Below are 127,610 nucleotides of genomic sequence, written 5' to 3' on the forward strand. Positions count from 1 at the left end.
GATCCAGCCAGCTGAGCCGTGGGGCATTGAACCATGACCGGCTTCAGCTAACTCCAGGCTTCCCAGTGGCGTCTCCTGCGCCCCTTCCTGGGTAACAGCAGCACTGAGCCGGGGAGAGGCCAAGCCACCCCTCTGACAGCTCTGGGCATCTTGCCCAAGGCGGGGTTCTCCTCCACGGGGAGCAGAGGGGGAATCGGGGATTTGACTTGGTGCATGGCTAAGAACTCAAGCTGCTGTGCCACTCAACGCCAGAGCCGGTGGGCCCGGGGAAGCCAACGGCTGAGCTGTTTGTTTGCTGACTGCTGTAAAGTTCGGCAGGATGCACTTTACTCCCCGGGGCCCCGGAGGGGGAGAGAGGGATCCAGCCGTCATGATCCGTCTCTCCGTGGGGCGCAGCTGTCTAGCAGCGGGGCGCGTGGGAGGCAGAGCCAGCGGGATGATTCACAACCTGTCATTCATTCACGGATGTCGCTGCTGCTCTCGGGTCGCCAGCGAGCGGCAGATCACGACGCTTAATGGGTTTGCTGGGGAAGATGATTTGCCGGTGCAACTTGATCCACAGCAACCACGTGGCGTGAAACTGACGGGGGGGGGGGGGGGCAGCCTGAGGATCAGTCCAGAAGCCGGTTCTCCAGGAGCCCCAGCTAACAAGCCCCCCCTGCCTGCATGGACAGCTGGAACACTTTCCCTGCCTGCTAGAGAGCTCCTCTGCCCCACGCCCCAATCCCCACGGGCATATCGTGGAAGCTGGATCATTCCTGCCTGCAGGGGCTTAGCCTGGGGGCCACAGATGTCCTGACAGAGCCGACGTTCAGCCTCAGGACAGCCCCGGGGGCAGTTTAATCACCCTGGAGGGTCCGAACCACTGCATGATGCCTGCGTTTCCCATAGGGCTGTGGGGCGCTGTATGGGCCTGACTCTGTGGCCTGCCTCAGGCTAGTCTGAAAGGGGAGCTAAAGGCAGAGGTGCCCAGCCTGGGAGGTGGACAGATCCCTCCCCGTTAGCTGCTGGGCAGGCGTGCTGCAGAGAACAGGCTGTCTGGGGCTCACTGCATGGAGCCGGGCCATAGCTCCTCAGGCATCTCCCAACAGGAGAGGACCAGGGCACGTTTGGACTATTTTGTGGGGGCCCTGTGGAGGCTGGGGGAGGCCTAGGGCCAGGCCGCAGCAGGACATAGCCCAGGGACATAGCAGGAGGTTGGGAGAGGCCCTGCTGCAGGGGCCCTGGGCTGGACTTTGTGTGTGGTGGGGCGCTCAGAGCCATTGTGAACCAGTGTAGTCAGGAAACCTCTTCAAGCCAGAGGGAACCCTCCCCCCCCCCAATTCCAGCACCTCTGATGCTCCCGGCCACTAAGGAACGACGGGGAGAAGGTGCCAAGGAACGGTCAGAAGGGCTACGTCTGCCGTTACAAACCCACAGCCCCATGGCCAGAGCCGGGAGACTCAGAGACCAGCCTCCTCCTGCCCCTTGTGGGGTCTCTGAGCACGTGCCCCAGCTGGTGCCTGGTGATTCTTAGCCCCACTGCCCACAGCGGCTGCACGGGGCCATGCCGTGGGTCTCCTAGTGCCATGCAGACGTACCCAAATACCAGCGGGCCTACCGTCGGGCTGGAGAGCAGGCGCCGGGCTGCTGGTCTGTCACCGATCTGGTCTCTGAATTCCCCCAAAGGGGCAGGCTCCTGGAAGGGGTCCGGGGGCAAGACAGAGAGCAACCCCCCAAGCGGAGCCAGCGTCACAAGCCACAGCCAGAGACCCAGCCGGAGCAAAGAGCCGGGCTCTGCATCGGGCCCTTCCGGCCACCCCAGCCTGGCAGGGCACACAGGACTTGCCCCAGGAACAGAGCTACCCTGCCTTGCTCCCTGAAACCCTGACCAAGGCCTCCCCGTTGGGCTGGGTTGGAGCACCCCCTTGTGGCCGATTGGAGGCAAACCAGAAAGTGTGTTCAAAAGCTTCAGAGGGGGAGCAGAGTTAGCGTGTTACAGGAAAAACGTAAAAAGCAACAAATACTCTAGTAGCACCTGAGAGAATAACCAAACAGGTAGATGGTGTCATGACAAGTAGGGTTCTGCAGGGGTCTGTTTTGGGACCAGTTCTGTTCAATATCTTCATCGACGATTTAGATATTGGCATAGGCCGTGGTCACCAACCAGTAGATCACGATCTACTGGTAGATCTCGGAGGCTCTAAGAGTAGCTCTTGAGCCCTCTCTGAACTGTGCACCTGCTCAGTACATTTACATTAGATTTCCTCATTTGAGGAGCAGCTACTCACCGAGCAACAGCACAGGTGAGTAGCTGCGAGGAATGGTGGGAATTTTTTTTTAAAGTAGCAATATAAGGATTGGGGATAGCAAGTGATGGAGAGGAGGAACAGAGAGAGGGTGGGGCTTCAAGGAAGGGGCGGGGCGGTAGATCTTGGCTTGGTCTGTCATTTAAAAAGTGATCTTGGGTGTAAAAAGGTTGGAGACCACTGGCATAGAGAGTACGCTTATTAAGTTTGCAGATGATCCCAAGCTGGGAAGGGTTGCAAGTGCTTTGGAGGACTGGGTCATAATTCAAAATGACCTGGACAAATTGGAGAAATGGTCTGAGGTAAACAGGACGAAGTTTAATAAACACAAATGCAAAGTGCTCCACTTACGAAGGAACAATCCGTTTCACACATAGGCTACGTCTAGACTGGCATGATTTTCCGGAAATGCTTTTAATGGAAAAGTTTTCCGTTAAAAGCATTTTCGGAACAGAGCGTCAAGATTGGCACGGATGCTTTTCCGCAAAAGCTCTTTTTGTGGAAAAGCGTCCGTGGCCAATCTAGATGCGTTTTTGCACAAAAAAGCCCCAATGGCCATTTTCGCATTCAGGGCTTTTTTGCGGAAAACAAATCTGAGCTGTCTACACTGGCCCTTTCGCGCAAAAGCTTTGTGCAAAAGGGACTTTTGCCCAAACAGGAGCAGCATAGTATTTCCGCAAAAAGCACTGATTTCTTACAGTAGGAAGTCAGTGCTTTTGCGGAAATTCAAGCGGCCAGTGTAGACAGCTGGCAAGTTTTTCCAGAAAAGCTTCTGATTTTCCAGAAAAACTGGACAGTCTAGACACAGCCATACATGGGAAGCGACTGTCTAGGAAGGAGTATGGCAGGAAGGGATCTAGGGGTCATAGTGGATGACAATCTAAATATGAGTCAACAGTGTGACACTGTTGCAATCAAAGCAAACATGATTCTGGGCTGCATTAACAGGTGTGTTGTGAGCAAGACACGAGAAGTCATTCTTCTGCTCTTCTCTGCGCTGGTTAGGCCTCAGTTGGAGTATTGTGTCCAGTTCTGGGCACCACATTTAAAGAAAGTTGTGGAGAAATTGGAGAAGGTCCAGAGAAGACCAACACAAATGATGCAAGGTCTAGAGAACATGAGCTAGGAGGGGAGACTGAAAGAACTGGGCTTGTTTAGTTTGGAAAGGAGACGACTGAGAGGGAACATGAGAGCGGTTTTCAGGTATCTACAAGGGTGTCACAGGGAGGAGGGGGAAATTGTTCTCCTTGGCCTGTGATGAGAGGACAAGAAGCAATGGGCTTAAACTGCAGCAGGGGAGGTTTAGGTTGGACATTAGGAAAAACTTCCTGCCTGTCAGAGGGTATGTCTACACTACCCTCCTAGTTCGAACTAGCGGGGTAATGTATGCATACCGCACTTGCTAATGAAGCCCGGGATTTGAATTTCCTGGGCTTCATTAGCATAAGCGGGGAGCCGCCATTTTTAAATCCCCGCTGCTTCGAACCCCGTGCAGCGCGGCTACACGGGGCTCGAACTAGGTAGTTCAGACTAGGGTGCCTATTCCGAACTACCGGTACTCCTCGTTTCACGAGGAGTAACGGTAGTTCGGAATAGGAACCTAGTCCGAACTACCTAGTTCGAGCCCCGTGTAGCCGCGCTGCACGGGGTTCGAAGCAGCGGGGATTTAAAAATGGCGGCTCCCCGCTTATGCTAATGAAGCCCGGGAAATTCAAATCCCGGGCTTCATTAGCAAGTGCGGTATGCATACATTACCCCGCTAGTTCGAACTAGGAGGGTAGTGTAGACATACCCAGGGTGATGAAACAGTGAAATAAGTTGCATGGGGAGGTTGTGGAATCTCCTCCCCTCCCCTTCCCTTCCATTCCCATCCCTGCTGTGCCCTGCCCTTCCCTCCCCTTCCCTTCACTTCCCTCCCCCTTCCTCTTCTCCCCTTACCTTCCTATCCCTCCCCTCCCCTGCCCCTCCCGCCTCTCCCCTTCCCATCCTTTCCTTCCCCTCCCCTTCCCCTCTACTCCCCTTCCCTCCCTTTCCCATTCCTTCCCATCCCAAATCTTCTCTTCCCTCCCCTCCCCTTCCCTCCTCTCTCCTTCTCTTTCCTCTTCTCCCCTTCCCTCCTCTTCCATCCCTTCCCCTCCTCTCCCCTTCCCTCCTGTCCCTTCCTCTCCTTCTCTCCCCTCCCCTCCCTTCCTGTCTCCTTCCCTTCCCTTCCTGGAATGAGCCCACACCCGGGGATTGTACCAGGAGAAGATGCCGCTGTAGTGAACATGCTGCGACTTGGGAGCAGAGCGATGGGGGGGCTGCTAGGAGCAGGGAGCAGAGAGGGACGGGAGCTGGTTTTACGGGAGGAGCAGCAAAGCAGTGTCATGTCTCTCCTGGGCTGGGAGACGGCGAGCACAAGGCAGGTTTCTATGGTCCCTTCTGGCCTGGGCCTCGCAGAGCGCACAGCCCAGGCCCCGGTGAATCGCTGCAGGGCCCCATGCCCGGGCTGGATCTCCTGTGCCCTTCCTTCTCCCCAGCTCTCAGTGAGCAGCTCAACCAGGTGTCACCCCAAGCCCCTTGTCACCACCCTGGGGCAGCGCCCACCTGCGCCTGAGGGGCCTCCCAGCAGGCTGGGTGTGTGCACCGTGCCTGGAAGAGGTGCTAACGAGGCCCCGCCATTCATTGTCCTTGGCCCCCTGCGTCACTCTGGTCAGATCTGGCAGCAGGCTGTCCGACCGGCACACGGTGTCAGTGGAGGAGATGTCCCGGGTGCACTTTAGAAGCTGCAGGAGGAGGCGGATTTGGTCACATCTTGGAGTCCCCAGCAGCCGGATCGATGTGGAAAACGCTGTCACCTGAGCACGGCGCTGCCATCCGCAGCTGGGAGGAAGACAGACCCGTCGAAGGGAGAGAAGCCACCTAGGCCCTTCACCTGCCCAGCAGCAAATGTCTGTTCTCACAGCACTTAGTGGAGTCCCGGAACTGGGTGAGACGGAGAGAGATGCTGATTCAAAGCTATTCCAGGACCCCCCAGCCTGGCGGACAGCCAAGGACACTCTGGGAGTACTGTTCCCTGTAATCTGAGTACTTGGGGGGCCGCCCAGGAGAGATTCAGGTGCCAACTAGTCCATTAGCAGAGGGCCCAGCATGTGTTTCTATGGTGGTGCACATCTTCATGTGCCTCTGGGCATACAACACAATTTATTCCGCACCTGGATGGCGTTTTAAACACCGCCCAAACATCCAGGCCTGGTCCAGTGTGGATGCTGGAGGGAGAGAAGGCGAATGGCCAGACCAGACCAACAGAGTGGGAGGTGAAATTAGACAAACAAAATGTAGGCTGCTTTCCCTGAAACAAAAATGCCGCGGGCTGGTCTTCTCGGGGAAACGCTCACCATAAAGGGTCGCTAACCAGAATCAGTTCCATACGGAGCAGCCCTGAAGGTTTTGTCATCAACCCCCTCGGGCCACTTGGCAAAAATTCAGTGTGAACTAGAAATATGAACAGAGGCAGCGCACAGGGAACCAAGCAAGACTAGTTACCCAGGCCTCTTGTACTCTAAGGTTTCAGCCGGGATCGCCAGCCCCTCATGTCGGCAACACTGTAGTGCAGGGGTCTCCAACCTTTTTACACCCAAGATCACTTTTTAAGTCTCAGAACAGGTGAAGATCTACTGCCCCGCCCCTTCCTTGAAGCCCCGCCTACATTACATGAGGAAATCTAATGTAAATGTACTGTGCAGGTGCGCAGTTCAGAGAGGGCTCAAGAGCTACTCTTGGAGCCCCTGAGATCTACCGGTAGATCGCGATCTACTGGTTGGTGACCACGGCTGTAATGGCTTGAAACTGCATTGGGAAAAACTAAAGGTATTCCCAATGCAGTTACTGGATGGTTGAAACCTCAGGGCCAAATTCTCTGCGGATGTAAACTGGCCCAGCTCTGATTGGAGGTAGGTCTCAGTGTGTAGACCGGGGTGGGAAACTTTTTTGGGTCAGGAGTGGCTATCCTCATAAAAATCAGTCGGAGGCCACCAAAAAGTGAGAAGCAAAGACTCTGAGGAGAAAGACTCTCCCAACCTTTCCCTTGCACACTGGAGCCTGGAGGAGCCCAGGCTAGTAAATTTTGCGTTCTCCACCCCATGGGAAGATGGTGGAGAGGCTGAAGTGCCAGAGCAGGTTCCCCAATGCTGGGGGGGATCCCCAAGTCTTGGGGGTCAGATCTAGGCAAGCCAGGGGCCGCATCTGGCCCCCGGGCCTTAGGTTCCCCACCCCTGGAGTAGACAAAGGCTGAGTCTGGCCACCAATGATAAGATCTAGATCAGGAGCTGTCTGACCCCAATGCCCGGTGTATTTGGATCTGGATAATGGATCCTGGCTTTCTTTCATATCAAAGAAGATGCAGGCAGAGAGGAGCCTGTGACGGTGCAAAAAGATCACTGTGCCCTTCTGTACCACATTCCCTGCCTTCGGGCCTGTCGCCCATTATGCCTTCTGACTATCCGTTCCTCCGCTGGTCTGACCCTTCCAAAGGGTGAGATTTCAGTCCTCAGCTTTTAGGGAACACTATTAAAATAAACACGCAGCAATAGCCTGTCCCCGACACCCATGTATAACAATAAGATAGCACCAAGGGACTGAGCTGGTGTGGTCCCAAGACTATTGGGTAATGAGCTGATGGGATAATAAGCTTGGGCTGTGTCTAGACTGGCCAGTTTTTCCGGAAAATCAGCCGCTTTTCCAGAAAAACTTGCCAGCTGTCTACACTGGCCGCTTGAATTTCCGCAAAAGCACTGACTTCCTACTGTAAGAAATCAGTGCTTTTTGCGGAAATACTATGCTGCTCCCGTTCGGGCAAAAGTCCTTTCGCACAAAACTTTTGCGCAAAAGGGCCAGTGTAGACAGCTGAGATTTGTTTTCCGCAAAAAAGCCCCAATCGCGAAAATGGCGATCGGGGCTTTTTTGCGCAAAAGCGCGTCTAGATTGGCACGGACACTTTTCCACAAAAAGTGCTTTTGCGGAAAAGCGTCCATGCCAATCTAGACGCTCTTTTCCGAAAATGCTTTTAACGGAAAACTTTTCCGTTACAAGCATTTCTGGAAAATCATGCCAATCTAGATGTAGCCTTGGAAGGTCCCTTTCCTACCACGGCACTTGCTTAGACACATCCCCGCATTCTGCTGCAGTCTCTCCTAGCTGGGTTGCTTGGATTGAAGCATCACCCAGAGTTGGCGCTATGTCAGGGGAGAGCATCAGTAAAACCATGGTAAGAAATCAAAGCACCCCCAAGACCAGATATGCTGCTATTCTAAATCAAAGATGGGAGAATTTGCCCAACAGTTAGAGCAGGGGCAGGGAGCCAGGCGAGCAGGGTTTTATTCCTGGCCATGTCCCTTATCCGCTCAGTGGCCTATGCAGGCAAGTGACCTCCGTCTTCTCCAGGCTTTGCGTTTGTGTAACATTTGGTGTAACTATGTGAACTCTTTGTCCCATACAGGTGGCATCCTGCCATGTTTCCTTCTGCACATAGCAAACATGCATCCACACATTGTGTTTATAACCTAGTGCATGCACAGCATTTCAAGATAAGGATACTGCTCTATGCTAGCTCTGTAACAATCCCAAGAGAACTGGGGGTCACGTGGAACCATAAGGCCAGATTCTCTGAGCTAAGCATAAACTGATCCGTGCAAAGTGCCCTTAGCACCTGGCTTGGTCAGGACATTAATGATGAATGGAGGGTGATTTGTCTACTCAGGAATTTGTAAAATCCTTGTTTGCATGATGTGCCCGATGGGAAAGCTGGCCCACCATTATACAACTGCGGCTGAAACCATCTCGGCTTTGAGATCAATAACAGTGAAGCTCTGTCTTCCGGAAAGAGGTTGCCTTTTCAACTTTCCCAGAACTATCGTGACAGGGGCAGAGTAAGGGGGATCTGGATTCCTTGCTTAATAATTGCATTGAACTTTCACTCCGCATTTCTCTTGGTCTCTTTTTGTTTTAACATCCTTGAAAGTCAATATACAGTATACATTACTGAACGTCGGAATGCACCCAGACTTCTACTCTGGACCTCTGAGATCAGACACCCATTCTGTGTGCCCCTGGCACCTGTGGATGTGCTGTTTAAGCATTGGGTTCCAGTGCTATATTTACTCCTATGCATTTGAGCTTCACTTTGTCTTGCAGTTCAGTGGATGGTGAGGGGAACAGGGTGGAACGGCATGGCAGTGTGTTGTGCAGCACTGAGCAATCTGGCCAGAGGACAAGATGCAGGGTACAGTCATGTGGGCTGTGTGTGGTGTGTCCCTCTGTGCATGAATAAATAGATCACACACACCCTGCCTTCCCCTCCCAGCACACACCCAAAAAGTCTGGCACCCCATAACATGCATCCATACACATCTAAACATACAACCTTCCCCTATATACATACATACACACACAGGGTATGTCTACACTACAAAGTTAATTCGAACTAACAGATGTTAGTTCGAATTAACTTTGATAGGCGCTACACTAGCGCTCCGCTAGTTTGAACTTAATTGGAACTAGTGGAGCACTTAGTTCGAACTAGGTAAACCTCATTCTACGAGGACTAAGCCTAGTTCGAACTTACTAGTTTGAATTAAGGGCTGTGTAGACCCTTAATTCGAACTAGTGGGAGGCTAGCCCTCCCCAGCTTTCCCTGGTGGCCACTGTGGCCAACACCAGGGAAACTCGTATGCCCCCCTCCCGGCCCCGGACCCATTAAAGGGGCACGGGCTGGCTACGGTGCCCGTGCCAGGTGCAAGCCTGCCAGCACCAAGCCAGCAGACCCTGCACCTGGCACGGCTCGAGCCAGCCACCCGATGCCCCCCAGCCCTCCCCCTCTTCCCGGGACCAGGCTGGCGGCTCCCGGGAGCTTGCCCGGGACCGCAAGTGGCGGGCACCCGCCTGGTCTAGTGCGGACATCATGGACCTCGTCCACGACCTCCGCACTAGGCACAGAAAAGTGCCCGTCTAGGGCAGGAGAGCTGCCAGCCTGGCCACCCAGTAGCAGGTTTGCATGAAAATCAAGGTTGTCCACTGAGACCCCCGACCCTGAGCCCTGAGCTTACAATGGCCGTACTGGGTCAGACCAAAGGTCCATCTAGCCCACTAGCCTGTCTGCCGACAACGGCCAACCCTAGGGACCCTGGAGGGGATGGACCAAAGACAGTGACCAAGCCATTTGTCTCGTGCCATCCCTCTCCAGCCTTCCACAAACAGAGGCCAGGGACAGCACTCCTACCCCCTGGCTAATACCACTCCATGGACCCAACCTCCATGACTTGATCTCACTTCTCTTTAAACTCTGTTCTAGTTCTAGCCTTCACAGCCTCCTGCAGCAAGGAGTTCCACAGGTTGACTCTTTGCTTTGTGAAGAACAACTTTCTGTTACTAGTTTGAAGCCTGCTACCCATTCCTTTCCTTTGGTGTCCTCTAGTCCTTCTATTATGGGAACTAATGAAGAACTTTTCTTGATGCACCCTCTCCACCCCACTCATGCTTTTAGAGACCTCTATCCTATCCCCCCTCAGTCTCCTCTTTTCTAAACTGAAAAGTCCTAGTCTTTTTAGCCTCTCTTCATATGGGACCTGTTCCAAATCTCTGATCATTTTAGTTGCCCTCCCCTTTCCCACCCTCTCTCTTCCCCTCTCCCACCTCCTTTTCCCAGTCTCCCCGAGTTTTGTTCAATAAAGAGAGATTCTATTTTTGACCACACGTTTTCTTTATTTTGTACATCAGGAAGGGGGGCTAGGGAAGGGTAAGTGGAAAGAGGTGAGGGAGGAATGGGGTACGAGCCCCCAATGGGGAGGACTGGGCTGGCTCTGCGGGCTTCTGGGGGTGGAACCTCTCCCCAGAAGTGCAGCCGGTATGATGGCCGAGTGCTGTGATGTGCCCAGTGTGGGTACTCCGGGCACTCCAAGCCAGGACTGCTTTGCAAGCAGGGCACCCCTGAGAACTGTCTGTCCAGGGTAGGGGTCAGGTCCCTTTAAGCACAGCCCTCGGCTAGCCTGAGGCAGCAGCTCCACGCTCTAAGTCCTCATCTGATGCCCTGCCGGCACTGCTTCCAGCCATCCTTAACCCCGGTTCAGGGTCCACTTAATGTGGACATGCTAGTTCGAATTAGCAAAACGCTAATTCAAACTAGTTTTTTAGTCTGGATCCGTTAGTTCGAATTAGTGCTGTAGTGTAGACATACCCACAGAGACATACAACCTACAATTTGATTAGCTTCTAAGATGAGGTAACTGGCTCTGTGGATATGGAAAGGTCAGTGGATGTGATATACCTTGACTTTAGCAAAGCTTTTGATACGGCCTCCCACAATATTCTTGCCAGTAAATTAAGGGATTATGGATTGGATAAATGGACTGTAAAATGGATAGAAAGCTGGTTAGACTGTCGGGCTCAATGGGTAGTGATCAACGGCTCGATGTCAGGTTGGCAGTTGGTTTCTAGCGGCGTGCCCCAACGATCTGTTCTAGGACTGATTTTGTTCAACATCTTTATTAATGATCTGGATGAGGGGATGGATTGCACCCTCAGCAAGTTTGCAGATGACACTAAGCTAGGGGGAGAGGTAGATATGCTGAAGGGTAGGGATAGGGTCCAAAGTGACCTAGACAGATTAGAGGATTAGGACAAAAAAAAAAAATCTGATGAGGTTCAACAAGGACAAGTGTAGAGTCCTGCATTTGGGACGGAAGAATCCCAAGCCTTGTTACAGGCTGAGGACCGACTGGCTAAGTAGCAGTTCAGCCGAAAAGGACCTGGGGTTACAGTGGATGAGAAGCTGGATATGAGTCAACAGGGGGCCCTTGTAGCCAAGAGGGCTAATGGCATATTGGGGTGCATTAGGAGGAGCATTGCCAGCAGATCCAGAGAAGTGATTATTCCCCTTTATTCAGCTCTGGTGAGGCCACATCTGGAGTATTTCGTCCTGTTCTGGACCCCCAACTATAGAAAGGATGTGGACACATTGGAGAGGGTTCAGCAGAGGGCAACCAAAATGATGAGGGGGCTGGAGCACATGACCTACGAGGGGAGACTGAGGGACTTGGGTTTGTTTAGTCTGCAGAAGCGAAGCGTGAGGGGGGATTTGAGAGCAGCCTGCAACTACCCGAAGGGAGGTTCCAAAGAGGATGGAGAGAGGCTGTTCTCAGTGGGGGCAGAACGAGGAGCAATGGGCTCAAGTTGCAATGGGGGAGTCTAGGTTGGAGATTAGAAGAAACTCTTTCCCTAGGCGGGTGGGGAAGCGCTGGGATGGGTTCCCTAGGGCGGGGGCAGAGTCTCCATCTCTAGAGGTGTTTCAGTCCAGGCTTAGCGGAGCCCTGGCTGGGCTGATGGAGTTGGGGTTGGTCCTGCCTTGGGCAGGGGACTGGACTCCAGAGGGCTCTGCCCGCCCTGGGACTCTATCACACACACACACACACACACACACACACACACACACACACACACACACACACACCCCTTTCACACACACACACACACACCCCTTTCACACAGACACACACACACACACACACACACCCCTTTCACACACACACACACACACACACCCCTCTTTCACACCCACCCCTTTCTCACACACACACACTCTCTCTCTCTCTCACACACACACACACCCCTTTCACACACACACACACCCCTTTCACACACACACACACACACACACACCCCTTTCACACACACACACACACCCACTCTCTCTCTCTCACACACACACACACACCCCTTTCACACACACACACACCCCTTTCACACAGACACACACACACACACCCCTTTCACACAGACACACACACACACACACACACACACCTTTCACACACACACACACACACACACACACCTTTCACACACACACACACACACCTTTCACACACACACACACTCTCTCTCTCTCACACACACACACACACCCCTTTCACACACACACACACCCCTTTCACACAGACACACACACACACACACACACACACCTTTCACACACACACACACACACCTTTCACACACACACACACACACACACACACACCTTTCACACACACACACACACCCCTCTTTCACACCCACCCCTTTCTCACACACACACACTCTCTCTCTCTCTCTCTTTCACACACACACACACACCCCTTTCACACACACACACACACACCCCTTTCTCTCTCTCTTTCACACACACACACACACCCCTTTCACACACACACACACCCCTTTCACACACACACACACACACACACCCCTTTCACACACACACACACACACACCCCTTTCTCTCTCTCTCTCTCACACACACACACACCCCTTTCACACACACACACACCCCTTTCACACACACACACACACCCCTTTCACACACACACACACACACTCTCTCTCACACACACACACTCTCTCTCTCTCTCACACACACACACACCTTTCACACACACACACACACACACACACACACACACCCCTTTCTCTCTCTCTTTCACACACACACAGACAGACACACCCCTGCTACCCCCCCCCGCGCGACACGCAGCCGCGGCCCCTTTAAGGCCGGCCGGGCGGGCGGGGGCGCCCCGCCGCGAGAGGCTGTCGCGTACCGATGATGTCACACAATGGCCGCCCCGCGCCGCCGCCGCGCGTAGAGGCCCCGTCCCGCGCCGCGAGCCGGAGCCGCCTCCCCCACCCGCCTCGGAGGCGCCGCCGCCCCCTCCCCCGCCCCGCGCGAGCCGCCCGCCCCCGCCAGGTGAGCAGCCGGCGGGCGGGGGGGGGCTCCAGGGAGGGGCTGGGCCCTTGGCGCGGGGCGGGCCCCACATGGGGGCCCCGCTGGGGGGAGGGGTGTGGCTCGGGGGGGCCCTTCCCCCGGGGGTGGAGCAGCACCGGGTGGGATGCGGCCCCTCCCCGGGGGGGCTGAAGGGGGACGCCCTCTGGGGTGAACGTGCTGGAGCCCCCCCCCCCCCGAAGCGAGGGGAGCAGACTGGCCTGCCCCTGGCTGGGGCTGTTGTGGGCTGAGCCCGGGGGGGGGGGGGTCTGCGCTGCCTGCCCCCGGTAGATCCATGGGGGATCATGGGCTATTTAAACTGCAGGGCTCGTGCGGGTTCTGATAGGTGCAGGGAGCGAGGGGAGGGGAGACCTTTCAGGACAGTCCGGGGAACACGCTTGGAAACGCAGGTGCCGCGCTCTGGGCTTTTAATGGATAATGTTCTGCATCCGAACCGGTGCGTGCTTGGTTTTTTTGTCACTGCTATTGAAATTGCATATGGGGATTTGTTATAGGATGGGTTTTGCATATTAGGAACATGTGTGTTGTATTTCTGAACTCAGAAATTAGATGCGCTAACCCTTTTGTTTAGAAAAGTAGTCTTTGCAATACATCCACACCCTGCTAGGTTGTTTCATAAGAACTGCCAGACTGGGTCATACCTAAGGTCCAGCTAACCCAGTATCTTGTCTTCTGCCAGTGGCCAATGCCTGGTGCTCCAGAGGAAATGAACAGAACAGGTAATCATCAAGTGAATGCAGTCACATATACCAAGACCTAGAGTGTGAATTCTTTCTCCTGATTCTCATGGGGTTTGTCTGGAGTAAGGAAGAGATCTTAACCTCTTCCAATCATAAACTCTTACTACCTATCTTGTTCAATTTATTTTAACAGAATTTAACTCTAAAATCTAATTATTAATGTGAATGTGCTTCATAAGCTTAATGAATTCATTTATTCTCTGTAGCTAACCTGATGTCCAATAGTTCAAAATGGGAATTCCACAGGTTCAGTACTAGAAAAGCTTTCCATGGCCCAAGAATAGGTAGAAGTAGACTAGAAGAGACCTCGAACAATTCTTTCAGCAGCCAGGAAGCTAGCTCTCCCATAACCTCCGAGCTCCAGTGGGGAGGGATGTCTTCAAACTGTTTCTTGCTCAACTTCCATTTTATGAGGAAGGTTCCTGCTCTCTTGAGTTTTCCTCTGCTGCTCAGAGCTTTCTGACATCTCCAGTATCAAATTGACCTATCTCACTGATTGCTCATGAAATTCCAGCTTTGAGATTGCCAATACCCTGGGCAGTTTCTGCTTTGCTGTAGTTTGGACAGCTCTTTGCAGTTGCAGAGATACTAGAGCTGAGGAAGACATTACTTTAAGGGCTTACACTTTGTTCATATTGGAAAGGTTTTCTTTTCAGTCATAATGGTTAAGCACCCTCCCTCCCCCTCCCCCTTTTTTTTTATAATGAAAGGTTGGGTTCTGTGGAAATTATTTACATTTGCCCAAGAAAGCTTTTCTGTTAGTCCTGGGAGACTGTATTTTTCAAACCTTTGTTTAAATAGATATTTGTGTATCTAGGACACAACTATTTTCAGCATGGTTACAGAAAGCATTCTGATGGCAGCAAGTTGCTGTTTTCAGCACCAGGTCAGTGGACTTGCTGCAAACAGATTGTTTTCTGCAATTGGTCAGTTTCTTGTTGCAGACAGAGCTTAACTTTCTGTAGATTTAATTGAATGTACTACTTAAACACTTGTACCTGTTAACTAGTTTCTGTGAAATACTCGTCAAATAGTGGGATTTTCCTTCTGTAGAAAGAGTTCTAGAGACAGATTTGGATTAACACCCTATTTTAAGACAGCTTGTCCAAAGAAGAAACACAAATCTCTGTCTTTAAAACATCTTTGTTATAACTGGATTCTGCCCTTCGAGTCATGTGCACAGCTCCTGTTGATTCCACTAGGATTTGCCTAGAGTAAGAGAGGACTGAATTTAGCCCTATTTCCTGTAAAAAGTATTGTCAAGGCCCCTGAGCCCAGAATGCTAACTCACTTTAAATTCCAGTGCTTTTATTTTCACTCTAGACTCTTTCTCTTAATTTGCTGTTAACTCCATACAATGATGTCAATAGTGTTAGTCGGAATCCAACCTTTGTGTTGGGTGTATCTGTCAAGATGTCCTGCAGTAACTGAAGAGCATGAGTAGCAACCTTAGGGCAGACTGTTTAAAAAAGCAGGGCACAAACCACAGATTGCATGAGAGTCCTATACTTAGTTTTCCTCAACCATTTATTAAGTATAAGCTTCTCACGCATCATAACAGCCTACTTGTGAAGTCACAGACAGTACTCTGATCTAACTCTCTATCCAGGTAAGCTTCCCATTGTGAATAGTCCCTTGCATTAAAAATCAAAACAAAATGTAGTATTGTATGCAGGTCCCAAGATATTAGAGGTAAGGTCGGTGTGATAATATCTTTTATTGGACTCAACTTCTGTTGATCAAAGACAAGCTGACCTCTGAAGCTCGACAGCTTGTCTGTCTGACCAACTGAAGCTGATCCAGTAAAAGTTATTACCCGTACCCCTTTGACAGTGTTACTTTAACAGGCGGCAGAAGTTGAGCGTGGTCTTTAGCACAGGACCAGAAGTTTAGATTTCCTGAGTTCTAATCTAGGCTCTGTTGCCTTGTGGAAGTTGGAGAGATTACCGGGTTAAAAATCATTTTTTAAAAAGAACATCCTTATGTTAGCAACAGTACTTTACTTTAATAAAGTGGGGGGAAATGTAAAATCTCTTCACTAGTTAAGCTGTTTTTTCTTATGGCATTGGTTTCCATTTCTAACTACTTTCATTGTGGAATTTCTCATGTCTAGCTCCAGTGCTATGTTTAACATTCAAAAGTGCAGCACAATATTTTTGGGATTTTTTTGTAAACATTTCTATTTGTTATGTTAAAGTAAACCTAAGTGGGATAAATGTGAACTGACTGCCTTTTTCACCTCTCCTCAGTAAGCAGATCCATTTTACTTACTATAAAAATTAGTATCACTTAAATGTCTTGCAGTGAGGATTAGTTCATATTTACATCCAAAAACCTACTTTAAAACAGGACTAAGTTTGCAAAGTCACACACACAGGAGTTAGGAAATGCCAGAACTACGGTTATCCCTGCAACCTTAATTCAACCGCCTCATGCATGTGTGTTCTGATAGTCTTTTATTGAATGATCACATTCTACTTTTTTCCCTCAGCACATGTGTATCATTCAGTGCCCAGGATAGACCTGCTGTGGGGATGAATCAGGACTATGTAGCGAATGAGGCTTTTTGTCTTTAGCACCCTTTCCTCAGGTATCACAGAACCGGGAACATATATCATGAATGAGGCCGGGGATTGCAGGAACAGAAGAATGTCACTATTAGAGAGCTGGGTTCTATCCCTGTCTGCCACAGAATTCCTGTGTGATAGTAGACAAGTCACTTAAACCAACATTTCCATAGGTAGCCATTGTGTGGCCTCATTTTCTGGGTACTAGGGATGTGAAAGGTTAACCAATAAGCATAACCCCTAGTGGGTGATGCTTACCGGTTCCAGTTAGCCATTAACGGGTGGGGGCTGGAGCAGTTGCAGTTGTCCACAGCTACTCCTGTCCACAAGGGGCCTGAGGGCCTCAGCAGCCAGGGGACCACTCCAGCCCCCTCCACTCCCACCCTCTTTAATTGGTCAATTTGTTAAACATATTTTTAACTAGTTAAACAATTAAACGGGATTTTACATCCCTACTGGGTAATCAAGATGGGACACTTCGGGACAGATTTCCTGAATGCTGAGCATTCACAGTTGCAGCTGAAGCCAGTGGGAGCTCGTCTCTGAAGAGGCAGATCCTTGGCATCTCAAATTGGGGGTACTACCTTAGTGCCACACTTTTCACCTCATCTTCTGCAGGCAAGTCAGGCTGTTTCCTCTCTTATGTTGCCTGACGTAGAGGCAGAAAGGCCGTGGCTTTGCAAGCACAGGGGAGAAGTCTCCTAGCTTTCAGTTCTGGGGCCTCAACCCTTGACAGCAAGGGGGTGTAATTGGAGGGATGAGCCTGCTCAGCCCCTCAACCTTGTGATGCAATATGCCCACAGAAGCCCTGAGCACAACACATGCACGGTCCAGTCTCATACAGGAACTGTGAAGGGATGCGTGCGGCATGCTCAGTGCAGAAGCTTTGGAGAACTCAGCCACCAAGTTCTAATACGTCTCTACTGAGCACGTGAACTAGATTTTTTTCAAAGACTTTATAACTTGGCCAAATGTGGGTGAATTCTCATGGGAACAGCAACAGGTACATCCCTGGCACCAGAACAATTCCCGCATCTAAAGCATGGAGGCATTTTCTTTAACCTGAGCAAAATCAACATCTTTCTGTAATCTCATTCTCAAAAACAACTGAAATGTTTTAGCTGAAACTTTCAAAAGAAAAAAAAACCCCACACACCACCTGATTCAGATGCTGAAACTGGTTAAAGTGTGATATAATGGCAGGCAACTGAAAACAGGATTTTCTAATGAAAAAAGTCAGGTGACCTTATGCAGAGGAGACCCCACCTATAAATTATGAAGTGATTTTTGAAGGTGAAGCGCTGTGCATTGATGGTAGACGTTAACTGGTTTATTGCCACAAGTTCTCTAACTATGTGTGTGGATTGGCAGTTCTCTTTTTGTTTTGTTTTTAATATTTGTATTTCTCACCAATATGCTTTTAAACCCAGTCATAAACTAGGCCAATTTTGTAACACAAGGTTCAGAGTTATTCCTTTTCTTTGAACAGATCTGTTTAATTCACCTCCGCTGTATAAGTAAGGCTTTCAGCCAGTCGCAGTGCATCTCTCTGTCTTCCATAATACTGCCTCAGATAAGTTGTTGTGGCCTTAGCACAGCTTCCTCACCAGCTTTCCCTCCAGTCGTCTGGACCTGTTTGGGGAATCTGAGAACTCAGAGACAAGTTTGTCATCTAGGGCCTAGGCATCTCCACTTCTGCCAGGGCGGGGTTGATTGATGTGGAGGGGTGGTAAATGCTGTCAGTGTAAACTGCGTGGAGTGAAAATAAGACTGGAACTTTAACTAACCTTCCTTTCCCTGAATGAACAACAGTTAATGGCCTACCCAGAGAATGGTGGCCACTCCTGTCCCATGTTAGTATAGGAGGTAATCAATCGTTCCCCACTTCTTCCCTGCTTCTAGCCTCACCCTTGTGATTCTTGTGGTGAATTTCCTTGATTTCCATATCATTGCATGTAGCTTAATAATCACAATTGTTCTCCTTCCTTGGTCTGGGCATCGTTTTTCTATTGTACTGGTGAGCTGAGGCAGAGGGATGGCCAGGGAGATTGATCAGCTGACGGAAGCGATGACCCTCTGTATATCCACATAACAGCAGGCAGTGAGAGCTTCCCATGTGCGCTGCCTCATGAAAGGAGCTTGAGAGATGACCTAACAGAAGAGGTTTGAGGCAGGTTGCTGAGGATCAGTATGGGGACACTTGCAATGCTGCTGCTGGGAAGCAGGACATACATCGTGAATGAACGTGAGCACTCACCTTTGTGAAGGTTGTCCTTAAAGGCAGCATTGGTTTTCTATACATTTGTCCCTTTCAATCCTTGATTCAACAGGAGAGAGAGGCACTAGAATTGGGTTGTGTTCTTGTTGTAGTTCTAATAACAGCCAGCAGAGGAGAATGTCTGTATTTAGCAGTTAAACTGATGATCAAATGAGTGCAAGCACATTTTCTCCTGCTCCCGTCACATCCTCGAACTTGCATTCTCTTTGTAAACAGCTTATTTGCAGCAAGACAGAAGACAAAACATTCCCCTAACTCATCTTTTCTGGACAGTTTGTACCTTTCTACAGGCCGGTGAATGATGACCTTTTATGTGAGATGTAACAAATGAAAAGAAAATTGCCATACATGTGCTGGCAAAGGGTAATTTCTAAGGCAGTTAGAGAATTAAAATGTTCATAGAACTGTTCTTACAGAAAGTAACAAGTTGTACCAGACATTGGAGTTCAGCATCAACCTTCCCATGTTTTGCAAAGCATATCTGTTCCATAATGTGCCTAACTGCCCAGAGATGCAATTAGCAGAAGGCAATTAGCTATGTGTTTGTTGAGCTTTTAAGTTATTAACAAAATCACAAACGTGGTCATTTGGGAAAGCTCTGTATGTTGAGAAACACAGGACCAAAATGTGACACTCCCATAATCTCAGTGTTAAACTGGGATTGAGAGCAATCTGTGCAGAGGGGGCTGCTGGAAGAAAGCACAAAAACAAAAGGGAGGACGACTAAGTCTCCTTTGTTCCTGTTTTTAACAGATGGGGAAATTGAAAAATCCAAATTAAGCAATTTGCCCAAGGCAACATAGCGAATCAGTGGCAAGGACTGGAATGCCAAAGTTCCTGGCTTTCTATCCTGTGCTCTAACTACTAAGCCATGTTGCTTATAACCACTCTTCCTGCCCGATTTCATTGCTGAGATCCCAAATTCCATAATAATCAGCCAATGTTTGTTGTTTAAAATTCTGACTGCTTTTTTTTTTTTTTTTCAGCCTTAAATATCTGTTTAGATTTTATGGCAGTCTGTTCAACTGCTAGTGATCTAGCATACCCCGTCATAGCTTTTTGCCTATTCCCAAGGTAAATGTCAGCCTTTTTTGCTATAATCTGGATCAAAGAAACTTGCTAGTGAAGAGTAAGTGAGTTAGTTGTGGATCAGCAGAGGACACAGCTGGCTGCCGGTGGTAACTTTTTCTTCACACAGAGGCAGAATGAATAGATATAAACTGTTTGAAGAAGATGTGGGCTTAGGGAAGGTCCCTTCTGCTTTGTTTAATATAATATTTTGTATAGATAGCATCTTTCACTTGAAGATCTTAACTGTATTTGGTGGAAAATCTGGCACTTCATGCGGCACTTAACTACAGCTGTTCCACCACCCGCTAACAAGCGTTCGGGGGGATCAAAAATGGATAAGAATCAGATGAGTTAAGCATGATGCATAGTTTGGAATAGAATCAATCTGAGGGGAATTTTAGTAAAACTGGTTTGCAATCTCATGATTTTTCTTTTTGCTATAAAGGTACCTTAACGCACCTAATACTAGTTCTCCTCTTGACTTCTAACTTCTGCCTCGTGCCCTCCCAAAGCTACATTACTGTAGTACGCTTTCAAACAGAAAAGTCAGCATGTGCACGTGTGTACGTTTTATAAAATATTAATGGTGAATTTAGGACTTGGGGATGCATCCGGTTGACAGTACTGGGGACATAAGAGCTCTGTTTAATCACACTGGAGGTACAGGCTGGAGAATTATACGACAAGCTTCCCTGTGCTACGCCTTTGCTTCCCCAGCATTTTGGAGCAGTAACCTCTATATTCTGTTTAGACCCATGCTCATTCAGTCCTTGGTTTCTTCTGGGACTGCCGACTGATGCCAGTTATGGCATGTCTGGTGATATGTTCTTTGTTCTCTGGGCTAAGGCAACTGCATAGAGTACCAACAGCTATCAGATGAGAACAACTTAACCTGGGGTCAGAGGACTTAGATCTTATTAGTAGTTCCCTGGGCCGTCCAGTCCCTTATAAGTCAGTCTTCTCCTTTCTGGAACACAAATGCGTTTGATGTATTGGTTCTGAAATACCTTCTGCCTTGCTTCTTGTCATTACTGTACTTATCTTTTCTATTACAAGCAGAGACCTAAATGTTCATATTGAACAGATGGGAAAAAAAGATAGAATGCAACACACAGATATATCTGAAACTGAAATATTTACCTACAAATATTTTAGATACAGTGTGTTGTTACGTAGAGGGAGTGCGAGTTAAACATAGTTTTGCATTCTAAATTTAACTTGATAAACTTCTTACTAATTTGGCCCAGTTACACATTCGAGCTGTTCTTGTTTTGTCTTTGCTGTGGCCAATATGTATAGCTGCTTTTACTGGCGCTTGTTACAAGCCATGTTCCTGGTCATCGCAAGAGCTGTACCACCACAGCTCCCAGTTACTTCAGATAGCTTTTTTGGAACTGAACACTTCTGAAATCAGGTCTTGTATGTCTAGAGTTTAGGTATCTCTGGTAGGGATGTTATATTTCAATTAATCAGCTAATCAAGTAGTCGATGGAATTTGTGAAGAGCTTAAAAAAGATCGCATCAAACTTAAGTGATTGGGCAACAAAATGGCAAACGAAATATAATGTTGAAAATGTAAAGTAATGCACATTGGAAAAAATAATCCTAACTATATATACCATATGATGGGGGCTAATTTAGCTACAGCTACTCAAGAGAAAGACCTTGGGGTCATTGTGGATAGTTCTCTGAAAACATTCACTCAGTACGCAGCGGCAGTCAAAAGAGCAAAAGGGATAGACTATCTTATTTCCTCTATTTAAAGGCATGGTACACCCACATCTTGAATACCGTGTACAGATGTGGTCGCCTCATCTCAGAAAAGATATATTGGCATTGGAAAAGGTTCAGAAAAGGGCAACAAAAATTTAGGGGTTTGGAGCAGGTCCCATATGAAGAGAGATTAAAAAGACTTGGATTTTTCAGCTTAGAAAAGAGGAGACGAAGAGGGGATATGACAGGTCTATAAAATCATGACTGGTGTGGAAAAAATGAACAAGGAAAAGTTATTTACTTATTCCCACAATATAAGAACTAGGGGTCGCCAAATGAAATGAATAGGCAGCAGATTTAAAACAAAAGGAAGTTTTTCTTCACTCAGCGCACAGTCAACCTGTGGAACTCCTTGCCAGAGGATGTGGTGAAGACTAGGACTTTAACAGGGTTCAAAAAAGAGGTAGATTGATTCCTGGAGGTTAGGTCTATCAATGGGTTTGAGCCAAGATGGGTAGGAACAAGATCCCTAGCCTCTGTTTGTCTGGAGATGGATGACCGGGGAAGGATCACGTGATGATTACCTGTTGTGTTCCCTCCCTCTGGGTCGTCTGGTATTGGCCACTGTCGGCAGACAGGACACTGGGCTAGATGGACCTTTGGTCTGACCCCGTATGGCCTCTATTATGTTCTAATTTCCTTCAAATCCTTGACTAGTTAAGGGGGGCACTTGCTATCCCGCTGCGCCTCTCCCTTTGAAATGTACAGGAGCTGTGAGCGGCTCCTGTATATTTCAAAGGGAGAGAGGTAGCAGGAACCTGTGTCAGTCCCTGCTGGCACAGGTTGCCCTCTGTGCCTTTTCCTTTGATATGTACCAGAGTTTCAGGCAGCTCTTGTACATTTCAAAGGGAGAGGAGCACCAGTCAGACCAGCCTGAGCAGGACTGTTTCAATGGCCACTTGTGCTGTTTCCCCACTGCCCTCTGCGGAGATGGTGCTGAGGGGAACCAGCTTTTAAGTCAGCTCCTTAGCGCTGCTCCTGCTCTCCCCCTTACTGCCTCTCTCTGATAGAGGCAGCAAATGGGGGGAAGTGATTAGTCGAGTTCTTACTCGACTAGTCGCTTACATGCCTGATATCTGGGGTGGAACGCCACAGCCGTTTTACACCGACAGGGTTGTCTGCCGCTTTTAGGAGCAGATGTGGAAAATAACTTCTCCAGATGAAACAAGCGAAGAATAATTTTCGTAGACAATCGTTGGGCTTTTAACCAGGTCTGGTTAGGTCCTCTATTTTACAAGTCATCCCAAAGCTGAAGCATGGCACCACGCTGAGGTTCTGGTTAAATATCCTCTTTGAGGGACTAGTACCATGCCTTTTCATGCAGCGCCTGGAATTTTAGGGGAAGGTAAGGTCTATCCAAGTAGTGATCTGTCCTGACCCTGTGTAGCTTGGACGAGCAGTTGAAATCCTAGTCCAAGGTGGTATCTCTGCATACACAAAGTGTATAACTAATCAGTCTGGGACAATACTCAAATAAGCATGAGTGAGGGAGGCAGTTTTTGTTCCACGTCCTAAACATATTTTGTTTGCCCTTTGCAGACTAGCAGGTACTGATGGATGTTTCCGACAGCCCTGAGCAACACCCTTGCTCTCCGGAGGAGGAGGACCAGCAGCTCTCGGATGACGAAATCTTGAAAGAGAGCGGCTCCGATCGGGAACTGGATGGAGAGAGCCATAGCAACCTCCTGGAGAAAGAGGAGGATGCAGTCAGGGGACTGAGTCATGGGGAAGAAGAGAACCACTCGGATGAGGAGGACCACTTAAGTGAAACCAAGTCTCAGGACTCTGACAATAATGAGCAGAGCAGGGAGCTAAAGATCTCCCTGTGTCACAAAGAGGAGGAGGAGGACCGGACAAATGACCTTGGAGATGAAGCATCCTCTGTCACTCGGGAACTGGATGAGCATGAATTGGACTATGATGAGGAGGTTCCCGAGGAGCCAAGTGCGGCTGTCCCAGAGGATGAGGCTGAGAAGGCAGGAGGTGAGGATGACGAGGAGGAGGAGAAGGGAGACGATGCACCCGAGGACGAGAAGAAATCTAACAGTAAAAGCGATGACGAAAAGGATGGCCAGGAACCCCTCAAAGAGAAGAAGAAAGAGGAAGATGATGGAGAAATTGATGACGGGGAGATTGATGTAAGTTTGGGTTATCCTCAGAAAGAGGGAATTCAGGGAAGCTCATGTGGGGTGGGGAAATCAATTGTTGGCTTCAGAATTAGCAGGTCCTTAGGCTGTCTGCTCTTAACGTTTGTCCTGTTTTAGGTGAATATTTACAGTAGCTTTTTGGACATAATTTATGGCGCTCTAACTATCCATCCCTCTCAAGCTCAGCATGCCTCAGCATATCTAAGGGGGATATGATAGAGATCTACAAAATCATGACTGGTGTGGAAAAAGTGACCAAAGAAGAGTTACTTACTCTTTCTCATAACGCAAGACCTAGGGGTCATCCAATGAAATTAATAGGTCGCAGGTTTAAAACAAACAAAACACAGTTTTTCTTCACTTAGCGCACAGTCAACCTGTGGAACTCCTTGCCAGCGGATGTTGTGAAGTCCAATTCAATAACAAGGTTCAAAAAACTACTAGATAAATTCATGGAGGATAGGTCCATTAATGCCCATTACACAGTATGGACAGGAATGGCATCCCTAGCCTCTGTTTGTCAGAAGCTGGGAATGAGTGACAGGGGCTGGATCACTTGTTGATTATCTGTTCATTCTTTCTGGGGTACCTGGCGTTGGCCACTGTGGGCAGACAGGATCCTGGGCTAGATGGACCTTTGGTCCAACCCAGTATGGCTGCTCTTATAAATGAGGTGCTCACTTCTGAAAAGGGAAGCCTAATATGTACTTAATTGTGACTTCAGTTGCTATGTTCTGTGGGAAAGCCTGTTGCACACGACATCTGTAAAGAAATCTCAAGTAAACTTGATGCTTATCAAGTGCACAGCATCACCGGAGTGTCAGATTTCTACTTTTGCTCATAAGAACATCAGAATGACCATACTCGGTCAGACCAAAGGTCCATCCAGCCCAGTGCCCTGTCTGCCGACAGTGGCCAATGCCAGGTGCCCCAGGGGGAGTGAACAGAACAGGGAATCATCCAGTGATCCCTCCCCGTTATCCATTCCCAGCCTCTGACAAACAGAAGCTAGGGACACCCTCCCTACCCATTCTGGCTAATAGCTATTGATGGACCTAAGCTCCATGAATTTATCTAGCTCTTTTTTGAACTCTGTTAAAGTCCTGGTCTTCACAACATCCTCTGGCAAGGAGTTCCGCAGGCTGACTGCGCTGCATGAAGGAAAACGTTTTGTTTGATTTAAACCTGCTACCTCTTAATTTCACTCGGTGACCCCTAGTTCTTATGTTACGCTCACAAAGGACTTTTGGATGATGCTAGCACCATGTTAGTTAGCCACATTCTAGGTGCTTGTAAGCTATGCCCTCACTTGTACGTTGTTAGCCTACCAGGCTGGAATGGCTCTTGCAGATGGACCATGTGGCATGACCTCTTTGTGCTAGGCACTGTACAAACAACATAACACACGTAGCTGGCAATTGGAGTAAGTTGTTGTCTGCCGCTTTGGTGGTGCCCGCTCCCTGTGAGGACTGATCGGAGTTTGTACACAGAAAGGCCAAGTGATGAATCCCATTAGGAACACACTTACTTAGTACAGCAACACTCTTCAGTCACCCTGTGTACAACTGCTTCCATTTTACAGATGGAGGAGACTTTCTCAGCACCACAGAGTAGGGACTAGAATCCTTCCTGTGGGTTTAGACCTCACTTCCCTGTGACTACTAGGAGCGTTAGGCAGCATTTAAATTATAAATGCAAAGTGGCTAGTATTAATTCCTGTCAGAGACCCAAGTGCAGTTTCTTGCCTCTGTTTCTTGTTCCCCATGCAACAGGTACAACTGGGCAGGGAAAGTTTGTCACTGCAGCATCTCTCAATTAATCAAGCAAGGAAACAGTGAGTTTGGAAAGTAGTAATTTCCAGTCCTACTCAGCCAAGGAAGATTATCCTGACTGGAGAACTTGAAAGTCAGGGTGGGAAAAGTAGGATGTTCTCCATTGAAGACTAACGGAGAGGAAGTTAATTGGAGGAGACAAACAAAATAATAGTCTGTCATTTCATTTGGCTTTCCAGTTGGGCTGAAGCTGGCAGTGACGTTTCCTGGAGAAGAGGTTCATATCTCAGTGGAAACTATGGTAGACCAGCATTAGCTGAATTTAGCATAGATCCCACATTATGCACTGATGTCTGGCTGAACTCCCCCTATTGGTGGTAAAATGTTCAGGACATGTTGGTGAATGACAGAGGGTTTAGCTTATTAGAGCTTTGTCTAAAAGACCTCAGGTTTTTTTTAATCCAGTAGAAGTGCAGGAAAAAAAATTGATCTTTTCTGCATTGGCCACTTGTCCTCCTGTTTGCTTTAATCTGCTGAACGACTCAGTTCCTAGCCAAAGATCAGAACAAAACTTTTCACACCCCACTCAGCAATCCTCTGACAATATCTTGAGTTTTCTTTGTTGGTTTAATCCCATTTTGCTTTGGCTAAATAAGTGGTCAGGATCATGTATGTGATGTTTTCCTCAGTGGAAGATGATCTGATAAAATCCATGATATATTTTCAACTGTTCTGACTCAGTTTCATTGTAGGTTAGACATAGCTGTGTAATATATTACCGGAAATCCTTAGTCTGGGAGAACCCAAGCAATTAAATGTACTAGATCCCTAAAATTTTAAAATAAATTTTTAACATGCTTCTTAATACAATACTAAATCTTTCCTCCTGATTCATAGGAATTCCTGGGACCTCTGTGCACACTAATATTCAAGACGAACTTGCACTCTGAATGGCTTTCATACATTTGCTTATAACGGAGATCCCAGCTGTCTAATTCTGTGTGGTCTAACAAGAATCAAATGCTTTCCCTTTTGTTCAAGCACTAGCTTTGCAAAGATGTCATACAGTTCTACTGAAAGGAACTGAGTTAAGCTGGCGATACCATTCACATTCTGTTGAATGCAAGACCCATCTCTTTTTTTATGGGGGGAAAGGGAGGGTTAATTTGTTTGCAGTTTATTCTGTTTACAGACTTTTTTAGCTTGATGGAGAAGAAAAGCTAGCACAAGATTTAAATGTGTGCCCCATTTGCAAACATTTTTCAAAATGAGCTCTGGCCCAAAGTAACTGAGAGATGGTGCAATGGGTCCCTGGAGAGCGGGGTTATCCAGTGCCAAGCAGAGGTTTCCCCTGGTTTCCAGGTGTAACATGGCTAAAAATACGTAAAACGTTTTCCTTATAAGTTTTCCATGTAAGGAAGCATTGTAGTTGTTACAGCAGGGGTGGGCAAAAGGGACTCTGTGGGCTAGATCCGGCCCGCCAAACAAGTTGATCCAGCCTGTGGAGGCCCTGCCACTCCCTCTACCCCCAGGCCAATCAGGGTGGGGGGAGACTGTGCACTACCCCACCCCCCAGCCCTGATTGGCCTGGGGGCATAGGGGAGTGCGTGAAGTCTGCTGAACCCCTTGCCGGGCAGGAGAAGTTAAAGTCAACCGCCAGCTGCTGCTCAGCTGGCGGTTGACTCTAGGCACGGCGCTCCCTTGCAGGGCGGGGGTAGGAAGCAAGAGACTTCTTGTGCTCCCCCTCCCCAGGCCCTGATTGACCTGGGAGCAGCCGGGGGAGCACATGAATTCTCCCACCGCCAGGAGCACGGCTACCTAGAGGGAACTGCCAGCTGTTCTGAACAGCTGAAGGTTCTCTTTGGGGAGCGCGGGGAGAGCAAAGACTTTGCGCACTCCCCACCCTGAGACCAACCAAGGTATGTGAGTGGGGAAACACGGAAGTGTCCTAGCCCCGCCCCTTCCGCCTGAGGCCCCACCCCTTCTAGGGCAGCCTCACGGCCACTTCAGAAATTTCTGAGGCAGTCCCCAGTCAAAAATCTTTGCCCATCCCTGTGTTACGGGGATGTTATGATTGCCAATGGTCTATGAAGATGTTCCACAATGTGAAAATATTGTAGGGAAGCTGAGAGAGACAAGTGAAGGTTCCAGTACCTTCTTGGGCAGGGCTACACTACAGTCAGGAGAATGCTTTCCAGAATGGGTAGACAGACACACACAGTAGCTCTGCCTGAGCTGGCGTGCTAAAAATAGGAGTGTAGCCATGGGTCACACGGGCAGCAGCTTGGGCTTGCTACTTGAGTATGTACCCAGGATGTCCATGCGTGTTTGTCGATAGGTGGCTAAACTGAGCTATTGCTCATGCAGCCAGTGGCTACCCTGCTACTTTTAGCATGCTGACTCCAGGAGAGTGGGCATGTGTCCGTCTGCCCAAGCGAGGACTCATGCTCCCAGCTGTCATGTAGAGAAGCCCTTAGTCGCAACTGCGGCTGCTCTTGAGAGCCAAAACCCCTAGTGCCTTTGACGTCCCAGGTCACGTGGCCCATTTCCTTCCCCCTTGACCTGACAGATCCAAGTGGCTGAAAGTTTTTTCCAAAAGCATTTCCCTGGAGAAGAACAGAAGCCGCCTCTGTGCAGCTACACTTGTTTTATTCTGGGGAGGTATATTTCATTTCACACATCTCGTTTTGAGGTCTAATCTTCCCAGGTGACTCATCTTGAAAGCAACTTAGGCAGCTCCTGTGCACTCCATCTTCCTAAGGTTCTGCCTGTGCACACTGGGTTTGTGCTGAGTTCCATTCTGAGCAGTGCTTTGTAGGGATCTAAGCAACGAGTCGACTAGCCGATAAGCAAAGGCTTATCGGGTAGTCAAGTGGGAATTCGACTAGTCACTTCCTCCCTCCCCTCCCCCCTTGCTGCCTCTGTCAGAGAGGCAGCAAGGGATGGGAAGCAGGAGCCGGTGCTGGTGGAGCACTGTCTCTGTGGGGAGCAGGGGAGGCACGGGCCAGTGGGAAAACTGCACAAGCGGGGATTGAAATAGTCCCACTCCTGCCGGGTCCACTGCTGCTCCTTTCCCTTTGAAATGTCCATTTCTCGTACATTTTAAAGGAAGAGGCACAGAGGGGAACCCCTGCCAGCAGAGACTGCTTTGCTCTGCTGTCCTAGGTTCCTGCTGCGTTGGTTCCCACTGCCTCTCTCCCTTGGAAATGCACAGGAGCCGCAGGGTCTTGTACATTTCTAAGGGAGAGGCAAAGCAGGATAGTGAGCGCCCCCCCTTATTGACTAATCGAGTAGTCGATAGAAATTCCATCGACTCCTCAATTAGCTGATTAATCAAAATGTAACATCCCTACTTTGACTCACGCTGAACTCCTGAGCCCCCTGTTAAATAATAGAAGGGTAGGAATAGTGGGGCGGGGAATGTGTTTTACCTGCTGCAGCAGGGGTCTTTGAAAGCAACAGATTTAACTTCCTTCCTGCAAAGCTGTTTGTGAGATTCTGTCACTCCCCACTATAAAGAGGCACATTCATATGTATGTTATAATTCAGAAATTGTCTCCAGAACTTCTTGTGTAGGTTCTTGACATCTGTATCCACTCTCCTCACCAGTTGTTTCCGGCTGGTCTGTATGCAACACTGTCTCTCTTGTAATTGAACATGCATTTTTGAAGATATAAACTAAAGAGGAACTGAAGATAAATCAGTGTGATATTGCTCTATCGTTTTCCTAACATCCACTCAGGTTTGCCCCATTTTAAAACTTGAAAATGGGTGCAACATGGACTCTGAAGTCTGATCTCAATACTAAGATGCTCTTGATGCTTGCAAGAGTCCAGTCCTCCCTGGAACACTAGAATTAATACGCTTGCTCCCCTACATGAAGGTGCACAGCATGTGTCATGCTGCCGTGTTCCTGTTTGCCCCGGGATGCACATTCTCTGAAACTTAGGAGTTGCTGGCTTTGATTTTACTGTGAAAGAGTCGGTGGGTTTCATGACGACTTGACTCCATTAAGCATCTTTTGCTTCTGTGCCTTGCAGGATGATGATCTGGAGGAGGGTGAAGTTAAAGATCCCAGCGACAGGAAAGTGAGGCCACGTCCCACCTGCCGATTCTTCATGAAAGGTAACAACATGTTCAGCAGGAGGGATGGCATCAAGCTCTTTGCATCTTCTCTGGTTCAGTTGTGCAACTGTTCGACTACTGGTCACGTGAGACACGCTGCCCCAGGCATTACCCTAGATCAGTGGTTCCCAACTGCCAGGCCGTGGACCAGTGCCAGGCCGTGAACTGCTGGGCCGCAGTGGCTGCCAGATCTCAAGTTGGCTGTTCATGGCAGCTCAGCTCCAGCAGCTGTGGAGGCTGATTTGCCCGGGGCTCAGGCAGTGGCAGGAGGAGGGATAGTAGGAGGTGCCTCCCTCTTTTCACCCCCTCCCAATCAAGTAAGGTGGTGGCCCAGCCAGGACTCTGCACTCTCCCTCCCCCCTGCCTCTAACCATGGGGGCATGAGACGCGCTTGAGGAAGGAGTGTGCGTGCTGCCAACGGCCACTCCCCCAGCCCACGCAGCAGTAACGACCACGCTCCCTAGAGGGGGCAGCCTGGCTCTGGGGAGTGCAGGGGTGGGAGGTGGGGTCAAAGGATGTTAGGGCCTGGGAAGCAAGGGTCTGGGCTGGGTCTAGATCAGGGTTCCCAATCTTTTCCAGATGGGACCCATTTTGACAATTCAGGAAGACTTGGTGACCCAAGGCAATTCAAAAACGGTGGGAGGAAGGGAGGCAGAGCCACCTGGGGAGACACTTGGCGACCCTTTTGAAATGTAATGGCGACCCATAGGTTGGGAAACCCTGGTCTAGATGGACAGGTAACATTTTATTTGCATATTCATTATTTACATAATGAATATGCAAATATGCACACAAAATGTTATTGGCGCACCACAAGTTTGTGAATGGATTTGCCTGTCCACCATATAAAAAAGATTGGGAACCACTGCTCTAGTTCACCTTCCCTCTGCTGCCCCCCCGTCCCCGTCCCCGGAATAGCCAGATGCTGATTTTTGTCAGGGCCAACATGCAAAATATCTATCAACTTCTGCTTTAAGTGTGGGATGCCTTGAAATTACCACACCTTGAAATAAGAAATCCCTTCTGCCGTCATCTTCATGGTGGAAATATTGCTTAAAATGTTTTTCAGATATTACATTCTATGCGTTAGAGAGGAATAATGCTCTGTTCTGAAATGCAGAACGTTTGTTTAGAAACTGTCCAAATAGCATTCCAAAGAGGGACGGTATTAAAGGCAGATCTAGCATCAGGACTGAATGATTATGTCAGGAATGGTGGTTTCCCTTCGAGCACGGAGCACCTGATTCAGAGTAATGTAGTCCAGGAAGAGAACATTTTTTCCTTCAGTGCAGAAAATCAAAAAAATTAGCCCCGTGAAAATATGACACAATGGAAACTGGGTTAATGAAGATGTAAGTCTTTATGGCCTTCATAATAAAAGATCGTGTTGCAGAGTCCTCCTCACAGAAGATGGTAATGCTAAATGCCGGTGGAGGGGTTACCACGACATATGTGTGCCTCATCAAAGCCACGTAAAATAGAGGACTAAAAGGAGAGTATGGAGCGAGACCCATTAATCCTGCAGCAGGAAGTAGCACCTGCTGTTTTTTTAAAAAAAAGAAGCCTGATAAAACACCCAGAGTAGATAACCTATCAGAACTGTTAAAAGTGACTGATCTCATGGCAAATTTGCAGGGAGGTATGGATGATTAGAAACTGACCAAATGACTGGATGAGTGGAATCTTTCTGCTCTTATCAGAAAAAGGAGCCATAACAGGATGTAGTAACAATTGCATTATCTCCCTGTTATCACACATGAGCAAAATTTGGCTCTGCATAAAGGAACAATAGAAGCAGAACTACCGCCGCATTGACCCTGTTTCGGTGAGAGACAAGGCGCACGCGATCAAATCACGAACATCCTGAGTAGCACTGAAAAATGCAAGGAGTTGAATCCCCTATCGCTCCTGTGTTTCATTGACTACACAAAAGTGTTTGGTACCGCTTGGAGGAAGTGATTGTCTTTGGAAGATACTGGCAGACATGGGGGTTCCAAAACATCTCCATGAATGCCTTGCAAGTCTCTAGTGCCAATAACAGACCATGGTGGGAACAGCAACAGTTGATAGCAGCTGGTTTTCCACTGGGCAGCTGTGAAACAAACATATTCTGCCCCCAAGCCTTTTAACATTTATGCAGACTTGGTTCGGAGACAAGTTCTGCAAGGTTTGGATAAAGTGGAAGGAGCTGGTGCACACCTCTTAACCTGCCTCTGATAGCTGATGACATGATGCTCTTTGCTATAGCCATGGAGGGAAGGCAAGAGATGTTGGAGTTGGTTTTTAATATGGACTCTCCCTGAATGAGGCTTGTTGACATGGGTAACAAAAATCGAATAGCCAGACAGCATGATTAAGTTTTCGAGGTAGTCGTGCAAATGTAATTATCGAAGCTCGTACATAGCATCCAGGAAGCCTTCCCAAAGAAATCAGAACAGGATTAGGAATGGCTCATTAGCAGTGGCTTCCCTTACAGAAGTTTGGAAACATGATGGTCTCTCAATGTTCACAATCAAATCTTTGTAAAGTTTAACTTTTTCCATAGTGATTTAAGGAGGTGAATTGTAGGAAGCTAACACTGCTGACGAAGAAAATTAAAGTCTTTGAGATGTGGTACTGGCAAAAACTCATACATCTCTCTGGGGTGGAAAACAACAAATGCTTACGTTCAGTTATTGAAAACAAGCAGACCCTGCTGTCAGAAATCAATGGGCACAAGCTTTTGCACGTTGATCAAATCGGGCGAAGAGATGGCAATAACATCGCAAGTGGCTAGTTCTCATAGTAGAAGACCGCTAGTGAGTAGATGGATAGATTTGTGACAGATCAGTTGAAGGTTGGCTGTTGAGTGCTCAAAGCTAACTATGTAGCGGAATTTTTGGATGTCTTTGATCTAATGTCTTATAGTTTGGGATTAAAGAGGAGTACTCGTGAGTGAAAAATCATAATTTTAAGAAACAAATTATCTTGTCTCTGTTACATACAACACCTGAAACTTAGTAAAAGTTTATAAACTAATGCATTTGTGCTTTCAGTTTGCTTTTTGCATTTTCTTCATCTTAACCATTAAAAATAAACTAATCAGTTTCACTTAAGTTCTCATTGCTAGTACATTGTTGCAAAGACTGTAGAGGATGTTTAAAAAATAAAATCTGTTCCCATGGAATTTCTTCAAAAGATATAGAAACTAGGTTTTCTAAAGCCTTGTTTTTAACAGAATTGAATATTGGCCATATTAGACATAGTTCCTTCAACTTCCCCTTAAAGTTGTGTTCACCCAAATGCTTTTATTTTAATAGAAAAGGTAAATTAAGGAAATGAATTAAAATAAAACTAGAAAGAGGAGTGGAAAGACTTGCTTACGCTGCTATGTTGAGCAAAGGCTACAAAGGGATTCGGTTGGGATTTTTCCAAGAGGTAAGAGCTAAGATTAGCTCACCGGTTGCATTGAATGGCTTCCTGTGTCTAATTGTTTCCTGTCATGAGTTTGATAGTGATGTCGTTGGAAGGGGTGTGTTCCTCTGTACCAGGTGTTTTTTCCCTGGGCATAGTTGTTTGGGTTTTTTTTTTTCATTCTTAGCGTTGTTTAATCACTTTGCTCCACAATAGATCGGAAGTATTTTGAGCACGTCACTTATCTTAACATGTGAAAGTTCAGATTGCATCATGTCACACTCTTTTGCCAAAGATTCATTCTTCTGATGTCAGCTTTGTTTAGGTGATCTTGATTTCCTTTCTGCCTTCCCTGGTACAAGAGAGTTGTAGACGTATTGCCAAACAGGAGCCAAGCTAAAAGCCTCATTGTGGGATGTCCGATGCTCAAATTCTAGTCTCTGCAGTCAGTTTCTCAGAAAGCCAAGTGTCCTGTGCTGTGGCCACATCAATCCATTGTGGTAAATAACGGCTTCAGTGAAATAACGTGTGTTTATAACCCATTGTAGTAGAACAGCCTGATTCATAGCCACTCTGTCACATGCACTAGCACCTCTTATTTGCCAGGAGTAACCCTTGCACTTGACATTTAAATAGGAAATAGAAACCGGTCTGTGTAGATAGGAGTCCCTGCATTCAACTTTCAAATCTTATACCTTTACTGCAAGTGTTCAAGTATATTCCAGTGGTGTCCGTTTTGTAAAGTTCCTGAAGAGGGCGCACTAGCCCTCGTGGAAAACATGGCCGTACCAATGACTCAGGTTTGCTGAGCACTGTTTGTGATCCCATTATAAAAACCTCACTGGTAACTTAGACTGTCCCTTGAACACAGAAGTGATGCATCTCAGGTAGTGTCAGTGACACTTCTTGTGTGCTGTCCTGCCACCGTGTCCCCACCCTTGGGGTGACAATGTGGATAGATTTCTGTTTCCCATTAACTTTTCGGCGCTGATGCCGAGACCGCCAATCAAGCTTGCGATTTTAGTGTTGTTGTGTGACACAGAGACCTGTGGGACCTCTGCTGAAGGTCCATCAATTGGCTTCACACAAGGGGCTAGAGCGGGGGAAAACAAGTTTTGTTACCTACTAACCTGAGCTAAATTCAAACCAGGAGTAGACCATATCTTCATCGCATCACAAACACCCGAGCTCCCCATGGTACGATAACGTCAGCTAACCCATTACAGCATCCGGAGTAGACTTTCAGAGAGATGTTAAACATTGTCTCTGGCCTCCTGAGAACACCTCATCTCCTGCTGCTGTGCAGAATCCTCTAATAGAAGGGCTTGGGTTTTATTTTTCCTCCCTGCCCCACAAGCCTGTCTGTTTTACTCCATCTGAGGCCTTTAAACTTCTTGCTGCGTTATTAAATTTTGAGCTATAACAGTTCCTAACAATGCTCTAAGCACTTTTGACTTATAAAATACAAACACCACTCACTGGCTCATAACCCACGTAGTTATCTTCCCAACCCACCAGAGTCGGGGGGGAGGCTCCTTTTTCACTTAGCCAGGAGCCCAACTGTATTCATCTGTCAGGAAAGCTTAGGATCAAAGGCTTTGCCGAGTACTCTCAAGGAAAGTGACCCTGGACCGAGGCGGGGAGCAGAAAGGTCCTGTCTGAAAATCAGAGATGTTCTCTCCTGGGAGACTTCACATAGATCTGGAACGGAACAAGCGTTCATAGCCTTCAGGTGTCTGACTGTTCTGTGCCGCATTTTAATGAGAGCTCTCTGCTTTCCCACAGGTCACTGTACTTGGGGAATGAACTGTAGGTTTATCCATCCTGGTGTGAACGACAAAGGAAACTACTCCCTGATCTCCAAACCGGATCCTTTCTCACCCAACGGTGCACCTCCCATTGGTCCTCACCCACTGATGCCGGCAAACCCTTGGGTATGAATACATCGCTTTGCATTCGCCACCTCCGCGCTTCTTACCTGTTTAGATCTGCCGCTGCATTGCAGGGGGTGACGATTTGTCTGGAAATGAATGACAGGGGAGGGATCACGTGAGGATTACCTGTTGTGTTCCCTCCCTCTGGGGCATCTGGCATTGGCCACTGTCGGGAGACAGGACACTGGCTGGATGGACCTTTGGTCTGACCCAGTACGGCCGTTCTTATGTTCTAAGGATTTGTGTTATTTGGGCCATTAATTTAGCAAACTCAAATGTTCTTGTGGGATGTATAATTTTTAAGAAGGTGCTTTTTACAACCCCTGGCAAATGGCAGTAACGTTCCATGTGTGCCCCATTGACGTTTTGCCTGGATACTGGTTAACCTTCACAAAGCACGTTTTTCCAACTACTTCTAATAGCCTGTGTCTGTCCTGTTTCTTATTTTTCTAACAGGGTGCACCTGTCGTTGATGAAATTTTGCCTCCACCCCCTCCAGACCCTCCAACAGAAAGTGCCTGGGAGAGAGGACTCCGGCATGCTAAAGAGGTGAAAGAGTCCTTCGTGACATAGGCTTACCACTTTCACTCGGTCAGCCTGTGTGTGTTACTGTGGTGGGAGAAGGACAATATAGTCAAAGCCTCTGGGAATGACTTTGACTCTTCGAGTGGTCTTGTGTCTCTGCTCAGTGGAGGCTGTGAAGTGGAGTCAGAGTGTAGCCTCTACTTCCAGTCTGATTTGTTTTTTCAATGGGTAAGATGTTTCTGTGACACTCACCTGAACCTTTCTGGGATGAGTAACTTGATCCCTTTTTTTTATCTTTTGAGGGAGCCTTTTTGGGTGTTTAACCCAACAGACACCTACATGTTGTGTAACATGACAGTCAGTGTCCCTCTAAGATTTTTCCAACTATGCGCAGAATGAGTTTTGAGTTGTGCGCCAATATTGAAGTCATGTGCGCTGATTTGGACGTGTGCCACCATGGTACCTGATTTATTTACACACACACGTGTTCCCAGCCGCCGGAGCAGATGCTTCCCTCCCATCCCCCTTCCCTGCCATGTGGCAGGTCCCATTCCTGGCCCTAGCTGCCAGAACAGGCCCCAACCTCCCTGCCATGTGGCAGCCCCTTCCACCGGAGCAGGCCCCCTCACCATGCCGTCTGAAGAGGTAGATGGGGGAAGAATTTTTTGTGCGTGGCTACACAGGCGCGCACATTAACGGGAACACTGACAGTCCGCTGGTCAAGCAGAGAGAGTTTCCAGCTTTCTTTTTCCCATCAGCACTAGTCAGAGGAGATTGCTCCTGCAGAGTCAGGGGCACCATGCTCAAATCCCTAATGCAGCAGAACTGTTTGCGAGCAGGTACCATGTGCCTTTGTGTCACTGCTGCTTCCTTTAGGAGGTCGGGTTGCCAGATGGTTTCAACAAAAATACCAGACACACTTGACATTACATGATTTCTTCTTTAGAAAATACCGGCCATTTCTATTTTCTCAATTTGTTTCCTGTACAGAAAGCTCAAATACTAGACTGTCCGGTTCAAAACCAGACACCTGGCAACCCTATTAAGAGGCTGTGTGTCTAACTTTCTGGAAAGCCTTTTACCGATCACACCCATCCGGCTGCCCGATCCATCTTTTTCGCTATCCTATTAACTCACATATACATGTGCAACGAGTAAATATCCAACCCCAAACTGTTCTTGAGAATTGAACTGAAGAGAGACAGGTTAACTAGGCAGCAGGCCCCTCACTTGTGCCGATGTACCATTAGTAAGCTAATCTTTGCCCTCTGCGTCTCGAAAATGGTGTTACCTTCAAAAGCTTTTTATTGTGCCTTGTGACAGGTGTTAAAAAAGGCAACAATGAGAAAAGAGCAGGAGCCTGACTTTGAAGAGAAGCGGTTTACGGTGACTATTGGAGAAGATGAACGTGAATTTGATAAAGAAAATGAATTTTTCAGGGACTGGAATTATCGCATCACTAGAGATGTCCGAGACCCAGCGTAAGATGTGGCTTTGTGCTTGCCCCCTGGGTTTTTGGAGCGAATGGGTGGGAAGGAATCCCTGCATGCCAGTCCTCAGCTAAACCTTTTGCGCTAGGTGTGTTGAAATACACAGCCCTGAGTATCCCTACTGTTACAGGGGATGGAAAATCCCGTTTGTATAGTTAACCAGTCAAAAGTTAAGTTTAACCACTTAACTGATTACACAGGGATGGGTGAGGGGCCTGTTTCAGCCCACTGGGTAGAGTACCCCCTCTTCCCTCCTCCCCACCTGCCATAGCCAGGCTGCAGACAAGGACTGCTCCAGCCCCCTATCTCCTCCTCTTCCCCTCCACCCCCCCACACAGCCTGATACTGCCAACTCACAGCCCACATGGTCTGGGAGCCAGTGGCTCACCCCTCCCCTTGGGTAACGGTTAACCGTTACAAGTAAGTGTCACAGGTTTTCCTTGTATACTTTTTTAGCCTTATTTCTTCAGCACTAGTGATTTGTGCTCCATTGCTATTTACACAGCTCAAACCTGCGCTAAAAAGTTGATGTGTGCGCGCGCGCGCGCGTGTGTGTGTGTGTGTGTGTGTGTGTGTGTGTGTGTGTGTGTGTGCGCGCGCGCGCGCCAATCCCTTGCATCATCAGAGCAGCAGTACTCACACTGTAAGTCTGAGCGCAACAAGTGTGGTTGGCACGGCACTAAGATAGCCTCTGACATCTTAGCCAGCCCTGGATTAATCATTTGAGAATTCACTAACCAGACGACTTTACCTCCCTGCAGTCAGGACATGCAGAGCAGGAAGATTTAGGGGCAGTGGGAAGTGTCTTAAACCTGAAGCATCAAACCTGCAGGATTTTTGTGGGGTAAAACTAGGGGGGAGTGATGGCGTCAGCACCCCACTTTGGTGACTGGCAGCCGTTAGCCGCTCTCCAGTGCTGCTGGCTGCCTGCCTGGAGACCCCAGCAGGCGACAGGACATCCGTTACCTTCAGGAGTTGGGGTTTTGGCTTTTTGAACTCCTAAGGGCTAGAAAATCATTTTAAAAAAAATTAAAGCATCAGTTCTGCTGGAACTAAAGGATGCGCCCTGGTGTACACATGTGCGTGGCATGGAAAGATGACTGATCACCATACGAGGATACATTTGCCAAGCATTGGTGCCAGCTTGTTTGACTCTGTAGGAAATGAAAACACAAGCAGGCCAAATCAAACTGGTTGGTTGGTTAGGCACAAATTTGCCCTGGAATTAAACCTAATTCCTTTTCCGCCTTTTTACCATGGGTGGGACCATGTCTCAATTTGGCAGGTTGTTGCAGAACCGTAAATGCTGCTTATACAGTAAAAGCTAACCCCAGTCATCCTGCAACCTGATTTTTATTTGGAGTCTTGATTTAGCATATGCACAACGTGTTATAAGTGGCACCTGACCACAATTCATCACCAAATTTGGTCTGCGGGTTGAATCATTGGCTTCCCCGGGACAGGTATTGACAGGGTGTGTGATGTAAACACAGATTCATGCCACCCCATTTGATTCTGAAAAACTTCCACATGTAACCAGTACACGTAGTCAATCTGTTAATGCTAGTGGTGACAACACAGATATTAGATTCTTAAACACTTAAGTGATTTCAGCCTGGATTTTACCATTGTATGAAAGCTGCCTTGTAAAATCGGCAAATATTCAAGCTGCTGTTTTACTGTATTGCAATAATACGCATCAGAGACCCTATCCAGATCTATGCCTCATTTTGCTAGGCACTGCACTGTCCTTAAAGAGAAACAGTTTAACCTTAGATTTGTGGGCAGCAGAGTTGAACAGAACTGAATTAATAAAACTATAATGAATTGAATGCTGCAAAGTGACCTTCCAGTTCATTCAGGAAATTGAAGAGGCATAGTTCTATGTAACCAGATTGGTATAGGAAGCAACTTTTTCTCCTTAGTAAGCTTGTGTGTTGAGCCATTACATTTAACTTGGAAAATGTCAGCAATTTTAAGCCCTTAATCATAGTTAGAGTGAAGTAGCCTGTCACAGCAAATCCTAATTTGATTATTTGAATCATAATGTGGATAGCTGGGTTGTCTTGTGACATACAAAGAAGGCTAAATGGTTCGTGAATCCTTTCTTTTCTCTTTTGAAAAATTATAGGGAGGTGGACATCAAAGAAAATGTGAACTATGGGTAAGCAATTTTTTCTGATTTCAACCCTATACCAATGTAAGACAATGTTCCCTTAATTTTCTTCTGTTTCAACTTTTTCAAAATTCCTTGGCCATAGGCAGTTATCACAAGGTTGGATGCAGCTAAACAATTGTCTGCCTATATTTTCATTTTTGGATGCTGCCAATGGTGGCGGCTGGCTGCAAAATGTGACTCTGTCTGTAATTTTTATAAATACGTGCAGAAGGCAAAGCAATGGTTTTTGTTTCTGTGAGAGAAGAGACAGGACTTTCGGGTGGGGCTGGGTTGAAAAGTCAGAATTTCTACTTTGGTGTAGTTTAAAATTCCATTCTATTTTTGTTCCTGAACGTCGGGAGTCACGGAACCTGTTCTGTTAGTGGCCCAACAGTCGAGAGCTGAATTCAGTATCAGACATACTACCAGTAATTTGGAGCTGGATCCATTGTTAGGCAGAAAAGTGGAAATCTTAAACTATGTAAAAGTGTTGACAGAAATGCATGCAGTGACTTGGCTCCCGTGAGAACACCCAGCTCTCCCTCTGCCCTAGATTTTTGGACACTTATATTCGAAAGGTGTGGGGAGGAAGCGGGAGAATGTCGCCCTTCCTACCTTTCAGTAGGGGCTACTGAACTGACTATGGATTTGGAAGGCAGGATTTCTTGATTTTTAATCTCACTTTTGCCACTGACTCCTGTGTTCTGGGAAGCTACTTGAACCCTTACCCCTGGGGGAATTCTCCACCAAAAGTAATTAAAATCCCTTGCACAACATTTTAAAATTCTGCATAGTTTTTGTCAAAATAACACAATATAATCATTTAATCACTCTCCTTTCAATTATTTTGATAATTTTATTTCAAAATACTTGTCAACAAGTACATCTGTGACAACGCAAACAGTGAAAAAGATTCAGAATGTTTTTAGTGTAGTATGTTGTACATGCCATAATTGTAGATACCGGATAGGGTTAGTAAACCTGTTCTAATGAAGGAAGCTTTATATGCTAGGGGACTGCTAGCTTTTAGACATTTCTCCCAAAAGAAACGATGGTCTTCCTGCAATTTCATTTGGGGTGGGGGCACAACACTTGCGAATGCGTTTTTACACTGAGGTGTGATACTTGTTTTCCATTGGAGAAGCTACGCTCCAAATTCAAGGGCCAGAGTTGCATAAGTGATTCGCACGCACTGAAAAGTGATGTCCGTGCCAGCATCACATATTTTTCCTCTCACTAGAGAGCTCTTGCAACATGCTCATTCCTGGGACATTCACAAGTGCCATACACGTCACCTCTGCGGATGCAGCAATGGGAGACTCCAGGGTGTGTTCTACTTTCCACGTCCATGTAGAACCTCCCTTGATGGAGCTGCACATGTGCTCATGGGGAAAACATGATAAACTCTAAATGGGGAGGTAGGGGGGCCTCTGTTACCCTTACGTAAATATAGAAGGGATGTAAGCGGGTAGTTGAGTAGGAACTCGACTAGTCACTCCCCCTCTTGCTGCCTCTATCAGCAAGGCAGCAAGTGGAGGAAGAACAAGCTGGGGAGCTGGTTTAAAAGCAGGTTCTCCCCAGCACCATCTCTGCCTGCAGCTTTTGTACATTTCAAAGGAAGAGGCACAGAGGGGGACCCATGCCAGCAGGGACTGCTTTGCTCCCTGCTGGCCTGGGTTCCTGCTGCCTCTCTCCCTCTGAAATGTACAGGAGCCACCCGCGGCTCTTGTGTATTTCAAAGGGGGGAGAGAGGCAGCGGGAACATCTGAGTCTCTCCCTTTGAAATGTACAGGAGCTGCAGGCAGCTCTTGTATGTTTCAAAGGGAGAAGCGCAGTGGGATAGCAAGCGCCCTCCCCTTATCGACTAATCGAGTAGTCGATGGAAATTCCATCGACTACTCAGTCGTCTGATTGATCAAAATGAAACATCCCTAAAGTGTATATGAAAGTAACCTCTATAGAAATCAAAGAGAGTTTCTCTACATTCACCCCAGTTGGACTGAGAGCAGCATCTGACCTGTAGAATTGTGTTGATGAGCACGTGTTTTTCTAAGTTTGATTTTAGTGTAATTCTCAGAGGCTTTCTGCACCTTTCCCAGATGCATATCAATGAACTGTTTTGTATAGTAGTTAGTCTGAATATTTTCCCGTCAATATGCTTAGCGTTTTCATTTATAAATGCCACTGTTTTCCTAATGTGCAGATGACCTTTGTAAATCATCTTCTTTCTCAATACAGGCTTGATTCCTATACAGACCCATATTATGATTATGATATCGAACGGTTCTGGCGTGGTGGGCAGTATGAGAACTTTAGGGTACAGTACACAGATCCAGATCCATATCGTAACTACAGAGTAAGTAAGGTAATATGCTCCCTGTTCTAAGCTTTGTACTCAGTCTTCCGCTGTGTACTTTGCAGGAGTTTATTTTAAATCGATTAGTTTCTTTTTCTTGTGGCACACTGTATAGAGCAGTCTCCCAAACCATTCAATCATTTATCCGGTTATGCTCTGGCAATGTGCAAGGCTCTGTACAAGACACGTACTGGCCCTCTCCTGCTGAATTCACACTCGCTTTTAGACAAGGCAGAACTCAGTGTCACATGTCACTGAAGGTGTTCGTTTAGTAACCTTTGTCACTTACGCCTGGGGCTGGAGAAGGCATTTGATGGACAGGACAGTGTTTGGGGGTAGGGATGTAAGTAACTAATCAACTATCCAATAAACAAAAGCTTATCCGATAATCAGCTAGTCGTAGTGGTGGTGTCCCCCTTCCTCCCCTCCCCCCCCCCCATAGAGGCAGCAAAGGAGGGCATCAGGAGACAACTTAAAAGCTGGTTCCTCCCAGTACCGACTCCACAAGGGGCAGGGGAATGGACCTGAGCTGGGAATCAGCTGATTCCCAGCTCGCACCCAGTCCCAGATGCTGCGCCTCGGCTTTTTAAATGTATTAAGAGCCAGCTGGCTCTGGTTCTGGAGTGTACTAGGGGCTAGGTAATTTACCCAGGGAGCGCAGAGTGGTGTGTTCAAGCCCCATCCCTGGAAGCAGCTGGAGAGCCAACACAGGCCCTGGAAAGCAGGAGAAAGGACCTGCTCAAGGTAGGGAGATGGAGTGGGATCGCCAGTGAACTCAGGGATAGCCTCTGGAGCACAAGGCGGTGGGCTCAGTCCCACTCAGGCAGTGGCTGGGCAGCCTACACCAGCTGCCCCAGCGATGGAGCTGGCTCCCGCATTAGGAAAACAGGATACGGGACCCTCTGAAGGTAGGGAGGTGTGGCGGGTCCTTGAGTGGGATAGGGCATTTGCTTTGGGAGGGAAGGGTTGTGGGTTTGAGTCCCACCCACCCTGGGAGTGGCCAGCCAGCTGCCCCAGGGATGGAGCGGTGGAGTTAAGGCAGGAAAATCCATTGACTAGTCTATTAGTTGATTAAACTAAATTTAACATCCCTATTTGGGGGGCCTTGGAAAGAAGCAAATCTAAAAGTGGGATGTGAATGAAGACCAGTCTGGGTGAGTGGTGTTCACTGGGACTGAAAGAAAAGGATGGATTCGAGTGCGTGTGTTACGTGCGCAGATACTCTTTCACCAGGACACACGAGTATTTAAGAAACGTAATACCCATTGCTATAACTTGGCATTGCATATAATGGTCACTTTGCACTCAGGTGACGAGCCTGACCGTGTTTTGTGTCATTCTGCAGCTCCCAAAAAAACAACAAGAAGTCCTGTGGCACCTTATAGACTAACAGATTTATTGGAGCATAAGCTTTTGTGGGCAAAGACTCACTTGCTCAGATGCTCCAATAAATCTGTTAGTCTATAAGGTGCCACAGGACTTGTTGTTTTTTCAGATTCAGACTTTTCAGATTCAGACTAACACGGCTACCCCTCTGATACAGCTCCTAAATGATTCTGAAACAGTGTCACCCCCCTGCCCCCCTGTTTGTCCTCCTGCTGAAACATTGTGTACCCCCCCCCCCCCCATTTGTCGTCCTGCTGAAACATTGGAGAGCTAGTGAAATTGTTCTGAATCTGAGATGCTGTCCTTAGTCAGGAGAGAGCCCCACAGCAATGCTGATCAAATTTCTTTTGGGTTTTTACACAAGGAAAGAGAGAGAGAACGGGAAAGGGAGCGAGAGAGCCGCCAACGGGAGCGGGAACGGGAACGCGAGAGAGAACGGGAACGGGAGCGCCGCCAGAGAGAACGCGAACGGGAGAGGGAGCGGGAACGGGATAAGGAGCGGCAGCGACGGAAAGAAGAGTGGGAGAGAGAGAGGGAGCGAGTGAAACGAGACGAAAAAGACAGACAGCACAGAGATCGAGACCGGGACCGAGAGCGGGAACGTGAAAAGGAAAAAGAAAAACCAAAACCTAAGTCACCTCAACCACCAAGGTATGTGCTCCTTCATTGATGCTTGGTTTTGCTTGGTACTATTTTAATGGGGTTAACCAGAGGTGCACCAAACAGGGATAGGATGAATATGATCTTTGGGTCCCTATTGTCTGCTGCCCTACATAGGAGAAGCAGTGCTTTCAAGGGATGTGCACTAGAGATGTAAAATCCCGTTGAGTAGGTTAACTGGTTCAACATTGTTCGACTGGTTAACTGATTGAATGGTGGCTGGCGGAGCTGGAGCGCCCCCATCCCCGCTGCAGACAAAAGCTGCTCCAGCTGGCTGGTCAAAGCAGCCCCTGCCTGCAGTGGAGAGGGCAGGCGGGCCAGACGCACCCTGCCATGAACTGGGACTCCTCCGACCATCCCTACCAGTTAGCCTTACCCTTACTGAGTGAGGGTTCAGCGGTTAACCATTCACATCCTATGAACTAACCACGGGGGTATTCTTGCTGGCCAGTAAACAGAGAGCTAAAGCAACTTCAGATTAGAGGAGGGATGAGGAACCTTAGGCCCAGGAGCTTGCCTGGATCCAGCCCTCGAAACTCAGGGCCCGTCCCCCCCACCCCCTCCTCAAGATTGGGGAGCCCATGCTGGTGCTTCAGTCTCCCTCCCCCCACTGTCCCACCACAGGCTGGAGCACACAAAATCTATTAGGCTGTGTGACGTAGTGGAGGGGTGTCTGATCTGTAACCCAGTATCCCAACCTGGCTGCGCTGTGGTGTGTGATTCCTACTGACTCACCCACATGTGTATTGGCCCAGACACTTACTCCCAGCTCAAGCAGGTAACAAGGCTCTTCCCAGGGGAGAGACAAAGGAAGGGAGATGGAGACGGCCACCTGGCTGGGGGGCAGGGCCTGGGAGCTGGGCAGGTCGGAGTATGGGGCAGCATAGAGGAAGGAGACTAAAAACCTGTATAGGGGATTCAGGGTCCTATGAACCCCTCCCCCTCCAAGGGAACTAGGGCTGTTGGCCTATGCTATCAAACCTATGCTGGGCTGTATCTTGGAGAAACAATAAACCCAATTTTACTCTACTGGCTGGTGGAGGGTCACATCTGGCTGTGGATGGGGGGGTGCAAGGTCACGGGGCTCCCCGATGCAACGTCACAGGCTGGGCCTCCCTAGGCTCTTGTGTGAGGGGGGGAACGTGGGGAGTGTCTTTCTCCTTCTCAGTTAGGAGAAGGCGGGGTTGTATTTGTTTTTTGGTTGGTTGGTTTGGGTTTTTTTTGGTGGGGTGGGGGGGTTTGCTTCTCATTTGTGTGTGGCCCGTGACTGGAGATATATTTTTGGGTCAGCAGCCCCTGACCCAAAAAAGGTTTCCCACCCCAGATTAGAATATGAAGGGCACCTGCCATTGCTGGTTCTACATGGAAAAGTGGCCTTCTGGCTGGTGTTCAAAATGTCTTTAGTACGTACATGGGAGAAGTCCAAAGCTACCTTAACTGAGATTGCTGTGCCTCTCAGAAATTTAACTGGCTCAGCACAGGACGTAAAGGCGGGAGTTTGAATCCTAGCACTAACAGGATTGGCTCCTTCCTTGGCCTTGGCAGATGGCTCTTGGCAAGAATCCAGGAGGTTTTATAGGTAACACAAATATCCAGCATTCTCGTTAATACTAAAGACCAAAAGGGGATTGGGAAGCATGTCAAGCCTCAATTTTCAGGGATTAAGCCAATCTTTGTTCTGTGTTAGTAACCGGGTGCCCCGGAGAAATCTCCTCAGATCTGCCAGCTACAGCTTTTCTCGTCTCTTCCTCTGAAACTTCCAGTGCCAGCCATAGCCAGAGTACTGGATCCTGTATGGGAATTCCTGTGTTCTGGTTTCTTAGTCTGTCAACTGAATTTATTGATACAATAACTCACAAATAGGTTTGGATTAGTTGTAAAATGCTATATAAATATCAGAGCTGATGGGGAAGAAGGGCAAAAGGAAATTCCATCCCTTGGGAAATTCTGATATCTATGTCTTCATGCTAGGTTGGGCAAAATAAAATATCAAACCCTTTTGAAAAATTAAAAGTTCAATAAAAGTTCAATTCAGAAATGTTGAAATGGATGGGAGGTGTAGTCACGGGGCAAAGCCAGTGGACAAAGGGATGCCTGAGTGACCCGGAACATAGCTCCTGCAGTGCATCATGGGAGAGTTAGTCCATCTGCGGAGCCGGGTTTCTAGAGGTGGAGGTGAGGTGCAGAGGCTAACATTGACCCAACCCTAATCAACTCCCTGAACTAGACATCCTCAAGACAGGCTTGAGTCTGATAAGTAGAGCAGGGGAAGCTGTTGGTTTTCATCCAGTACCAAACACACTGATTCAAACCGTTCCAATAATCTGACAGCTTTGGGCTCGATTTCTGCTATTGAGCCAAAAGCAAATCTACTCATGCATACCTACTCCTGTCTCAGCCGGTCAGTACAAGACATAACTAGATAAAAGTCAAATACCCTACCAGCAGTTTTGAAGAAAATCAGATAGGAACTTTTGTTTTGGTTTCTTTTGTAAGTTAGTTTAAAACAAAACAAAAAATAAACCACCTCTCCAAATGCTGGCTATGAAGTAGTTATTGTGCTGTTTCCAGAGCTAGCTAGGGATATAAAATCCCGTTCAGTTGGTTAACCGGTTAAATGTTAAGTTTAACCAGTTAACCGATTAAATGAGGGACGTGGGGGGGGCTGCTCCAGCCAGTCTAGAGCATCCTTGGCCTGCCGTGGACAAGGGCTGTTCAGCCACTGCTAAGTTAACCGTAACCAGTAAGCCTCACCCATTAAGGGTGAGGTTAACCGTTAACAGCATTGTTGTACATAGTATAGGTCTAAAATGTAATGCTTCCAAATCAGATGCAAGCACTCAAGTAAAGGATAACTGTTTTACAAGGTAACGTGGAGTGAAGCAAGGAATATTTAACAGTGAACTGGTGTCTGAGAGTACCTTTATCTTGTTTCCAGTGGAGATGATGTGCCAGTTGAGGACTGTTAGAATTGCTCTTATGTAAGCAATCAAACCCCCCACCCCCAGGTTTTGCTGTTTGGATTCCACTTGTGATCCACTCGCTCAGTTACATTCAAAAGTGTTTGGGTGTATTGGCAGTAGAGAGAGAAATGCAGGAAAGCAAACAAAATGAGGTCACAGTGGAAATCCTAGGGATTGTTTACACAGGGCAGTACGGCATGGCAAGCCAGTGTGGGGGTACAGAGCATCACCTTGCCTTGGGGATTCTGCTGCAGTGTACTTAAAGTTGAGTACAGGTTGAACCTCTCTAGTCTGGTGCTCTGGGGTCCTGACCTGGGCAAGCCAAAGAATTTTTTGAACCACAGGAGGTCAATATTGTCTGGCAGCATGACCAACACTTCCATTGCTTACTGGGCTCTTAGAAGATACTGAGGGGTAAATTAGAGCTGAATAACAGCACAGAACACTGAGAGCCTGGAAACAAACTTTATGGGACTGCAGGACACTTGGCCATGCTAAGTGGGCATCCAGCTATCTGAAATCATGACGGATCACAGAGGTTGCCGGACCAGCGAGTGCCAGACTAGAGAGGTGCAACTTGTAATGTGCTTTGATGTGCTAGTGTTTGAAACACCCATTTAAAGTGTGATTCTAATCGGAAACATGACTGCCCATACATACGTTTATATAAATATGCTCAATTTACAGATATTTTGGCCAGCCCATTAAGCACCATCGAGTGGTATTGCTCCAGTAAGAATTCACCAACTCCCTACATCCCTTGCATGCAAATAACTCAGCGCTATTTATAGAACTGAGTTTTGATTTTACCATTCTATAAATAAATCATTTGCAAAACGTGTTTCATATGTAACATTTTAGCGATTACTTCATCTCTCATGCATGCCTCTCCCTCCTAGTGGAAGTAATTCCTTCCTATTAGTTTATTTATAGGCTCTTGTGCTTTCCCTAATGGTTTACATCACCCCTGTTGGCAATTCCAGCCTCTTCCCAAGTTCTTGGCCGATGATTTTTCAGTGCCTCCCTCTGTCCTGTGGCTTTCCGATGTTGAAAACCATTGGTGTTCCAAGCTTGTATGAAATTCCTCAGGCAGCAGTCATCAGGGAAGCACTCTGGCAGGCGCTGCGGCAAACCAAGCAGGTCATTGCCTAATAAACAGATTCGCATTTCCAGCTGCCATGTGACTAATTCTCCTTGGTCATTAGTGACTAAAGAGCTCTGAAAGCCCAGTTCCACGGAGAGCATGCCAGAAAGCATGAGGCAACAACTGAGATGCTAAGGATCTTTGCTATAGTTGTACCAAGGATAGCTATAATTACTGGTGAATGGCCTTCAGTGCATTAACACAGGAGTTTCCCCTGGGGAAGCTAATAGAAGGGAACAGAAACTATGACCAGCATGGACCTGAGAGGGAATGGAAGAGGATCTGAAGCTCAAATAGCCAAAAATGTAAAACTAAATCTGACATTTCAAGTATATTGGAATCCGGTGCAGGGGCCCCGGGCAGTAAAGGAGGTAGTTGAGATTGGGGAGGGTGCCAAGAATCATTGAGTCAGTCTTCACCACTGGGGATGGGTAGAAGCCTTTCTCTCAAATGGAAATCCTCTGCCAGTCTGAGACCAGGACTGCTGCGATCATCCAGTCTGCTCTCCTGCACAGCACAGACCAGGGAACAGCTCCTCATAATTCCCAGAGCAGAGCGGTCAGAGATTTTTCTAAAGTTGATCTTGAAGTTGCCACGGAGCATTGGTAAATTGTTCCAGTGGTTAATCACTCAGTGGGTATGTCTACATTTCATTCCTCTTCTGAGAGAGGAATGCAAATGCAGACACCTGAAATTGCAAATGAAGCACGGATTTGAATTTCCCATGCTTCATTTGCTAGTCACGTTATGGTGCTGTTTCGAGAGGAAAAAACAGGGCTATTTCGAGAGGAAAACCCTTCCCTTGAAATAACCCTTACTTCTCAAAAAGCGTGGGAAATTCAAATCTGTGCTTCATTTGCAATTTTGGGTGTCTGCATTTGCATTCCTCTCTCAGTAGAGAAATGAAATGTAGACAAATTGGCTACGTCTTCACTGGCACCCTTTTCCGGAAATGCGTAAAATGGAACAGTTTTCCGTTATAAGCATTTTCGGAAAAAGCGCGTCTACATTGGCAGGATGCTTTTCCGGAAAAGCACTTTTTCCGGAAAAGCGTCCATGCCAATGTAGACGCACTTTTCCGCAAAAAAGCCCCGATCGTCATTTTCGCGATCGGGGCTTTTTGCGGAAAACACTACTGTGCTGTCTACACTGGCCCTTTTCCTGAACAGTTTTCTGGAAAAAGGATTTTTGCCCAAACGGGAACATTAGAACATAAGCACGGCCGTACTGGGTCAGACCAAAGGTCCATCTAGCCCAGTGTCCTGTCTACCGACAGTGGCCAACACCAGGTGCCCCAGAGAGGGTGGACCGAAGACAATGATCAAGTGATTTGTCTCCTGCCATCCCTCTCCAGCCTCTGACAGACAGAGGCCAAGGACACCATTTTATCCCCTGGCTAATAGCCTTTTATGGACCTAACCTCCATGAAATTATCTAGCTTCTCTAAACTCTGTTATAGTCCTAGCCTTCACAGCGTCCTCTGGCAAGGAGTTCCACAGGTTGACTACACGCTGTGTGAAGAACTTTCTTTTATTAGTTTTAAACCTGCTCCCCATTAATTTAATTTGGTGTCCTCTAGTTCTTCTATTTAGGGAACTAATAAATAACTTTTCTTTATTGGCCTTCTCCACAGCATAGTATTTCCGGAAAAGCGGCTGATTTCTTACAGTAGATCGTCAGTGCTTTTCCGGAAATTCAAGGGGCCAGTGTAGACAGCTGGCAAGTTATTCCGGAAAAGCGGCTGATTTTCCGGAATAAGTGGCCAGCGTAGACACAGCCATCCGGTGTTAAAATAGTTCTTTCACCTTTCCACACTCAACTTCTATGGCTTTGATTTCCAGCCACTGGTCTATCGTAGATCTTTGTCTGCCAGACTGAAGAGCCTGTTCTTAAATATTTTTCCCCTGATAGGTGCTTGTAGACTGTCAACAAGTCAGCCCTTCACCTAAATAAAAAGACTTAAGGAGCTCAGTCACTAAAAGGCGGGCTTTCCAATCCTTTAACCATTCTCGTGGTTTCGCTCTGAATCCTCTCAAGTTTATCAACATCCTTCTTGAACTGCGGGCACCCGAACGGACCACAGTATTCTAGCAGCGGTTGCAGCGGTGTAAATACAGGGGTAAAATAACCTCTCTACTTTTTCACGCAATTCCTCTTTTTACTCTGTCAAGAATTGCCGTAGCCTTTTTGGCCACAAAGTCATCCCCTCCCCAATCTTTATCGGTCACTGCTTCCCAGAGCAGTGTCTCCATCCTGTAAGCATGGCCTGTGGTCTTTGTTCCCAGATGGATGCATTTATGTTTAACTGTATTAAAACACAGACTGTTTGCTTGAGCCCATCTCACCAAGCAATTCAGATCACCCAGCACCAGTGACCTGTCCTTTTCACAGTTTACCGGTCCTCCAGTTTTGATCGCCTGTCAACTTGAGCAGTGATGATTGTGTTTTCTGCCACTGTCATTAATACAAATGGTAAGCACCATAGAACCAAGAACCAGTCTTTTGGGACACCGCTAAAAATACCTGTTCAGTAATGATTCCCCGTTTACAGTTTCATTTTGAGACTGATTGGTTGGTCAGCTTTTAATTCATGCAACGTGGGCCCTGTTAATTTGTGTGTATTTCGTTAAGATGCCATCCATTACCAAATCTAGTGCCTTACAGGAGAATCAGCATTATTATCTTTATCAACCAAACTTGTCTGAAAACAAAAATGAAATTACTTTGACAGAATCTGTTTTCTGTATCTCATGTTGACTGGCATTAATTATGTTGCCCTTTACCTATTAATTGTGTCCTATCTCCATCTCTTTCCTTGGATCAATATTATGCTGCCAACCCTATAATTACATAGGTCATCCCATTTACGCTTTTTAAATATTAGCACGTTATTTTCTGTGAGTCTTCCATACTTCCCCCCGTTCCAGGCTTATTGAAAATCAACTCAGTCCAGTGAGTTCCTTAGCCAGCTTTTTTAAAACTCTTGGCTAAAAGTTATCTGTATCTGCCGATTTTCAGTTGTCTGACTTTTGTAGCTGTTATTTAACATCCTCCTAAAATACTAGTGAACTTGAAAGTATGTCGTCTTCTGATGTGACACTCCCGTTTTTCCCAAATACAGAGCAAAAATAAACTTCAACAACAAATAGTCTGGTAGCACTTTAAAGACTAACACAGCATGTAGATGGTATCATGAGCTTTCGTGGGCACAGCCATGATCCCATCTACATGTTTTGTTAGTCTTTAAAGTGCTACCAGACTATTGGTTGTTGTTTAAGTTTATCCTGTAGACTAACTCGACTACCCCTCTGAAGCTTTAGAGCAAAAATAGTTATTTAACTTTTTTGCATTATGATGATTCTGCTGTTTCCATCTAATGACCCATTACCATTGTCAGGGATACTTTTTGTACCTCATATCTTAAAAAACAAAAAAACCCTAATTGTCCTTGATTCTGCTGGCCATAGATTTCTCTTGGTGTCCTTTTTCAATGTTCTCAGTGGTTCAGGGCCAAAAATTCAGTCGTCCCTCCAGCGTCCATTTCTCCCCTCCCCCTCCCCCCCAAAAAAAATCCCCAATAGTTTTTTCAGTATTTCCCCCAAAATACAAATGTGTTTGCACATTTATGGAAATCTTGAGCTCGTTTGTGAGGCAAGATGAAAAGAGCTAGCAGTGTGATGGTTGCTGTCTGTGGTTGGTGCGTTAGAGAATAGTACAGCTTGCTGCGTTTAGAACCAGCCAGTGCAGTTGCATCTGGTCAGCCACAGATTGCAAACTGGAAAGTGTTAGAACAGGGCTGATCCCGGAAGGGAGTGGTTCAGAACAAGGCAATGCAAATTGAGTGTGATTCACGGCTGCGAGACCTAGGCCACTGCAACTAGTCAGAGCTGGCAGTGAGCTAAAAGGGTTCTGAATTTTCAGTGCTGCTCAATCAATGGCACATTTCCTAGTAGGTCTGGACTAGGAATGTGAACCCAGTGAGCATCACTCTTCACGGTTAACCGTTAGCCGGAAGCAGCCCTCTGCCCATGGCAAGCCTGCGCGGGCTAGGCGTCGGCAGCCTTACATTGGAAGAGGGAGGGGTGGTGATGGTAGGGAAGCTTCCGGCTCCAAGCTTGGACCTGTCTGGGATGACTAGATGGTGCTTGGTGCTGCTGTGAGGGCAGGGGACTGGATTCAATGACTTCTCTTGGTCCCTTCCAGTTCTAGTATTCTGTGATTCTATGGATTTCAGCACCAGGTGGCATGGTCACCTGTCTTATAGGACCAATCATAATCCAGGCTCATAGGGAAAACAAGAATAGTCACAGATGCCTTGAGCAAGTTCCTTAAGTACCACTAATGACTTTCACTGGAAGAGCTAGAATAATCAACAAGTTTATACTTCATATTTCTAACTTCACATACAAGCAAGAAACATGGACACAAATAGAATATAGGCATTCAAGCTCTTGCCCCATTTTGCATAAAACATGACTTAGTTGCACACATTCGTATTCAAAAGCACATTTCCATACAAATAATGTGGCACAGTATCACTAATGTTGATGGGATTAGTCCCATTACAGACCCCTGGGAGACACCACTAGTTCATTGTGAAAACTATTTATTCCTAGCCTTTGTTTCCTATCTTTTAACTAGTTATCAGTCCATGAGAGGATCTTCCCTCTTATCCCATGACAGCTTACTTTGCTTAAGATCCTTTGGTGAAAGACCTTGTCAAAGGCTCCCTGGAGATCTAAGTATTCTAAATCTACTGGATCCCCCTTGCCCATATGCTTGTTGACACCCTCAAAGAACTTTAGTAGATTGGTGAGGTATGGTTTCCCATTACAGAAACCATGTTAACTTCCCCCCCCTCAACAAATTATGTTCATCTATATGTCTGAGAATTCTGTTCTTTACTGTAGTTTCAGCCAGTTTGCCCTGTACTGAGTTTAGATTTACCAGCCTGTAATTGCCAGGATCACTCTATCCTCCAGTCATTTGGTACCAAAACTGATTTAAAGGATGGGTTATAAACCACCGTTAGTAACTCTGCAGTTTCGCATTTGTCCTTCAGAACTCTTGGGTGAATACCATCTGGTCCTGGTGACTTACTGTTGTTTAGTTTATCAATTTGAGTAGTTGATAAGTACTGATTTGTTCCAAAACCACCTTAAATGACACTTCAATCTGGAATAGTTCCTCAAATTTGTTGCCTAAAAAGAATTATTCAGGTTTGGGAATCTCCCTAACATCCTCAGGCATGAAGACCAATGCAAAGAATTTAATTTCTCTGCAATTACCTTATTGTCCTTGAGTGCTCCTTTTGCATCTCAATCATCCAGTATTTAGCAGGCTTCCTGCTTCTGATGTACTTAAAAAAATTTGCTATTACTTTGAGTTTTTGGCCAGCTGTTCTTCAAATTCTTTTTTGGCCTCCCTAATTATGTTTTTACATGTCAATTGCCAAAATGCTCCTTTCTATTTTTCTCACTGGGATTAACTTCCACTTTTTAAACTATGCTTTTTTTGTGTCTCTCTGCTTCTTTTACTTTGTTTAGTCATGTCAGTACTTTTTGGTTCTCTTACTGTTTTTTTTAATTTGGAGTACACATTTAAGTTGAGCCTCTATTATAAGGTCTCAAAGTTTGCATGCAGCTTGCTGGGATTTCATTTTGGCGCACTGTGCCTTTTTACTTTCTGTTCAGCTAATGCTCTCATATTTGTGTAATCTAAAATGAAAAATCACAGAGTTGGGCTGCTGTGGTGTCTTCCCCACCACAGGGAAGTTAAATCTAATTATAGCAACTGTTTTGAAGTGGTCTAGCTATATTCACCTCTTGGACCAGATCCTGTGTTCCACTTAAGACTAAATCAAGACCTCTCCTTTTATGGGGTCTAAGACAAGCTGCTCCAAGCAGTCCTTTAAAAGCACTGTAGCTTTTGTTAAAATTTAGCATCCTTGTAGAGACTTCCTACTTGTGCAGGCTTGCTTACCACTTTCACAATATAACAGGAACATTTTTGGGACCATAAGCTGGGATCAGCCAAGTGTGTTTGTGTGATTTGAATGTGGACCTAAGGAAGTTGATTCTTCTCTCAGCAGCCGTTCAAAGGTGAAATTACTAGAAAGAATGTGGCCTGCACTTATAACATTATTGTAAAGAATGAGACAGTGTGTCCAGACACTTTCACTTGTACTCCCACCACAGAGAAGGCCGTGGCTTTCCAGTGTCAAATACCCCACCCGCAAGACAAGTTCCATTTCCTAGATCTATTCAAACTGGTCTCGGTGATAGATTCAGCTGCTGCAGAAGGCAATCATGTGTCTCATTGCATTGTAAAGTTTGTCCTTTGTGATTTTGAAGAAAATGTTCCAAACATGATGGACTTAGTTCTGTATTGGCCTGAAATGCTCAAGAGATGCAAAGTGTCCCCATCCATTTCATTGCCAGTTATAACTGATAGCACTGCCAGGGCCATGCACACCTGTTCCCAGGCTGGGTCATTGCACATGCAAATCACAAAATTATTCATCCTTAATCTCCTATATCATAATGAGAGCCTTAAAAATCTGGTAATGTACACTGAAGCTCTCTGTGTGTTTGCTTTTAAGTTATTAAACCTTGATGACTGTTCAGACCTTTCCAAACTTTCCTTGTTTTATTTTATTTTATTTTATTTTTAATTTCCTGCTGTAAAATTCCATTGTACTTGGCTGGAAAGCATATGCTGTCGTCAGTGCCACTTCAAAAGTTTATCTTCCTCCTATGAAAGAAACGGTTTCAAATACTAAAGATGGACTTTCCACTTTCAAAACCGAAATTGTAGCTACGCTTCAGAACAATAACCCTGAAGCTGTGTTGATAAGACACCTGGTAGACTGATGTCATGCATGGGGGAAGGGAAGGAAGCACTTTCCCTGAGGTTATTTTCCTCCTTGTTGATTAATTTGCATAAATAATTGGGAAAGGAGAATGGCGGCATGACGTCAGACCCCCCCCCCTCTCCCCCACCCTCACCTCTTTTTAGTTTCCTCATTGAATTAAATGACATGCTTCGCATGAATTGTTGGACAGCTACTGAGTTAGCTGGATGCAGTAGTGATCTGTAGTAAGACATAGTCAGCTTTATTCCTTGTTCTCTCCACCTCAGCAGTTTCCTTGATCACCACAATTTGAAATTCACAATGAATGTCTTTGCCATTTCCTACAGCTAACATCGACTTGCTTTCAGGGGTAAATCGAAATTGGGGATGGGAAAGGCCTATTAAGCCTTCGGGTTCTAGTCATCCCCCAGGCAATGCAGGACAATTCCATATTGTTAGTTAACGATCTGAATGCATTTAGGAAGTGAACTACAAACAAGTGCCTCTGACTGCTACTTAGATTCACAAATGCACCAGAAAAGCAATGATAAACCTGAGAGATGTCAGTGATACACTCATCCTCTGGACACACCACCTCAACTCCCTCATAGATTTCCATCACTGCTTTAGTAACCCTCACTCCTCCATTCAGCTCTCTGGAACAGTCACACCAGCATCAACTTCCTGAACACCATGATCAGCTTTAGCAATGGAATGCTACAGACAGCTGTATACGAGAAACCCAGGGATTACCACATCTGCTTTCACAGATCCAGGAACCACCCTAAACACATCAAGAAGCCAGGCACTCAGCTATCCCAGAACATGTTCCAAGGAGAAAGTCCAGGATATACATCTTAAAAACCACCTTCAAACAGGGGCACTCCACCAGAGACATAGATTGCATCCTGGAAGAGGCCATCCATATACCCCAAGAGACTGTGTTTCAATATAGAAATAAAAAAACCCTTTTCCGCTGTAGTCCCCTAGCTGCGACCTACCCTCACGCATACCTGCCTCCTGCCACCTAGGCTGGATGGAGACAGCCTCCTGAGCAAATCCTTTCCTAAGCCCCTCTTTCAGCCTTCAGTCTAGCTCCCAACTCTCCAAGCTCATCAGCGCAGGTACGCTCCCCACTGTGATCAGAACACATCAGCTCCGAGCACCACCCCACCCCGCCAGAACAACAAATGCTAAACGTGCAGCCATCTTGCCACTGCTACAATGATCGGCACCCCCCACACAACACACCTTTCCACATCTGTGGGTCCTACGCTTACCTGTCACATGGCGCACTTCATCCACTGCACTACATACCCCAGTAGTAACCATGTGAGTGAAACCAGACACTCTCTATACCCTTGAATGAACTCCTACTGAAATATGAGAGAAGACACAAACACCGTATCACCCCGAGGCTTGGTGTACACTGCCAACTTATGTCCATGTCCATCGGCATGGAAAAGCCACAGAGAACGCCTCCTGTTGGCATAGGTAGCACCTTCACTAAGCGCCACAGGGGTGCAGCTGCGCCCCTGAAGCACAGTCCATGTAGATGAGCCCTGAATGACGGGTTGGAATGTAGAGCAGGCCCAAGACCTGCAGAGGAGCTGTGTGTAAGCTTGAAAGCTTCTCACAAGCCAGAGTTGGGGCACAGCCAAAGAGATTCCTTCCCTCACCTTCTCTGACGTAGGGTCACCTGTTTTCAGGCCTCGTCTCCCTCGGCAGTTGTACTGTTTTAACTCAGTCCGTTTAGAAATGGATTTAGTTAAATCAGACCAGACCTGCTCCCCTTAGCCCGGACACTCTCACTTTGACTGGAGTGCCGGGTATCAACGTACCCGACGTCAGTTCCTTGCTGGCCAAGACCAGAGGGTCCTTCTAGTATGTATGTTGAGGCTTCCCCCAGCTGCTCTTTTCCTTAGAAACATCCCATTTCACGTGAAGTAGAAAATTGGGGCCCTTGCTACTTGAGGTGACTCAGGATTTTCAGGACGCTTTTTTGCAAAGAAGAGTATGTCCTGGCCAAACTTCCAGTTGTGGTGAATTATGTTCTGGCCCCTTCATAAGCCCCTGCCGGATCCGCTGGCTGTGTGCTGCTAAACAACTACTGCCTTAGTTGTAGCTTCGCTCTGGTAGGGGGTGAAGAGTCTTCGGGGGGGCTGACTAGGGATGTAATCAGTTAACTGGTTAAACATTGTTTAACTGATTAACCATTTAAACTGGGCCTGGTTGGAGCAGTACCCCCGCCATGGCTAGGCGCCAGCCCCTGCTGGTTAACCATACACCGGTGAGCATCACCCAGTAAGGGTGATACTTACCAGTTAACCATTCGCAGCCCTTGCCCGCACACTCTCTGGCACCCCAGCAGCGATTTTAAAGGCCCTCGAGCTCCAGCCATCACTACTCTTGCAGTAGCAGCAGCAGTGGCGGGGAGCCCCGAGCCCTTTTGAATCACCTCCCCCCAGTAGCAGGCATGGGCTCTTTGGATTGTGTATGAATAAGCCCTGTTTTGTTACGTGCTGCAAACCGAGCGATGCTATGGAGGGGCTGCGTTCAGATCCATGTCAGTGCAACTGAAGGACAGTCTCCTTTCCAGGAGCTTTTCTTTTTGAAGAGGGCTCATGTGAAGGAATCCATACATTGGTGGTTATGGCTTAGTGAGGGCTCTGAGCGATCCTCTGTTGTCTGCCGCCCTCTCCGCTGCAGCAGTGCAGCAGGACAGATCATTAGTTGGTAGCACAAGGATTTCTCAGAAGAGTGGGACAGACCTCTGAGTCGGGGAATTCCTTCCGTAGAGAAACAGAAGGGTTGTCCTGCTGAATGCCTCAGAAGTGAGTCCCTTACTGGCCCCATGTACAGGGTATACGTATCGTTCTAGTACACAGAGCACCCTGTGTGGTAGGAGTTACTAGCAGAGCGCGTGGTCATGGTTCATGCTACTTTATTGCGAGCAGACTGGGAGTTCCCCAGCAGTCCTGAGGTAAACAGGTTGAAGTTTAATAAGGACAAATGCAAAATACTCCACTTAGGAAGAAACTAGGATTGCCAGGTGGTTTCAACAGAAATACTTAACTTAACGTTACATCACCATCTATATTACAGCTTAGTTAGAAAATACTGGACATTTCTATTTTCTCAATTTGTTTCCCAAACAGAAAGCTCAAATACTGGACTGTCCGTTTCAAAACCGGACACCGGGCAACCCTAGAAGGAACAGTCAGTTGCACACATACAGAATGGGAAGGGGCTGTCCAGGAAGGAGTCCTGCAGAAAAGGATCTAGGGGTCATAGTGGCCACGTGTTAATAGTGTGACATTGTTGCAAAAAAAGCAAACCTGATTCTGGGCTGCGTTCACACAGTGAGTGTTGTGAGCAAGACACGAGAAGTCATTCTTCCGCTCTACTCTGCTCTGGTTAGGCCTCAGTTGGAGTATTGTGTCCAGTTGTGGGCACCACATTTCAAGAAAGATGTGGAGAAACTGGAAAAGGTCCAGAGAAGAGGACCTTTGATGAAAGGTTTAGAGAACATGAGCTGTGAGGCAAGGCTGAAGGAATTGGGCTTGTTTAGTTTGGAAAGGAGACTGAGAAGGGACATGATAGAGGTTTTCAGGTATCTAAAAGGGTGTCATAAGGAGGAGGGAGAAAAATTGTTCTTCTTGGCCTCTGAGGATAGGACAAGGAGCAATGGGCTTAAACTGCAGCAAGGGAGGTTTAGGTTGGACATTAGGAGAAAGTTCCTAACTATCAGGGTGGTTAAACACTGGAATAAATTGCCCAGGGAGGTTGTGGAATCTCCATCACTGGAGATATGTAAGAGCTGATTAGACAGACACCTGTCAGGGATGGTCTAGATGGTGCTTGGTCCTGCCGTGAAGGCTGGGGACTGGACTAGATGGCCTCTCAAGGTCCCTTCCACTTCTAGTGTTCTATGATTCTGAGTAAGGTATTGCTGCCCTACAAGAGACTTGGAGCTTAGATCAAATATGCCTAAAATCCCATTCAAGCTCCCCTGTTTTTGACTGCTTTCACTCCCCTAGAGTGCTTCCCTGCTGGGCCCAGTTTTCCTCCCTTCACATGCCAGCAGCAGCCTGAGATGAGTCAGCAAGCCCCTTTCTTGAAGCAACTAAGCGCCGGCTTCTCTTCAGTCTCTTTGCTGCCTGCCTGTTAACACCACCAGGGAACACATGGCATCTTGCCTGTGTGTAAATCCAAATGAGACCACCGCAGGGTAGGACGCATGGGTTGCCAGCCTCCATAACGGGCACGGCTCTCCTCTGAAGAGAGGCTGTGAGCTGTTGAATGAGCATGGGCCAATGTAGGACTGAGAAACAGGAATGTCCAGGGGCTGGTAAGAATTTCTGTAGCTGCTAGCATAGTTTGAATGCTGGCTGTCAGCTATCACTGCGGGCCCAGAGCCAGGGTTGATTAATGGGAGAGAGCTGAACCAGTTTGTCAGGTGCTGCTGTATATTGAGTAAGCAGGTAGTACTTGAGGAAAGACTAAATATGGGAATGCCCTCACAGGAACATCAATTTCCCCTGGGTATTAGCCTAGTTGCCTGCTCACTGCTGAGTCAATAATGGAAGCGTGTACAGAAACCAGGCTTTCTGTGGCGAGTATTTTATTCCCCAGACAAAAGTCCTCTCCAGGAAGCATCAGCGGGGAGAAAGCGCTGTGTTGCGCTAGGCAATAGGCATATGCCGTTGGGTTTGCTTTCTTGGGCTTCCTGGGGCCAGGATTGTGTAGCATGAAGCAGAGCCTGGGGCCAGTGTCTTCGTGCTTTGGGAACTCTGCGGGCAGCTTGTCTTTCACTTGCGAGCAGAGGTTGGGAGGGTGAAACCCACTTGAGAACTTTTGTAATGGTGGCACGTTGGGCTCTGCGATGTAGCCAGACCTGGGCAGTTTAAAATACGATGCTCAGTAGACTAAATTCAGTTACAAAGTGGCAGATGGTACAGTGGAGAGAACGCACAACCAGCCTTACCTTGCTACCTTCCCAAACCGCGTGGGAGACAACTGGGCCAACAGACTTCCTGTGTGACAAGTCACTTCGCAATTAGATACCTGCGGCCGGCCCAGGCCAGCTGACTCAGGCTGCGGGACTGTTGATTGCAGTGTAGACAGTGCGCTTGGGCTCCCTGCCTGGAGCCCACATGTCTACACAGCAATTAAACACCCTGAGCCCTGTCAGCCTGTGTCAGCTGGCATGGGCCAGCCCCATGGTTTTAATTGCAGCGTAGGTGGTTCCTTGAAGGCTAATGCTTCCTTTCTCCTTGGCTTGACTTTGACTAAGCTCTTTGGGGCAAAGACTGACTCATAATATACCTACAGAATGGCCCCTCCATCCCTAACAGCACTAGCCCCGGCTATCAGACAAACAGGCTCTGCATTGGTCAGCCAAGTTTCAGCAATATATGCAGAGTGTCATGGTCAGATGCTCAGATAAGCCTATGGATGCAATATGGAAACTGAGGTGAAGTCCTGGTTTATCGTCACCTCCACCACTCTCCTTGTATCAAATAGCACAGACCCGAGCGGCACTGGAAACGGTCAGTGATGCTCAGTGAAGGGATGCTGCTCTGTATACCTGTCCTAAAGGAGCCGTGCTGTGTGTAATTGCTGTACAAAAATCCCGCTGGCCGTGGGGGAGAGGCCCAGGCAGTTAAACACGTGTATTTTCCAGCCGTCAGCCTGAGCCACCAAAGAAGGAGAAGGAGACAGCTACGACCCCCAGCTCTCAGTCCAAGAGAGCAGACGAATGGAAGGACCCCTGGCGCCGATCCAAGTCGCCTAAGAAGAAGCTTGGGGCATCTGCCTCTCCCAGCCGCGCACGCCGACGCCGGAAAACCTCTGCCTCTTCGGCGTCAGCCTCTGGCTCTTCTAGGTAAATGGAAGCAGGGAGGACGGAGGGAGAGCTAATTGCTGAGCCTCTCTTGGATGTGGTGACTTGTCCGGATTAGCAGCCACTTCAACGGGCATGTGCAAGTCTCGGTGGCCTTTTGGAGCACAACTTACTGCTCCCGTGTAGCATTCCTAGAACTGGAGCAGTAGGAATGGCGTTCAAGCAGGTGATTGCAGCAGGAAAGGAGTGGCTTGGATCATTAGTATAAACCGGAGGGGGGGGGGCGCGCCTCGGTTTACTAAGGGTTGCGGCACTGAACTGCCATGGGGAGCAAGGGAAGGGAAGCCCTCCAAACAGCCGCTGTAGCTAGTGGACTACCCCAAGAAATTAAAACTTGAGGGAGGTTCATCTGGCTGTAATCAGTACTGGGGGGAGGGGACCCAGATAAATCAGGTCTAGCTCACGCCTGGGGTAGCAGCAGGAAGGGGACTCTAGGACGGGATGTGCTTTCACTGGTGAAGGAGAGTCTGGTAACAGCAGGGAGCATGGAGACTGGAGCTCAGGAACAGGGTCGAACAGCGCCGTAGAGGACAGAACACCCCAGTGGAAGGCAGGTATTGAATCAGGGAGCGTTTGAGGCACAGGTCTGGAGCCTGTCACCCTTTAAAGACTTGAATTTCGGGTTCTCCCCCACAAAAGGATTTCCAGCACCCGTGAGATGCACAGAACATGCCAAACTGACAGGGGTTGGGTCTGTAACAGGTGTAAAACGCTGGTAAGAGAAATCCTGACCTTTTTTCTTAAGAACTGCTGCATTCTCTGGATTTCTCCCCCATTCTGATCTGCAGTGGGCAGGCCGTCTTGGCCCAGCAAGGAACAAGCAGCTGGTGACAGGGTTAAACATCATATATAGAGCTAGATTCTGGGATGGATAGTCAGCCTGCTCCAGGTGGCTGGGGAGGTGGTGGCAGCAAGAGATCTTTTTCCTTTGAAGGAGGAAATGGGGGAGAGGGGTGCAAGGAGAGAAAATGTAGGTGGGTCGTGAAGATGGGATGGGGGTTGGGAATGTGAATGATTTTCATGGGAGTCCCTAATACTAAGCCCTGAAAATGAGAACGTTGTGCTCCCCACTATGAGTTGTTCAATCTTTTTCTTCCAGGTCGTCTTCTCGCTCATCGTCCTATTCTGGTTCTGGTTCTTCACGGTCTCGTTCCAGATCCTCTTCCTACAGCTCCTACTCTAGTCACTCTTCCAGACACAGTTCTTTCTCAGGCAGCAGATCCAGGTACTGTTCCTCTGCAGCTGTTGTGTTAGAAGACAATCTTCTACTCAGCAAAGTAGTTCGGCAGGGTGCTTCATTTTAAGATAGTTTTTGGGTTACTCTAATAACTAAAAGCAGATACAAAACCAGTGTTGGGAACAAAAATAGTCAAGCCAGTGCTGATCTTCAACAGCAAGAACAGCATATAAAAGTAGTTACTGGGAACTAAAACACTGCAATAATTCCAGACCACGTGCTGCCTCTATTTCAAAACAGTGTTTCATAGTCTCTCACCAAATAGCGCCAGTCAGTGGACGGGTCTGGGGTTTTCTCTGTGGAAGCTGTCGTTTATTGCTGCTTTCCCGTTGATACTTTCAGTACCTCTCATTCATACATGTGAGGTCCGAAAGAATCACTTTCACTGTTCAAAAGAACTGGAAATGAAAGCCTTACAAAGATGTTAACTAGATTTTTAAGGTTAGTTGGTTTTGTTATTACTTCTATCACTTGAGGGTTGATTTAACAGCCATAAACCAACTCTTAAAATATTTCCCTCCATTTTGTTTAAATAGAGAAGCTGAGTTATTCCTACTCTGCGTCACATAAGGGTTATTTTAATTGTTTTAGTATTTAATGTTTAAAATTCTGCCTCTTCTGAACTGCTTATCAGATAGTCGACACGCTAGTTGACTAGTCACTTCCCCCCTTCCCGCTGCCTCAATCAGAAAGAGGGGGCGCTTCAAAGCTGCCACTTTGAAACGCCACAGGGAGCACAAGGCCAGCAGGGGACTGCTGGCAAATTGCATCGACTATTCTATTAGCCAATTCAGCTGAATTTAACGTCCCTAGATTGTGAAATACTTTGAGGCTGTGTCTAGACTACACAGTTCTTCTGGAAAAAGATATGTCAATTGTGAACCGCAATTGACATATCTTTTTCCACTTCTTTTTTCGGAAAAGGCCTTTCTGACATTTGGCCCTTCTACACTGGGCCACATGTCAGGGAAAAAACCTTTTTTGGAACATCCCTTTTTTCTCATAAAACGAGGTTTACGGGGATACCAAAAAAACGCATCTGCTCTTCCGAAAAAAAATTGGAAGAGCAGACGCATTCCTTGGATGTGGCAGAGTTTTTCTGGGATACCAAAGGTATCCCAGAAAAACTCTGCCATCTAGACGTACCCCGAGATCTACTGATGAAGCATGCTATATCGTGTAGTATTATTCATCTTTTCCATCCTACGCTGCAATTTCCCTTTGAGGAGAAGGATCTCATTTCTTGACAGGAGCCAGCCTGTGAAACTGTCTTAAAGATGGTTTGCTATTTTGAAATGACACTTTTCCACCATAGTGCTGGTAGAATTCCAGTGTGTTTATTGCTTTGCCTAAACTGAGTGAGTCTCACAATAGTTTCCCTGAATCAGGATGAAAATAGGAGGAAGACTTGCTCCTGGCCTGGGCACCTTGTTAGGGTTGAAATCCTCAGCATGGACCAAATGAAAACAGACGTGTGCAGAATTTCATTTGAGCTTCTTCTGCCAATGGAGGAGTTGCTCTAGAGATGCAAGTGCTTATAGGAGAACTGGAGGCAACGGAAATTAGCTTCTCACTTTGTCCTCCCCTGACCTCCACCTTCTCTTTGTTGCAAAACACTGCCTTCCCGTACAGCACCAGTCAATCTGACCTGTTTAACGTGGGCTACTGCTCCTGTCAGAGAAAATGAGGAAACTCCCAACTACCTTTCCAAGATTATTCTTTATCTGATGGAAAAGTTGTGCAAACAAACCAGTCTTCTGGTCCTGGGAGGTGTTGGACTGCAAAAGACTTCAATCCTGGTAGTAAGGTGACTCATCTATCAGTTGAGATTGTCAGTTCTAGCACCACTTGGTACTGGTGGGTCACTTGACTCCGTCTCTGCCAGTCCAGGAAATAATTTCTGCACTTGGCTCTTTCAGCTTTCACGTGCTCTGCTTGATGGTTGCCCGAGCATTTCAGGAAATTACAGGTGCATGATCTCTCCCAGATCTCTCCCAGTTTTTTTGTCACTTACTAGCTAAGTGACAGTGTTTCTGAGCCAGAGAATGTAGGAGACACAATTCTCTTCGTAAAAACCCATGCTGTGTAGCCGTCTGTAGTGAAGTGTGGAGCCAGGCATTAGTATGGAATAGCTGAGAACCAGTCACTGTCTGTCTAACATCCAGTTTTCCCTCCGAATTCCTCTCCCCCTTCCTGGAATCTAGAGCAGAGGGTAGGTATGAAACTGAGAGAGCAAGCTGAGTCCCACTAGAAGTAATCAGTGCAATACATCCACCTGCCCCAGGAAGGAAAGGTACAAATGAGACTAGGGTATTTCACACACTAGCGATGTAAGTGGCTAGTCAACTATCTGATAAGCAAAAGCTGTGGTGGGGGGAGAAGGGGATGCTGGGGGGAGCCGTCTTAAAAGCCCTTTCTCCCAGCTCCGTGGGAGGGGTCAGAGGAGCAGCGGCAGCATGCCACCTTTGAAATGTACAAGACTTTTCCCCCCACAGGCTCTTGTGCATTTCAAAGCGGAAGCTTGGCATGGAACCCCGGGACCAGAGGGGGACTCGGTGTGTCACTTCTGCCTTTGAAATGGAGCAACAGCTGGGCAGGCTCTCACTACATTTTGAAGCGGAAGCGCCCGTATCGACTAATCAAATAGTTTGATGGACATTCCATTGACTATTTGATTAGTTGATTCGTCTAATTTTAACATCCCTACCATGCACCTGAAAGACCTGGAGAGCGCAAGTGAGGGGACCTTTTACAATCCCAGGGACTGAATCAGACACTAGAAACCTCTTCCTCCCAGTGCTAATCTTTTATTTATTTTTTAATTGTCCAGGTCGCGGTCCTTCTCCTCTTCCCCCTCTCCCTCCCCAACACCATCTCCGCACAAAGCGCCTGTGAAAGCAAAAGGAGAGCTTGCACCGCCTGCTGGAAAAGGGTAAGACTCTTGTCTCTTTGGAAGAGATGTTGCAGGAAAAGCCTCAAAGCTATAGTGTCACCTTGGCCCCTAGAGGATCCTGGGTGTGGTCTGAAAACGGTCAATACAGAATGTCACTTGCATGGCTTGACAGTGAGCGTTAAGTCTCTGATTAACTGCATTCTCTTAATTATCTCATCGAGTAGGGTTGCAACAATGGCAATCCCTTCATTGTGTTAATAGTTGTGGTTCACAGACTATGTGCCTGGGTGTATGTAAGTGTTACATGTGTACACACCGTAATTTGTAAATTGGGCGGGTACAGATATGAAATCTGAATGACACTCTTGTAGAAAGATTTCCGGAGATATAAAGCATGTGACTGGAGATATTGTGTATTACAAATAGCGTTAAACCAGTAAAAGAAATGTAGCTGTATAGAGTTATAGTATGTCTGTTTTGCAATGTTGGGTGTGATTGAACACAAGCACATTTGCTATGTAAACTTAAATATTTGTTTAGCAGCTTATGTCACCCCCCTCATGCTCTTTTTAATATGCCTGCATTTCCTATCTCATACACTTCTGCCACAAAATAGTACACGTGGAGAATGCTTCTCTGCTGTAGAGTGAGAGCGCTGTTTGTAAAGGGGACATAGAACATTTTCAGAAAGTTACAACTTGAAGGTCGTGCAGCCTGGTACGTGACTGTTTCAGCCCATTTCTAATTCAGTCTTTACTCACTGCCGTGAGCCCTCAACAGGCCTTCTGAGGCTGGGTGGAGTGATGCCTTTAGAGGTACTGTTCTGGTAATGTTGCATCTGCTGCTGAATAGCATGGCAACTCTCCAGCTGCCTCAAATGGCATGTTTTCTTTTACCTCTCAAACACCGCACATGTTTCACACCTGTGCTCTGCACAGTATAAAGTGTACCTGAAGTCCTGCATCCAGTTCACTGCAGAAAGGATGTGGACACATTGGAGAGGGTCCAGCGGAGGGCAACCAAAATGATTCGGGGGCTGGAGCACATGACCTAAGAGGAGAGGCTGAGAGATTTGGGTTTGTTTAGAAGAGAAGAGTGAGGGGGGATTTGAGAGCAGCCTTCAACTACCTGAAGGGGGATTCCAAAGAGGCTGGAGAGAGGCTGTTCTCAGTGGGGGCAGATGGCAGAATGAAGAGCATTGGGCTCAAGTTACAGTGGGGGAGGTCTAGGTTGGATATGAGGAAAAACTGTTTCCCTAGGCGGGTGGGGAAGCGCTGGGATGGGTTCCCTAGGGAGAGGGCGGAATCTCCATCCCTTTTAGTGAAGGCTGGGCTGATTGAGTGGGGATTGGTCCTGCTTTGGGCAGGGGGCTGGACTCGATGACTCCTGAGGTCTCTTCCAGCCTTAGAATTCTGGGGTTCTAAGAGAGCATATTGAATAGGTAGCAAAAGAGAGACGCTCACAACCTTTGCAGGCAGCCTGTCAGCTCCGACCCTGGTTCATAATGGGTGTAACATCACCCAGTGGCTCATCACGGTCCTGAAAAAGAGCACTGCTGGAATTGAGTTGAAGGGGACCCCTTTGCTGTTGAGTATAAAAGCATAAAGGCAATGCACAAGTATATTGGTTTTTGTGGGGCTTCACATGGTAAATTGCTAGAGGAAAGCCTAGGGTCGCCGTTTGGAAAGAGGCATGTACAAATGGATGCACGCCACCTTAGCAGGCAAGTGAATCTGTTGTTTGCACATAAGTTAGTTGTCTGTGTGTCTCACTTTGAAGTCTGGCCCACGGTTTGTAAGCAGGCATGTGTTTCAGATACCCATGTATCATCCAAAACGAATTCCAAGGGGAACTGTAAACTGCTGGAGTAGGTTGTCACCATAATACTGGCTGTTTTTATAACAGCTGGTCTCTTTAAAAACCTTTCATATTAGAATGCAATAAACTCTCCTGGCGAAGGGGCTCTGTAGTGTCTGGGAAGGCTTCTGTGAGATGCAGTTTGCGTTTTCTTTTCCAAAAAACACAATAACAATAAGTGGATCATGTTTTATTAGTGGAAATGTTGGGGAGTTGCGTTCCTTTGGAAAATCCCCGTGTTCTGTGCCCAGTGTGTGCAGTTCTGCATGAGAATATCAGATCTCCACTTGAACTTTGCAGGGAGAAGCCTGTGAAGAAAGTAGCTGCCCTTCCAGTCCCACCGCCGTTGACTAAAGTTGCCACAGCTGCCCCAGAGCCAGCCAAACCAGCGGACAATAGAGAGGCCAGAAGGAAGGAACGTCAAACGAGAACGCCTCCCAGGAGGTAGGAGAACCTGGCTTTGATCACATGTACGAGTGGAAGAGCCGTGTAACTGCTAATGGAGGGACAAACCTGGAACTCGTTCTGACATAGAAATCTGTTCCTGTGGGTAGCAAGGGAACGGGAAGAGGAGCAGAAAGCATTAGTTGTGTGCAATTAAAAACACAAACAGGCTGATCTCTCGAGAGACCTATTAGGTGAGAACAGCAGGTGGAATCCTTGAATCGCACCAAAAGGAGATCATCGCGTTATACATTTTAGAGCAGCTGGCTAGTTAGTTCAGCCGTTGGGGAATCAAAGGACACTCGGGCCAGATCTATCCTACGGGGGAAGGTCAGCTTAAGGGGGAATGTCTGTTGCACCTTATAGACTAACAGATGCAACTGACGAAGTGGGTCTTTGCCCACAAAAGCTTATGCTCCAATAAATCTGTTAGTCTGAATCTGCAAAAGCGACAAGGAGTCCTGTGGCACTTCGCAGACTAACACGGCTTCCCCTCTGAAGCTTAAGGTACACAATTCCAGCTATGTAAATAACGTAGCTGGAGTAGCTGGAGTCACCGTACGTTAAGCTGAACTTTGGCACCATTCCCACAGTGGGAGCTTGACAGAAGAAACATTCCTATCAACTTCCCTCGCTCTTCACAACCAAGAAGAGTACCAGCGTGGATGAGGGCGTCCTCAGTGTTCCATTTAGCGGGTCTTTACTAGACCCACTAAATCGGACCTGACCTCAGTGCTACGTTGAATCCAAAGGTTCTTGCTCTATAATGAAGTCAAGGGAGGGAAGGACTTGATTCTGTGCCAACCCAGAAGAAAATGTGACTTCAAAAATGTGGAACTTCCCTAAGACCTAGCTTGACGTGTGTCCTTAAAGGGCAAACAATAGCTTTCCTAGGTCCTCGTGTTTAAAATAAATAAAATCAAGTCCTGTATCATCAGTTTGTTTTCCTTTCAGTCACAAGCTTCCTAGGTTCATTCCTAGCTTTGAATGCAGCTGGTCCTCTTGTCCCTTCCTAGTGACTAGAGAAGAGTACAGAAAAGTGGGTTTTGGTTCCCTTATTGCCTGGGTGGGATACCTCAGGCCCCCGGCTTGCCTGGATCCGGCCCCTGAGTTTCAGGGCTCCCCCTCCCCAGCATTGAGGAACTGGTGCTGGTTCTCCAGCCCTGCAGCTCCCCCCCTCCCCCAATCTGCCCACCCCTGCAGGGCTGGAGCACTAGCTCCCTGCTGCAGGGAGGGGGAGCCCCAAACCTCGCAGGCTGGAGTCAGGCAAGCTGGGTCTGGATCAGACTGACAGGCTGTGCCTGGCTCTGAGAGGAGGTAGCTCCTGCAGCCCCTTCTGCCCAGATCCCCTCATTCCCAGCCAGCCTGCTCCTGCATCCACCTTCCCACCGAGACCCTGCTCTCCCACTCTGCTCCTGCGCCCTGCCTCCCGGCCACCCCCGGCCCGCTCCTGCGCCCTGCCTCCCGGCCACTCCTCCCATCTCCAGCCTTCTCCTGCATTGGAAACCTCTTGCTCACCACTGATCAAATGCACAAAAGAAACACCTCTGCTTGGCTGCTGAGTAGAGTCAGAGGAGAACAGTTTCTTTGAATCTCTGTTGCAGGCGGACTGTAAGCGGCAGCATCAGTGGCAGTGCCAGCAGCTATAGCGGCTCCAGTTCCCGATCTAGATCCTTGTCTCGGTCTCTCTCCAGATCTCATTCCCGATCAACGTCTGCCTCAGTTTCCCCCTCCCCATCCGGGTCCAGGAAATCCAGGTAAAGCACTGTGTTTTATACTTTATCATAAGGTCAGCAGGCTCAGGTTGTGTGACAGCATTGTACTGGACCGGTTGGAGAGTTTACATGGCAGGAAACCACCTTAGAAAAATTAAAACAGTTAACAGCCGCCATGTTGCCTATTCTAGAAAATAATGAAATTGTCAGTGTGCCCTGAATCATCCCACTTTCAGTGCGGCTTGGGGCTAGGGCCTCTTCTCTCCCTGTTTTCAAATCCTAACCGAGCATTTACGTAGCTGTTGTAAATAACAATTCCAGGGTGTTTATTTTTTGAAGACAGTAGGTATTTATATTCCAGCATGTGGCTATTCTAGACTTTCCCTAAACCTCACTGCTCAATTTCCTTACCATTGAAGCCTGGCACGTCGGCACAGCTTGGTCATAAAGCATCTACGACGTCTGTCGAGGGGTGGTGTTTTGTACTGGCAATAGCACAGGGAGTTGCAAGAACGGTTCCCATTGCATGTTTTGCCTAAGGCGCCGTTACGTTCTTTGAAGCAGATGGAGTGCTGTGTCGGTGAGCTCCCTCCGATGCCCAGTGACTAACAAATTCCGATAGTCCTGAAATGAGTCCCTGTCAAATGCATCTCCAGATAAACTTGTGAAGCCTTTTCGTACTCAAGAGTCCTGGGAGCAGCTGCCCTGGTTTTTCTATCTGAAGTTCGTAGGTCCTTGGCTAGTGTGATGGGTGTGGGATAGAAAGTGGTTTGAATCAGTCCGTTCGCAGCTTTGTACACTGCAGAGCCGCACTGATGCCCGGCTGCAGTTTCTCCCGGGAATGTACGCAGGTTTGGGAAATATTTGTCCGATTCACTAGGCCCTCCACAGGCTGAGAGACGAGGGGTGAGTCTGCCTCTCCAGTGCTCTCTTTTTACCTCAACCTCTGCTCAAGCTTTATATCTAGGACTTCACGTGTCTACTTTTTCCGTTATTTCTTACACCATGCCAGGCGGTGAGCTTGCTTACACTACCGACACGGCCTGGATAGGGCGCAAGGGTAGATGGACGGTGCGGGCTGGTGTTCCTACTTAACCATAAACAAGCTGGCTTAATAGTTGCTACCATGCGGCTTTGCCCAGCAGTGTGCCAACTCCATGTGTGTCCCTGTCAGAGCACCAGGGCTGCTCAGACTTCCGGACCAAAGCACGTAGGAGTGGGGTGGCCAGCCCGTTACTGGCAAAGAACCAAAACAGTTGTACGTATAGCGCAAAGAGCCGGAGGGGGATGGAGTCAAGCAAAAAAACCCAAACAAACCACCCCTGCCGCGTTTGGTCGTCGAGCCAAAAAAAAAAAAGGAAGCCCACCCCTAGGTTGTACAGCCAAAAAAAAAAGACTGCCCCTTTAAGAAACGCAGTTAAAGGCTTTTTGGCCGCATCAGGCTCCCGCTGGCCGCCGCCATCTTAAAAATGCCATTTTGAAAGGGGAGCCGTCTGGCGCGACCGACCCCCCGTGAGCACCGGGAGGCATGGGCTGTTTTCAAGGCCGCGGAGCGGCTTCGCAAGCTGTACTTTCTGGGCGGGGGGGAGGATCTGCATGCAGCTCACGAGCCACGGGTTGGCCATGGCTGACGTAGGAGATAGTGACTGTCCTCAGCCCCAAACAGACTGCTGAGATGATTCTGTAGCCCCTGCCTCCCTTGGACATGAAAGTGTCCCTGGCTCACCACGTGGTCGTTCAGAGCTCCTCGCTTCGGCCGCACACGGCTGAGTGGTGAGCTTGTGATGTGCCCTCCCTGAATTTCCCTGCGACAGACCAAAGGTTTGGGATCCGGGAGTGGCTTATCCTGATCTGGTCCCAAGCCAAGTCTAAAGGCTGCATCTCCAAATACAGTCGTGGTTCTCCCGCCTGTTAACCGTGTGGAACGTGTCCTCGCTCATCAGCATCCGCCTTGTGGGCCTCCCTGCCCTCTGCCGTATCCCACCTTCCCCATCCCTGTGGGAACCTGGTGGCCTCTGGAACCCCTGGCATGGAGAAGTCACGTCTATTAGAGCTTCCTTGGTAATTAAGTATCAGGCAGCGTATATGATAGGGGGTAACTCTTGAGTTAAACCCCATCCCTGAAACATGTCGTCCGAGACTCACCCTAGTTCTTGCTTTATGGATGTCTGTGAAGTGATAGTCTGGAGTCCGAGTGTGTCTAATTGTGCACAGTGTTACATGGAAGGGTTTGGTGATCTTGCACCTAACACGCTTGGGATGGGTTGTGCCATGCCTGCCTGCGGAGATCATAGAATCAGCGTTGGAGGAGAGCTCGGATGCAGACACGCTTCTGGCCTGGAGTCCCACGGGCCTGTTCCGCTCGTGCAGCACAGGAGTTCGAGAAGGGGTGTGTGTGAATTCAGGTTGCCTGGCGGGGCTGGCAGGGGGTGTGAGAGTCTCTGTCTGCTTTCCAGGTCCCTGAGCGTGAGCAGCGTCTCCTCTGTCTCTAGTGCCTCCTCCAGTAGCAGTTCCATACGCAGTGCGGACTCTGAAGACATGTACGCCGACCTGGCCAGCCCCGTGTCCTCGGCCAGCTCCCGATCCCTGACCCCAGCCCAGCAAAAGAAAGGTAGGAAGCGCCCAGTTTGCGATTACTGGGATCCCGAGAATGAGGGGGTGGGGGGCTAGCTCTTCAGAGAGCTCACGGGGTGGCACAGGACGTCCCCACTGTCCGTCCAAGGTACTTTCCGAAAACCATGGCCGTATCGCAAGAGGACGTAACACAGGACGGTTTTCCCATGGCTGACTTCCGTTTGTGTAAATTGGTCTTTGTGTGTGTGTGACGGAAGAGCGGGGAACGGGAGGACGTGGAACGAACAGTTCCCACAAGCGTCAATGACGCTAGTGTGGTACCAGCGCATGCGGGGGTGACTTACCGCAGGGATGCCCTGCATGGAGGTCAGGTAGACAGCATGGAACCCGTGACGTGGAGGTAGATAGGGCCGTGGGGGGCAGCCGAGGTTTAACGTAGATGGGGGGAGTCCCAAGATGAATGCTGAGGGAGATGCACACTCCCCATCACGCTTCCATGGCCCATCTCCTTTGCACGCCCGCCCTCGGGAGCCAGCCTCTTCCTGGGGGATCATTATTTCCTCTCCCAGACACCCCATCTGCTCATTCGAGACCCTATTCCCACCTGATGCAAGAGCTGCCTATTCCTCGCTTGCTAGTATGTTAAGTATTCTCCCCTGGGGGACGCTGGCTTCCTACCGGTTTGAATCTGGACCCGATTGGCTTTGCAGTCCCTGCCGCGCCTGCCTGCCTTTCCGCCTTTCTGGAAAAGGCAGGGCAGGGTTTATTGCGAGCAGCTGACAGTGGCTTTCTGGTTTCAGCAGGCAAGTCGAAAAAAGAAGACAGCGCTAAAGAGGAGAAACGGAAACGGGAGGCGCCTGCCCAGCCCCTGAAATCGACAAAACCCGTGCAAGCGAGTAAAGCGCAGCAACTTCTCCCGCCCCCACCTCCACAGCCGCAGCAGGCGGGCTTCAGTGCCCACAAAGAGATCAAATTGACGCTGCTGAATAAGGTGAGACGTGGGGCGAGAGCTCTCGAAGGGCAGGAAGGGGCCGGCTGCTGGTCCTCCGCAGGCCGGAGGAGAGTTGGCAGCCCTCGCGCCAGGGGAGCTCTGCGGCCGAGGTCTGCGGTTGCTTCTCAAGGGCTTGTGGAAAGCAGATCCTGCTGGGCAGTGGACGCTGCGTCTTAACTTCTGGCTGGGTCGGAAGCTTCCCTGGGGCACATTCCTCCTGCCCCATCGCCGGAGCGGCATTCTTTAGGCCTGTGGCCAGCTAGCTCCTTGGCCTGCGATCTCAGCGAGAGATCTCCTGAGCGAGGCAGGGTTACAGGTGGTGCCTTCCGCTGCAGGGTCTTCTGGCTCTGCCCGAGCCTGGCCAGCCTGCAGCCAAGTGGCTTGGGGTGCTGAGCCTGCCTTGGGAACGAGCCAGCCGGCTTCCGGGGAGCTCTGCAAACTGCCCCTGAAAGGGATTGGAGTGGGCCGGTGCTTGTGGCTGGAAATCCCAGCGGGCCATCCCTTGCGGAGGGGGGGAGAAGCTGGTGGCTCGTTGGGCACAGCTCTCCGAGCAAGTGCTGAGCCTGCTGCCCTGGCATGCCGCTAGCAGAGAAAGCGCTCCTAGCGGTGGCCGTCCTTGGGCCAAGCGTCCTGGCCACATGCGCCGGTCCCTGGCAAAGCAGGCAGCTTGCCCCAGAGGCCCGGATCACATCGGTTGGTGCGGAGGTTTCCTGCTCTCCCAACTTCTCCCGCCTCGGCGGCAGGGAGCAGCGCCACCAGCTGTGATGGGAACCCGTCCGAGAGCTCGGAAAGCATGTCAAGCTCTTCTCCATGGAGGGCACAATAAACAGCTGCTGCAGCATCACACAGCGTGTGGTGGAACCCCCCTCCCTTGGGCTCGGCATGTCCGGGCCCTGCAGATCGTGTAAATACTCGTGCCCTCCCCCAGCCAAGAGAGACGGGACAAAATGCAGCTTCTATCCTGTGCCAAGCTGTCAAATGTCCCATCGGCGGAAATGCGGCGGGAGGCTGGTCGCAGGCTGACCGCTCTGCGCTGGGCCTAATGGCACCTGGCTCCGAGGGACCCCTGGGCTGGCCACTTGCGTCACGGGAACCTCCCGAAGGGCCGGGCCAGCGCAGTGGGCTGGCAGGAGTGTTTTGGTGCCTTCCACAAGCCAGAGCCCAGCTACACCTGTTGCTCCCTGTGAGGGGTGGGGTGTGTCTGGATCTAGCATCTGGTTCCTTCCATTGCAGGCGGCTGACAAAGGAAGCAGGAAGAGATACGAGCCAGCGGACAAAGACAGGCCGGGCTCCCCTCCAGCCAAGCGAGTGAACCTGTCACCCGAGAGAGGTGAGCAATCAGGGCGATGCAGCGAGGGGGGAACGCACACTGGCGTGGCCGGAGTTAGACAGACAGCTCTCCCGCAGTGCTCGGGCAGTCGCTTGGTCCGCGGGCTGCCGGCCGGTTAGAGTCCAGAAAGCGCCTGGCCCGGCCCGGCCCGTCCACACCGAGGCTGTATCTTCTCTGATAGAAAACAGGGTGTTCGCCAGGCACTGCGCCCGGGAAGCCAGAGGGGAGAAGGAACTTCCGTTAATGGTGAGGAAAAGAAGACAAGGTCGCTCCCTGGGGGCGGGGAAAGCGTTGGCCTCCCCAGCTGCCTTGTGTCTCTCCGTGCCTGGTCTCCACTTTGGATTCTCGGCAAGATCGTTATCTAGCCTCTGTTATCTCGCTGCAAAATCACCCCGCCCATCCTGTGTGGAAACAAAGGGCAGAATCCAGTGCACAAGTCGCAGGGAACATCCAGCGCATGCCGGCCTGCCCTCCTCTTGCTCCTGTCGCTGTCGCGGCTGTTTGAGAAACCCCCGTCTCCAGTCGTCGCTCTGCGCGGGGTGTTGCCCCAGGCTTTAGAGGCTTCTGAGGCTGCACAGAAAGTTGAGGGGTCAGAACATTATAGTTTAATATAGTTTAATTCCTGGGGGACAAGCACTCCCCACGCTTGTGTGCAACAGAATCTGAGCTGTCACTGTAACAGTGCCCCGCAACTCCAGGCTCTTCCCTTTCTCTTGTGACTTGTTAGCCCTGCACCCCGTCTGCTTGCCCCTTGGCAGCGGGGAGAGCCCTGTAGATATTGGGACCTCGAGGGGTCATCGAGTCCAGTCCCCTGCCCTCAAGGCAGGACCAAGCACCATCTAGATCGGGGTGGGCAATAATTTTTGATGAGGGGGAACACTTCACAAATTTTGGAAATGGCCGCAGACTGACCCGGAAGGGGCGGGGTTGAGAGCTACCCTGCCAGGAGCTTTGCCCCTGACTTCTGGCCAGTGGAAGGACCTGGAGCAGAGGGGAGGGTGCTGGGGGCAAGCCTCCTCCCAGAGCTGTCTGGGGTGGAGGCTTCGATTCACATCGCAGGGCTGGCAGCTCCTGGCCTCACTGCTCACTTGTTGCCTGGCAGCCGCCCGGCCGGCACAAGCTCTTTGAACAGATGCGGCTCCCAGGCAAAGGGCGAGCGGGGCCGAGAGCTGCGAGCCCTTTCAACTGCTTCTGTTCAAAGGGTTTGGCCTGCCGGGCGCCTGCCCAGCAACGCAGCCGCCCCGCGGGCGAGCCCTTTAAATAGAAGCAGTGGAAAGGGATCGCGTCTCTGGCTCCCTAGCAAGGCGCTAGCGGCACCAGCAGCTGCGAGCCCTTTAACTGGTTCTATTAAAAGGGCCTCGCGCCTTCCCCAGGGCTCCTGAGGCGCAAGGAAGTCAGGAGCCCTTTTAATAGAAGCAGCGCTCGGGGGTGGGGCCTGAAACTGCCTGCCAGGCTGGATCAAAGCCCTGGGCAGGTCGGATCTAGCTCGCTGAGAGGCTTTTGCCCCCGCGGTCTATAGCGTCCCTGATCAGTGTCTGTCCAACCTGCTCTTCTGTATCTCCAGAGACGGGGATTCCACAACCCCCCTAGGCAACTCATCCCAGTGTTTGACCACCTGCACAGGCGGGAAGTTTTTCCTGATGTCCAACTTGAACCTTCCTGGCTGCAGTTTAAGCCCATTGCCTCTTGTCCTATCCTCAGAGGTGAAGGAGAATAATTTGTCTCGCTCCTCCTTGTCACGCCCTTTTTGATACCTGAAACCTGTCTTGCTGTCATGTCCCCTCCGTCGTCTCTTTTCTAAACAAAAGTAGCCCAGTTCTTTCAGTCTTTCCCTCATAGGTCACATTCTCTGACCTTTCATCATTTGTGTTGCTCTTCTCTGGACTTCTCCAATTTCTCCCCATCTTTCTTGAAATATGCTGCCCAGAACTGGACACACTATTCCAGCTGAGGTCTAATCAGCACAGAGTAGAGCAGGAGAATGACTTCTCATGTCTTGCTCACCACACTCCCGTTCAGAATCATGTTTGCTTGCTGCTTTTTTTTTATTATTTTTATTTTTTTGGCAATTGTCACACTGTTGACTCAAATTCAGCTTGTGGTCCACTGACCCCTAGATCCCTTTCGGCAGGACTCCTTTCTAGACAGTCGCTTCCCTTTCTGAATGTGTGAAACGGATTGTTCCTTCCCAAGTGGAGCCCTTTGCATTTGTCCTTATTAAGCTTTATCCTCCGACCTTTTCTCCAGTTTGTCCAGATCGTTTGGGATTATGATCCTGTCCTCCAAAGCAGTTGCAACCCCTCCCAGCTTGGGATCATCTGCAAACTTAATAAGTGTCCTCTGTATGCCATCATCTAAATCATTGATGAAGATATTGAACAGAACCGGTCCCAAAACAGACCCCTGCAGAACCCCACTTGTTAAGTCCTTCCAGCACGAGTGTGAACTGTTAGTAACTACCCTCTGAGAATGGTTCTCCAGCCATTGCCCCCACCTTATAGTAGCCCCATCTAGGTTGTATTTGCCTAGTTTATCGATAAGAAGGTCATGTGTATCAAATACCTTACTAAAGTCTAGGTATCCCACATCCACCGCCTCTCCCTTAGCCACAAGGCTCGTTATCCTATCACAGAAAGCAGTCCGATTGGTTTGACGTGATTTGTTCTTCACAAATCCAAGCTGCCGCCTCTTGGCTCGCCAGTGGTCACCCTGCTTTGCTGCTAGTGCAGACGGGAGCAGTGGGCCAAGGAGGAAGTACTACACCGTTGCCCTGGAGCGCTGTTCAGAAGCAGGCTGTGGCACGTGACGGTGTTTTCCTTGCTCTCTCACCGTAGGTGTATTATGTCGGCCGTGGCTCAGAGCCAGAACAAAATCCTTCAAGTGCTGCTCACCTGGCTTGTCCCGCTACTGCCTTGGAGGATTGGGCTAGATTTGAGTGCTAGGACTTGGCGCCCACAGGAAAACAGGCAGCTAGCTCAGAGACTCTCCTCTCCAGCCAGCTGGGAAACGAGGAGAGTCATTTTATCCTTGTTCTCAGATGCTGGCCGGCTGTGGGAACGTGAGGCTCAGAAGCCCGGCTGTTCTAGCCCTCCCAGCGCCTGACAGCCAGCAGGAGCAAGCACAGTGACAGTCACTCAAATGGGCCGCCTGGATACACCCCCTCACATCAGCATGCGTTTGTGTGTAGCACTGTGGACATGCCTGGCCGGTCCCAGGCAAACAGCCAGATGCAGGCTCTGTCCCAGGGCCCCACGAGCCAATGAAAGGATCTCGGCCTGGGAGGCCATGGGGTAGCGCTTTCTGCAGTTCCTTGCGTAGGACGAGAGGGTAAAGCTGTGTGCACCAAGGCTCCTCGGTGCCCGGTCTCGCTGCACAGAGAGGAGAGTCTCTCGGGGTGCTGCAGCTGGGCCTTCGCCTTTCTCTGAGGCCGTCTGGCCCGTCCAGGCCAAAGCTGTGTTTAAAACGCCAGTCACGTGGCTCATGCAAAGGCTCAAACCTTTTGTCCTTCCGTTCTCCAGTGGGCCCTCGTGACAGGAAGCCAGCTGGAAGGATCTCTTCGCCCAAACAAGACCGGCAGAGAGGCCAGAACCCCAAACCGTCTCCCGCCCAGACAGACAGGTGAGTCGCCTCCTCCCGTCCTGTCTCCTGCCCTCCTGGGGCTCGCTCCCTCTTGGCTAACGTGAGCAAAGCCAGCAGAAGAGCAAACTCCATGGCTTGTTGGCTAGGGAGAGAGCTCTTTGCCCTCAGACCCACGGAGGGAGATCTTTCCCTGCAAGAGCCTCATGCGTGGTCTGTGTGAAAGCTAGGCGGATGGGGATCGAATCTGGTATCGTGGAGTGACTTTTAGCTGGCACGGAGAAGCGAGGACGTCTCTGCCCCTGCTTCCCTTCTGTGACTCAGTTTACCTGCCTGTGAAATGGGTTTAATTCCTACCACTCGGGGAAGCTGTTTGTAGCGCGCCCAGCGATCCCCGGCTAAAAGGGACTGCGGAAATGTCACGTATTAACAGTGACGATATTAATGAGACACAGCAGCTTGCGAGTGAACAGCAGCCGGGGGCGCTGGCTGGGTGACGCTCAGACTGCGTGGAAGCCAGGGGAATCCATGCACTGGCTGTTGTCCCTTTGTGGGGCTCAGTCCTCGCACATGCTGGTTGTGACCTCTCGTGTCCTGCTTGGTGCGCACCATCCCTTCCCCCGGGGCTAATCGTGCACAAGACGAGCCACTTAAAATCCAGAGCAGGCTGCCAAGACGTGTCCCCTGCTACTGGTTCTGTCTGAGCCCATCCCCAGTGCTCTGGGGGAGGGGGGGTCTTACCACTCTCCCTGGAGCCTGGGAACTGAAACAGCAAATGCCACCCCCGTTGCAGCGCAGAGCCCGCACTGCAATTGCAGGGGGCTCGTGAGCAGGCAAGGACCGTGCTGCCAGCGTGGGCTCTGCAGGAACGCCCCTCCCCAGGGCAGGGCATGTCGTCCCTGGTCTGCGCCATCTGTGGACCCCTGTCTCCCCTCCTCCCCCACGTGCCTCTCACTCGCTCCCCGCCCCTCCCCGAGCTGGAACGCTGGGAATCAGCTGTTTGCAGCTGGGCAAGCTCTGGGAGGAGGAGGGGTAGGAAGCACGGGGTTCCAGTGCCACCCAAGAGGCACTTGGGGAGGGGCAGATGGGGGGGCTGCAGGTGGAACTCCAGTGAGCCGTGGGCAGCTGCAGCCCACTGAGATGAAGGGCCACTTGGGCAACCAAGAGCTGTGTGCGGGCCGCACTTCCCTGCCTCGCTCCTTCCTGCCAAGCTCTCTGCGAGCTGTGCGGCCAGCCTGGTCCCACGCCTTCCCGGGCGGCAGGGGCTTCACAGCTCGACGTCCTGGGGCCCCGAGAAACTGAGGCTCAGAGCTCAGGCCTCCCGCTGCTCCGGGCTGCGCTTTACCCACGCGCCCGGCCCTCCTCCTCCGCAGGGAACGCCCGGCCCCAGGACTAGCGTTTCGAAGCTGCAACGGTGAACCTGAGCCTTGTGGCCCACTGGGGCTGGAGCTGGCATCTGCCCCCTGCTGCGGGGTGGGTTCGCAGTGCCCTCTGCCAGGCCGGGGAACCGCCAGGGCCTGAGCTCGGGGAGGGGAGCAAAGGACAGTCGGGCAGAGCTTGGCTCTGAGGTTTCACGTGCTTTTCACTTCACCTTTGCACAGCCCCCTTACTCGGGGATTAACGGCAGTGGCCTCCAGGGAGGAGTCGCTGGGCTTAAGGAGGATTTCCAAGCTGTTTCTGTCACCTGGGCTGTTGTCTAACCGCCCGTGTGACCGGCTGCCGGCCGGTAGCTAGAAGCAGCTCCACAGGTCACGGATCAGTCCCAGGGCACCAGTGTGTGCCAGCTGCCAGAAATTGTAGCCTTGGGACCTGCTGCCCGTCTGTGCGATGCAGAGTGCTGTATGCTCTGCCCTGCAATCCTTGCACACCAGGGGGCGGGGCGACAGCCTTTCCTGGCTTCTCTCCAGCATCCCTCCCTCCCCTCCTGGCCAGGGCTTTCTCTGGGTTTTCGTGGCCCCGAGGAGGCGAGGGCGGCGGAGGGCAGGCCGAAGGAATTCATCAGAAAGATCAAATGGCAAGCGTGTGACTTGCCTCTTTGAAATCCAACTTGGCCAAGGTGCCTGGAAAAAGCCAGGCAGGATGGCTGGCTCGCTGGGCAGCCCCAGCTGTGCACGTTCAGCGTGCGGCTTCTTTGGAGCCATCAAGCTGAGCAATAGCTAGCTAGGTGATATTCCCTCGCCACCGCCTCCCTTTGCTTTACAAGCTGCCTTGCGAGAAGGGATGATAATTGCAGCAAACTCCCTGGAAGAGGGGCCGTGTCTTCCTGTGGGCCTGTTCTGCCCGAGCCCTGCCCTGGGCTTCTGGGTTGCCACTGCAGGAGAAGAATTAGGGGTAGTGGGCTTAAAGGCCACCCTTTTGTGGGGACTTCCCAGCCGGCTTGCCACGCCCCGGTCCCAAGTCCTAGAGATCATTCAATTCAGCTGGCGTCCACAGCAGGCCTGCTTGCTTCGCTGCCCTTTCTGCAGCATGTGGGAAAACGTGCCGTGGTATTGAAATCCTACCACCCTTCGAAAGGCCCACGGGTGCGGGGGGTGAGTCCTCTTTTACCGGTCAATCCCCTCTTACTCCAGTGTGGCTTTTCTCTCACCCCCCACCCCACCCCACAGGAAACGCCAGCTGTCGCCCCAGTCCAAGAGTTCCAGCAAAGTCACAAGTGTCCCAGGCAAAGCACCCGAGCCAGGCGCACCGGCGGCCGGCGCGAAGCCGGGCAAGTCCAGCACGCTGTCGCGGCGGGAAGAGCTCTTGAAGCAGCTAAAAGCCGTGGAAGACGCCATCGCTCGGAAACGGGCCAAAATTCCTGGGAAAGTATAGTCCAGCGTGCGCAGAGCTCTGTCGCCCCCCGGCTGAGAGACTCGTCCCTGTTTTTATAAATAGTCTACAAGCGGCCACTCTGGATTTTGCAGTTCTGTCTGATTTTTGGCTGCAATTCTTTTTAAAAATTAAAACAAAACACAAAAAAACACAAAAAAAGTTTGTCAGCTGAAAAATCCCACAAATGAGACGACTCACTCTGGCTCCTAACCCATACGGCGGAGCGTCTGGGGGGGATGCCTTTGCCGCATCAGCTGTGCAAGACAGACCAAGCCGGCACCGTGATGGAGGCCCAACCGCCACGTTTTCCCTGTAAATTATGCACAGAGGACTCCAAAATTCCAGCCCTGTCGGATACTTTCACTTTCTCTCTCTCTCTCTCTCTCTGTCTGCCCTCCCCTCTTTGCTAGCCATAAGTTGTACTCTTCTAGTTAGCCTTGCTGTGTGTTGAGTGTCTTCAGCAAAGCAGTTCTATATACTGTGTAACGAGAGAACCGAGAACCGCTGTGAACTACTGGCAACATCATCTTCTCTCCTTCCCCCCAGGAACAAAACACATAGATATATATTCTTGACGGAAGTCAGATTGGGAAATATGACCTGTCTTTTATTTTAAGCATCAGATTGTTTTAGTTGATTTAAAAAAAAAAAAAGCAAAGGTATTGTGGGGTTGTCTGTCTGAGGAGGGTCTTTTTTTGAGGGGTCTCCCTGAAATAAAGTATTTTGATAAACAGTTCTTCCTATCTATTTTGTGCTATTCAGGATCCCAGTCCGGGCCTCTCACTGTGGTCTCTGGGCACCTGCCTTTGTCTGCTGGGCTATATCTACACTCGCAGCTTCTTGCGCACGTATGGCCGTTCTTGCGCAAGAATCCGCAGCGCGTCCACACTGCCCGCCGGCTCTTGCGCAAGGAAATTGACAGTACGGTGTGGTAAGAGGGGGCTTCTTGCGCAAGAGCTACGCTCTTTTTTTAACAGATGTAAGCTCTCTGAGGGCAGTGTGGACACTGGGCAGAGATTTTTTGCGCGAGAAAGCCCCATGGCTAAAATGGCCATTGGAGCTTTCTTGCACAAGAGAGCCTCCACACTGCCATGGGCGCTCTTGCGCAAAAGCACATCTCTCACATGGCAGTGTGGACGTGTTCTTGCACAAGCCTTCCTGCACACGAACCCTTGCGCAAGAAGCCGCCAGTGTAGACATAGCCCTGGAGTATTTCTTCCCTCTGTCCCAAACGCTCTTCCCAAGTTGATTTCCCAGTGCGGTCGGGCGACAAAGCCATTTAATCTGTTTCTGGAGGCTCAAACACTGGGCTGCAGCCAGAATTTCCATCCAAGGCCAGCTGTATTGTTCGACCCTTGCAGAACCGCCGTCAGGGAGGTAGCACTATCCCCGCTTTTCAGATGGGGAAACTGAGGCATGGTCACTACGTGACATCCCCAAGTTCACGGTGCAAATCGGTGGCAGAGCCTGGAGGTCCTGGTGCTGAGGTTGGCGTTTGAACCGCCTGCCGGTGCTGCCTCTCCTGAGCCTGCTGTACCACTTCGTGAGCAGGTGTGGTACCACAAGCCAAGCACCGTCAGTGGGCAGAGGATGTCAGCTGAGGGAGAACCCACCCCTCCTACTGATGAGCCAGGGTCCTAGCAATCCTTTTGCTATGGAACAGAATGTGTTTTACAGAGCGTGTTTCGTTTTTACGGGCGGGGGGGACCCTATGCCCTAGATCAGCGATGGGCAAGCGAGGCTAGTGCGTGGGTCACACGAGTGGCCCTCCATCTCAGGGGGCCGCAGGATTCTCGGCACCAGGCCGGTCTCCTGGGAGAGGGCAGCGTCGCTCACTGCGCTTGCTACCTAGAATGTGCGGGGGGAGCCGTGGCAGCGCTGTGATTGGCTGCAGAGGGAGCGCCCGGCTCTTGCAGTTGGTGTGCGCAGTCCACACGCCCCTCACTGCACACGCGTGTCCCATTAGCAACACCAGCAGCAAAAACCACTGCGCGGCCGAGAACCTGGCAGCCCTGCACGCGGGCAGAGGCAACACAGTGACTTGTGGGCCACGCACAACCCCGATGGGCCGCAGGTGGCGCACCCCTGCCTCTAGATGCTCAGCTAAATGGGGCTCTTCTCTGGCTCTCCAGATTAACCGCATCCCCACCCACCCGAGGCTGGCGGGCGTGGGGCTGACCACCTGCTCTGCCTCCCTCAGCTTCCTCCCACTGTCGACCCCGGCGGGCGGGTGATACAGTTAATAGCGCCAGCCCAAATAACCGGCGTTGTACGGTGTAGCCTGTTCCACTGATCCCTCTCTAGGAAAGTTCAGTGGGAGAAAATGGAGGTTTCATGGTTTTGCTGGAGAATTTCACCAGGCAGTGAGGGTCCTTGGTGGTGGCTGGGATGCACTGGCCAGTCGCACGGTGAGTGCCTTTTGACAGGGGAGAGGGTTTGAATCCTACACCCTCGTAGCGCTGCGCTACCCAAGTCTCGGTGTGAGATGAAACTGCTCAGGCCGCGCTCGGCCCTTGCCCCGCAAGGCCGTAACAAGCCACGAGAAACAATTCAATAGAGGGGACGCAGGTGCCCTGGGGAGGCCGTTTGGGTAGGGCTGGACGGAGGAGATGGTTGCTTAGCCCAAGGGGCTCTGTGCAAAATCCGCTGCTAGGTTTGGCGGATTCGCCGCCAGCTCCGAGCTTGACGTTGGCCGCGGCAGGTGGAGGCCAACGCAGCAGTGGAGCCTGCCGCAGCCTGGAGGCGTGACTCAGTGCCCAGCGGAGGGCCGCAGGCGCCCATGGGCGCTGGTTCTCGTGTTGACGGTGCAGAGTGGGTGGGTCTGAACCTTTCCCTGCATCTTCAGCCGCAGCTGGGAGGCCTGGACCCTTCACCTCTTCCCCAGAGCGCCTGCCACATTCTTCAACTTCCAGTAGCTCTGCTTTGACTTTCCTATCCTAAGGGAGGGCCTGCATATTTCTGGGAGCTGCCCAAACCCGGCCGCCTCCTGGGGCCAGTAGCAGGCTGGCTCAGGTCAGCAGTGACCTGTCCAAGGGCCACTTATGTAAAGGTCGTGAACCTGCTGGTTAAAAACAAAGCTTGCTGGTGGCATCGGGTGGCTGACTTGAGAGTCCTGGGGAAAGGGGCTGGTCAGGGTGTCCCCCAGTTTTGTGACCTGAATTTGCTGCTCACAGTCTCCCTGCTATGGCCACGGAGAGTTAGAGGCACTTTTTGCTTCCTACCGCCTGTTTCCTGCTGGTTTTCCTATGCCCCGCACTGCTGGGATCTGTCCCCTCCTGGGGACACGGGGATCCGGCCTCAGAGGCGACCGGCTACCAGGGTCGCTTGGTCTTCGTCGTTACGTCCACCTGCTTCCGTGTGCGCACCGGTAACGTTCGAATCCCTCGGGCCAGAGCTGGAAGTGGAGCGCCAGCCGTGCTGACCTGCTGCCCGGCTAGGACGTAGTGGCCGTAGGAAATGGATCCAGCCCCCGAGGCTCAGGGCCCCCTCCCTGCATTGGGGAGCCCGTACTGTCGCTCCAGACCCCCCCACCTCGGGGCTGGCGCGCACAACCTGCCAGGCTGAGCCCCCCGAGGCTCTGGTGTGCAAGGGGAACGGGGGAGCGTCTCTCCCCCTCAAGGGCTACAGCAACGAGGGGTTTTCTGCTTCTCACTTGCATGCGGCCCCCAACTGATTTTTCTGGGGTCGGTGGCCCCCGACTCAAAAAAGGTTCCCTGCCCTAGAGCGAGCGGGGAACCAGCCTTTGCTGGGGCTCACCCGCGGCTGCAGCCCGGTTGCCTCAAGCCAGCAGTTTGGGGAGGATGTGGCCTTGGGGCGGTTCCCTCCAGTCCACGGACAGCGAATGAATCCGGCCGGGGCGCAGCCCCCCAACGAGCCGAGCGCGTCCCCATCGTTCACTGGCCTGGGCCCAGTCGCCGCACCCCTTCTCCCAGGGCCCTGCGGGGGGCCCAAAGCTGTCACGTGTGCGCCCGTGGTTGTGCTGGTGAGCCCCTGCCCGGGGGTCCCCAGCCCTGCGGTGCCTGGCCGGCCTTTCCCAGGGGTGCCCACGGCAGGACCTCTCCCCCGGCTTCAGCCCGCCTGGAACACGCGTGCGAGCGACACGGGCTGGCGCCCGCATCCCTGGCTCTGGTGCAAGTGGCATGTGGCCTCCGGCGCCCTCCCCTTGGCTCTCTCCCAGGCAGGGGCCCTGGGTTCATGGACTGGGCCCCTCCAAGCAATTCACCTGCAGGCACAGCACTGGGGGGGCATGGACCCTTTCCCGGCGGGTAGCGGGGCTGGCAACCCTCGCTGTTGGGGGGGTCCTCACCAGCCCAGAGAGCCGCTTAGGAGAGTCTGTGCCCCCCGCTCACAATGGAACGGGGTGCAGGGGAGGGGACAGCGAGCGGGGACCCCCAGAGGTCTGGGTGCTGCTCCGCAAGGGCTCGTCTGCAGGGAGGGGCATATCTCCGACTCCAGGGCAGGGTCTCCTTGCTGGAGGCTGGAGAGCGCCCGGCTGCCTGGGGGAGGGGGGAGGGGGGAGGAGTCGGACAGATGCACCAGCTGGGGGGGGGGGGGGCGCATGTCCAGGTGCTTTGCCCCAGAGAGGTAAGAATCTGAGAAATGGGGTTTTGTGGACAGAACGGCTGCTGCCCCCACCTCTACCCCCCAGCCATGGCACGTGCTGTGCTGCTACCTGCAGTGGGGAGAGGCCTTAGGAGGGAGAGTGTGGGGGGGGTCATGCCTCACTGCTCCTGATCGGGGTTCCCTATAAGCTGAGCACTTGGGCAGCCCCCCCAGGAGAGACTCAGGTGCCACCCAGCTGATTAGCTGAGTGCCCAGAGTGCCTGTTTTTATGGGTGGTGCGTATCTACATATTCCTGGATGCACAGAACAAAATGTATTCCGCACATGGTCCGCATTAGAGGGCGCACCCCTCCTGGTGCCTGATGCTGAGCTTCAACGCTCAGCCCTGCCCCCGTGCCAGCCCTGAACTGTCCCGAAGTCGCCTGCGCAGAGGTGGGCAGAGCGCCTCACGCCGGCGCTGACCCAACCTGCCGCTGCCAGAGAGATCTGCCTCCCCGTGGCCGTGAGCACCCGGGCCAGGGACTGCTGCCTCCCTGTCTGAACCTGCAGGATCCGGGCTGGTCCCTGCAACGGCCTGTTGCCTGGGCAGCGCCGGGCCTCGGGGCTTCTGTGGAGCACTGGCCCATCCCCACACCGGCTTGGGTAGGGGCCGGGCTCGGCTGCCCAGCTGGCCTCCCAGCCTTTGGCCACGGTCCCAGCGAGCTGCCCTTCCCCTCAGTCCAGCGGGGTCCAGCGCCCGGGCCAGGGAGCCGGCTGGGCAGTGCCTGGAAAGGCCCGTTTCCTGGGAACCGTCGGCAGCCTCCTCCGGCCAGGCGCTCAGAGCCGGCTCGCCGGGTTGCTTTTCCCAGAGAACGCTGCGCTGGCTCTTAACCCTTCAGTGGCTGGGGGGGGGGGGGAAGCCACGTAGCCAGGAGAGCAAATGGGGGGGGGGCCTGACCACGGTTCCCATAAGCCAGTGATGGGCCACCAAGACGAGTGAGTGTCCCCCCTTTGTCGCTGGGGGCCGCACGATTGAAATCCAGGGGCGGGCAACCTGCGGCCCACGGGGCTCCACGCCGCGCTGACGTGCTGGGTCACTGGAGCCCCCCAGCCGGCTTTGGCAGCGCCACGAATCTGCTGGTTCGCCCCCCACCCCGTCCCTCCCAGAGTCTGAACGGCCCTAAGCAAGGCGCTGGGAGGCAGGAGGAGGAGGAAGTGCGAGGCCCTAGTGCACGAGGGCTGTGGGGGGGCAGGCAGAGGTGGAACCTCCGTGGCCCTCGTGACACCGGTGGGCTGCCCACCACTGCTGTCCGCTGGGTGCTTGTGCGACCGCTCAGCCGAGATCCAGAGGCCACCCAGCTGATCAGTAGAGCACCCGCCGCTAGGTTTTGTTTCGGCGGGTGTTGCACATGGGCACATCCCTTGGTGCACATTAATTATTCCGCACAGGGACAAGATTAGAGGGCATGTTGGCCCCAAGCTCCAGGCAGCTGGGCAATGAGGGCCTGCTAGCCCCTCCTTGGCGTCCCGCCCCCTTGCTGCCCCCAGGCTCCAGTCATCACCTGCCGCATGGTCACGCCATTGCTCAGATTTGGGTGGGCTTGGCGGCTACATAAGGGGGCTGTGATCCTCCCTGGCTCAGCTGGGGCTACGCTCCTGGTGCCCCCTACCCTCCGGCCTCTCCCAAAGAGCCAGGAAGTCTGGAGCCCCCTTTTTGCAGTTGGCTCAGCCAGACCAGATGTGCCACGTGGCCAGACCTCCCTGGCACATCCTGGGATGGGGGCGTGTTCCAGCTGCGGGCTAAGGGCACCTCTGAGCCGTATGGCAGCACCACAGCTCGTTTCTTGGCTTGCACCTGCCCACCTGCCTTCCTGACATAGGGCCCCCCCCCCTTGTTCAGCTGCCCCTGCCACAGGGCAGCCTGGTTCTGCCAGCCCTGCGTGGGGCTGATGTCTCCTGCACACGCTCCCTTCGGGTCCTTGTCCCACACTGGACCTCGGTCACGCATGAGTCTCTGCCACGATTCACCAGGGGCCCTTGGCCAAGTCACTACTCTGTGCCTCGGTTTCCCCCTCTGCAAGCTGAGGGGCGGTGAATGTCCCAGCTGAGACACATAGAGCAGCATTTGTAGCCGGGCGTCCTTTGCCAGCTGACGGTGTGCCAGGGGCAGGTTACGACTCGGCATGGCCAGGTCTGGTGCCGCAATGCCTGGCGGATTCCCCTCGGGCCTGTGTCTTCCTGGACCCCTGTAAGAAGAGTGGATCCTGCATTCGCTCATCCCGGTGGCCAATCTGCCACCTCATCAGGCAGCCCCCCTACCCCCAACCCAACCCCCTTTGTGCTGGGCACACCCCAGCCTAGCAGCGAGTCAGACAGCTGGTCCTAGAGGCAGTGGGCAAAGCCAAGGTGGGCGGGGAATGAGCCATGAGGACCCCTCACAAGCGCAACAGGGGGTGTATCTCCCCTCCCCCTCCGAATCTAACACCAGGGCTACGTCTGCACTGGCATGATTTTCCGAAAATGCTTTTAACGGAAAAGTTTTCCGTTAAAAGCATTTTTGGAAAAATCACATCTAGATTGGCAGGATGCTTTTCCGGAAAAGCACTTTTTGTGGAAAAGCGTCTGTGCCAATCTAGACGTGGTTTTCCGCAAAAAAGCCCCAACTGCCATTTTCGCGATCGGGGCTTTTTTGCAGAAAACAGTACTGTGCTGTCTACATTGGCCCTTTCGCGCAAAAGTCTTTCGGAAAAAGACTTTTGCCCGAACGGGAGCAGCATAGTATTTCCGGAAAAGCACTGATGATTTTACAGGAGGTCGTCAGTGCTTTTCCGGAAATTCAAGCGGCCAGTGTAGACAGCTGAAAGTTTTTCCGCAAAATCAGATGATTTTGCGGAAAAACTTGCCAGTCTAGACACAGCCATGGTCCCTGGGTCCCACTGCGAAGGGAGCCACATGTGGCAAGCCATAGGGAGGTAAGAGCCTGTAAATACAAGCCGCCCCCCCCCATTACCCCAGCTCTCTGCCCCGGGGCCACCTCGCCCCTCCGCTGCCAATGATTAACACGGATTGCAGAATAAAGGAACAGACTCTGTCCTGCCCAGGAGGAAGTAGCCGGTGAATTGAGAGAAGGAAGAGGAGCCGGGCTGGAGTTTCCAGGCGTGTGCTGTCACCTCCTCCCAGGGCCAGTATAAATTCAGGCAGCGAGCTGCCTGGCCAGAGAACACCTGTCCCTGCAGCCTCCTGCCATCCCTGAGGGCAGCCAGCCTCGCCTGAGGACGCGTCGCCAGCTCCGAGCCCGTAGGCCTGCCCGCTGCGCCATGGATTCCACCAGCACGGTGAGGCGGCTGCGTCCATTAGCCGCTCGGGGCAGAGCCTGCGGGGGGTGGCAAAGCAGCTGGGAGTTAAGTAGGAGGGGGGCTGCAGGTCGGGGGCATGGCTGGCCAGGCTGGCACGGTCGGGGGGGTGCAGGTCGGGGGCGTGGCTGGCATGGTCGGGTTGTGTGGTGCTGGCGACGTGGAGATGCTGGGTGCACACGGGGTGTACCCACAGACACGCCGCAGGAGTGTAAGGCTGCATGGCCGTGTGTGTGTGGCCGGGCACACTGCGCACTGAGTGGGTGTATCCATAAGCTGCGGGTTCGTGTGCGTGGGGTTGCGTGTACATATACCCACTGCTGTGCTGGGAGGGTACATGTACATATGCACTTTGTGTGTGCACACATTGTAGCGGTGTGTCTGTGTGTGAATGGGGTCATACAATATATACACACTGTGTAGTGCTGCATGGATACATATACATGTGCTTGGTGAGTGTGTGTACATATATCAGCTGTTGAGGGGGGTGGGTACAGCTATAAGCTGTGGGTTTGTGTGCAGGGGACATGTGTGTATAGATATAGATATAGATATATAGCTAGATCGCTACACACTGTGTAGTGTTATGTGTGTGTACATATGTAAGCTGTCGAGAGGTGTGGGTACAGATGTTAGCTGTGGGTTTGTGTGCAGGGGGCGTGTGTGTACATATACACACACTGTGTACTGTTACGTGTGTGTGTGTACGTATGTAAGCTGCCGAGGGGCGTGGGTACAGATGTTAGCTGTGGGTTTGTGTGCAGGGGGCGTGTGTGTACATATACACACACTGTGTACTGTTACGTGTGTGTGTGTACGTATGTAAGCTGCCGAGGGGCGTGGGTACAGATGTTAGCTGTGGGTTTGTGTGCAGGGGGTATGTGTACATATACACACACTGTGTACTGTTACGTGTGTGTGTACGTATGTAAGCTGCCGAGGGGCGTGGGTACAGATGTTAGCTGTGGGTTTGTGTGCAGGGGGTATGTGTACATATACACACACTGTGTACTGTTACGTGTGTGTGTACGTATGTAAGCTGCCGAGGGGCGTGGGTACAGCTATACACTGTGGGTTTGCGTGCAGGGGGTGGGGGTGTCTGTACCCACACACCGTGTTTGTGAAGACGTGGGGCACTGCACAGCCCCTGGCCTCGTGTGTACACGTGGGTGTGGATACTGTGTAACGGCTGCTGGGCCGGTTCCCAGCAGCGGGGCTCCCGGCAGAGGGAGGCGGTTTCCGGGGCAGGGGGGGCTCCCTCCGGCTGCGGCAGGGTGTGCGCTGACCTCCCCGCCTTTGTCCTACAGGGGGTGCTGTGCGCCCTGTTCCTGCTCTGGCTGTCGGCCGGCCAGGTCCATGGCCGGTCCCGCCGCCACCAGCATCACCACTGCTTCAGCCAGGAGCAGCTGCAGGCGGGGGAGCTGCCCACCCACTTTGTGAGCAGGCACATGAACTGGGACCGGCACGCCCCCGTGCAGCTGGTGCGGCTCCTGGAACACGAGGGGGACCAGCGACGCAAGCGCCAAGTGCAGGGCTGCCCGAACCTGCAGCTCCAGACCGCCCTGCACAGCGAGCCCCACGAGCGCTCCCTCTCCCCCTGGAAGTACCGGTGAGCATGGCAGGGTTTGCAGGGGCGGGGGGCCCTTAGCCGTGCCGAGCCGGCTTTGGAGAAGGGGCAGCGGAGCCTAGTGATCTCAGCTCTGACCCTTGGGCGCACCTTTCCCCCCCCCCCCCACCCCGGCTGTGCCTCAGTTTCCCCTCCTGGGGGCCGAGCCTCGCTGTCCCTCACTAGTGTCCCTCCCGAGGCCAACCAGACCTGTAGGCCAATCTCCAGGAAGGGCTTCCCTGTGGAGAATAGGGGTTGTGAGTTGTCACCCACACACAAGAGGAGCAAAACGCTCCAGTCCCCTTAACACTGACACTGTCCCCGCATTCCCTGCTGGGAGGGAGCTATCACTGCACCCGTTTCACAGATGGGCAAACCAAGCCCCATGATGTTCATCAAAACTGTTTCCCTTGGGTCTGTCCTGTAGAAACAGGCCCTGCACAGATTCCCAGATAGTGCAGCCATGTAGAATCATACAATTACCACAGCATGCAGGTGGGGCACCGAGGCGCTAAGTGACTTGACCAAGGGCATGTTGGACATTAGTGGCAGAGCTGGGCAACTGGCACGGCTTGGACACTGACTTGAGTCCAGGCAGCTCTGACTGAAGTCAAGGGGAGCTGGCGGGTGGGTGCCCCAGGTCACACAGGAAGGGGTATTTCCCAGGGCGTGGCCTGACCCGCCTCCTCTCCTGTAGCATTGACGAGGACGAGAACCGCTACCCGCAGAAGCTGGCCTTCGCCGAGTGCCTGTGCAGCGGCTGCATCGACAGCAAAACGGGCCGGGAGACGTCCGCGCTCAACTCCGTGCTCATGCACCAGACCATGATGGTGCTGCGCCGCAAGCCCTGCCCGCACAGCGCCAACCCGGGGACCTTCGCCTTCGACGTGGACTACATCAAGGTGCCGGTTGGCTGCACCTGCGTCCTCCCTCGGGCCAGCGGCTGAGCAGGCGCCGGCAACGCAGGAGCGGCCGACCTCCTATGGAGCCAGCCGGTTTCCGGCGTGTGAACCCCAGATCCATTGCGTGACTGTGTCACGCCCTCAGTATGTTTGTTTTAAAGCATTTATTATTTATTGCAATGGTAGGCCCTATGGAACCGTGTCCCTGTCCCTCACGGGGGACCCCACCCCTGCAACCCGCCTGCTAGCCCGCCGGCCGCCAGGTGACCCTGAAATCCAACCCAGCAGCTGCCACGCTCAAGCTGCAGGTGAACGCCATGAAAAGGCCTATGGAGTCCCATGCTTCAGGGCCCCAGCTGCCTATGAGCCAGCAGGGTCAGGAAGGAATTTCCTCCTTGCTTGAGTTTGGCACAGTAAGGTGCCTCTCTTGGGAGGCGTGGGGGAAGGCATTCCTTCTTCTGAAGCAACCGGCATTAGCTGCAGGACGCTGGCCGGTTGCGGGGGCTCAGTCAATTGTTTGTGTGTTAATTACAGCCCTCATGCCTAGCTGGCCCTAGGGTGGATAGGCTAGGAGCAAGTCATATGGAGTCAGGTGACTGCGTTGTGCCAGGCACAACACCTGTCGCCTAGCAGAAAGCTCGTCTTAAAAAACAAGAAAAAGAAAGACATTCTGGTCGGGAAAACCTGGCAGTAAAAGCTGCCCAGTGAAGCAAGAGGCAAAGCTGGGGGGGAGGGGGCGGCCATACCCTTAACTCTGCCCCACAGGGGCATGGTGTGTAATGTTTTTTGAGCATTGTCCTCGATTGTGTCACTGGGCAGCCTTACGATGCTCTCTGGGCAGGGGGGGGCCATGCGTGTAGTTCCCTACCGAATCCAAGCCCGTTGGCTGGCCAGTGAGCTGGGACGTGCAGCGCAGGGAACCGTGGGCCGCCCACAAGGTTGGGTCCGGCCCACAGCTGGGCCAAAGGGGAGTAGGGCCCGCGAGCCGTGCCGCTGATATGTGCTGTGTATTTATTGGTTATTTATTTCGTTTGGGCTGATGCGCGCCGCAGTGCCCAGAGCTGGAGGAGGCAATGCGAGGCCAGGGATTTGGCTCCGGGGAGGAGGGCGGTGGGGTGTCCCCCACTCCAGGCTTCCTCCGCTGACTCCTTCTCGTTGGCAAACCCCTGAGCCCGCTCCAACCCTCTGGCTGCCAGCGGGCCCGACTGCGGACAAGCTATTTATTGGAGCACCCTGTGTCCTTATTGTGAATGCTGGTTTGTGTGTGCGTGCGAGCATGCCTCATTATTATTGTTATTTATACCAAGCCATTATTTATTGTGGTCCTGGTAAGCCACGGTATTTAATATTGCCTGCACGGGAGCAGTGCCACTTTGTTGACTGTCTCTTGTTCCGGGGAGGGAATTCCTCTAGGGGGGAAGGCCGGGGACATGGCCGAAAGGCTAGCCAATAAAGCTTTTATTCCCTATGGAAAACATCCAGGCCTCCGCCTTGTTTGTGCTAATGCCAGACGCCGTTCCACGGTGCGGACCGGGAGACTGGGTGAATGCCCGTGTCCTAAGCATCTCCCCCCGGCAGGACCAAGCACCGTCTACAGCATCCCTGACAGGTGTTTGTTCAACCAGCTCCTCCATATCTCCAGGGATGGAGAGTCCACAGCCTCCCTGGGCAATTTATTCCAGTGTTTAACCACCCTGACAGGCAGGAAGTTTTTCCTAATGTCCAACCTAAACCTCCTTTGCTGCAGTTTAAGCCCCTTGCTCCTTGTCCTGTCCTCAGAAGCCAAGGAGAACAATTTTTCTCCCTCCTCCTTGTCACACTCTGTTAGGAAATTGAAAGCTGCTCTCGTGTCCCCTCTCAGTCTGCTCCAGACGAAACAAGCCCAGTTTTGGGGTCTCTAGGGGGTGCGTCCATCGCACGGTGATCTGGGGCTCCGAGCAGCATGGCCCCGGAGAGAGGACGGACAGAGTTCAACACCCAGTGGAGCTGCCTGGGAGCCACAAGAGAGCATAAGGGCACATTGGGTGTGCTGGCGAACGGCTGTGATCCGGGGAGGGAGGCCCAACCAGGCCGCCTGGGTTGTGCGCTGTGTCGTGGCAAAGGGCTGCAGGTGGGGTGTGGCGGGGGTCTGAAAAGGAGCGAGCGACCCAAGGGTGGGCCCTGCCTCATGGAGAGGCGGAGACAGCTGGGAGCCTGGGCCCAGCTGGCCGCTTCCCCCCCATTTCCGTCACCAGGGCGGACGCACCCTCCGACCTGAGGCACAAGCCTGACTGTGCGCCCCACTAAGTTCCACGCCTGCCTTTTGTGGTGCACCAGGCCTGGGGGTGAGCCGGGGCACCTGTCACGGCCTGTCCCCCCCCCCACCAGCCTGGAGCGGCCAGCCACGTTTCCCTTGGTAGGGCTGGTGTCCCATAGCACACCCCCCCCCCCCCCACGCTGTAGGCCCCGCAGGCGCCTGGGTCTTAGCATTGCAGTGGCCAGTTTGCCAGGTGCCGTGGGCATGTACCCAGAGCCAGGGCACTCAACTGGGATGTTCCTGCCTCAGCCCCCTGCACCAGTGTGACGGGGAGGAGGGATTTGGAGCAGCCTCCATGCCCCCTGCAGGTGTCCGCGCTGAGGGCATAGACTAGGGTGCCGCAGGGTGCCCGCCAGCGCTCCAGCGACACTGCTACACGGTGGCCAAGGCACGGCCCAGCACGAGCATGTCCAGACACGAGGCTGCAGCTTGGGGGAGTAAGGGGGGGAGGAGCTCCAGTATCCAGCCTCCCCCCACCATCAGCTAGAGCCTTTTGATTTAGCTCCAGTACAACTAGGCAAGGCCACACCTCCCCCCATGGGCAGCAGCTCAGGCACCAACTGGAGATGGGAGCAGAGCCCTGCAGGTCTGGGGCGCGGGGCGCAGGGGGCAGGGCGTTAACCAGTGGGACTCCTGCTGCACACCCTCCCACTGGGCAAAATGCTGAGTGGTGGGGTTGGTGCAGCACAAAGCAGGCCAGGGCTCAGCTCCGCAGCCCGACCGGCCCAGACGGAGCCACCACCTGCCCGGCGAGTAGCAGGGCCTAGTGGTCCAGCATCGCCCCTTTGGCTCGCGTAGGCACCTCCATTCGTTGGGGGGGAGGGGCTCCCCAGTCGCTCAGTGATTGGCTGGGCGCCTCTATGGTATGGGGCGGCTGGGCGAGGCACCCCTGGGCCCAGTGGCATGGGATGCCCCAGCTGGGGAGAGCCACCCCTAGCCCCGCCCCATCTGCCTGAAGCCACGCCCCTTCAACAACTTCCCCCGCCCAGGCCCTCAAGCCAGACCCTTCCCGCCCACCCCGAGGGCTGGCAGCCAGGCAGCACCTTCCCTTGCCTGCATCAGCCCCAGCCCATGCCCAGTGGCCTTAGACAATGCAGCCGAGGCTCCACCCAGACCTCAGCCCCGTGTGGGCCAGCCCACGGCACCGGCACCACCCTGCTAGTGGTACAGGCCAAGCCCCCGGCCCCTGGCTGCGGGTGGGGGGGGCCCTGCTAGTGGTACAGGCCAAGCCCCCGGCCCCTGGCTGCGGGTGGGGGGGGCCCTGCTAGTGGTACAGGCCAAGCCCCCGGCCCCTGGCTGCGGGTGGGGGGGGCCCTGCTAGTGGTACAGGCCAAGCCCCCGGCCCCTGGCTGCGGGTGGGGGGGCCCTGCTAGTGGTACAGGCCAAGCCCCCGGCCCCTGGCTGCGGGGGGTGCCCTGCTAGTGGTACAGGCCAAGCCCCCGGCCCCTGGCTGCGGGGGGGGCCCTGCTAGTGGTACAGGTCAAGCCCCCGGCCCCTGGCTGCGGGGGGGGGCCCTGCTAGTGGTACAGGCCAAGCCCCCGGCCCCTGGCTGCGTGGGGGGGACCCTGCTAGTGGTACAGGCCAAGCCCCCGGCCCCTGGCTGCGGGGGGGGGGGGGCCTGCTAGTGGTACAGGCCAAGCCCCCGACCCCTGGCTGCGTGGGGGGGACCCTGCTAGTGGTACAGGCCAAGCCCCCGGCCCCTGGCTGCGGGGGAGGGCCCTGCTAGTGGTACAGGTCAAGCCCCCGACCCCTGGCTGCGGGGGGGGGGCCCTGCTAGTGGTACAGGCCAAGCCCCCGGCCCCTGGCTGCGGGGGGGGGGGCCCTGCTAGTGGTACAGGCCAAGCCCCCGGCCCCTGGCTGCGTGGGGGGGACCCTGCTAGTGGTACAGGCCAAGCCCCCGACCCCTGGCTGCGGGGGGGGCCCTGCTAGTGGTACAGGCCAAGCCCCCGGCCCCTGGCTGCGGGGGGGGGGCCCTGCTAGTGGTACAGGCCAAGCCCCCAGCCCCTGACTGCGTGGGGGGGCCCCTGCTAGTGGTACAGGCCAAGCCCCCGACCCCTGGCTGCGTGGGGGGGACCCTGCTAGTGGTACAGGCCAAGCCCCCGACCCCTGGCTGCGGGGGGGGGGGGCCCCTGCTAGTGGTACAGGTCAAGCCCCCGACCCCTGGCTGCAGGGGGGGGGGGGGTCCTGCTAGTGGTACAGGCCAAGCCCCCGGCCCCTGGCTGCGGGGGGGGGGGGCCCTGCTAGTGGTACAGGCCAAGCCCCCAACCCCTGGCTGCGGGGGGGGGGGGGGGGCCTGTTAGTGGTACAGGTCAAGCCCCCGACCCCTGGCTGCGTGGGGGGGGGCCCTGTTAGTGGTACAGGCCAAGCCCCCGACCCCTGGCTGCGGGGGGGGCTGCCTGCCGCGATCCAGGCTGCGCTGTACCAGGCCTGTTGCCATCACGGTGCAGCATCAGCAGGGAGCTACAACAAAGAGGGGAGCCGGGGGAGCCCGCTGGGGCCTGGGGATGGGGTACAGAGCCACAGCACCTGGGGGGCTTGGGCAGGGAGGGGCGAGGCAGGAAGCTCCGCGCCCTTCCCCATGGGCCACGCCGCTGATCCCCTGCAATCTCAAGCCAAGCAAGCCCAGAGCCTGGGGGGGGCAGCCCAATGGGAGCCTAGCACGGCCATTGCCCCCCACATGGACACTAGCCCCATGGCTGGGGAGCTCCTGCTGCCACTGCCCCTCCATGGGCCGCCTGGGCTCGTAGGACATCAGCCGGCCCTCGCCACAAAGACCAGGCACAGATGGGCCGCGAGTCACGGGCCTGGCCTGCCCCCCAGGATGGGACAACCCTAGACCCCCCCTCCCCTCCCATCCCAGCCCTCTGGGCTCCCCTGCCCGCAGCTGACAGCCCTGGCAGAATAGCACCGGCAAGCCCACAGCACCCCCTGCAGGCCAGAGCTACAAACTGCCACCCGAGCACCTGGGGCTGGGACCCGCCCCCCAAGGAAAGTCCTGGTGCCCTCCTCACCTGAGGCAGGACCTGGCTCTCTGACCCCCGCCCGCTGGGGGGCCGTGCTCCGCTCCCCTACATGCTGCTGACTCCCTGTTATGGGCCCCCCCGTCATGAGCAGCTGCCCTGGAGCCCCCCCTGCTGGGCGACCCCCACCCATCTGCCTGCCTCCCCCCCTCAGGCAGCCAGCAAGGGAGGGGGCACGCAGGCTCCAAGCAGCAATGGCCCCAGAGCAGCGTCTCTTCTGGCCTGTCACCTGCTCCACCCGCACTGGCCACAGGGGCTTCTGCCCCCACCGACCCCCAGCAGGGTGAGCCCAGCCAGCGCCGGGCCTGGGTGCTACACATCCCCTCCAGGAGCCACTCAGCCTCCTCCGCCTACAGGAGCCCCCCCCAGCTCAGAGAGACCCTTGGGCGGGGGCTTCCCCCAGCAGCCAGCGGCACATGCCCCCCCCGCCGCCCCTGCCGAGTGGTGCCATGAGGCTCCGCAGGGAAGCCCTGGTCCCCGAGGGGAATGGGGCAGGGCCCAAGTGGCTCAGCACCAGCCCAACAACATAGCAAGGCCCAGGGGGTCCCCCCTGCCGGTCCCCCCGCCCCCGCTCACCGAGATCAGAGACTGCTTCACTCGTTTTATTTCGGAGTCCAAAGGAGACAATCCAAGGATTGTCATCCAGCATGGCCAGGCCTCCACCCAGGGGAGGTTCCCCCCCCCGATACACCCCCATAGGCAGGGTGGGCCCCATCGTCCTCCCTGTGCACGTGGCTGGCAGGCTGTGACGCTAAGAGCTGGGGGAAGCTGCCAGGGGAGCAGGCTGGACCCCAGAAGGGAGCAGCAGTGCAGGCTACGGAGCAGGCTGCGGGGTGCCCGGCTGCGGGCGGAGCGTGCTCGGTCCGGCTCCCCCGCCGGGTCAGCGCGCAGGGCGGAGCCGTTACTCGGCCTCGGAGGTGACCGGGATGGGGTTCTCCTGGGCGGCCTCCTCCAAGGGCTGCTTCTTGCGCGTTTCCACCGGGGGCCGCGGCGGGGGCATGCTGGGGGGCTGCTTGATGGTGCCTCCTCCCACCGGGGGCCGCTCCGGGGGCTTCTTCTGCTCAATGGGGTTCCACTCCTCGCCCCGGATCGCAGCCTGCAAAGCAGCCCCCGCAGGGCAGTGAGCACCCAGTCTCCTCTCCCCGCCCCCCCGCACAGAGCCCCCCCAGCCCAGCACTCTCCCCTTCACCCTAGGGGCGCCCCGCCGGCCAGCCTCACTCTAGGTGCACCCCGGAGGTTTTCAAAACGCTCAGCATTTGAGGGGGACAGACCTCGGGAAACGGGGGGGGGGGGGGGGCTTAGCAGTGTGACAGGCTGTATTGCAGCTCCCAGCCAGCTCTGTGCCAATCCAACTCATTAACCCCTCCCAGGGGACTGGAGCTAAAGATCAGCCACGGTTTGTGGATGGGGAAACCGAGGCACACACAGGTCAGGTGAGCAGCAGAGGCCGCTGGAATGTCCCAGTCCCCTGCTCTTATCCTTCACTAGACCATGCTCCTTCCCAGACCCAGAAATAGAACCCAGGAGTCCTGCCTGCCTCGTGCTCTAACCACTAGGCAACGCCGCTGGGTGGCAAATAAATTCTCATCGGCTATATCCCTGGTTAGAGCACGAGCAAGCAAGCGGATTGTCAGAGGCGTGAGACACGCAAGGGGAGTAGAAAGACAGACGCTGGGGGCCGAAACCACCTGGTCTTTCGGCGTAAGCCCCTAGAGCTCCTATTCTTCAGCTCACGAGACAGGTAAGGTGACAGGCCTGTGTACTTACCAATAAATAGATAGCACTTGCTATGGCCAGACACGCAGTGCCCAGGATGGTGGATAACAGGAAACCCGCAGGCACCGCCAGGCTGAGAGAGACAGAAGTTTAGCTCCTTTAAGACAACCCTCCAAATGATTCAGAGTAAAGGTCTGTGAGTAACAGGGGGGGACGGGGTAAAGGTCGGTGGGTAGCGCAGCAGAGAGCCGGTGCTCTCCAGGGATCCTCAGGGGGGCCGCAGACTCCCCATGTCCGTGTGCCCAGCAATCAAACGCTTTTATCCGCTGGTGAGTCGAATCGCCGGTTCTCTCTCTGGCTGGCCAGACAGAAAGCGCCTGTCTGCCATGGGGGAGTTGGGGACGGGCACAGGGGCAGGCTGGGTACGGTGCCAACCCCAAAGCGGCAGCATGCGTTTCACGGGGACGCTTCGCCACCCGCTCCTGGCTTCTCCCTCGGGCAGCCTTTGGGGGATTGTAGCAGACTCAGATCCAAGCCCAGGGCCAGCCCGGCCCACAACCCGGGGCCGGCAGAGCAGCCCGTTTACACGCAAACTCCCTGCAAAGCCAAGCTGGGGAGACGCCCGCCATTTGACCGCCAGGAGGCAGGAACCGATACGGAAGCAGCCCCTGCCGAGAGCAGCTTCCCGTCCCCAAAGGAAAGATCCCACCTCCTGCTCTCTCTGCATCTGCCCTGAAGGCTCACAGAGCGCAGCCCAAACTCCGAGCCACGCGCACAGCCCTGCCGAAATGCAGCCACCTCTGGGGAGGAACGCAGCAGCTCACGGGGCACCCAGCGCTGCATAACACACGGCCGGGCAGCCCGCCGGACTTACGCAGCATGCAGGATGGCCCGGACGTAGTAATTCCTAGTGACCGGCCCAAAAATCTTCACCACGGCTGTCAAGTACTTCTGGCCACTGCGGGGGGTGGAGAGACAGAGAGCACACAGAGAAAGGGGGGCTCAGAAAGGGTTCCCAGAGGATGGGGCACATGCCCCTCACCGCCCTCACCACGCCCTGTCCTCTGCCCTGACCAGGGCTTAGCACGCTCACCCGTGCAGCCGAAAACATGGGCGTGCAGAAGTCTCCTCCCCCGCGATCACCAGCGAGCAGCAAACAGCAGTGACCTCAGCCCTGGCTCTCCGGCACATGCCAGGCATTCAGGGCAAAGAAAACCCGGCTGCTAGGGGAGCCAGCTCCCTGGATACGGCAGCAGGGCTGCGATACGCAGAGACGCGAGCCCGGTTGCACCACTGCAGCTCCCTTACGGCCTCCTCGGCTCACCCCCCAGCAGAGTCCTTTCAGCCATGAATCTTAGGGCTATGGATGCTTTTAACCTCAGTCAAGCCATGGACACGCCCCCCTGCCACAAGGCAAGACTTTAACTAGCACACCATCCTGCTGGTGGAATAAAGCCGCTCAGCCATGTCTCATGCCCCCAATACTGCTCAGTGATTCTCCTCTAGTTCAGCCTGGAGACCTGCGATGGAGCAGGAGGCAGCAAGCTTAGGTGGGGCCTTCTAGCCTGAAGAACACAGCAATTGCCAGGCAGGATCAGCTAGCCCAATAGCCTGTCTTCCTCCAGCACCAACTGCATCAGGGGAAGGGGCGAGAAGGTCGAGTGGGCCTGAAGCATGAGGATTTATCAGGTTTCATCCAAAGTAAACTAACCAAAGATGCTCTTTTCAAGCCTCCCCATCTAAATCTTTCTTTCGGATCCTGCTAAGCTATTGGCCCTACTATCATGTGGCAATGAGTTCCGCAGGTTAGTTATCCATTTCCTTAGCTTTGAGCATATTGTCTCCTTGCTTCATGCCAGTCCATTGCTAGGGAGGGCAACATGTGGTGTCGGGGGAGCCTGATCGGAGAGCCAGAAAAGACTCCTTGCAAGATCACCCCCCACCCCATAGATAGAGACAAAAGTGGGGTGATCCTTACCATCTCTCCATGGTGGAGCCCTTTTTCCGCTTCCCTCGGGGGTATTCCAGCAAGCAGACAAAGACCCCAGCTGCTCTAAGAGGGGCCAGTTAAGGCAAATAAGCTTCCCGGTCCTCCCACCGGTTACGTTGACACGGCCTAACCGGAACAGTCCGTGGCAGCCCAGCTAAGCCACAATCCCCCTGTGGCCGTGGACCACGGCCGATGTTCCAGAGGGAGACAGTGCCTCTGGGCAACTAAGCGACGACTGGCACAGGGTACCACCAGCTGAGCCCCCGGCAGGGGGAAGAGATGTTTGCCCTGCGTGAGGCTGGGCCCCCCCGCTTTGCGCACACAACGACAAAGGGGGTTAACCAGCAGCGTATCCCAGCCTCAGCGGCTGGGCGCTTGAATGCTTGGCCCATGGAATTCAGCAAGTCAGTTTCACTGCTCATGTATAATCAGTTCCACTTCCGGGTTCTAACACCCTGGCCCCAAAGCTGCTGCTGTTCGGTCTAGTAGTTGGGGGAACATACGAACGGCCAGGCTGGGTCAGACCAAAGGTCCATCTAGCCCAGTGCCCTGTCTGCCGACAGGGGCCAATGCCAGGTGCCCCAGTGGGAATGAACAGAACAGGGAATCACCAAGTGATCCCTCCCTGTCACCCATTTCCAGCCTCTGTCAAACAGAGGCTAAGCACACCTTCCCTACCCATTCGGGCTAAGAAATATTGATGAACCTAAGCTCCATGAATTTATCTAGCTCTTTTTTGACCCCTGTTGAAATCTGGTCTTAACATCCTCTGGCAAGGAGTTCCACAGGTTGACATTGTGCAAGAGGAGTTTGAAATACCCCCATCCCACCAAAACCTCTTTTCTTTGTGACTTTGTCCACTTGTGAAAGCTTTTCCATTGGCTCTCCCAAAGCGCCGGGACCCTGAAACGGAGCCCTCTGTCAGGAAAATGCAATCCCAGGAGGCTCTGCCAGCGAGATGCCGGGGAACGGGGCGGTTCTGGAAAAGGATACATGGAATAAGCAGCAAACGGCCAGCCTTTGAACTGCGCTGCCACGGCCACGATCCCTCCTGCCACTAGAACTGAAAGACAAGGGAGAGAGAGAAGGTTAATAAAGCAGAGGAAACGTCCCCATGCGCCGTCCTAGTGGTACCCGACTGCGGAGTGCCTCTGAACCCGGAGCAAGCTCTTCTCCCTGTGACTGCTCCCGAGCGATACTAATCCCCGGCCTTGCCGTTCATTGGGTTCCCCACATGCCATGACGGACAGTTGTATTTAGAGAGACTAAAGTCCAGACGAGATATGGGGCTGCCCCAGTTTTCATGCACTACAAAAATAGCACCCCCAAGAGTAAGAACATAAGACTGGCCAGACTGGGTCAGACCAAAGGTCCATCCATCCCAGCACCCTGTCTGCCGACAGTGGCCAATGCCAGGTACCCCAGAGGGAATGAACCAAACAAGGTAACGATCAAGCGATCTCTCTCCTGCCATCCATCTCCATCCCCTGGCAAACAGAGGGCAGGAACACCATTCTTTATCCATACTGGCTAACAGCCATTAATGGACTTAACTGCCATGAATGTATCTAGTTCTCTTTTAAACCCTGTTATAGTCCTAGCCTTCACAGCCTCCTCAGGCGAGGAGTTCCACAGATTGACTATGTGCTGTGTGAAGAAGAACTTCCTTTTCTTTGTTTTAAACCTGCAGCCCATTGATTTCATTTGGTGGCTCCTACTACTTATATTGTGGGAACAAGTAAATAACTTTTCCTTATTCACTTTCTCTGCACCACTCATGAGTTTATAGACCTCTCTCATATCCCCACTTAGTCTCCTCTTTTCCAAGCTGAAAAGTCCCAGTCGCTTTAATCTCTCCTCATATGGGACCCGTTCCAAATGCCTAATCATTTTAGATGCCCTACTCTGAACCTTTCTAATGCCAGCATATCCTCATATTGCCCCTCCATGGCTCCCTTCCCCCCGCCGTATCAAGCCACACACAGAGCCCCTATTAGATTTTCCCGGTTGTTTGAATCAAAACCTTTCCCCGGAGGAAAGCTGGAAACCGGATCCAGCCAAGCGAGTTGCAAACTCAGCCGCGTCGGTCGGTATACCCGGGAGCCGGGCATCACACGCGCTGCGAGGCATTTGGCCAGTTACACGCCATCTAGCCGGGTGTGGCCATGGCAGGTCAGCCCGGCCCCAGCTATGCCGGTTTCCATCCCATGTGGGCCAGCAACAACAGACAGCAGAAATCCCCTGCAAGCTCAGTGGAGGACGGGTTTCAATGCCAGGCCAGGGAGGAGGGCATCGGGTGTCACTGCGCCTGGCACCCTCGGGCAGGCGCATGTCCCTGCAAAGGAACAGGACTGCTTGGGGACTCTGCTGGTGGAGCGAGGGTCGGGTATGGCGGTAGAGGGTGAGGAAGGATGAACTCGGGAGAATTTCGTGGAGCTCACAGCTGTAGGCCCCAGTCACTGCAGCGACAAAACACTAGTCCAGGACTAGCGACCGTCATGGCTTGGGTACCTGTCCACAAGAAAGCCCTGCCGTTGCCTGCCCGGAGACAAGCCTTGAACCAAGCTGGCTCCTTCACCAGGGACAGGAGGAAGATCTCGCACATTAACCAGAAACCCGGGCTGGGAATCAGCAAAGGGACTTTCCCAGGGTGTCCCGAGAAGCCACGCGCAGAATCTCTCCAACCCACGCGGCCACAGCGACCGAGCAGAACCCACCCCCTCGCCGGCCAAGCCAGCCCTCCCCAGCGAGGACACAGCTGCCTGTGGGCCCACATCTGCCAAAGGGCCCCGGCCTGGCAGGGCAGTTTCACGTTGCCCGAGAGCAGAGCCAGTTTTGCAGGAGGGCTGCGCCGAGGGCCTACCTCCGCCGGCAGCCGGGACAGGAATGCAGCTCTCCCTCTGGTCAAGCCGGTCCCCAGGCTGTGCTTTCAAGCCGCAGCCCTAGAGGAGGGCGTGGGTCCCGCGGGGGATGTGCTACAGCTCAGAGGCAGGCCCAAAGTTAAGAAACTTCCTTGTTTCCTGGTAAGTTAGTTGCTGCCACATTCTTGCCTTGCTTCACAAAACACACACGGCCTTGACATTCCCAACGCCTCCCACAGGGGCCGGGAACCCTGCAGCCCAGCATCCCCTGGAGGGAGAGATTCCCAGCACCACTAGCTCTGGGAGACCAAGCAGCCCCATTGCCAGGACCCATGCACTGGATTCGGTTCCTCTCAGACAACCAGACTCCTGGTTCATGTCTAAACAGGGGGAAAAAACCCTCAACGGTGCAAGGCACAAGCCCTCCCCCAGCCTGGAATCTACCCCCATCTGCAACTCTCTCCCACCTTTCCCAAGCCCAGGAGTGGGCAAGATCCGGCCTGCCAAGCTGTTTGATCTGGCCCATGGTCACCACCCTCCGGGAGCCAGGAGTCATTCTCTGCTCAAAGTGGCTGGCAGCTCTTTCTTCCCGCCAGGAGCACATGGCACCTAGAAGGAACCGCCCCTTCCTGCCTGAGGCCCCACCCCTTCCAGGGGTTCAGCCCATGCCCACCTACCAAAATTCATGAAGCGCCCCCCCCAAAAAAAATTATTGCCCGCCCCTGCCAAAACCATCACCCTCCTTCTGCCTCCCACTGCACGTTTTGGGGACTTTCTTTAACCCACTAAACGTGGGTAATTTGCACTTGCAGGGATAGTGGCAGGCACACACTAATTAGGCGCCAATCACTAATTAGGCAGCTCCCCAGCTGGCACGGGTAAGGGGTCCAAGTGCTACGACCGCGCCTGCCTCGGGCCACAGGTCGGATGCTACGTGATGGATGGAGGAGCCTTCTCACCAGACAGCCTGGTCCATCCATGCCTTGCGTCTGGCCAAAAGCCACTGGCGTTGGGACAGGTTCCCAGACCTGCCGGACCCACCCCGATCCAGGCGGGCGATTGCTAACGCTTGGGCACGGGCATAGGACTTGCCAGCAGCTGCGCGTTTTGCTTACAGCGTTGCACATTCCCGTTTATAAACCGGCCATTTGCGGGTTTGCGCTTCCGGCAGGTGCTGGCCTGGCAGCTCCCAGCTGCTTCGTTTCTCCCCAGCTCCCTCGCTCTGCGCACGTCCCCATTGCAGAGCTGGCAGGAGAGCCAGGGTAGGTCCACCCTGCAATGGGGGAGCGTCCCACAGTGGGCGGCGGTGGCTAGCTTAGAGGGAGCCAGCTCAGTGAAAATAGCAGCGTGGCCGCAGCATGAGGGAGGTGCCGCAGAATGTACCGGGGGGGCTAGCGCATGGCACCCCCTTGTTGTTCAGACACACTGCTATGGCCAGACGACACGCCTGCCGTTCCGCCCGCCGCCAATAGCCCAGAGCCATCCAAGCCAGCAGGAGTTTTGCCAACGACTTCAGTAGGCCCCGAATTTCACGCCCAAGGGACAGTATTTCGGGCTACCAGTCTGAACCCTCACTGCCAGCAAGGGGGCCAGGCTGAGGGTGGATTCGGAGACGACCAGCTGTCCATAGGAACTAGGCCGCAATGCAGCGATGGGCCACCCAGGCTAGCGAGCCAGCCGCACAAGCAGCATCCGCCATCTCAGGGCGCTGCAAGATGTTGCACCCAACCCAGTGTCCCGGGCGAGGGCGGTTTTACTCCCTGCGCTGGCGTACCTAAAACGTGTGGGCGGTGCCGACTGAACCGTAGCGGCGCTGTGATTGGACGCAGAGGGAGCGCACAGCCAATCAGCGCACACCTCACTTCACACCTCCTTGCTTTACATGCGCGTCACTTTAGTAATACAGGTGGAACCTCCCTAGTCCCAACCAGAGAATACAGGTGCCGAACCAGAGAGTCTGCCAGGAGGTCAGTATTGTCTGGCAGCATGACCAGCCCTGCCACTGCTTGCTGGGCTCTGAGAAGACACTGAGGGGTAAATCAGAGCTAAATCACAGCACAGCCCAACTTTATGGGACCGCGGGAAACTTGGCCACACCCACGATAAGTGGACAACTAAAGTCATGCCGGACCACGGATGCTGCTGGACCAGAGAGCGCCAGACTAAAGAAGTAGAAAAAAACAACTGTGGATGGAAAACCAGTGGAATCTGGCAACCCTGCGCACAGGCACGGGTAACAAAAGGTCTCACGGGCCACACCTAGAACTCCGGCAGACTCCAGGTTGCCCCCTGTCACCATGTCACCCGGTGGTGACAGTCACCTGACGGTACCAACGCCCAGTCACAAGCAGCAAAAGGCTCCCTTCCTGCCATCTCATTCCTCTCTTCCCGCCAGCCCCGCCCCCGCAACACCCACTGTGTCCTGATTCCAGCGTCGGCGAGTCCCAGCGACACAACCGGCTACAATCGAGAGATTTTCCTCGCTGGATGCCAGCTAAAGCAAAGTTTGCAACCAGGTCATGGCTCGGGCGGGGGAGAGGGACCTGCATGTCACAAATCCATGGGGGATCCTAGCTCCTTCTCTGGAAGAAGAGACGCCTGCACAAACTCTTCCCAGCGGCAGAGCTGTGGGTCAAGCGGAGGCCTGGCTCCCTGTTGCAGAGTCGCTATGTCCCTGGGGGAGGCCGCGTGGACGCTGTCAGCCCTGTGTGCGGATATTTATTTCCCTTCCTGCACGATCCTAGTTGCAAGCGCTTTAGACGGGGGTAACGGCCTTCGCACGGGGGGCGGCACGGTACAAAGCAGCACAGCTCCCTGGTGTGAACAGGGCCCCGTGCACTCCGGTGTCGCTACAGAAGCGAAGCTGGTGGCGCAAGCAGCGAACCCACCCTGCGGTGGGAGTTTTCGTGGCCCTGTTATTACCAGATGCTATCAGGCCAATGGCAGCGCCTCCTTAAGCAAGAGGCCTCAGAGAAAAACAGCCCCGCTGTTTCCTTCCCCATTTCAGTCTTTCACTTCCTCAACCCTGGCCCAACCACTGCCCGAATGGCCAGCGCTGCCCTGCGGCCCCTGCTGCCCAGGCCCCCCGGGCGGGGGGTGGGGAGTCTTCAGCGAGGATCTTGCAATTTGGGACCTGTGAGGGGTGGGCTTTGCTCAGACCCCACGACCCAGAGAGGAGCCTTCCCTTGGCCCCCCAGTGCCAATGATCCTGGGACAGGCAGGCAGCCACTTCCAACCTCCTCTTGAGCCCTGCACCCCCCTCCCCAGCGCCTACCAGGCCAGCCCTCGTCCACCAGCACCCCCCTGCTCCTCCCTCCCCCAGCTCCCCTCCCTCCTCCTCAGCTCCCCTCCCTACCCCCTACCCCTGCTCCCCTCCCTACCCCCAGGTCCCCTTCCTCCTCCTCAGCTCCCCTTTCTACCCCCTCCCCCAGCTCCCCTTCCTAGCCTCCTGCTCCCCCTCCTCCTCAGCTCCCCTTCCTACCCCCAGCTCCCCTCCCTCCTCCTCAGCTCCCCTTCCTACCCCCTTGCTCCCCCTCCCCCAGCTCCCCTTCCTACCCCCTGCTCCCCCTCCCCCAGCTCCCCTTCCTATCCTCCTGCTCCCCCTCCCCCAGCTCCCCTCCCTACCCCCCTTCCTCCTCAGCTCCCCTCCCTACCCTCTCCCCCTGCTCCCCTTCCTTCTTCCCCGCCCCACTCACTGAGCCCGGACGCCAGCGCCTGCTCGTTAGCCCACATGGCCCACTCGATGCGCCCCATGGCTGCGCTCTGGCTGCACCAGCGGCAGCCCGGGGACCCACTGCGCCCCGGCCCGGCCCGGCCCCGCTGCTGGCCCCGCCCTGGGGCAGCGGGCCGCCCAGCGGCGGGCGGGGCTCTCGGGGCCGGGCCGGGGAGCCGCACACGGAACCTCCCTCCCCCGGCGGCAGCGGGCCCGGGGCGCCGCCGGCTCCGCCGCCCGCCCCCTCCCCCTCCCCGCCGGCGGGGGCAGCGCTCAGCCGGCACGCGGGGAAACTGAGGCACGGGAGCGCAGCGGCCTCCGGCTGCCAGCCAGGAGCCGGGCTCAGGGAGGCTCCTTCCTCTGCAGCTGCAGGGCTGGGTCAGGCGGGTGCTTGGCTGGGCTGCTTCTCAGCGGCTTCCCGCCCTGCCGAGGACCCTGCGCAGGGTCAGGCAGGAACACCGTGGGCAGGGGTCAGTGCCAGGCTTATGGTGTCACCCCTCCGCTGTAGGACACTTGTGGGGTGCTGAGCGGAGGGGGGGGGTCCCTTCTGCTACGAAAATGCTAAGCCTGGATGAGCCACGGGGACTCTTGGCATCAGTGGTAGGGCTGGGAACAGGATCCTGGAGTGGCAGGGCCTTGCTCTCAACAAGGTTAAAGCTGGGGAAACTGAGGCACCGAGCCATCAGGACCTGTCCCCAGTCGCACAGCATGGCAGGGGCAGAGCGGGGGTGGTGGGTAGCATAGGCAAGGGAAGGCAAACGGACTATGCTCCCCCCTGGGGCCAAGCCTGGCAACCCCAGTCCTCTGGCTGGCCAGGAACGATCCCGCTCAGCCATACGGCTGGGCTGGGCTGCACGGAGTGGTGGGGGGAGGAAGGCTGCTGAAAGGGCAGGGACTTGCCTTCCCGAGCTGGGCCTTCGCCCGCCACCCCTGCTAAGGCAGGGCTACCAAAGAGGGTGGAGAACAAGAGGACGGCGGCCGTGTGCCAACAGCAGAGCCCGGCCCTGTGGGGGCAGCAGGCTCCCCGGCCCAACCTGGCCTGAAATGCTTTCCCCCTGCCTGGAGCTTGGCAACCGCAGCTGAAGGGGTGACAGCTGCCATCAGTTGGTGAGGAAATCAATCAGTTTCCTCACCTCACCGCTGTGGGTTCTTGGCCTGCAGCAGGCTGCACCCATCTCCCCTCCCCCTAGGGCCCAGTGCACCCTTTGCCTTATCCCCCAAACAGCTTCCTGCCTCCTCCCTTCCGAGCTCCCCCACTTTCCTCCTGGTCCAGCAAGCTCTCCCCCACCTAGGCCTGCAAACCGGGGCCCACCCCTTAGCTCAGCGGCCACCAACCAGTACAGCGGGACCTACTGATGGAGCTTGGCGCCTCTGACAGGTTTGGCCAAGAGATTGTCGAGCTCAGCACTTCAGCTCCCTCCCCCGCCACCCCCAAGCCTGTGGCACAGCTGCTCTTTGCTTTGCAGCTTCCTACCTGCACCCCCGAGAGCCTCCTGCTTTCTATGCAGGGCAGCGGAGGGAGAAGAGGGGTGCTGATGTCAAGTTGCCCCCTCTCCGACCCTGTATCCTGTCTCCACAGAGCAGAGAGGGGCACTACAGGGTTTGGGATGGAGGGAGTTTGCTGGCTACCTTTGGGAGGGGTGCAGGGCCAGGGCAGGGATGACCCTGCCTTAGCCCCACTGCACCACTGCCCAGGAGCCACCTGTCGTAAGCCCACACCCTGAAACTCTACCCCAGTCATGAACCCCCTCCTGCACCCTAAGCTCCTGCCCTGGCCCGGAGCACCCTTGCACACCCAGAGCCTGCCCCTAGAACCCCCTTCGGCACCCTAATTGCCTGCCCCAGCCTGATGAAAGTGAAGGGGGGGGGGAGGATGGGGTAGGGGCGGGGCTTCAGAGAAGGGGCACAAAGGAGGCGGGGCCAGAGTGGTTGGTAGACCTTGAGTTGCACTTACATTTCATAAGTGATCTCTTGCTTTAAGAGGTTGGAGACCCCTGCCTTAGGCTTTTCCTCCAACCCAAGAGGGGGCTGGACCCCCATCTCACACCTTACCCCCATGGCTCCCCATCCCTCCTGAACGGGCAGCACTATTGCCATAGTAACCTTCCCTCTGGCACTTCCCCCAGACTGGGGCTTTCAGGATCAAACCAGGCCCTAGTGGGAACAGCTGGGTGGGAAGGGACTGCAGCAGCCAAGACATTAAATGAGCTCTAGGCTTAAAAAAATACTCAGCCAACCAGGCAGCCTGTAGCCACACTCACCCTGAGTAAGCAAGCACTGGCAACAGCCCAGCTACCACCAGTGTGTCCCACCAGAGAGAAGCTGCTATTCAGGTGCAAGTAACTGCAGGATGGTTGGGTGGGACATCAGGAAAAGATGCTGCATAAAGCCACTCGCACTGCTGGATACTACAGGCCTTCCATTTCACATGCACTAGGGGCTGGATTTGCACTAGCGATCACACCTCTGAAATGCAGCTGCCTCTGGGGCGGAACACTGCAGCTGTTGCACAGCACCACCCTTCCAATAGGAAGAGGGAGGTACTTTAATTGGGGAAGTGACAAATCACTCCGCGCCATGGAGCTGCATATGGGAATGGGAGGTAGGCAAAGAATATCTGGAATTTGCCGAACACCTGGGGGCTTGACTCCTGATGTTTGCTGAAGTAACTCCCCAGTCCTATGTGCATGGTTAGTGCTGGTCATGGGATGCAGGAATTTCACCTGCCTCATTCCAGCCTCTTCAGGAACGACACCCTCTTCCCAGCCCCTACCCGTGGGGGTTGTGCAGCCCCGTAGCAAATCAGAGGGAAGTAGGGCAGGATGTAATGTCACAAACGACCAGACGCGTGTCGGTCCAGAGAGTTCTATTCATGGGCATTTACACTTCAAACCAACCAGGAAGCTGGGCATTTTAAACAGACTGCTAGTGCTGGATTTTTAAAAACCAGAGTAGCAGGGGGGAGGAGAGAAGAGACAGGAATGCAGCGCCAGCTGGGTAAGGGACAGGTAAGAAAGAGCCTTTCATCTCTAGGTCAGCCCACATCAGGCCACCCCAGGCAAGCCAAGGGCCGCCAGCATCATGGAGCTGTTCCCAGCCAATGCTGGCGAGTCGCAGTCCTCTTCCTAGCAGAGACGTCGCCTCATAGCGCCTGCCCTCCTCGGTTGGCAGACCAGAGCCGGGAGAGGCCCTGGCCCGTGGGCAAAGGCACTGTGGGTAGCGCTGGAGGCTGGCACTGGCCCAGCTGCATACATTCTGCGAGGGGGCTTTGGTCGGCCCATTACTCTTCCCCCACAATCCCCAACTCCCCATGGCCAAGCCCCGAACGCCTCTCGTGCGTGCCAGCCACGGAACCAGCGTAGCCCCGGCCCAGGTTCCCCGCTCCCAGAAGCGTCTCGTTCCACGTCTGCCGGGCGGCTGCTCAGGCACTGGGACGGGGAAGCCCATCCGCTCCCAGCAGATGCAGGCCGGGATCATCCAGCAGCTGAGGACCTGGGCCTGGCTGTGGAGGAATAAAGCCAGTTAGAGGGAAGAGGGCTGTTAGGACCCCAGCGCTAGTGCTGTGAGTACAGCAGAGGCTGCAGCCAGCACTAAACAGCTGACCAAGTGCCTTGTGCATGGGGAAATTGAGACACCCTCTGAGCATCCTGCTGTCCAAGGCAGGGCAGGTCAGGGGTCTGCCCCTGGGCACCAGGCTGCCCCTGCTCCCCAGCCCTCCTCTCTGGCTGTAACCCCGGGGTGCCCAGGGACAGCTTGCATCACACAAGCTTGGAAGCACTGCGAAGAGAGGAAAGTGATGAGGAACAGGCAAGAGGTGGCTGGAAAGCTGGCAAGCTTGTCTGACCCAGCGGGTAATGATCAATGGCTCGATGTCAGATTGGCGGTCTGTTTCTAGCGGAGTGCCCCAAGGATCTGTTCTAGGTCTGCTTTTGTTCAACATCTGCATTAATGACCTGGAGGAGGGGATGCATTGCACCCTCAGCATGTTTGCAGGTGATACTAAGCTGGGGGAGAGGTAGAGACACTGGAGGGCAGAGATGAGGGCCACAGTGTCCTACACACATTGGAGGCTTAGGCCAAAAGAAATCTGATGAGGTTGAACAAGGACAAGAGTAAAGTCCTGCACTTGGGACGGAAGAATCCCAAACATTGGTACAGGCTGGGGACCGACTGGCTAAGTAGCAGTTCAGCAGAAAAGGACCTGGGGTTACAGTGGATGAGAAGCTGGAGATGAGTCAACAGGGGGCCCTTGTAGCCAAGAGGGCTAATGGCATATTGGGGTGCATTAGGAGGAGCATTGACAGCAGATCCACAGAAGCGATTATTCCCCTTTATTCTGTACTGGTGAGGCCACATCTGGAGTATTGTGTCCAGTTCTGGGCCCCCCACTATAGAAAGGATGTGGACGCACTGGAGAGGGTCCAGGGGAGGGCAACCAAAATAATAAGGGGGCTGGAGCACATGACCTAAGAGGAGAGGCTGAGGGATTTGGGTTTGTTCAGTCTGCAGGAGAGAAGCGTGAGGGGGGATTTGAGAGCAGCCTGCAATGCCCGGAAGGGGGTTCCAAAGAGGCTGGAGAGAGGCTGTTCTCAGTGGGGGCAGAACAAGGAGCAATGGGCTCAAGTTGCAATGGGGGAGTCTAGGTTGGAGATTAGGAAAAACTCTTTCCCTAGGCGGGTGGGGAAGCGCTGGGCTGGGTTCCCTAGGGAGGGGCTGGAATCTCCACCCCTAGAGGTGTTTAAGTCCCAGCTGGACACAGCCCCGGCTGGGCTGATGGAGCTGGGGTTGGTCCTGCTTTGGGCAGGGGGCTGGCGCCAATGCTGCCTGAGGTCTCCTCCAGCCCTGGGCTTCCTTCTCACACCAGCCCCGGCCAAACCCACAGCTGGGAGCCGCCTGCAGGCCCTGGTTCCACCGAGCTGCTGCGCAAGGGGACCTCTGGCCGCTCTGCGGAGAAAGAGGAAGCCGGGGCTGGTACGGGGCGGGGCCGGCTGCCGGGAAGACCCGTGAGCAGTGTTCAGACAGCACGGGGCCAGGCCAAAGCGGGGCGCTCTCCCTGGACACGGGGCTCTTGGCCTCACTAGGGGCCAGCCTTAAAACGGCATCTGCAGTGGGGGAGGGAAGCCCCAAGCCCTCCCCACCCCTCCTGCAGACACTGGGGTTCAGCCCATGGCCGGAGACACAAAGGGGAGTCAGACACCCACGGTTTCGTCCCACCACTGCAGACGGGCCAGCCCAGGGCCCCGTGCCACAGCAGGGGGGCCTCCAGCCCGCGACACCCCTCCCGCCTGCCCGTACCTTCGTGAGGAGGATGTACCGGATGGCCCCCGGGACGGGCTCCAGCACCACAGCCGAGAGCAGCTCCTCCGAGAGCGAGGCGGGCCCAGCCGGCAGCCCCTTCAGGAACCTGTGGGGCCAGAGAGAGGGTAGCAGTGGGGGTACCCGGCCCCAGAGAGGGGAGATGTGGGGTCACATGGGGTCCTGGCCCCGCAGTGACCCTGGTGCCGGAGCTGAGAGCATGGACTAGATGCCCGGGATGGACCAAATCAAGAGGGCAGCCCGGCCTGCCAACTTGCCCCACCTCCCCAATACAGAGAGGGCATCCCTTCCTGCCCCTCTCCACCCCCCCCCCCCCAGCACTGCCACAACCCCCCTCAGGCCCCCTGCAGCCCCTCCCCTGCTCAGGGCCAGGCCAGCATCCTGACCAGCACGGCCCCCCCAAATGCGCCCTCTGCTGCCACCCCCCAGCCCCGGCGTGGGCAGCACGGGCGGGCGCGACCTACTGGTCTCCGTTGGCCGCCGGAGGGAAGCTGCGCTTCACCACTTCCACAAACTCCGCCACCGTGTCCGCCAGCGTGAAGATCACGGCGTTGGGGCCAGCGTCGAAGGTGTAGGCCACCTACGGCAGAGCGCAGGCCGTGAGCCCAGCCCGGGCACGGGCGCCTTCCCCCAGCCGCATCCCAAACGCTCGCCTGCCTCACCGCCGCAGCCTTGGCCGGCCCAGGCACGTCCCCATGCCCCGGTGCCCTGCAGTGCCCACCTGAGCAGGGAGCAGGGAGCTCGGGGTTGACCAGAAAAGGCCGCTTCTTACCAGCCACTTGGGTTCCCACCCCACCCCTGCGAGATACACACTCCCGGCTCACTGCTGGGTGGGCAACAGATCTGAGTCCTCTGGATCCAGTATTCATGAACAACCCCCCCATGCACACACACTGCAGCAAGGGCAGGCCCCCCCCCAAAGAGAAACAGGCCCCCTGACGCACAAGAGCCAACAGCTGCACCTTGCCCTCCGGCAGCTTGGCCTGCAGGGTTCCCACGCACACCCCAGGAGAGCCAGGCTCGCTGCGGAGGAAGCGCTGCAGAATTTGGGCAAGTCACGCGCCCAGGGAGGCCGATTCGAGCTGGGGAGGGCAGGTCCCGGAGGGCAGGAAGGAGTCTCGTGCCACCCCGGGGCTCTCACCACTAGGACGGTCCCTCCTGTGCAGCGGCCAGCGCAGCCCCACTCCCGTCTGCTGCCTGACCCTGGGGTTGGATGCTGCAGCTTGGGAGTCCGCAGCCCAGAACTACCCTTGCCGCTCCAGGCTGCCGTCGTGGGGGGCCTCTTGGGTGCCAGGGGAGAACATGGTAAAATTCCTTCGGCTCCCACACTCCTCTTGGGGAAAGCCGAGGACCTGTCCGACCCACCCCCCCAATGCGTTGTGAGCGCCCGCAGCGCCGGACAGCGTTCCCCCTGGCATTCTGTACTTTCGCGTGCGGAATAAATTTTGTGCTGTGCCCCAACATGGAGGGAGGTGATGTGTGGCGGGGGTGGAGCCCTGGGGTTCAGAGTGTGGGAGGGGGCTCAGCGCGGAGGCAGAGGGTTGAGAGCTCCGGCTGGGGGTGCAGCTTCTGGGGAGGGGCTGGGGATGAGGGGTTTGGGCGCAGGAGGGGGCTCAGGGCAGGGCACAGGGGAGGAAGGCTGAGGGGTTGGGGTGGGGATGGGCCTCAGAGCTGGGGCAAAGGGCTGTGATGGGGCCTTCCTTCACTGCAGCAGCTTGGGGCCAGGCGAGAAGCACCTCTCCCCAGCCATGGCAGCTCCAGAGAGGCCGAGCGAGACACGCCCCTCCCGGCCCGCGCAGCCCTGACCAGCCTGCTGCGCGGCCACACGGCTAGCGGGGGGACTTGGGCGCCAGGCACAGCAGACCGGCCCCAGGAGATCTCAGGGGGGTGGCCAATGGCTCTGCCAATGCAGGCCCATTCCGAGTGGACAGGCACCGCTTCGACCGCAGGGCTCCCCACTGCCCGCCCGAGCCCACCTTGGTTCTGCCGTGGTGCGCGTTGAAGCGGTGGGCCAGGGCGATGATGCGCCGGGAGACGTCGCTGAGGTAGAAGATGGGCGGGAAGGTGTCCAGGCAGGTGGCGTGGAACTGGTTGCTGTCCTGCATGGTCAGCCGGCCAAAGCCCTCGAAGTCTCGCTGCTGGATGAACTGGATCATCTGAGCCATGCGCCCCGGCACCATGGCCTCCGCACGGTGCTGCCATGGGGCGAGGGGGACAGTTACACCGGGGGGAGGGGACGGGGAGACCCACAGAGCCCCCTTACCACACCGGGCACCTGGGCCGGCTCCCTGGCACAGCCACCCCGCAGGGACAGCTCGTCACCCCGCAAGGGACGGACCCTGGACCCCACACGGCCGTAGGGAGGCACCACCCACCAACCCGCCCCACCAAGACGTGGAGAGAGACAGGAGGGCCGGACGAGTCGGCCCATCACATTCGAGCCCTCCCACCGGGGCCGGAACACAGCCGCTCCGGCTGGCTGGGCAGAGCAGCTTTGTCCTGTTCGGAAGGGGATGGGGAGGGAACCACAGAACAGAAGTAGCACGTCAGCTACAACGGGTCTCAGGAGACCCCCCCCCCCCCTTCCTCCATCACATCAGCACCAGCAGCTGCCTGAACACTGCCATGGCCCACTGGGCAGAGCCCGTCACCCGAACTAGTCAAACCTCCCCAGCGCGCAGGAAACACCCTCGGCTCCCGCAGCCCCGGGGGAGGAGACTGCGAGCTGGCTGGATGTCACGTCCCCGCCACGTGGTAGCCTGCCAGCAGGAGCTGTGCCCTCGAGTGCATTCAGAGGTGCTCAGTCACGCCCCAGGACACGCTGCGCCGGAGGGAGGCAGGAAACCCCCAAGCGCACTGCAAGGTGCAGCCGATTCCGCAAGGCAGCAGGCAGCAGGCCAGGCGTTCTGCAGACAGCAGGGGCCGGCTACTCCGCCCCTTCCCAGCCGGCCTTCGCCAGAGGCCAGCTCCAGCCCTGAAGCCGGAGAGGTTAGATCTCCGCCAAATGCCACACATCTAGCAGGGCTCCGGGGCAGGAGCTGGGGCACAGGGGAGGTGGGGGAGGTAGCACCAGGTCCCCCTTTGCTCGGGGTTTATTGGAGCCATTTGGGTTATTCCAGACCCCGGCGCTCTGGTCCACCCCAGCAGGATCGCAGAGGCAGCTCGACCCAGGATCAGTCCCCACCCGCCTGCCACCCCTCTGATGCACAGAGCGGAGGACAGGGCCCCCGCAACTCATACCTTCAGCAGGGGGCTGGTGTCCACACTGGTCTGCATCCCAGCCGTGCTGCCCACTGGCTTCTTCTCAGCGCTCACCTGCCGGGGGGGGAAGCACCAGGCCTCAGCATCCCCGAGGGCCCCCCCCTCCCAGCAGCCCGCGGATGCCTGGGCAGCAGATCAGCACCCCCCCCCCCCTTATATTCTTGGGAGCGTCTCGCACCTAAACCCCCAAGACCACGTTGCCTCCACACCCCTGGCGCAGCCGCTCTCCCTCCCAAACGAGGGCGCAGCAAGGGCAGCAAAACCCAGAGCCCAGGCAGGCCTGTAGAGCCCCCACCTGCGAGAGCCCTGCTAGCCAGAGTCCTGTCTGGAAGTAACCCCTCCACAGATGCACCCCCAGCCCAGGCAGGCCCAGGACTGCAGCACAGAACCCAGGAGCCTGATCCGAGGTGCCTGCTCTAACCACTAGCCTGCCCTTCCCGAGCTGGGAACAGAACCCAGGAGCCTAAGCCTGAGGTCCCTGCTCTAACCACTAGCCTGCCCTTCCCTTGCAGAGCTGGGAACAGAACCCAGGCGTCCTAGCTCCCACTCTCTCCTCGCCACCCCACAATCCTCGCCCTGCCCCCCTCAGGCTGGCTGGTGCCCTGGCCTAGGGGTGCCAGACCCGGACTCACTCACCACCAGAATGAGCACTCGGAGCTCGGGCCAGTGGGTCTCCGGCGCCACCTGCTGGGCGACGCTGTCCTTGCCGTCGGGCCGCTCCCCCATCAGCCACTGCACGAAGCCCCCGAACATGCTCCTGCAGGCGCTGCCCGAGCCCTGGCGGGCCACCTCGGAGAGCTCGCCCTCCACGCCGTACAGCCGGGCCAGGGTGTGCACTGGGACATGGGATGGGGAGGGGGCAGCGTTGCAGGGGGCTGCCCGGCCCCAGGGCTCTGCCAGCCCCCCAACCAATCCCTGGGCATCTCTCAACTCCACAACAGCCTGGGGGACAGGGACAGTCCTGCCTTCAGCCCTCGAGAGGGGGCAGGCCACGGGGCAGCAGGAGACAACCCAGCGCCCCTTCTCCAGAGCAAGGAGCATGAACAGCTGCGGCGTGCCCTCAAAGACCTGAGGGTGGGGTGTAGGGGAGCAGCCTCGTGTCTCCCCAAACAGCTGGGGGAAGGAGCCCGGGGCAGGGCAGGTAGGACAGCAAAGCACCTCCTCCCGAGAGCCGGGACAGAGCGTACGTGGCCCCCCATCCAGGAGCTGGACTTGAGGGGAGTGCAGAGCTAGGGACAGGCCTGGAGGCAAGTGGGGAGGATCCAGGGGCGGGGCGGGGCTCCCCCCTACCCGCCCAACTCACCTAGGCAGGCATACCCTGCAGCCGAGGACGCCAGGCCAGCCGCCGTGGGGAAGTTGTTCACCGAAGCGACGTGCACTTTATATGCCAGGCTGAGGGGGGCCTCGGCGCCGGCACTACCCCCCCTCCGCTTCCTGGCCAGGCGGCGCACTGTGGGCAGAGCAGGGGGGCTTAGATAGTCAGGAGGCATCTGAGGCGCCCCTGCAGGGGGGTGCCAGACCCACAGTTACACCCCTCATGGGCGGACCAGCTGCAGCAGCCGGGAATTAACTACTTGGGCCTGGAGAGAAGACGAGGAGCGAGGTTGCAGCAGCACCAGGGCCAAGGAGCTAGTAGCAGAGGTGCCTGCTTGCCCCTCCTCACCCTCCGGGATTCTGGGCAGGGCAGGAGGGGGCCGTGTTGGAGGTAGCACAAGGGACTTTCAGGGAGCCGTGTATGCCCCAGAGAAGCAGCCTCCACCCTCCTGACTCACCAAGCACATCACAAGATTTCAATCAGTCTGCCATTCCCCAGGGCGGGTGGGGGAAGGGGGAGCTTTACAGAGAAGGAAACTGAGGCAGGGCTGCAACCTGTGAGGGTCACCTGAGTCAGGTACGGAGCATGCTCAGTGGGGAGCATGCGCCCTGTAACTTGGAAGTTTACAGAAAACCTAAGGGACCGGGACAGACTGAGCACCTGCCTTCCCCACGGGAGACAGGGTGTGCCCCCCTTTGGGAGTCCAAGGGCCCCCCCCCCCCACACACACACCCAATGGTTCTGGATTCTGGCCATTAGAACAGGGAGATGCCCTCCCTGAGGCACTACCCCAGGGCACTACCCCAGCAAGAGAGGCAGGGAGAGTTGGGGTCTCAACAGGACCCAGCCAAGCCAGCTGCTCATCACCCACCCAGCTGGCTGGGCCTGCCCCGCCCCCGCCGGGTACTCACTCTCCCGCAGGCAGGACTGCAGCCGTGGGTGCCCGACGTCGGCCTCCTCCCCGTTCAGCCAGAGCCGGTCCTCTTTGAAGTCTCTGCTGATGGCGGCAGTGGTGGTGGTTTTAAGCTGGGAGGAAGAGACACGCACGCCCACGTTTAGATTGAGCTCCGGGACTGGTGCAGAGCCCAGCCCTGCCGCAAGGGACACCAGACACCATCCCCCAGGGCGGCACGAAGCCCCCACCCCTTCACCCCAGAGAGGGCTGAGGATCAAGCTGTGTTTATGGCGAGGCGGAGCAAAAGCCCAGAATCATTCTAATACATCACACCTGCTCTCCATCATGCTTGCACTGAAGAGCCCCACCATGACAGTCCCCTGAAAAGCTGACACCAGTGGGAGAAAGAAGAGACTGGCCCAAAGTCAACAGGGGTTGGTGGCAGCAGTGGGATTAGAATCCTGGTCTGCATGCTCCCACTCCTGCACCCTCCTCCACCACCTCTTCAACGGTGGCTGCCACTCGGCTCTGCTGTACGCATGAACTGATTCTGTGCGGGGCTTACCTGGTAAAACAAAGTGGTCCCATTCTAACCTCAAGTGTGCTCCAAGTGACAGAGCTGTCTCCAGCCCCTTACAGGTTCTGCTAGGCTGACAATTGGTAAACCCCACTGCTCATCTTCCTGTGGCTCTCAGTCACATAGCCAGTGGTAGGCAAATACTAAAACCCCACTTAACACATGGGGAAACCAAGTCACAGAGTTGGGAAGGGGACGGTCCGAGGCCACACCCAGCAAGACAATAGCAGATCTGGGCGTTCCAACCACCAGGCAATACTCCCTCTGACATGACCGTTTCTAAATGGAAAGACGCCGTCCTGCCAACCATGAGACGCGCTGGCAGCTCTCACCTTTCTGAGACCGACACTGGTCGCAACCTTCCCAGGGCTCTAGAAGGGCAGTTGAAACTAAGCGCCTATTTGGGGGGCAACAAGTCTCCCGAGACCAGGCAGCATTTCAACACAGGGACCCACCAGAGATCCCCTCAGGTCCCAGAGCGGGATGCAAAAAGTTACCAAGCAACAGTGCTGCTGCGGGGTTTCAGTTAACCCACCACAGAGCGGAGCTGCTTTGGCTGGAGTAAGGCAGCCCCTGCCCGGGTGTGTGTGGGGGATAGGGGGGAAGAGATGTGCATGCTCCAGCCGGCTAGCAGGGGATCCTTGGGGAATGCTCTGGGCAACACACAACAGAGAGACATGCTGATTTATAGCCAATCAAACTACACTTTGGGGCCCAGAACCCCTCATTCCCAAGCCCCCTTGGGACAAAAGCGACCACCTGCCTCTTTGAGCTTTTGCCTGGTCGTTCCCAGAAGAGCAGCTGCTGCTTTCCAAGTGAAACCCTGCTCTCCCCCTCTTCCGCTAGCCGCCTCAGCTCAGACCTGCGCCCCACCGAGCAGCATCGCTGCTGGGCTGCTGCCACCCGCTCACGCCTACCTGGTCCTGGTGCAGGGTGACGCTCAGGGAGGAATTGAGGGGCAAGATCAGCTCTTCGTCCCGCTTCCCCCCTGGAAGAGAGCAGACGGGGAAGTCAGCCCCGAGGGGGGGGGGTCTCCAGGCAGAGAGGGGGCTTGCCCGGGAGAGCGGGGGGGCCCGGCCCCTCCTGGCACTAGCCGGGGCGGGGGCGACTCACAGTATTTGATGACAGCGATGTTGACTGGGGCGGTGCAGGACACCACGGTGAGGGGCTTCTCCTCGGCCATGGCGGCGCAGAGCCGGGAAGGGAGCCCCAGGGCTGCACCCAGCAGGGTCCCGCAGCGCCTGCAGGCAGCTCCCCGCCTACACGTGTCTCTGCCCCGCGCCACGCCCCCATCAGCTGAGGGGAGCGGATTGGCTCGCGGCACGCCAGCTGCCGCCGCCGCTGCCAATCGGCGTCGGCCCCGCCCACGGCTGGCTCTGCCAGCCAATGGGAGTGATCGGAAGACGGACGCCGGCCGCTGGCCTCCACGCCCAGCAGGAGGAACCCTGGCGGCGCCGGGCTCCTGTTTCCAGCCGGAGGCCTTAGCGGTCAGCGGCAGGGGGACTGTTGCTACGGTCGCACCGGGTGCTATAGGAGCGAGCGGAACCGCGTGCGCATGCGCAGTGTTGGGTTCAGGCTGTAGGGTTCCAATGCTGGAGGCGGATCCCAGGGGGGCGGAGCTGGCCGGGTGGGGGCGGGTCCTGCAGCAGGGGAGATGCGGGGTCACGGGCCAGGCTGCCCAGAGGTGCCAGCGCCATCGTGGCTCTGGGGATAGTTGCAACGTTTGGGGGGGCAGGGGATATGTGGGGGGGCAATGGGGGGTCATGGGGGGCAATGGGGGGTCATGGGGGTGAGTAATGGGGGGCAATGGGGGGTCATGGGGGGCAATGGGGGGTCATGGGGGTGAGTAATGGGGGGCAATGGGGGGGGTCATGGGGGCAATGGGGGTGAGTAATGGGGGGCAATGGGGGGTCATGGGGGTGAGTAATGGGGGGCAATGGGGGGGGCAATGGGGGGTCATGGGGGTGAGTCATGGGGGGCAATGGGGAGTCATGGGGGTGAGCAATGGGGGGTCATGGGGGTGAGTAATGGAGGGCAATGGGGGGTCATGGGGGTGAGCAATGGGGGGTCATGGGGGTGAGTAATGGGGGGCAATGGGGGGCAATGGGGGGTCATGGGGGTGAGTAATGGGGGGCAATGGGGGGTCATGGGGGGCATGGGGGGCATGGGGGGTCATGGGGGTGAGTAATGGGGGGTCATGGGGGGCAATGGGGGTCATGGGGGTGAGTAATGGGGGCAATGGGGGGGTCATGGGGGTGAGTAATGGGGGGTCATGGGGGTGAGTAATGGGGGTCAATGGGGGGTCATGGGGGCGGGTAATGGGGAGCTCATGGGGGGCAATAGGGGGGGTCATGGGGGTGAGTAATGGGGGGCAATAGGGGGTCATGGGGGGTCATGGGGGTGGGTAATGGGGGACAATAGGCGGGGTCATGGGGGCAATGGGGGGGTCATGGGGGTGGGTAATAGGGGGGCAATAGGGGGCTCGTGGGGAGCAATAGGGGGTTCATGGGGGTGAGTAATAGGGGGTTCATGGGTGCAATGGGGGGCTCATAGGAGGACAATAGGGGGGATTCATGGGGGGCAATGGAAGGGCTCATGGAGGGGCAATAGGGTCACTCCAGCCACGTGGGAGACTCTCTGCTGTTTAACGGCCACGTTGCCCAAGTGCTGTAAAACCCACACGCCGCCCCAGTGTCCGGAGTCGTGGTTGCCGTGCAACACTTCAAAATGTCCCTCCCCTCCGCCCCGCCCCTCCTCCCCACTGTCCCCAATGGCTCAGACCCCAGAAGGCAAATCAAAAGAACTGGGCATTGGTTGGTTTTAAAACTCCCCTGATTTTTAAGCCAAACTTTGGCGGGGAAGGGGGAGGTCAACCTGTGAGATTGGCAGTGCCCTGTTCCTGAGTAGCCAGTGCTGTGTCGCTCCTGATGTACGCCCACGGGAGAGGAGGTTCAGCCCTGTGCATCCTGTTCTCCTTCATGTGCTTTTCCTCATGCAATGGCAGCTTAAAGAGATTTGAGGAAGCCACCGGTATGTAATTCGGGTCACAAGAGTTTAGACACTAGGGGACGTGTAACCAGAGTTCCTTCAAGTACCATTCGGCCTGACCTTTTAGTTCCTCTTCTTTCTCCTGCCAAGCATGGGGCAGGCCTGGTGTCCAGGCAGATCCTGTGAACAGGGGTGGCTGGCTCTGCTGCCAGTTCTGAGCCTCAGACACCTGGATGTCTTTGTTCTAGGGACAGCTGTGTGGAGAAGGGACATGAGGGCCCGTAAGCAGGTCCCTGTCTCCTTGTTGTGCACTAAAGCCAGCTGGCTTCCTCCCCTTCTGTGGCCCATGTTTGCTACCCTTGGTTACAGACAAACCCTGCATTGCTGCTTGTGCGCTCTGGAGATGCAGAAGACACTGTGTTGATGCCCTTTGCAGCTACAGCTGCCAAATGGTTTAACACAAAAATATCAACCCCCCCCCCCCGAAAAAAAACAGAAAAAAATCTGTTGAGAAAAAAAGGAGGGGGAGACCAAAGTTGTTAAGCAACAACAAAAAGATGTCACCACCAGGCTCCCCGTGCCCTCCACTCTCCTGCCCCCACCAGACATGGCAGGGGAAAATTGTCCCCACCGGGCTTCCGTCCGAGGGAATACCGGACATTTCAGATGTCCGGTGTTTTCTGTTTTTTTTTTACCGGATGGGGGAACCCGAATAACGAACTGTCTGGGCGAAAACGGGACACCTGGCAACCCTACTTGCAGCTGCAGACCCCTGGCCCAGATGACCCTTGGCTCTTCGCTGCCACTGCCAGCAGGGATCCAGGCCTTGTTCTGTAGAGGCTGCCAGCAGGAGAAAAGGTTTTAGGTTTGGACCTGCCTGGTTTGGCTGGCTCATCAAGAGGGTCTGAAGCCCATGGCCGAGTCCCTGAGCCACCCAGTGCCCTGTGGGTTCAGTCTCATGGTTTGCCGGGAATTGCCTGAATTTCAGAAGCTGGCTCCTCATTCCCCTGGGGACTCATTATTCTCTCTGGAAGTGGGCTCAGTACCACTAGAGGAGATAGACACCCTCCCCCCCCAGCAGGTGTGGGGGTTACACTGCTCCCGCTCAGACACACCGCACAGCCTCACCTCTGCCGGAGGTGGCCCAGGGGAGAACACGAGATCCAGCCCTCTTCTGCCAGGACGGATCAGCCTGTAGCAGGGTCTTCAGAAATCAGAAGGCACGTGGGGCCAGGCAATTCTAGGAGAAGAAACAGCAGAAAATGCATCTTTCCCCCGAAGTGTGACAGTTGTCCCCTCTGCAAGTTCCCTTCCACCCCCTAACTGTGATGGTAAATAAATGCTAAATCCCCATGATCCCTCAGCTTTCAGTCTGCCCCTGCCCTGGGATTCCAGGAGTCTGGTTCTGGGGATTTACAGGGCTCCTTCCTCCCTGGACGCTTTTCAGCACTGAGCCAGGCTGGGATGGCTGGCAGCCCAGGGCTCCTTGAGCCTGCAGGGCATAACCATCCTCTGTTCCAGTGCCCTTTGGAGCAGCCTCCCAGCTGGAGTCAGGGAGCAGAATTCCAAGGAGGTTTCTTTGGAGCGTGGCTTCCCATCACAAGGGATACGGCTTTGCAGAATTCTAGCTCCATGGCCTGGGCTGGGGCCCTCAAAGCAGACGAGCTGAGACTTTCAGCTCGCTCCTGCTGCGTCGAAGCGAATTGCGAAAGGTTCCGTGGGCATGCTGGAAATTAACAAGGTATAAAAGAGACTGATCAGCAGCTGGACCAGTAGTAGTGCTGTCATGTCTTCGTGTCTGCCGGAAACTGGATTTGATGTGCCAATCCATGGCCTGTAGGCTAGGGTTGTAATAGTGTAGTCGATTAACTAATAAGCAAAAGTTTATTGGTTACAGACTACATACACACACACACCCCTCCTCCTCTGCTGCCAATACGTTTTTTAGCAGGCCGGTTCAGTCCTGACAAGCGCCAGATCCGGGACCCACCCCCACAGCGTCTCTGCGCTTAAAGTGCATTAGGAGCTGGGCGGGCAGGCAGCCCGGCTCAGTTCTGGCTCACACTGGATCCAGGAGCTCAGCCCCCCACCATGGACAGGGCTGCTGCCACCCTGCGCTGTTGCTTCTGTATTTTTACAGAAGCTGGTTTTTAAACTGGCTCCCTTCGTGGACCAGCTCCCGCCTGGCCCCCCGCGCTGCTGCCTCTGTCCTCTGGAGTGGGGGCTCCTTGGGGATGGGGCTAGCTCCACTGGCTGCCAGCTCCACCCCATGGACTATAGAATAGTTGAGTAGCTGATAAGAATTCATGAGGTTAATCGACTATTCAATTAACTGATATTTAACATCCCTACCATGGGCCCGTGAACAGCCCAGATGGCAACACCTTTCACTTAAGAACACAAGAATGGCCAGACTGGGTCAGACCAAAGCCCATCTGGCCCAGTGCCCTGTCTGCCGACATGGCCAATGCCAAGTGCCCCAGAGGGCGTGAACAGAACAGGGAATCATCCAGTGATCCAGCCCATCACCCATTCCCAGCCGCTAACAAACAGAGGCTGGGGACATCATCCCTACCCATCCTGGCTTATACATATGGATGGACCTATCCTCCATGAATGTATCTAGATTTTTTTTGAGCCCAGTTAAAATCCTGATCGTCACAACATCCTCTGGCAAGGAGTTCCACAGGTTGACTGTGCACTACCTCTGCCCAGTGGCCCAGACAGGCATTAACAATGGCCAGCCCCTCCCCAGGATGGGTTTTAAAGATACAGGTAGATCAGGGGTTGGCAATCATTTTTGGCTGGACCACCCCTGAAGAGGCAGGGCCTAATACAGAAGGGCACGATGCTTCTGGGCTTCCCAACCCTCAGACCATAATAGGTCTGGGGATGGGGGAGCCCCTTTGCCCCCTTCCCATTAAGCTTTGCACTCTCCCCCACCCACAGGCCAATCAAGGTTTGGGGGCAGGGGAGCAAGTGAAGTCTCCTCCTGCCCTGCCAAGAGCATGCAGCACTTCAAAGTGCACCATGCTCCTGGCAGGAATTGTTCCAGGGGCTGGCCTTTTCTGTGGAATTCATGCTAGGACTTCCTCCTTGTTTTCGCCAGACCCGTCTTTTGGTTAAAAATGAGACTCTGGTGGGACTCGAACCCACAACCTTTGAATGGCTTACCCAATTATCAAGCTAGAAGTCCAATGCACTATCCATTGTGCCACAGAGCCTGTCTTCTAGCTGGGGGAAATCTACAAAGCATGAACTGGGCTTCTCAGAATCCCAAAGATCCTGGTGGAGGTTTGGACTCCTGCCAGCCTCAGTGTATTTCTTCTGCAGGGCTCTCTGGCAGGCAGCTGGGCGACACAAGCAAGGGACGCTCTGTTTCTTAGACCCGTGCTTTGCACCTGTCTAGCAGCTGCCATTGCAGCCTCTCAAAGGGCTTTATGGCTGTTAAGGAGCTCAGTGGGAGGCAGATCTGCCTGCAAGGCCGGCCACTAGCATTCACCTCATTGTACAGACGGGTAAACTGAGGCACCGTGGTGTGTCCCAGCTCACGCAGCGCACTGGGAGTACAACCCAGATCTCCTGGCTCCTGTTCCTCACAGGAAGGCTCTGAACTGAGCTGCTGGCCCCCTGCCACAACGAGCAGCCACAGGCCAGCTGGCACTCAGTTGAGGCTACAAAGCAAACTCATTCGCCTGCTCTGTACGTGGCCCCCGGTGCCTCGCCATGGGAGAGCGCCCCACCCCCAGCAGGTGTGGGGGTGCTCCCTCTGCCCGCCCCACGCTCGCCTGGCACAAGCCATATTCGAGAGCTGGCTTCTGGTGTGACCACGGGTCCCAGCGCTGGGCAGGTTTGGCCTGGCCCTTGCACCACAACGGCGGGGCGGTGGGGCCAAAGGAAAGCGAGTGGTGTCATCGCCCTGGTGAGCCCGCACCACGTGCACCATTGCGGCTACGCCCCTGCCTTCCAGGCTCCCCGCTCTGGGAGGGGGCTGTGCACAGCAGGTCTGGGTCTGCAGCCGCCTCAAGCCCCACACCCTGCCTGGCCCCCAATATACCTCCAAAGAGAACCTCACCCGGCAGCCTGGTGCAGGGGGGAGCAGAACCAGGGCTGCCCAGCAGGTGGCGCCTTGGGCCCGGCGGTCCCGGGGGAAGCAGCCAGCTGGACTCTGCGGGCTTTGGCTGAGCATCCCGGCTGGCTTCCCTGGGCACATGGCGGCGGAGTGAGGTGGGACGGAGAAGCCGAGGCCCGGCCAGGAATCCTCCCTCCCGTTCCCCGGCATCTTTCCATTCCCCCTCTAATCGCCACAGCGCCGCCGCTCCGGTTCCCGCCAACTGGGGCCCAGCAGCCCGGCGGGCATGACCCCTCCACCGCCGGGACGGGGGAGCACCGAGGTGGGGCAGGGGCCCTGAAGAAGAGAGGTGCTAAGCCGGATTCTCCTGGCTGGTCTGCTGGGGGATTGGCCGGGCTGGCCTGGATCCTAGCCTCGGGCCGGGGCGTGCAGCCAGCGCAGCGACAGGCTGGCTCTTCGACCCTGCCCTTGTGGGGCTCTCAGCCACCCACCGGAGGAAGAGTCGGACAGGCCAGAAGGAGAGGCCACGGGCTTCGGCACTGGCGCTTAGCTTCTCCCTCCCCCAGGAGACCAGCAGCCCTGCCTTGCGCTGCCCCCCGACTATGCTGGGCACACAGGCAGGCTGGAGCTCGCCTGGGGTCTCCCAGCTTCCCCCAGTAAGGCTGGAAAGGGCTGCCCTGCCCCATGCGGCCCAGGCCGAGCCCTGTCTGCCAACGCCCATCGCCGCGGAACAGCCCCTCTCACCCCCCAGCGCTGCCGTGATGCAGGGAGAAGGGGACACACGGGGGTGGGACCCAGGCCTTGTTTTCTGGGCCTGCCGAGGGCAGGGGCTGAGCAAGGAGCAGAGAGGACGCAAGCTGCCCCGGTTTGGACACAGCGGCCCCCTCCAGTACCACCCGAGGGCCCAACGGTGTCAGAGGGGCAGCGACAGGCACATGGCTGCCCATTCAGGAGTGGGGCTGAGGCCTCTGCCCTGAAAAGCTTAGAGTCTGAGTGGGTAACACAGTGTGCAGAGTGTGTTCCACGAGGCGTACAGCTAGTTTGGATAGGAAGCCTAATCCGAACTAGCTAGTCCGTGCCGCGTGTAACCACGCGGCACGGGTTCCGAACTAGCCGGCATTTAAAAATGGCGCCGGCCGGCTTTATGCAAATGAAGCCCGGGAAATTCAAATCCCAGGCTTCATTTGCAACTCCGTATGACTACATTACCCCCCCTAGTTCGAACTAGGGGGGTAGTGTAGACATACCCCCAGTGTGCAGTGTGGATAACACCATGCAGAGTGGGTAACGCAGTATTTGGGGTGGTTAGTGCAGTGTGCAGTGTCGGTAACAGAGTGCAGAATGGGTAACGCATTGTGTGGGGTGGGTAACAGTGTGCAGGGTGGGTAACGCAGTGTTTGGGGCAGTTAGTGCAGTGTGCAGTGCAGGTAACAGTGTGCAGAGCGGGTAATGCATTGTTCAGTGTGGGTAGCAGTGTACAAGATGGGTAACCCAGTGTGCAGTATGGATAACACCCTGTAGAGTGGGTAACGCAGTATGCAGTGCCGGTAACAGTGTGCAGTGTGGGTAGCAGTATGCAGGGTGGGTAACGCAGTGTGCAGTGTGGATAACACCATGCAGGGTGAGTAACGCAGTGTGCAGAGTGGGTAACACATTGTGTGGGGTGGGTAACAGTGTGCAGAATGGGTAACGCAGTGTTTGGGGCGGTTAGTGCAGTGTGCAGTGTCGGTAACAGTGTGCAGGGTGGGTAACGCAGTGTTTGGGGCGGTTAGTGCAGTGTGCAGTGTCGGTAACAGTGTGCAGGGTGGGTAACGCAGTGTTTGGGGCGGTTAGTGCAGTGTGCGGTGTCCGTAACAGTGTGCAGGGTGGGTAACAGTGTGCAGGGTGGGTAACGCAGTGTTTGGGGCAGTTAGTGCAGTGTGCGGTGTCGGTAACAGTGTGCAGGGTGGGTAACGCAGTGTTTGGGGCGGTTAGTGCAGTGTGCAGTGTCGGTAACAGTGTGCAGGGTGGGTAACGCAGTGTTTGGGGCGGTTAGTGCAGTGTGCAGTGTCGGTAACAGTGTGCAGGGTGGGTAACGCAGTGTTTGGGGCGGTTAGTGCAGTGTGCAGTGTCGGTAACAGTGTGCAGGGTGGGTAACGCAGTGTTTGGGGCGGTTAGTGCAGTGTGCGGTGTCGGTAACAGTGTGCAGGGTGGGTAACGCAGTGTTTGGGGCGGTTAGTGCAGTGTGCGGTGTCGGTAACAGTGTGCAGGGTGGGTAACAGTGTGCAGGGTGGGTAACGCAGTGTTTGGGGCAGTTAGTGCAGTGTGCGGTGTCGGTAACAGTGTGCAGGGTGGGTAACGCAGTGTTTGGGGCGGTTAGTGCAGTGTGCAGTGTCGGTAACAGTGTGCAGGGTGGGTAACGCAGTGTTTGGGGCGGTTAGTGCAGTGTGCAGTGTCGGTAACAGTGTGCAGGGTGGGTAACGCAGTGTTTGGGGCGGTTAGTGCAGTGTGCGGTGTCGGTAACAGTGTGCAGGGTGGGTAACGCAGTGTTTGGGGCGGTTAGTGCAGTGTGCGGTGTCGGTAACAGTGTGCAGGGTGGGTAACAGTGTGCAGGGTGGGTAACGCAGTGTTTGGGGCAGTTAGTGCAGTGTGCGGTGTGGGTAACAGTGTGCAGGGTGGGTAACGCAGTGTTTGGGGCAGTTAGTGCAGTGTGCGGTGTCGGTAACAGTGTGCAGGGTGGGTAACAGTGTGCAGGGTGGGTAACGCAGTGTTTGGGGCAGTTAGTGCAGTGTGCGGTGTCGGTAACAGTGTGCAGGGTGGGTAACGCAGTGTTTGGGGCGGTTAGTGCAGTGTGCGGTGTCGGTAACAGTGTGCAGGGTGGGTAACGCAGTGTTTGGGGCGGTTAGTGCAGTGTGCGGTGTCGGTAACAGTGTGCAGGGTGGGTAACGCAGTGTTTGGGGCGGTTAGTGCAGTGTGCGGTGTCGGTAACAGTGTGCAGGGTGGGTAACGCAGTGTTTGGGGCGGTTAGTGCAGTGTGCGGTGTCGGTAACAGTGTGCAGGGTGGGTAACGCAGTGTTTGGGGCGGTTAGTGCAGTGTGCGGTGTCGGTAACAGTGTGCAGGGTGGGTAACGCAGTGTTTGGGGCGGTTAGTGCAGTGTGCAGTGTCGGTAACAGTGTGCAGGGTGGGTAACGCAGTGTTTGGGGCGGTTAGTGCAGTGTGCAGTGTCGGTAACAGTGTGCAGGGTGGGTAACGCAGTGTTTGGGGCGGTTAGTGCAGTGTGCAGTGTCGGTAACAGTGTGCAGGGTGGGTAACGCAGTGTTTGGGGCGGTTAGTGCAGTGTGCCGTGTCGGTAACAGTGTGCAGGGTGGGTAACAGGGTGCAGGGGGGGTAACACAGTATGCAGGATGGGCACCCACACTGCCAGGCTCAGGCCCAGTTCCTGTCTCCAAGGAGCAGGGTCTGG

General features: G+C 53.6%; 4 protein-coding genes and 1 non-coding gene across 13 annotated transcripts; 2 read left to right on the plus strand and 3 right to left on the minus strand.

Annotated features, from left to right (window-relative positions):
- The first annotated feature begins 13,020 nt into the window (after positions 1-13,020).
- ZC3H18 (zinc finger CCCH-type containing 18) lies at positions 13,021-80,481 on the plus strand. Of its 9 annotated transcripts, none has more exons than XM_075939891.2 (19): positions 13,021-13,041; positions 23,046-23,644; positions 29,466-29,550; positions 34,729-34,877; positions 35,334-35,426; positions 36,726-36,883; positions 39,024-39,056; positions 41,289-41,415; positions 43,157-43,443; positions 60,099-60,299; positions 61,417-61,542; positions 64,385-64,486; positions 66,584-66,748; positions 68,353-68,505; positions 70,920-71,074; positions 71,838-72,028; positions 73,262-73,358; positions 76,877-76,976; positions 79,541-80,481. In XM_075939891.2, exons 2-19 carry the CDS (start codon positions 23,060-23,062, stop codon positions 79,743-79,745), a joined length of 3,012 nt encoding a protein of 1,003 aa, XP_075796006.2. In that variant the 5' UTR covers positions 13,021-13,041; positions 23,046-23,059; the 3' UTR covers positions 79,746-80,481. The 9 variants fall into 9 exon arrangements, with proteins under 9 accessions (XP_075796006.2, XP_089637678.1, XP_089637677.1 ...); XM_089781551.1 differs by lacking the exon at positions 13,021-13,041 and adding an exon at positions 13,404-13,513 and having other exon boundaries at positions 70,956-71,074; positions 71,841-72,028; XM_089781546.1 differs by lacking the exon at positions 13,021-13,041 and adding an exon at positions 13,405-13,513 and having other exon boundaries at positions 71,841-72,028.
- A 7,010-nt stretch (positions 80,482-87,491) lies between these two features.
- IL17C (interleukin 17C) lies at positions 87,492-90,193 on the plus strand. Its single transcript, XM_075939890.1, has 3 exons — positions 87,492-87,622; positions 88,948-89,249; positions 89,944-90,193. The coding sequence occupies exons 1-3, from the start codon at positions 87,605-87,607 to the stop codon at positions 90,191-90,193; spliced, it is 570 nt and encodes a 189-aa protein (XP_075796005.1). The 5' UTR covers positions 87,492-87,604.
- Positions 90,194-96,050: 5,857 nt separating this feature from the next.
- CYBA (cytochrome b-245 alpha chain) lies at positions 96,051-105,887 on the minus strand. The gene is made up of 6 exons (XM_075939889.2): positions 105,727-105,887; positions 100,164-100,233; positions 99,159-99,233; positions 98,055-98,138; positions 97,232-97,313; positions 96,051-96,560 (listed from the first exon to the last, which is right to left on the minus strand). Exons 1-6 carry the CDS (start codon positions 105,782-105,784, stop codon positions 96,366-96,368), a joined length of 564 nt encoding a protein of 187 aa, XP_075796004.1. The 5' UTR covers positions 105,785-105,887; the 3' UTR covers positions 96,051-96,365.
- Positions 105,888-108,594: 2,707 nt separating this feature from the next.
- On the minus strand, positions 108,595-118,384 carry MVD (mevalonate diphosphate decarboxylase). The gene is made up of 10 exons (XM_075939888.2): positions 118,221-118,384; positions 118,025-118,095; positions 116,547-116,661; positions 115,624-115,770; positions 114,957-115,156; positions 114,300-114,374; positions 113,036-113,254; positions 111,524-111,639; positions 111,039-111,147; positions 108,595-109,245 (listed from the first exon to the last, which is right to left on the minus strand). Exons 1-10 carry the CDS (start codon positions 118,288-118,290, stop codon positions 109,165-109,167), a joined length of 1,203 nt encoding a protein of 400 aa, XP_075796003.2. The 5' UTR covers positions 118,291-118,384; the 3' UTR covers positions 108,595-109,164.
- Positions 118,385-123,226: 4,842 nt separating this feature from the next.
- On the minus strand, positions 123,227-123,319 carry TRNAR-UCU (transfer RNA arginine (anticodon UCU)). Its single transcript has 2 exons — positions 123,283-123,319; positions 123,227-123,262 (listed from the first exon to the last, which is right to left on the minus strand). It is a non-coding gene; the product is annotated as a tRNA-Arg (tRNA).
- Positions 123,320-127,610: the final 4,291 nt, after the last annotated feature.

The sequence above is a fragment of the Pelodiscus sinensis genome, chromosome 12, assembly GCF_052426305.1.
Source record: "Pelodiscus sinensis isolate ZL-2025 chromosome 12, ASM5242630v1, whole genome shotgun sequence".
NCBI classification, from domain to species: Eukaryota; Metazoa; Chordata; order Testudines; family Trionychidae; genus Pelodiscus; species Pelodiscus sinensis.

What these genes read in the sequence shown, in the direction of transcription:
- ZC3H18 (XM_075939891.2), top strand. Translation starts at nt 23,060, where the DNA reads ATGGATGTTTCCGACAGCCCTGAGCAACACCCTTGCTCTCCGGAGGAG. An exon ending in ACGAGAACGCCTCCCAGGAG is followed by an intron (nt 66,749 to 68,352) that starts GTAGGAGAACCT and finishes TCTCTGTTGCAG; the next exon opens with GCGGACTGTAAGCGGCAGCA. An exon ending in CCCAGCCCAGCAAAAGAAAG is followed by an intron (nt 71,075 to 71,837) that starts GTAGGAAGCGCC and finishes TTCTGGTTTCAG; the next exon opens with CAGGCAAGTCGAAAAAAGAA.
- MVD (XM_075939888.2), bottom strand. Translation starts at nt 118,290, where the DNA reads ATGGCCGAGGAGAAGCCCCTCACCGTGGTGTCCTGCACCGCCCCAGTC. An exon ending in TCCGAGTGCTCATTCTGGTG is followed by an intron (nt 114,375 to 114,956) that starts GTGAGTGAGTCC and finishes CCCCCCCGGCAG; the next exon opens with GTGAGCGCTGAGAAGAAGCC. An exon ending in GGTACATCCTCCTCACGAAG is followed by an intron (nt 109,246 to 111,038) that starts GTACGGGCAGGC and finishes ATTCCTCCACAG; the next exon opens with CCAGGCCCAGGTCCTCAGCT.
- IL17C (XM_075939890.1), top strand. An exon ending in CTCTCCCCCTGGAAGTACCG is followed by an intron (nt 89,250 to 89,943) that starts GTGAGCATGGCA and finishes CCTCTCCTGTAG; the next exon opens with CATTGACGAGGACGAGAACC.
- CYBA (XM_075939889.2), bottom strand. Translation starts at nt 105,784, where the DNA reads ATGGGGCGCATCGAGTGGGCCATGTGGGCTAACGAGCAGGCGCTGGCG. An exon ending in CGGGCCATCCTGCATGCTGC is followed by an intron (nt 97,314 to 98,054) that starts GTAAGTCCGGCG and finishes TGTCTCTCTCAG; the next exon opens with CCTGGCGGTGCCTGCGGGTT. An exon ending in CAAGTGCTATCTATTTATTG is followed by an intron (nt 96,561 to 97,231) that starts GTAAGTACACAG and finishes GCTGCTTTGCAG; the next exon opens with GCTGCGATCCGGGGCGAGGA.